General features: G+C 38.0%; 1 protein-coding gene across 1 annotated transcript; it reads right to left on the minus strand.

The window, feature by feature from the left end:
- Positions 1-19,392: 19,392 nt before the first annotated feature.
- Positions 19,393-102,066, minus strand: ENPEP (glutamyl aminopeptidase). Its single transcript, XM_019417638.2, has 20 exons — positions 101,167-102,066; positions 91,025-91,166; positions 88,826-88,957; positions 74,351-74,471; positions 71,827-71,981; positions 71,043-71,156; positions 68,401-68,535; positions 66,566-66,631; positions 60,763-60,828; positions 60,484-60,635; positions 50,845-50,924; positions 41,251-41,387; positions 41,065-41,120; positions 33,749-33,899; positions 32,675-32,748; positions 32,465-32,569; positions 32,206-32,376; positions 29,960-30,100; positions 22,721-22,799; positions 19,393-21,326 (listed from the first exon to the last, which is right to left on the minus strand). Exons 1-20 carry the CDS (start codon positions 101,793-101,795, stop codon positions 21,174-21,176), a joined length of 2,859 nt encoding a protein of 952 aa, XP_019273183.2. The 5' UTR covers positions 101,796-102,066; the 3' UTR covers positions 19,393-21,173.
- Between the last annotated feature and the right edge of the window lie 42,113 nt (positions 102,067-144,179).

Below are 144,179 nucleotides of genomic sequence, written 5' to 3' on the forward strand. Positions count from 1 at the left end.
GTTCCTTGGATGAAATGTATTTTCTGCTCGGAGCAAATAGTAAAAGAAATAGATACTTGGTTTCTGCAAGGTCACTTTGTAAAATCCTTAACCTGCCACTAGAGGCTGCTCTTCATTCTTATTATGTGAGGACTAACGTAGTGAAGAGGTTATTTTTTTCCCACAGCAAGTGAGAAAACTGGAAATTACTTTGGAAATTGCATTGTTTTCCCATTCACATTTTGAGGTCTCCCCCCCCCCATCACAGTTCTTTTCTTTCTTTGAAAAACTTTATTATTGTTATTAGGTTTGGTTCCTATCAGTTGTGTTTGATGGTTTATTTTTGGTATCCAAATAGAGGATGAAGGCACTCTTGCTTTTGGCTTATGCTTCTGTATTTCAGCACAGTATGTGGTCCTGGGCTGCCTTAGGTCGCTGTCACTGAATTTCCTTTTTGCAGTTAGAAAACTCACTTTTATTAAGGCACAATTCATGACTAAAATGCATTGTGTCTATTGCTTTTCTTATTAGCCATTATAGTGAATTAAATGGTTGTTCTCTTTACCTACTCTCTTTTTAATAAAATAAGGGATGTTCAGAAAGGACTTTTCAAATAGGCAAGATATAATTAGATCTCAAGCAAATACTGAATGAGTACAAGGAGAAGATTTATGAGAAGTTCTAACAGCTGATACAGGCTTTATCCCTCATCAAAGGCATATTGCGTCAAAAATATTTTAATTTCTGACAAGTGATACCAACCCCTTAAGTGTCAGATGGCAAAGTATTAATCTGCAACATGAGACTCAAAGTAAACATTCAGCTTTCCTACATAATATACAAGACCTGCCCTTTTTGACTTCCAACTATTGTAATTTGCAAAAGGGACACATTTGACTGTTTATTGAGCTCCTGCTATGTGCCAGTACTTTGCTAGGTATCTTATGTGTCATTATCTCATTTATCCTTACAACAGTCTTATGAAGAGATATTAGCACCTTTTTTTTTTAAATGAGGAAATAGGCTTAGTGAGAAGTAACTTGTTCAGAATTCAACAGCTATCCAGGGGTGAAGCTGAGATCAGATCTGGTCTGATGCCAAAGCCCATCCTCTTTCAACTCATCACAGTCCAAGAAGTGGAGCAAGAACAAAGGTGGTATTAAGAAATCACGCACAGTTTTCATAAATAATTACAGAATTTTATTTTCATTAGCTAACTTCCATACTTTATTCAGATATCCTTAGTTTTTATCCAGTGCCCTTTTCCTGTTCCATGATCCCATCCAGGATACCACATTACATTTAGTTGTTGTATGTCCTCAGACTCCTCTCGATTGTAACAATTTCTCAGACTCTCATTGTTTTTGAATTTTTAAATTCATTTTTTGTCATTATTTTTGACAGTTTTGAGTACTGGTCAGGTATTTTGTAGAATGTCCTTCTATTACAATTCGATGTTTTTCTCATGATTAGCCTGGGATTATGGGTTTTGGGAGGATGACCACAGAGGTGAAGTGCCATCTCATCACATCATGTCAAGAGTACATACTGTCGGTATGACTTATCACTGATGTTGACTGGGAACACCTGGCTGAGATAGTGTTTGTCAAGTTCGCCCCTTAAAGTTGCCTTTTCTCTACCTTAACCTGCTGTACTCTTTGGAAGGAAGCCATTGTGCATAGCCTGCATTTAAGGAGGTGGGGAGTGATGCACCACTTCCCTGAGGGCAGAGTATCAACATCAATTATGTTGGCTTCTGCACAGGAGATTTGTTACTCTTCCCCGCTTGTCAATTTATTTAATCAGTTATTCATATCAGTGTGGATTTGTGGATATTACTTTTATACTTTCGGTTATAATTCATTATGGCTTCATTTATCAAATTAGTACATCTTTAGCCATTGGGAGGCCTTCCACTTGGCTCCTGTGTCCCTCTGACATTCCCACACGCCGTGAGGTTTTTTGTTTTGTTTTTGAGCATTTCTTTACTTGCTGGCACTATAAGATTCTCCATGCTAATCTTGTATATTTTCTGCCCTAGGCCTAAAATCAACCATTTTTCCAAGAAGCCCTGGTTTCTTTTATTAGAAAATAGTATTAGAAACCAAGATATGGATGCTAAGGTGCTCAGTACCACTGAGCTGTCATTGCTCCTAGTTTTTGTCAGCTGACAGGTAAAAGAAAAAATGTATATATACTGACTTTTCTATATACACACATCTATAAATATCTTTATTTGTAACCATCTGTATCTATATTAAGCTAAACATGAGTTCATACTGATGCCTGAAACTCATTCCTTATTGCCTCAAAATAAAGACCTTCCCTTCCCCAACACCAACATGAAATATGAAAATAAAAATATCCATGTGAGAAAATCTAAGTACGACAGAACCTGAATTTAGGGTAGATTCTGGGGCATAGTTACATGAAGCATGAATTTGGTGAATACGAATAGATCAAATACCAGTTGACCACTGAGACTTTTCTCAGCTTTGTGAATCAAGGCCAGCCGCTCTAAATCTACATTTCATGTCGATCCATTCTACTCTTGTTTTATGACTGCATATTTGATTTAAAAGTTTAAACTATGATACATTATATACAGTCATTGACTAATCCTAGCTGGGTCCAGAGTATATTCTATCACTTCATATTTCTTAAAAAGGAGGGAAAAAAGCATAGCGCTTTACTTACCCCAAATTAAGCATTTATTAGTTTACCAGACATTTTGTCCAATTTTTTATAGCTTTCTTCTTGATGAACTTTATGTTTAGACTTTTCTAAAAAACCAGAGCTTATATTCTCTTTATTATTATGTTGTGGATAAATCTTTTAGGAAAAGCATACATTTATTTGAGTTTTTATTGATCCTTAGACCTAGACCTTTAATTCCTTAGATAGGAATCAGTTGCACCCCTCAGGGATAATATTCGTTATAATGTTGACATCTATCCTTCCAATTATAATACATCTTCAATTTATCTTAAAGTGTTAATTGCAAAGGTATATTGATTAAAACTATAGATTTTACAATGCTTTATCAAGAGTTGGGTGGTTTTTTTTGTTGTTGTTGTTGTTTTTCCTCCCTAAAAGGACATGGCTGAGGAGGAAGCTTGCCAGTATTTTCTTTAAACGTTTTACAGGCTGAAACAGCTGGAGCTATGTTCTACATCCTGTAATTTGGGGACCTTAATAATTAGCCTAGGTATAGAGTAGATAGATGCAAAATTATTTATTTGAGAAAATCTCATCTTTGCACAATGGTTCTAATTTTGGAGTAGACTCCTATTCAGACAGCTGGTTCTCAGCTATCATAAGAATATGTCACCATTTCCTTCAGTTCACCTGACAAAGTAACAAAAGAAAAATCTGTACTCAGACTCAGTACTGTTTACTATTTTGGTAAAACATCAAAACTCAGTTGAAAATAGTATTTCTGAAATTAAGTGAAGAATATGGCCCATTTCATTTGTGTAGAAGTTCTAAAATTCCAGATTAAGCCAGATATAAATTAGCTGTCTACTGGACACTATTATTTCTGCTTTCTATAGAATAGAATTGTTTTAATTGAGAATTGACTTTTGAGTTTAGCAAGGTGACCTCAACAAGCACAGTTTTAGTGGAAAGCCCTACTAGAATGGGCTCAAGGGAGAAATTTTAGATGAACCTACATAACTCTGTTTTGTTTTTGTCTTTTATTCTCTGATAAAAGAAACCATGCCAGTTTTTAGCACAGACCTTGGACATAAGAAATGTTCTATAATATTGGTTGAACCAATAAAATATCTCTAAGAGAACAAGTATAAGGATTTATCTAAAGGGGACCCTAGTAGTACAATTGCTAGGTCTATGGCATAACCATTTAAAATCCAATACTTTCTGCTAATTTCTCTAAAATAGCTAGCATAGACAATCTTCAGAGAAATTTTGCAATAAATAGGAGAGATCTGGAAAGAGAAATGGGGTCAATGTATATATTTTTTTTTAACTTTTTGGGAAATATTAGCATGTTTCTCTGCTAATGTAAAGAGCCCATTAGAGAAGAAAACACTGATGGTGTGAAAAAGAAAATGGAGATTTAGTAGTGCAATGCTTTATAAAGTGGAGACCTAGTGCATTGGCCCTGGCCCTGGCCCTGGCCCTAGCTAGGAGTTCATCCATAATAGAAGATATGTTCTATCTTCTTTATTTGCGGGGGGGGGGGGGGTGTTATTTTTTAAAGTTTTTATTTGAATTCCAGTTAGTTAACATACAGTGCTATATAAGTTTCAGGTGTACAATACGGTGATTTATCACTTACATACAATGCTTGGTGCTCATCGCAACAAGTGCCTTCCTTAATCCCATCACCATTTAACCCATGGATATACTGTATTTTATATCAGTTGTTTCCATATTTTGACTATTATGAATACTACTACTATCAACATTTGTGTACAAGTGTTTGTGTGGGCATATGTTTTCATTTCTTTTGGATATATACCTAGGAGTAAAATTGCTGGGTCATATAATAACTCTATGTCTAATATTTTGAAGAACTGCCAAACTGCTTTCCAAAGCAGCTGCAACATTTTACGTTCCCACTAGTGAGGTATGAAGGTTCCAATTTCTCCATATACTTGCCAACAGTTGTTATTGTCTGTCTTTTTTATTAGTGCCATCCTAGTGGGTGTGAAGTGGTATCTCATCATGGTTTTAATTTGTATTTCACTAGTGGCATATGATGTTGAGTATCTTTTCATGTGCTTATTGGATATCTGTATATTTTTAGAGAAATGTCTATTCAAATCTTTAGCCCATTTTTAACTGGGTGATTTGTCTTTTTATTATTGAGTTGTAAGAGTTCTTTATACATTCTGTATGCCAGTCCCTAATCAGATATATAATTTGCAAATATCTTCCTTAATGCTGTAGGTTGTCTTTTCACTTTCTTGATGGTATCATTTGCAGCAGAAATTTTTGAATTTTGATGCAGTCCAATTTATTTTTTCCTTTATTACTTGTGCTTTTGGTGTCATATCTAAGAAATCATTGCCAATCCAAAATCACAAAGATTTACTCCTATGTGTTCTTCTAGCAGTTTTGTAGTTTTAGCGCTTAGGTCTGTGATGCTTTTTGAGTTAATTTTTGTATATGATGGAAGAAATGGGTCCTACTTCATTTTTTAATGTATATCCAGTTATCCCAACACCATTTTTTGAGAAGGCTGTTTTTCCCCATTGAGGTGTCTTGGCACCCTTCTCAAAAATCAAATGGCCATAAATGTAAGGATTTATTTCTGGACTGTCAATTCTATTCTGTTGACCTATATTTCTATCTTTATGGCAGTACCACATTGTATGATACTATAGCTATGTATTAAGTTTTAAAATTGAGAAATCTGGGGCAACTGGCTGGCTCAGTAAGAAGAGCATCTGACTCTTAATCTCAGGGTTGTAGTTCAAGCCGCACAATGGGTGTAGAGATTGCTTAAAAATAAAATCTTTAAAAAAATAAAATTGAGAAATGTGAGCTCTTCAAATTTCTTTTTATTTTTGAGGATTATTTTGGCTATTTTGTGTCCTTTGTATTTCCATACGAATTTTATGATCATGTTGTTAATTTCTGCCAAAAAAAAAAAAAGCTGGGATTTAATAGAGATCATGTTGAATCTGTAGGTCAGTTTGAGGAGGATTGCCATTGTAACAATATTAAGTCTTATGGTTTATGAGCCTGAGATGTCTTTCCATTTATTTAGATCTTTAGTTTTTTTCAACAGTGTTTTATAGTTTTAGGTGTAAAAGTTTTAGACCTCTCTTACCAAATTTATTCCCAAGTATTTTATCCTTTTAGATGGTCTTAGAATGACATTGATTTTAATTTCATTTTCAGATTTTTATTGCTAGTATATAAAAATGCAATTAATTTTTATATATTTACCTTGGATCCTGCAGGCTCTCTGAACTCATTTAGCAGTAAATGTGTGTGCATGTGTATTCCTTACAATTTTTTATATACAAGACCATGTCATCTGATAATGGAGATCATTTTAGTTTTTCCCTTTCCAATCTGAATGCTTTTTATTTCTTTTTCTTTCTCAATTCCACTTGCTAGAACCTCCACTACAATGTTAAGTAAAGTGGCAAAAGAGAACATTTTGGCACTGCCACTGACCATTGGGGGAAAGCATTTAGTCTTTTACCTGTAAGTGTGATGGTAGCTGTGATGTTTCACAGATGCCTTATATCAGGTGGGGGAAGTTCCCTTTAATTCCTAGCTTGTTGAATATTTTATCATGAAGGGGTGTTGGATTTTGTCAAATGTTTCTTTGGTGTCTATGGGGATGATTATGTGTATTTTGTTAACATGGCATGTTACACTGATTGATTTTAGTAAGTCGGAACAACCTTACTTTCCTGGATAAGGTTCACTTGGCACTGGTCATGATCTTTAATTTTTTTATGTTGCTGCTAGACTTGGTTTACTAGTAGTTTGTTGAGAATCTTTGTGTCTAGAGTCAAAAGGGATATTGATTGGTCTGTAGTTTTGGGGTTTTTTTCTTGTCAGGTCTTTGCCTGGTTTTAGTGTCGGAGTAATAATGATGTCATAGAATGAATTGAGAAGTGTTCCCTCCTCTTCTATTTTTTTGCAAGAGTTTGTGACGGATTGGTGCTAATCTTTCTTTAAAATGTTTGGTAGAATTCACTAGGAAACCATCTTATACTGGGCTTTTTTTTCGTGGAAACTGTTTTATTGCTAAATCAATCTCTTGTTATAGGTCTATTCAGATTTTCTATTTCTTCTTGAGTCAGTTTCATAGTTTGTGTTTTTCTGGGAATTTTTATATTTCATCTAAGTTATCTGATTTGTTGGCACACAGTCGTGTATAGTGTTCTCTTCAATCCTTTTTATCTCTGCAAAATTGGTAAGTAGTGTGGCCCCTCTTTCATTCCTGATTTTGGTCATTTAAGTGTTCTCACTTTTTTTCTTGGTCAGTCTGGCTAAAGATTGTCAATTTTGTTCTTTTCAAAGAATCAACTTTTTGTTTTATTGATTTCTTCTATTGTTTTCTATTCTTTGTTTTGTCAAACATAAATAGCTGAAGTAAAACCAGTGAATCACCAAGGTATTAATTACAATGTATTGTGTGTCTACCAAAAGACAGTTTGCAAACTGGGCCACTGAAACCAAAGCATGGAATGAGGTTCACGGGTGTATTGTTACAAAGCAGCTTATATAATAAGAAAACAGTGGCTGTTTATTCTTCACAGTGATTGGTTGTAATATTAGAATTTTTTTTAAATGATAGGGGGTTGGTCAGTAGTTATATGAACCTTGGGAAACAGTTTAAATTTTGCTTATGATTTTCAGAGGCATAGGCAAGAAATGGCCCAGGTCAAGTTAGTCTTTTAAAATAAGCTAAATTAAGCTTTATTTGTACAACTTAACTGGTTTTGTCTGCTCAGGGAATTTTCAAGGCTGCTCTGTTTGTTTTTCATTTTAACAACCACTTGCTTTTGGTCATTCTATCCACAGGCTGAGAGTATGACCAAGCAGTATAGTGTTATTCCCATTTACCACCAGTCAGGCCGGAGAATCACATATCTACTATTTCTGTTAGTTGAGTTGTCAGGCTGGAGGACCATGTAGTGATCATTTATGTGGCTGTTATTGATTTCATCCAGTTGTCTGATCCTAATGGATACCATTTGGCATGTAAAGGACTGCCAACAGACTTTTAAAAACCTCAAGAGTATACACATTAGAGAAGTTAATATGGTAAGTACACAAAAAACAATAGCCAGGGATTGAAAAATTTCCTGAAGCACAGATTTCCAGGAACCAAGATTTAACCAATTAAATAACTCAAATTGGTTCTAATTTTTTAAAGTTGGCATTTTTATGGAAACAAAAGAAAAACAAAGCTAACAGTTTGAGCAAATTGTAAATTCAGTTTCTGAATTTAGAGAGTGGTCAGTTGAGAAAACTTCTAGGTGTCAGGTTCTCTAAGCATCTTCAGATGGAGTGACGTCAAGCAGTGACAATCTGATAGATTTTCCTGGTTTGCAGTTTGAATTGCCCTGGTGATCTTTCTTTTTCTTTCTTTATTTCTTTCTTTTTAAGTTTATTTATTTATTTTGAGAGAGAGAAAGAACAAACCAGTGGGGAGGGGGAGAGAGAGGGAGAGAGAGAGAATCCCAAGCAGGCTCCTGGCCATCAGCACAGAACAGGGTTCAAACTCACAAACCTAACTGTGAGATCATGACCTGAGCCAAAGTCAAGAGTCAGATGCTTAACCAACTGAGCCACCTGGGTGCCCATTCCCTGATGATCTTTCTGAGTGCTACTAGCAACAGACATGAAGTTTGTCCACACATGAGCTATTGTGATGATTTCTCTGAAGGTTATATCAAGTGTCCAGCATTAATTGCATGGCTTTGAGAAAAGAGCAGTTTTAGTTTCCTGGAGATTCCAAATGGAAAGAGTGGGAGAAAATGGGAAATGTTAGTTTGCAGAGTTCTAGCCTATTATCCAGTCCAGTTTTCCAGTTACAAAACAAAACCTCAATTAACAGCACTAGAATCTGGTATCAACAAAGGTGTATGACTGAAACCTAATTTTTCTATAATCATTCCCATTTCTTTCAAAGTCAACCATAGTAAGACTAATTTGTTTACAAATTGAGTCTGGTTTCAGTAAACTTGGCCTTATTACTTATATTAGTACAACAAATAAAGTGATAAACTATAAGCTCTTTTAAATCTGTGTTGCTGAAATTTTTCATAAGGAATTTCAGATTGGACTTTTTAAAGCCTCCTGAGGCTAGGAATCCAAGCCAAGGACTTGTCTAGTTGTGTCCTGTTGCAAAGAGAACAAATTCTTACTGAACTTACGCAAATACATATATTGTCATGAAAAATAATATTTATTTAAAATTTTTTTAATTTAAACTCTAATTAGTTAATATACAGTGCGATATTGGTTTCAGGAGTAGAATTTAGTGATTTGTCACTTACATACAACATCCAGTGCTCATCACAGGTGCCCTCCTTAGTATCAATCACCCGTCTATCCCATCCCCCACCCACCGGCCTCCATCAAGCCTCAGTTTGGTCTCTATTGTTAAGAGTCTCTCCCGCTCTCTCTTTTGAAAAATAAGAATGTTTAATAGAGTTTCTAAATACTCTATTAGAATAAAATCAGGCAGGGAGAAAAGGATAAATATTTCAACCTTCGTTGCAAAGATCCACTTTCCCAAATTTCTATGAGCTACACATAGCTTAAAAGAGAGGAGAGAAGAGAGTCCTTTAAATCTGGAAAACAGAACATTAAAAAATTAGCAATATTTTAAATAAAGTCATAAAAATTATAATTATCTTTCTCAGTTCATTCAGTCTTATTAATTCTTGTTTTGCTCAGTCTTGGGTTAGCAGCTTTATGAGTCAATCAGTTTTCCATTAAAGTTTTAGAAATTCTTACCCAGCTTCAGTGTTACAATCTTCAAGTTATCAGAAACCTGCATTTTAGAGTGCCTGTCTGGGTCTTTTCCATGAATCTCTTTGAAGATAAAGCATTTTTGCTGGAACCCTTTTGCAAAAACATCAGAGTAAAACAATAACTGTATGTAAATGGCAAAAGACTTAAATAGCCGTGGTTAAAGATATGGTGAGGGTTCACATACACATACACACAAAAAATGATGCAGTTGATAAGTAAATTTGGTTATTTTTGTGATATACAATATTTTAAGATGATTAGAATTATGACTGATAACATTTACCAAGACATATCAAATTTTTAAGAATTTCATGTAATTTCTAAAACATTTATATTAATGATATATACTTATGTAACTATAACCCACGAAAGTTAAACCTTACTTTTTATTTGACAGTGTTTCCCATTCAATTTAACACATCAAATACACCTAAATAAACATTTCTGTTTCTACTTCATTCAGAATTTGATTTGGGGAAGTTAAAAACGTCAAAAATTAAAAACACTTAGTCAAATAGGATATAAACAGGTCATCATGAAACAATACTAAGTAATCTATTCAACCAAAGTGACAATAAAAGATTTCAAAGGCAAGTGTAGAAAGCTACATAGTTGTAAAAAAGCATAGTTATTTTTTTAAGTGATCACAGACTTGATAAAAACAATGTGAAGCACAGGAAATATTTTCATAAGACACAGAATCTTTGTTTCCTAGGCAGATTATATTAAAGGCAAAGAATTTCTTATTTACAGCAGACCAATAATCTAAAAAAACCTGTGATTTTAACAGAGAGAACACCAAATTCTAATTTTGCCCTAGTGTACTTTTAATATTAAAACTCTCCTTTTTTAAAAAAACTTAAATAAATCTATTACAATTTTATTTAGCTTGACTACACATAAAGTTCCTTTTTCACAAACCATCTGCAAATTACTATGTCCATTCAGGTTTTGTCCTTTTTCTTTCTTCTTCTGGAACAACCATTTTACCTTTACCAAAACAAAAACAAACACAAAAACACCTGGAACAAAAAACTATGTCCTTCATACCTTTACTTATCCGAAAACACATTCTATTTTCCTGACCCATGTCTTTTATTCAGTTATTTTCTTTCACCCTTATTATTTCTAGTAGCTTTAATTACATTTATTAATTAGAATTTTTAACCCTTAGAATCCTTAATTCCTAATGAAAACTAAAAAATAAGAAACTGCGAACTGACAAATTTATAAACATATTTTATAATTTCTAAAAGTATACTCTTCCTCATAGTACATTTTTCCAGTGTAGTACAAAACATGTTTAGTTATAGACCCAAATATCTTTTGTTTCTCTGAAAAAATTAAAAAGTCAGAAGTAGATAAACTTATGTTTAGCATTTAATGTTTATCTCATTTGGAAATGATTTAGTTATGCAATGAATATCCATTATTCAAAATCTTTATTTTATTTACATTTATTTAAATAACTTGTAGGGCACATGGGTGGCTCAGTGGGTTGAGCATCCCACTTCTGTTGGGGTCATAATCTCACAGTTGGTGGGTTCAAGCCCCATGTAGTGCTCTGTGCTGACAGCTGGGAGCCTGGAGCCTGCTTCGGATTCTGTGTCTCCCTCTCTGCCCCTCTCCCACTCATACTCAGTGTCTCTCTCAAAAATAAATAAACATTAAAAAACTTAAATTACTTGCTTTTAACAATTATTCTTGGATTAGACATTAAACAGCTAATCATTATCTTAAAGTATTTTTCTTGTTGACAAATTTTGAAGGCATAGAGACAGGATGAGCTTATTTGATTAGTAAACCTAGGTAGAAAAAGTTGTATGTGTGCATTACATTTTAATAGTGACAACTTTAAACACATTCCTGTTTTTATTAAACCAACAAACTTATACTAGCTTTTATTTATCAAAGATTATCCCAGATCATGTAAACTTGAAAAACATTTGGGTTAGTTTCTATGTTTCTGAGACTATACTTGATTTATGTAAACGCTTAACTTTTCTTTAAGCCAATTAAGTAGAGCTCTTTACAAATTAATTTTGGCAATACTATTCAGAAGTAGAAAAATATCACGTATCTGTAACATACATACATAGACATACATAAACATATAGACAAACAGAGATCTTATAGCTTTTGTTTTAAAATTTCTAGCCATGTCTCAAGTACAAAACTCAAAAGAATAGTTGGATCCAAATTGTGTTTCTGGTGGATGGACTAAATTAAGGTTATGCTCAGATGGCCAAAGAGTTTTTACTAAAGATTTTTTATTTGCATGCTGTAAGGATCCTTTTAGAGATGTTTTTTGAAATCATTTTGTTTTTTAGAAGCTTCTGCTACCAAAGAATGCATTCCATTGTCTCTGAGATGTTTGGTATCCTCTCTTTTAAGGGTGCCCTTTAAGGTGGACTTACCTAAGTTAAAGATTCCCCATAGCCGCCACTACAATTCCAAAAGTTCACCCATTTTCCAAAAAGGCCCAAGATCCTGGTCCATAGACCAGGTAGAATCCAACTTTGCCTTCAGATTCCCTAAGACCTTTTAACTATGAGTGGCTCTGTTTACCAACAACTGTTCTAAAACACATAGAATCACATGTTTCCCCCTCTTTTGAACAAAATAGGGGGACTTACCAAGAAACTTCAACAAACAAAACATAGGCATGCATAATAAAGTTGGAGTGCTCAAAATGCAGAGAGAACAGAGCTCAGATCCAAGAGAGATCCTCAGATTCCAGAGTCAGCGAGAAAGTAGTGAGAGTTCAGTGGCTTTGTGGGTACCAGCACTCTTTCCTCACTGGGCTTGGAGTCATTTGGGGTCTTCTTTGTATCTCACTTCTGATGCCATGAAATGTCCAAAATTCATAAGTAGCAGAAATAAAACCAATGAATTACTGAAGTAGCAATTAGTAAAAGTTTATTGTGCACACATCAATAAGACAATTTGTAAACCAGGAACACTCAAATCAAAACATAGAATGAGACTTGGGTACAGTATTATAAAGCAGCTTACATAGAAAGCAGTAACTGTTTATTCTACACAGTGATTGATTATAATATTAGAATTTTCTTAAGTGATAGGCAATTGGTCAATGGTTATCTCATATCAACTTTGGGAAGCAATTTAAATTTTACTTTTCATGATTTTCAGAGGCATAGGCAAGAAATGACCCAGGTCAAGTTAGTCTGGCAAAATAAGCTTTGTCTGACTAAATTGGTTTTGTCTGTTCACAGAATTTTCAAGGCTGGTCTTTGTTTTGTTTTGTTTTGTTTTTAATTTTTTTTTAATTTTAATAGTTTCGTTTATTACTGCTGTAATTTTTACTATTTCCTTTCCTCTAGTGGCTTTAGTTTACTCTTTTTTTTCTAGTTTTTCAAAGTGGAAGCTTGAGTGATTGATTTGAGAGCTTTCTTGTTTTTAATATACATGTTCATAGTTATGAATTTCTCTCTGAGAACCTCCTATACATAAGTTTTAGTGTGTTGTGTTTTTGCTTTCATTCACCTCAAGGTATCTTTTAATTTCTTTTGTGATTTCTCTTTTGATCTATGTTATTTAGGAGGTGTGCTGTTTAATTTCCGCATACTTCTGAATTCCCCAAATTCCCTTTTGTTTTTGATTTCCAAGATAATTTCATTGTGGTTGGAGAACACACTTTCTGTGATTTCAGTTCTTCTAGATTTATTGAAGCTTGTTTTATGTCCTCACATGTGGTCAGTCCTCGAGAATGTTACCTATGCGCTTATGAAGAATGTATATTAAACAGTAGTTGGGTGCAATGTTCTATCCATGTCTGTTAGGCTCATTCGTTTTTAATAATTACCATTTTTGTTGTAGGACAGGAAGCTTTAGACTGAGAAAAATAAAGACAGCAGCTCTTTGGTTGAGAGAAACACTGACTATATAAGTTACATGTATAGAAAATAAGAAAAGCATTATGAGTTACTCTCTAAAAAAATATGTTGCCTTCATTTCCATTTCTGGGATTTATCCCTTCTTAGGGTATAGGATCACATTCTTTTAATGAGACAAGTAGGCAAAGATTCAAAGATACAGAACGAGGCTTTGCAGTTGACAACTCTTTTCCTTCTTATAGGAAAATAACACACTATAAAATTAAAAAAAAATTAAATTGATATCTGTCATAAAAATTAAAATTCTCCCTAGGCATTTGAAAACATATAATATGAGGGGCACCTGGGTAGCTCAGTCAGTTAAATGCCCGACTTCAGCTCAGGTCATGATCTCACAGTTCCTGAGGTCAAGCCCCACTTCCAGCTTTGTGCTGACAGCTCAGAGCCTGGGACCTGTTTCAGATTCTGTCTCTGTGTCTCTCTGATGCTCCCCAGCTTGCGTGCACTCTCTCTCTCTCTCTCTCTCTCTCTCTCTCTCTCTCTCTTTCTCAAAAAATAAACATTAAAAAAAAATCTTAAAAAAATAAAACATGTAACATGACACATGCTTGAATTACAAACAAGTATCTTATAAGCTCTAGGCTTTATCCTGCTTCATTAAACAGTTTTTTTTTCTTCTTCATGTGTTTTTTTAGCCTTTTCCCTCAGTTTCTCCTCTCAGTTTGCTTGCAGGAAGGGGAAATGGTTATTTTACTTGTTTTTCTCATGACGTTGGAAGTTCAATGATTGATTGCTTTTGTTTTCATGATAATAAGTATAATATTGGTCTTAGTTACTAGGGCTGTTATTTAATTTTTCTAACTCTGAGTTTTCAAGTGGAGAAAAAAATTGTTATGGGAATATCAGAAAACAAATTAGAGATTTTCTTCCATTTACATGCTGATATGTGATGATAATTTATGACAGTTTTCTTACTTTCCCTTCCTTTTCAATTAAAGTGCTTCCTTCCTCTCTCTATACCTCCCTTCTTCCCTTAATTTTACCTCCCTCCTTCCCTTCCTTCTTTCCTTGCTTTCTTCCATCCAGTAACAATTGTTGACCCTTTCTATTAGGCTTAACAATGTTTATTTCCTTAACATTCTCTTGTAGCTATATAACTTTTCTTGAGAGAATGTGAGGGAACTCTTTTCATTGAAAGTGAGAGAAACTCAATTTAAACTAGTTCAAATGTAGAGAAAATTTATAGGTTACTTTTTTTCTTCAAAGAACTAGGGGATGCCTAAATACAGACAGATTCAGAGGCTCAAATAATGTAGGCAGGATTCTGTCTCTTTCCTCTCCTGCTCTGCTATTTCTGCTTGGCTTCTCTCCATGTGGTAGCAAGATGGCCAAGAATGGCCAGGAATCTTCTGGCTTGGAAACCCCAGCAGAAAGAAGACCTCTCTGATATTCATGTATCATAACCCCAGAATATGTTAATCTGCTCTGCTTTGGCCAAGTGGTCACTCCTGAGCTTACCATTGATCATTGGGATGGGGCACCAAGGTGGGAAGGGTGGGAGGTGGGGGAAATGAGGCACTGTGATTTTTAGTTCTGTCAAGATCACATGGAATCCTGATGATGAAAAATGCAATTTAAGAATCAGCTTCATCTTTGAATGAAAATATAAGGATCTTTTGGAATTAATGATGCAAATTCTTGAATCTGGAAATAGAAGCAATTTTAAGGAGACAAAAGCACTTGGTGGAATGAGCATTGTCAGTATCCATTGCAGAGAATATAGGACTTTCTCATGAGCCAGTACTACTGTTTAGTGAGTTTACTGAAGCTCCAAAAAGGGAAGACAACTTTTTTGGTAAAGCATTATTGAGATATAATTCATATATCATAAAATTCAACCTTGTAAATAGTATTACAATTCAGTGGTTTTCAGTATATTCACAGACTTGGGCATCCATCACTTTAATTCTATTTATTTTAAATTTTTAAGTAGGTTCCACACCCTACGTGGGACTTGACCCTGAGACTAAGAGTCTCATGCTCTGTCGATGAGCTAGCCAGGTGCCCCACCATTATCTAACTTTGGAACATCCTCATCATCTCAAAACAAACAAACAAACAAACAACAACAACAAAAAAAACCATTACCAATCACTTCCCATGTCCTCCTCCTGAGCCCCTGGCAACTACTTATCTACTTTCTGTCTCTACAGATTTACCTATTTAGGACATTTCATAAAAATAGAATTATACAACATGTGGCGTCTTGTGACTAGCTTCTCTCATTTAGCATAAAGTTTTCAAGTTTCATCCTTGTTAAGGTATATATCATAATACTTCATCCCTCCTTGTGGTATAGTCACACCACCTTTTGTTTATCCATTCGTTATGAATGATTCTGTGAATATTCACGTATCAGTTTTTGTGTGGACATACATCATCAATGCTCTTGGGGATGTTAGTAGTGGAATTGTTGGAACATTTGGTAACTTTATGTTTAACATTTGAGGAACTGGGGAGGTCAAGTTTGATGCTTTCTCAGTGATGCATTCTAATATGCCTATGTATCCCAACACAAAAGGAAAATACACTGCTCCAATTTTTTTCCCCTTTATTACAGATATGAGTCTGTTTCAAATACTGCCTATCATGATTTTTTCCATGTTCTAAAACTCATCAAGGCTAGAGTGGTCTCTTACAGGGTCAATCCGGTCCACTAATCTGTGTCAAACAAAGGACCCAGCTTGGAGCTTTTTACATATGAAGGACAGTGGGCAGAAAAAAGAACACTGGGTAAGATGGAAATACAAACCAAAACAAAAACTGTAGTCCACTTGTATCACTCAGGGCTCAGTTCAGAAAGCAGAAAAAGATTGAATACAAAGAATCAGACACTCATACATCACTAAAAGGGCAGGAGGAATAGAAGTTAGAGGGTCAGTGCTAGGCTTCTGGTTTCAGGGTTGCATATCACCACCTCTCTGACCCAGAGATCAGAAACTGCTAGTATCACCCAGAAGTGAGAAAACTATGAATGTCTCATCAGAGCTTCCCTGCATCACAGCGATGGTAAATACACAGGGACATGGAGTTCAGAAGCTGCCAACTCACATCTACCCCAGAAACTTCTTTCCCCTGCACTCTCTTGGAAACAGCCTCTTCTCTCTTTTCCTTCCAAGTCTCATAGAAGTGTATATCACTGGCAGAACGTAAATCATGCAGAAACCAGGGAAGTACAATTTTTGGCATCCCAGCTTGGTAATAGAGGGGGATGAGGACGGAAAAGATAGAAATGAAGGCGCGGTGACAATAGACAATGTCTTTTTCTTCCAGTTGTCTCCTAAATCCATTCCTGAACCTAGGACAACCAGTACCTCAAACAAGGCTTCTCATACAATAGATAGTTTATAAATATTAGTTATTTTTTTAATGTTTTTATTTATTTTTGAGAGAGAGAAACAGTATGAGTGGGGGAGGGGCAGAGAGAGAGAGGGAGACACAGAATTGGAAGCAAGCTCCAGACTCCCAGCTGTCAGCACAAAGCCTGACGTGGGGCTTGAACCCATGAACTGCGAGATCATGACCGGAATCGAAGTTTGATGCTTAACCAACTGAGCCACCCAGGCGCCCCTAAATATTAGTTATTTGAATGAATATATGAATGAATGAATACTTTATTCAGCCTTCTCTTCATCATCAAGCCTTTCCTCTTAATGGTCTTTGAATGTCTGTAGTCTCCTTACCTGTCATTTAAGGTGGCTAAATAATGCCCATAGCATTTGTTCGCAAGTTTAATGTTAGGCAGTAATTCTCAACTGGGGAGATTTGGCCTCCTACAGGACATTTGGTCATGTCTAGAGACATGTGGGCTTGGGGGATACACTACTGACAACTAGAGGATAAAGGCCAGGGATGCTGCTAAACATTTCACGGAGTACAGATCGCCCTCTGCAACAAAGTATTAACAGGCTCAAAAAGGCAATAGTGCTAGTGTTGAGAAACACTGGGTTGGAGTACAGAATAGAGGGGAGAAAGGGGGAAAATAATTGAATGCAAAAGGAGGGAAGAACTAAATATAAGATTAGGGACCAGCAAACTTTTTTGGTAAGGGACACAGAGGTAACTATTTTAGGCTTTTTGTGGGCCATAAGATCTCTGGTGGCAACCACTCAGCACTGCGGTTGCAACAGGAAAGCAGCCATACTCAATATGTAAATGAATGCCTGAACTTGTGTTTCAATAAAACTTTAAGGGCACTGACATTTAAACTTCATACAATGTTCACATTCCACAAACTATTATTTGTATTTTTCCCAACCATTTAAAAATGTAAAAACTATTTTTAACTGTAAGTCTTACAAAGATAAGCAGGCAGAAGTTTTCTAACCCCTGATAGAGGAAGGACAAGGTGGGAGAACTGGAACAAAAATAACTATGGGAGAGTATCACGTTAGTTTAGTGTTCATACTAGACAGATTAGGCTAGCTTATGCTGAGGTACAGACAACCTCAAAATCTTAATGGTTTACAATAAAGGGCATTTCTCACTCATAGTGCAGGTGCACTGTGTGCCGGCTACATTCTGCTCCGTGTTGTTTTCATTCTGGAATTCAGACTAATAGAGGTGCCTTTATCTGGGACATCACTGGATCTAGTGGCAGAAGAAAAATGGAGGAGGTGGGAAACCGTGTGCCAGCTTTGGACATTTTTGACTAAAATCAACAAACATCGTTCTTATATTTCAGCCAAAGTAGGTCACACACCCATGCTGGACCATGCTAGAGATAATGAGATCCTCTTTAGGGAGGGGCAGTGACTGTGAACGACAGCATAGTTTGACACACTGCCTCTCCTTAGTGCCTTCAGTTGCTTAGGTTTGGTTATTCTTGAACCCAGATTTACCGTGTTATGCAAACTAGTGTCTTAAGTGGGGACTAGGAGATACCATAATAATGAAAATAAAAGTGTCTAGTGTTTGTTTATCCAGTGATTATTTCCCATACATTCATCCTTTACATGCATTTTTGCATTTAATCCTCACAATAACCCATTGAGATAGTCATTTTTATCCCCACTTTATAGATGAGAAAACTGAGCAATAGAGAGATTGAAGGTACTTGACTATCAAGTAGCTGAAATTCAAATCCGGAGCACTCCAGTTATAAAGCACATGTTGCTGTTCTAACACTGTGGTTGAGGACAAAGGTTCTGATGATAAATTGCCAAGATTCAAATTCTGGCTGGTGCCGGACACTAATGACTTGAGCAAGTTCTCCAACTTCTCTTAGTGTTTCCGTCTATAACATAGGACATTAACAGTATCTACCTCATGGGGTTTTTATAAATTTAAATATAGAAATTAATGTATGTGGAGTGCTAGTATTTAAAACAGTGCTTGGTTAAAAGAAAAACTTTGCTACTGTTATTAGTAATGTTTTGAAAAGCTCCACTCGTCTTCCTATTCCCCTACTTCTGTTCCCTCCTTATTCTCAATTTCCTTTGAGAATTGTGGCACTAAATTTTTGTTGCCACCTTATGTTTATTTTTCGACTTACACTTTACCAACATGGAGGGTAAACTATAGGAATACCATTGCCATCAACCTAGCTGTTTATCTCTGCTTCCCAGACCTTCTCCATCTATCACTTTTATGTTTGTTATTTGAATTCCTAGTTTATATTCATGTGGGTACACAGCAATGATCTGGGATACAGTAGACTGCCTAGGTCAAAGGTACTAATACCGGCCCTGCCCCTTGTTACATGAACTTGCCGATCATTTCTTCCAGTTAATTTTTTAAAGTTGATGGTTTGCTGTGTTTTAATTTTGGAAACAACATACTAATTTTCCTCCCTTGTGAAAATCATGACAAACCAAGCAAGCAGAGTAGTAAATTGTTCTTGGCATAGGTCTATCGGTCGTCAGCCTTTTAAAAACCAGATGCTTGTGGGAAGGGCCCAAAGGGCTAGTGGAGTTATTATGACAGAGGTGTACACATTTCTTTTTCACGTGGGGTAAAGAAAGCTAAGCAATTGATTCTCCATTGTGGTGCTTAAAGTGGAAGGACACAGAATAACTTGTACGCAAGTTGGAATTTCTTTATTTACCATCGCCCTCAAACTTACATTTTTCTTTAAAAAATAATTTATTACATAAAGCAGGAGGATAAACCATTCCACTCCTTATTTGTCCACTTGAAACAATACATAGACTTGAACTGCTGGTTTTGATTATGATTAATCTGTAGTTAGGGTGTTAAGCCTCATGCGGATAGTGGGACTTTCCTGATGATTTATGGTGTTAATGTGTCTTTTCTTCTTTTCTTCTTCTTTAAATATTTTTAAAGTTCTGGTCTGGAAATTTCTTTTTTTTTTTTAATCTTTTTCCCCCAGTCCACATTTGAATTTGCCAGTTTAGCTGCGTAGATTGAGAAGCAATAATTATGAAAGAGCAGTAGGAAAGTTTACAAAATTTGGGAGTATTAATGGAGGCACATTATTATGTAAGTAAAGTCAAAGCTAAGATTTTCATTGTTCTTATATGCTTGAATTATCATCAGACCAATCTTAAATTATTTTATACTTCTGAAGGTTCCAAATAAATTTAGATTTTCTAGATATAGCAGACTGGAACATAGTCATTTACCTTCTTTTCTGCCTATTGGACTTACATTGTGGGTCCACTAGGCACCAAGTGCCATTTTAAACATATTCTTGCCACCGGCTTCTACAAAATTGATGTCTTTAATCAAGTCACAAACATAAATTTGATCGGTGCTATTCTGTATGGATTAGGATCTAAGGGCTTATACATAAAAGTTGTCTATAAGAAGAAATATCCTCAGATATGCAGAGTCATGCTGGAGACATACATGGGTTTCCTCATTTTCACACTTAGATTGCTAGGTTAGATCAAAGCTAAATTCTAATTCCATTTAGTTTTATGGAATAATCAGCCTTCTCTCTTTCCTGACCAGTTTCCAATTATTTAGCCTTTTTCCTCTAAAATCCATGGAGCAAAGTTAAGCACTATCTTCCCTCTAATTTCATAGCATATTTGAAGGAGCTTTGTAGGGAATGGAACAGGATGACAGAGTACCAAGCATGAAAAAGGCTAGGTTCTTGAATCATATTTGCCTCATGCTAAATTATTTGGGGAACGCTGCAGTCATTATTATTCGAGAGTAAAGTGACACTGGAAAACAATATATTTTTTTCAAGTTAATCATTCAGATTTATTTTATAAAGGCAAAGAGAGTTCACTTGTTGATTTTGTAGTGAAGGCAAAAGCCATTTATTTGGCTAATTCATGCAATCCTTGAGTAAAATTTAAACCTGGGTTACTTTTGAGGATTTAAAGGAGTAGGACACATGTGAATATAATGATATTAGATATGTGTAATTCTGAATAATAAAATAAAGATTAAGATGGTAATTTTGGTCCCTCAAGTACTGGTATTTAAACTTTAAAAATCAATCAAGAGAGAAGATTAAGTGGTGTTTCTTTGGTACTAAAAATGTAAAGCTAAGACCAAATTGTTCTATTTTCACAGATTTAAGATATAGAGAATGATATTTAAAGACATTAAAATGGCTATTAAATTCTCTTCAGTTTGCAAAGAATCTCCTATGAAGTACACTTAGAAGAAATCCCTGAGTACATTAACTACTCTATTAGTATCTTCCTTCATAAACAAAGAAGAACAATTTAAAAGTTTTGCAAGACATATAAACACACTACTTAGCAAAAGCAGTATCTGGGTATAAGACTCCCTCCATGGTGCTTCTAAATTAGGCCACCAAATGTTTAACAGGAGAAACAATAGATTCACAAAATTAAAACATGATATTTGAACACATTAACCATTCTTAGGTAAATCCAAAAACCATTGTCTTATGGTGTTTCTATTTTGTTTTAACCACTCAATATTGTTCTTCACTGTTTCCAGCACTTGCTGCCTAGGTTTTTCTCCCGCTCCAGCTTCTGGATATTTTTTGAAAAAGCTTTCCATCTAGAAAAGAAAGGGAAATAATTAAGAAAGTCATTTTAAGCCCAACTAGTCTTCAAGACTTTTACTTACAAACTGGATTGGTTTCTTTCTTCCCTGGAAATTCATTATTATTGTACAACACCAAGGTACAGTCTTGGTGCATCGTTTAGATTAAGCCCATCTCTTACATTAGCAGTCATTACTGGACTTCTGGCACCATGTCAAGTCAAAGGAGGCTCTGCCATATTGGAGAAGGAGAAGCACACTAAATTGCTGGCATGGCCTGCTGTGCTTCTGGGGCTTTCTCTGTTTCCTATGCATTCCCCAGGCATTCCCTGGAAAACCTGGTCTGCGGAATGATGGCTTTCCTTATTAGCCTTTCACTTCAGGAGTCGGAAATATATTAACATACTCTCAATTCACTTATTAAGGACTTCCAATAACATCTCTTTTAACCTTCGTTCTATTTTTCCTCTTCCTTCCAAAGTCTTTCCCCAAATTCAATTATAGTGTTGTTTGCTACTTACAAAAATGAGAATTCTTTTGTTTCTTTCTAAATTAATTAATTAATTAACTAATTAGTTTTTGAGGTGGGGAAGGTGCAGAGAGAGAGGGAGCAGGCTCTGCACTGGTCCATGAACCATGAGATCATGACCTAAGCCGAAATCAAGAGCTGGACACCCAACTGACTAAGCCACCCAGGTGCCTGAATTTTGTTTCTTAATACACAGAATATTATCATTCCAACATATAATATGCAGATACTGAAAATTCATATGATCTCTGTCCAACATTAATAAATGTTTTTCCTTCTGGGAACTGAGATAATTTGAAACCTAAAAAGTCTTTAAATTCCAAAACTATAAAGGGGTGCCTGGGTGGCTCAGTCAGTTAAGTGTTGGACTTCAGCTCAGGTCATGATCTCATGGTTTGTGGGTTCAAGCTCCACGTTGGGCTCTGTGCTGACAGCCTGGAGCCTGCTTCAGGTTCTGTGTCTCCCTCTCTCTCTGGCCCTCCCCCACTCACTCACATTCTCTCCCTCTCTAAAAAATAAATAAACATTGAAAAAAATTTAATTCCAAAACTATGAATTTTAAGAGGAATCAAATCTTGACCATCTTATTCCAAGCTACATTTACCGGGGGACACATACTATCCAAGCTTTGATAAGCCAAAAGGTAGCCTTCTAAGCCTCCTAAGGCCTCAGCTTTCTCCACTTTTAAACTTTGTTTCTTGATTATTTGAATGTTTTTCAGTTTAGAAAAAAATAGGTAAACATTTAATTAGATATAAGAATTATTTCTTTCTCCCTGTCTTCTGCGACCCCAATAGAGAAAATGCCATTTCTGTTTGAAACAAAGAAAACAGTTAAATTCTTTCTTCCTGGACAAGTCCAGAGGGATTTAGGTTCATACCTGCCAGAGCTGCAGTTCGGTGTTGAATGGTTCTGCTATGGTGACAATTCTGCCAAGGTTTCTGTCATTGAGTGTATATCTAAAGAGAAGTTTAAGGAAGTAAAAGGGAATATAAGTGCCTAGAACTTTAAATCATTTCTCTAGATGTAGACATCTGCTTTTGATTTGTGTGTGTGTGTGTGTGTGTGTGTGTGTGTGTGTGTGTGTTAAAGTAATTTGCAGAGTAAGTAAAACATAGAAACACATTTAATTTAATATTTCTATTCAGGAAGCATTCTTAGTAAATCCTTCACTTTTTTTGTAGACAGATCCACAACACTATCCCGGATGTGGTAGACTGCTTGCTGTATTCCCCAAATCTGTTCTTCTTTCCTGCACTGTGAGAACCCAGATAGAGATTACATTTGTCAGCCTCCCTCATAGCGAGGTGCAGATGGGTGGCTCAGTTCGTATCAGTGGAACACGAGCAGAAGCGGTATGTTCAACCACTGCCTCCTTGCTTCGGTAAAGGAAAATCGCTTGCCTTGGACTTCTTTTTCTCCCCTCCCTCCAACCTTCAACCACACCAATCGGATAAGGTCCTATGTCTCATAGAGTAGAACTACTTCAACAACTTAGAATGCTCACTTCAGCAGACTAACCTGAGTGAGAAATAATTACGCATATCCTTTAAGCTGCTGCATGTCTGTATTTTCGATACAGCAGGGTAGCTCTAGTCACCTTTATTGTGACAAATACTCTGTGCATCTTCCCGCAGGTGCAGAAATTTGAATATAAGCTATTCATTCTTCTTTCAAAAAGCTCTATTAGCTACTTGCATACCATATTGGTTTATATTAGCCTATATGATCTATATTAGACTAAGCAAAGACACTTACAGCTAAGTGCAAAGATAGGATTTTAGAGATGATACTCGATTCCTTTCCCTTTTGCACTTTTTCTCTTAAAGAGCAAGGATCAGAAATTTCCTTACAGACCGTAATATGAATAATTATGATACAGGTAAAAATCTCATCACAACTAGTCACAGTGTAAGAAAAACAACCACAAGAATTATGTATTAACTTTGAACCACTGGAATGCCAGAGAAGAATAAAAGAAAATATATCACTATATAGAGAGGTAAACAAATGGTAGGAGAAATTCTACACTTAAAAATTATCACATAACAGAAGCAGAAACCATGGAGATAAAAACTAAGATTATTACACACATCTTAAAAATTGTTTATACTAAAATTCAACCTCATAAAATTAAGTCAAAATTTGTTGTTTTGATGTGAAAAGAGCAAATATTTTCACTATGTAAATATTTCACTATACAGTTCTTCACTATACAAATACATTTCACTATAAAAATTTAAAAGGGAGAAATATGCCAACGTGAAATTATCAAGCAAATGAATCCACAGTTTGCAGAAGAAACATAAAGACAAAATATGCCAATGGGAAAAAACATGAAATGTTCTAATAACTAACCATTGTCAGTGTACCAGGTCCAGTGCCACCAGACCATCAGATCTTCCTTTTCCTTGCACTTATTTTCTTATATAGTTTTGATTCCTTGGTCTACCATTTTCAACATTTTTTTTCCCTAAGCCCTAAACTCCCTTATAGTTTAATAATTTGTTCCCAGCAGAAATCCAGCTTTGGAGAAAATCAACTGCCCATTTCCTCTGTGTTTGCACCAGGTGGCTAATCTGTCAAGGACGGTCACCCAACTTTCTTCATAATGTTTCACTAAAAATTCATAATATCAATCTTAAATGGACGCTCCACATTGACAGTCCTCCTACATTACCCTGGTCAATTCATTCTCTTTATCCTTGAATTACTTTTTTCAAGTGTTGTCACTCTCTTCCAACCTCCAGACATTCTCCTGCTTTCCTCCCTCTCCAACAAAGATGACCTTGTCTTCTAATCCACAGAGAAAATATACGGTAACTCCTACATCTTTTAGTTTGCAAATATACAAAGATACCTAGTTTTCTTCTATCATCTGTGCATTGACTCCGACTTCTCTCCACTTAAAAACTTTATTTTTGAAAGAATCTTTTCTGGGGGCGCCTGGGTGGCTCAGTCGGTTAAGCGTCCCACTTTGGCTCAGGTCATGATCTCGTGGTCCCTGAATTCGAGCCCCGCGTTGGGCTCTGTGCTGACAGCTCAGAGCCTGGAGCCTGTTTCAGATTCTGTGTCTCCCTCTCTCTCTGGCCCTCCCCCGTTCATTCTCTGTCTCTCTCTGTCTCAAAAATAAATAAACGTTAAAAAAAAAAATTTAAAAGAATCTTTTCTGTACTACATGTTAAAGCTCTCATTCTTCACTGGGTCTTTCTCATCAGCTTTAAAATATATTAAACATATTAAAATGAACTTCCACATAAAGAAAGAAAAAAACTCCTCTTCCTTGATCTGGCATCTCTTAATATCCTTTTTTCTCACCGCCACATCCAGAGTTAACTTATTTTTTTAAAGAATTTATTGTTATTTTTCTTTTTTTTTAATTTTTTTTTAACGTTTTATTTATTTTTGAGACAGAGAGAGACAGAGCATGAATGGGGGAGGGTCAGAGAGAGAGGGAGACACAGAATCCGAAACAGGCTCCAGGCTCTGAGCTGTCAGCACAGAGCCCGACGCGGGGCTCAAACTCACGGACTGTGAGATCATGACCTGAGCCAAAGTCAAACGCTTAACTGACTGAGCCACCCAGGCGCCCCAAGAATTTCTTGTTATTTTTGATAAATTTTTTAATGTCTATTTATTTTTGAGAGACAGAGAGAGACAGAGTGTGAGTGGGGCAGGGGCAGAGAGAGAGGGAGACACAGAATCTGAAGCAGGCTCCAGGCTCCAAGCTATCAGCACAGAGCCGGATGCAAGGTTTGAACCTGTGAACTGTGAGATCATGACTTGAGCCAAAGTCGGACGCTTAACTGACTAGGCCACGCAGGCGCCCCCCAGAGTCAAACTTTTCAAAGAGTCCTCTACATTTCTTGTCTTCTTTTTTTCACCATTGACTGTTTTATTAACTTGCTTCAATTTAGGTTCTGCCCCCATCACTCCACTGAGAAAGTAGATCTCTAGAGTTACTAATAGCTCTTATGCCAGTAAATATAATGGGCATTTTTTGATCTTGGATTTACTTTAAACTTAAATATTTAAGCATTTGACAAGGAACTATAACTTCCTTGAAACCATCTCTACTTCAACATCTCAAAAGAGACTCAAAGGCATCATAAATAGCAAACTGAAGCCATTGTTCTCCTTCTATAAGCCTTATGTTTTCTAGAAATCTAGGCACTATCCTTGTCCCCTCACGACGGTCCTGTTTCTAATTCACCAAGTTCTAAATGTTGTTCCTATCTCTTCATCTTCATCATTACATCCATAGTCCAATCTGCCACTATCTTTTGCTGGGACTTTTCTAGTAGCTCTCTGACTGCTTCTCTCAAATCCACTCTGGCCCCTATCTAGGTCTGTGACTTAGTACCAGAGCTTTCTTTTTAAAGTAAAATCAATCATTTCACTTTCTTACTTAAAACCCCTTAGTGGCTTATCATTGCTCTTATAACAACAGCCCAAATATTAACCTGACCCTGCAAAGGTTGGCCATTATCTTTTTACTTTTCTGATAGTAGACATTCAGCCAAGAGTGCTTCACCTCCTGTTCCCATAAGTCACTCCCACTTTTCCTTTAGAATTCAGCTCAATTGTCACTTCCTTGGGGAAGCCCTTAAAGTCCAACTTCTCCTGACTTGGTCAGTTTCCCTTTTACATTCTTTCAGTGTACATAGAACCTCTTCTATTTGTAGTTATTAAAGGTTTAAGTATACATGTATTAGTGTGATTCTTTAATTAATATTGGACTCCATCACCAGATTCTCAGCTCCATGAGGACAGAGAACCAGTATGTTTCTACTATCATATCTTCAATGCCAGGCACAGTGCCTAGCACATAATGGATGTTACACAATATTTACTGGGTGAAAGAATTATATTTAAAATGAGATATCAGTTTTTATATACTCAATTAGCAAGGATAGGAGTAATTTTCTTTTTCTGGGTGACAGTTCTGCCACATTCATCACAAAGTTTGGAAAAATTTTATGATCCAACATATGGAGATTGGCCAAATAAACTAAGATGTATCTACACATTGAAATATGATTGAGCATTAGAAATAACATTGAAGAAGCATACTTAAAGACATGAAAAGACATTGAAATATGATTGAGCATTAGAAATAACATTGAAGAAGCATACTTAAAGACATGAAAGACATCCATGATATAGGATGATGCAGGGGAAACAGCAGGTTATAAAATCATATGTATAATATGATTCCTTTTATATAAATAAACAGCCATAGGAAAATACCTCAAGGAAACAGTGGTGTGACAATAAGAGTTATTTCTAAATGGTAGAATTATGAGTGATTTTTGCATCCTTATTTTTGCTTATCTGTATTTTGTGCAATAAAATACATACTCATTTTATAATAAGAAAATGGGGATTTAAAAAAGGAGAATCACACAAAAAAATAAAAATGATAAAAATAAAAAAGGAGAATCACACTAAGTTGCTGTAATGATATTCTATAGATTCAAAGAAAGTCTGTTAATTAGAGGTAAGAACACAATTTTTCTCAGTGACTTTCTATAATTTCTATAATATTCCTCTTCTGCTTTGTTCTTAGTGACTATAAATTAAAGAATATTTTGGGGAACTAGCAATGGAGAGATTGAGTAAAGACTGAAACTACTTGTATAAATACTAAAAATGCCAGAACAAAATATGTTTATACCAATAAACCAACATCACATAGCCTGTAGCATTTAAAGGGAAATATGCTGTATATTTATCCTATTAATTACTTTTAAAACTAAAATAAAGATTTATCTTAAATATTTTAAAAATAATATTATGTAACAATCCTCTTCTTGGATTTAATATTTACATAAGTTTTATCATATAATCCAAAAGAAATTATTTCATGCTCATAAAACTTTTGATTAAATTCTAATTAATTTTTTTGTTTGAGGCAGTCTTTAAATAGTTACAATTATGTCTCTACTGACTTAATTTTCATCCATAGTCATAAATTAAAATCAAACTCTAACACACCACACTACTGACTTACTAAGTTCATTCCCCTTCACAGTTTCATCTAAGACCTTACTGGGATAAACAAAATCAAAGAATAACTGCTGAAGTATCCTTGGAACTTTTTGGTTAAGTCTCAAACTAGAAAGGGCATTAGTGATGTGGCCATCAGTTGTCATAAAAGTCATATGACAAACCCTTTATAAAAAAGCAGCTTATTTATTTTAGGATGACAATAAGTTGTTCAGGATCCTAGGCAGGAAAACCACTCATTCGAATTCTGGAAAATATTCAAGTTTGAACATATTTGTATATAGCTTGCTCATTTTTGTTTAATTTATCCTATCCAATTTTAGTGGGAAAATTCTATTTATTCAAACTAACCATAATTAATATTGGGCGTTATTTTTGTGTTCACCATGTGGTTGTAATATAATTTTATGTTTGAGTCTATGTGAAATAATGCCTCATGAGAATTAGATCATTAGACTATGAAGAAATATTAAAAGCCCTGGGCAAGGGTTTTGGAAGTAGCACTGGAAATAGTTTATCATTTTTTTTTAATTTCAGGATTAGGTCTAATTTACTTGAGGACCAGATGGTTATGACTTTTATGACAAAGTAACACCTGTTTTTTTCTAGTTCTTAATTATTAAGAGGAATGACAGTGAACTAATTTTTTAAATGAAATATGCATTATTTGAAATCAATCACACTAGAACTATTCAAATAGGCCTTGAGAAGTATTTTATTTAATAAACAATAAGGGAATGGCCACTTTATTATGCAAAATGGAACATTATTTACTCTTTTTTTTATAATAATTCAGAAGTAAGCACTCTTTATCTGCATAGGTTTCTTGCAGCAAAGGCCAAAAAAAATGACTTACGGTCTTTTTGATTAAAACAAAAAACTCAGTACATGTCACTAGGCATATAGTAAGCAAATGGAAGTACTAGCTTGCATAATATGAAGTGTTATCTCCAGATAACAACATGTTCCCAATAGGTAGATTTATTAATTCCATCACGCCTTTCATTGAAATGGTTATACACAGATGGACAGGCATCACACACACACACACACACACACACACACACACACACGCATGCACACGCACCAGTCAAACTTCATAGAGATGGAGCAGTTTCACTCAATAATTACAAGAACAAAAAGGGGAAAAATTTTCATCACAAATAGGCAAAAGCAATGTAGGGTATTGGGGCTGAAACATACAGATGCAATCTGGATCTCAGAAGGATGAGAAATGTGAATGAACCTAATGGCAGTCTGATGAGTGATGGGGTAAAAAAGAGAACAGAAAATTTTCTTCATAGTTAGTATCTCTGATAAGTCATTGTCAACTAGGTAGTGCTGATGGGAAAACAGGAGAGATTAGGAGAGGATAACGGCCTATTTCCCACCGTGGGGATTGCACACAGTAAAGGTCTTTTGGTCAATGTTTGCACATTTATTTGGGATCTATTTTTAAATGGGAGTAAGCATTAAATTTAGAAGATTAGCACCAAGAATGGCAACATTTCTTCTACATGGGGCTGAAGAAATAAATTTGGGAAAGCATCCCTTTAGTTTGACTTGTTCTCTTGTCCTTTCTATTTCCCATCTTAAGATTGCTATTGCCTGGGAAATATAGGTCCCTTTTTAAGAAGTTTTCAAAATACCTAAAGTTTAATTATCTGGTCAAGGGAGATAAAAATTATCATCCATATAAGCTCAGTAAGATATAGAGCTACAATGTGAACCTAGGTCCAGAAGTTCTCACTTCGTTTTCATTAAATATTAATCGAGAATAAATATGTGTCTGCAATTATACTAAGTGCTAACACAACAGGGAGATTTATATTAAGTTATTTTAACCAAACTAAAAATAATACAATTTAGGCATCTCTCCAGATTTCAGAACTCTGTAGATCAGTTAAAACAATAACTTCCAGAAAAGGAATTAGGCCTAAAATTAACTAGTATATTGCTTCCTTAGGAGGAAACTACCATGATCCTTTACTTCTAATAATATGCCATTCCAGATATTGTATAGATGTCAGAGAAAGCACAGCAAAAAGAAACAGAATATGTAGATGATATCAAACAAAGAGAACAACAGACCATTAGCTGATTATCCCACCTGTTGACTAGATAGTCCCAGTTGAGTTGAATCCAATTCCAGGCCATGGTCTTCCCATAGCTGTTATATGAGATATATCGGATGACTGTAAACACATCCTGAGTTTTAATAAGATTTGGGTCCTTGAGAAAATCCAAATATCTAAGAAAATCCAAAGAGAAAAACAATTCAAATTTTAGCTATTAACTTTTAAAAATTGGGGCGCCTGGGTGGCGCAGTCGGCTAAGCGTCCGACTTCAGCCAGGTCACGATCTCGCGGTCCGTGAGTTCGAGCCCCGCGTCAGGCTCTGGGCTGATGGCTCAGAGCCTGGAGCCTGTTTCCGATTCTGTGTCTCCCTCTCTCTCTGTCCCTCCCCCGTTCATGCTCTGTCTCTCTCTGTGCCAAAAATAAATAAAAAACGTTGAAAAAAAAATTTTAAAAATTAACTGCACTTATTGAATAAAAGCACTTCACCCACTTATTATCCCACTGGGAAAAAAAAAAGGGAGCCAGTAAATTAAGGGAAAGTATTTATACTTTTATTTTCTAGAGGATAATAGTCACATCTTATTTGTTCTTCCTTAGATTGTAGGAAACAACCTTTTAACGTAACCTATATGGTTAGATTAATTACCTATAATTATAGTATAATGCAAATAAGTCCAAGATAAATTAAGTGACCAAATCAATAGATTTTTTTTTTAATTTTTTTTTTCAACGTTTATTTATTTTTGGGACAGAGAGAGACAGAGCATGAACGGGGGAGGGACAGAGAGAGAGGGAGACACAGAATCGGAAACAGGCTCCAGGCTCTGAGCCATCAGCCCAGAGCCTGACGCGGGGCTCGAACTCACGGACCGTGAGATCGTGACCTGGCTGAAGTCGGACGCTTAACCGACTGCGCCACCCAGGCGCCCCAATAGATTTTTTATTAACTTTATGCCATGGCTGTACCTAGAGGGCATACCTTGACATACTCTAGACCAGTGAACTTCCAGAAACTGCACTTTAGTGGTGGTCCTGAATTTTTGTGTAACTTATCTTTTATTCTCTAATTCATAAGAGTCTTAGTAAGGCATGTAAGCACTTGCTAATTTTCTCATCAGATAGAACAATGCCATCAAAATAATGGGTCAATATCATGTTTTATGGAGTGGCAAAATGATCAAGTTCTTGATAGACTATTTTAGGGCAGCGAGAAGGAGAATTGACATCTACTTTGAGATAAGATGGTGAAAAAGTATTATTGGCTCTGCCAGGTGGATACAAGGTGTTGCCAATAGTCCTTACAAATTGGGTATTGCATTGTAATTTCCTATTTATATTTATATTGTGCCTCTCTCATGAGCTATAAGCTTCTCAAGGATAGATACCACATCTTATTCATTTTTACTCCCACAATTTATAGACCTATATATAGAAAGGACATCCTAAGTGTTGGTTAAATGAATGAAGTAAATAACTCAGAAACCATAACCATACAACATATGAATGAAGACAGATGTTAGTTGATTTGGAGGCATAGGTGTAGTGGGAGAAGATTCATAGATGGTCTTCAAGCAGTCTTTCTGAGTGGAATATAAATGTGTGTGTGTGTGTGTGTGTGTGTGTGTGTGTGTGTGCGCGCGTGCGCATATTGTGGCAGATACTCCTTCTCTGCTGACAGAAACAATTTTGTTCTGGGCTTGGATCAAGGTATCCCTGATCCTAGGGAAGTAGGTAGGCTCCTACCCCAGCCTCAGAGTATGACGATGGCCCCAATCAGTCAAAGGAATTCAAGTTCTTCCTAGTCAGCAAATGATCAAGTGGTAGACCTAGAGTATAACCCAGAATGATCAAGTGTGATCCAGTTCTAGTTATGAGGGGAAGTGGAGATAATTCGACTTTAGCATAAAAGAAACTTGTGAGGAGAAACTCTTTGCTCTTGTTCTGCTTTCACTTAACATATTTGCGTGAAGACAAAATACTTGGAGCTCTAGAAGTTATGAGACATCCAATATGTTGAGGATGGCAGAATGGAAAGAGAAACACCCCAGGTCCTGGATGAAAATATTGAACCACTGCTCACAACTAGAAACTGCCTACCTCCAGCATGTTTTCATGTGAGGTTACCCTTCTTTATTCCACTCTTACATGGATATTTTGTTTCTTGCTGGGAAAATATGTTATAATAGATGTTCTTGGAAATGCATCTTACTTTAATTAGCATCTTAAAGTGACACATAAGCCATCAAATGCCATTCATATAAGTGAAGAAAAAAGTTACCTGGACAGAAGAGTAACATTCTTCACTGAGGCTAATCCATACAGTAGTTTTTCTTTTTCCTGAGCTAATGAAGTTTTCTGGTATTGATCAAGAGTATAGTTCCATGAAGTCTCATTACCAGAGTTCTGCATTCCATACCGATATACCAGAAGCCTGAGGTTTACAGGAAGCCTAGAAGAAGAAACAGTGTTTCAGAGGTTTAAAGTCTTCATTTCTAAGTTTGAAGGCCTCTAGAAATGAACACATGCTGGACAGTCACCTTACAGTCCCACTCAGCCACTGCTGAAATAATTGGGTAGCATTGTCCAAAGCTTCTTGATCTCCCATCTTGCACGCAAGCCCTAATACGGAAGCACGTAGTAACCTTAAAAAACAAACACACACAAAGCTGGGGCCTTGAGCACTTTTTAACATGTTTTAACATACACTGACAAATATTAAGTGAAAATTTAAAAATGTAAGAAATAACTTTGTAAGGTGGTCTCCAACATCATTCCATCCCAGAAAATCTGCAATGGGCTTCACTTGACTCCGGAAGTATTCCTGAAATAAAAGCACCATGTACAGTAAGAATTTACTGTTTATCAAGTTTCTTAATAATTATAATATGAAGCCCCTGTTGTAATCTTCTTTCATACTAGTCCAGAGAACTTTGGGTCTCTCCTTAGGGAAGGGACGTATTCAGTTCTATCACATTGCAAATTTGCTTCAGTCTTGAAGATAAGAACATCCTGGGTGATTCTCTAATGTTTTGTAAAACGTTGGGTAAGCCCCTTTTAAGCTCTACTTTTTAGTTAATAACATTTGTGATAAGTAGAGTAACACCTGACCTACCTACTGCACTAAGAAGATTAATCAAGTATTGATGACATTAAAATAGTGATAACTAATGTATGTACATTGCTTTTGGATTTACAAAGGGTTTTTATTTTATATGGTCTACACTATCCCATTGCCATGGACAGTGAAGTGCTGACATTCCTACTGTATGAAGGAAATGAAGACTCACAAATATTAAAACATTTGTCCAAGTTATTGCATTTAGTAAGTAGAAGAGCTACAGATTTGAATCCAGAATTTCCTTAAAATCGCAAGTGACCTAGCAAAGTGTGTCAGAAATCACAAAACAAAGTAATCAGAATGACTAGCCCATCACAAACTCTCAACGTGGAAATAACAGCAGTAAGAATAAGGAAATATAATGTTATATTTTGGTAAGAATAAATTCATTTTAACATTGACAAGTCCATTAAAAATAAGATCTAGTTAGTATCTTGTCTATTTTAACTAAAATATTAATTCTTGTATTCTTTCCAACACTAAAATATATCATTATGTGGTATACTGAACCAGAAATATGGACATACTTCAAGTTGGAAAAAAACAGAGATAGCATCTCTTTGGTTTGACTAGTCATGTCATTGTACTTTCCTTTCATTTCACTTGGCAGGTCGATGTGCTTTGGAAGCTCCTTCTCTCAGAAATCTCCCTACTCTTCTAATTGCTACACATTTACTTTCATAAGATCTAGCATTAACATCACCTCAATCACAGGGTAAAGCTCTTTATCATCTTCAAACATGCTAATGATATAGGTTACAGCTGAAATTGCTCTCTGCCATGGTAAAAAATCTTCTTCCTTTCTGAGATACTTGGTCAAGTTTAGAGCCATCTTATAATCTAGAAGTTGAGCTCTAGGGAAGAGAAAAAAAAAAACAGTTAATTTAAAACCATAGACTAGTACTCATTTGACTGAAAGTACTCATACGGAAATCACAGAATTCAACATTAATGAGAATCCTTCTATTAAACAATTAAGAAAATGGATTTATTTTGGGGGGGCAAGTCAAAGAGGTTTGTTCACATGATGCATTAGTGCTTTCATACTTTCAGTAGTAAAGTGGAAGACAGAATATTGAAAAGTACATTTGAAAAATTGCTGAGGTAAAATTTTGGATAAAAGCCATTTAGCTATGGCTAATATTGATGGATAGACATAAGCTGATTGTAATATACATATGTACCATGATAAATATATCTTATGGAAATTACATTTGATGTGAAGAAGCATGAATGACAACACTCATGAATTATGAATACTTAAAACATTCCAATTTAACTTATATTGCCCATTAAAACATCTTTTTCATATACGTCCAAGTAATACTAATAAATATAGATTTTGTTCTTCCACAAAATCTGAAGTTTCTATTGACATTTCAAAGTTTAAAGAATCCAATTTCTTCCTCCTTAAAAGGGATTCTAGAGCCTTTTGAAATACTGTTCTCAGAAATCTGTTATGCCTCACATTTTAGACTAGGTTTTAAAAAAGAACCTTAGATGGGAATCCTGCCTTTTCAAATTACATTTTGAAAGTTTAAGTTAAATAATAAATGTTGAATTATTGAATTAGTAATATCGATGTGTTGGCTATTATGTTTGAAATTATTTTGTGAATAAATAAGACAGTAAATATATCTTGATTTCTTCCCAAGAGTTTGATTACAGGATGTACTAATATTGGACAGATAGAGAAGAATACAAATCTTTGATATCATTTGATTTACATAATGAGATATGATACACAGCTTGTTTTCAGTTCAGAGAGTTGATTTCCCCTATTTTCTCAGTTCCTGATCTTATTTAGAAGGAATTATATTTTGAAGCATTCAACCTCCCTTAATAATAGTATAAATAATATGGAGAAATGGTGTGTTTTATTCAGAATGTTGGTTAAGTAAAAAAAAAAAAAATGTAGAATTTTGTGTTGATACTTGAAACTTGAGAATTTTCTAATTTTAATGATTCTCTATTTTCCCTGGTGGATAGAGCAACAGCCATGTCCAGTTGGTGATTTTTTAAGGTGGTTATGAAGAATAGTTGTTGCTCTGAGGATCAATTTAGCGAAGAGAACAATGAAAGTTTAGGAAGGATGACAGATTGTTTGGTCAGAAGCCAAGTGGTCTGTACATTTCAGATAGGTGAAGATTGGAAGGAATGAGTCTTGGTTACTAAGGCCAGAAGAATTGGCTAATTAGGTAGCATAAGTAGAAGTAAGAAGGGAATACTATGTATTCAAATGTTGAAAATCAATATCCTATCCCATTGCCTTATATTTTCCAACATGCTTGATAGCTACGCAACAGTTCCGTTTTGGTATCACTTGTTTTCTTTAAGTCTGAGTCATATGGTCAGAACGCTGGACTGGGAGTGAATTTTTGCTGATTATTATAGGGATGACATTTTGAGAAATTAGCTGATGCACCTTTCTTTTTCCACAAATTATGTTACTCCACAGCTCCTACTGGTATTTGATAACTCCAGAGGAAGAGCAGCATCATTTAACATTTATTTATTTTTGAGAGACAGAGACAGAGTGTGAGTGGGGGTAGGGCAGAGGAAGACACAGAATCCAAAGCAGGCTCCAGGCTCTGAGCTGTCAGCACAGAGTCCGACACAGGGCTTGAACTCATGAGCCCCGAGATCATGACCTCAGCTGAAGTCGGACTCTTAACCTAGGCGCCCTGAAGAGCAGTATCATTTAGAACTATGATTCTCAAATTTGAGCATACATCTGCAACACCTGGAAAGTTCATTCAATCACATACTCCTGATTTAGCAGGGGTTCTGATTTGGCAGGTTTGGAATAGAGCCTAAGAATCTGAATTTCTCACAAGTTCCTAGGTAGTATTGATACTGCTGGGACCACATGTGAAGACCTGCTTTTGAGAACAAAGTCATCTCTAGTGCCCTTCTCAAATCCCCTTACAGTCCTGTGTTGGCTCACAGCTGCCACCTTCTTCAGAGAATAGCCCTTGGCCAAATACAGCCATCCTACCTAAAAGGTTATGCAATCCCCACCCCTGGCCATTAATTTTAGGATTCAGGAATAAAATAAGCCAACCTGTTTCCCTCAAGTTGGACCCACTCTTCAGCACAATTCATAGCTTTCTAGTGGAATCTAGCAAAGCTCGACTCCATCTGAGACCATATTATGGCTTAGCTTTTTATCCCTGTCCCATTCTGTTTCTCATACTCCCTATCTCATGAGAGTTCTCTCTCAATAAACTACACATACATTAACCCACATTTCATACTCTATTTCTAGAAAGGGAACTCAACCTAGGATATCATTCTTATGCAACTTTGAGTCTCAAATTCCATTAGTTAAATCCATAGACATACAGCATTTCTGAAAGCCAGATGTGGTTAAGAATTTTCTTTATTCAAAAATCATCCAGGGGCACCTGGGTGACTCAGTCAGTTGAATGTTCGATTCTTGATTTCGGCTCAGGTCATGATCTCAGGTTCATGAGATGGAGCCATGCGTTGGGATTTGCACTGAAAGTGTGGAGCCTGCTTGGGATTCTCTCTCTCTTCCTCTCCCTCTGCCCCTCCTCTGCTCACATTCTCTCTCTCTCTCTCAAAATCAGTAAACATTAAAAAAAAATCTTCCATCAATCTAGCAGAAGCCTAGCTTGATGGACTTAAACTGTCCTATAATCCAGAGAAGAGGGAAGCTAAAACTTAAAGTTTCCACCAAACTCAATGGCCAAGAGGACAAGCAGGTCTAATGAGAGAATTCTTGCTCTCCTATCTTTGGCTAGGGCAGCCAGGAAGTTTGGGGAATCCTGTAACAAAGGGTTTGTTTTTGCTTCCCTGGATGTGACCTGGAAAGACAGCATAGTCCTCAGAGAAGCTGAGGTAAGCATAGTGTCTTGCCAAACATTACTCTTTACTGGGACATTAGAAACAGTTCAGAGAGGTGCCTGGGTGGAAGGAACTGACCTCATGTGCTCATGTTCCCCCGCGAAGCCTTGGGTGGTATGGAGAATTTCAAAAGTTCCCATGTGTCTGATCTCTCAGGGTTCACTTGCCAATTAAATTCTAATTTCTGGCTTAAAACAGTCGCTTTGCAAACAAATAGATCCTTTTTGATTACTTAGTTGATTACTTCTCCTTTAAAAGGGAGTCCATGGGCAGCGTTGGGGTTGGGGGGAGATTGGGAGGGTGAGGTTGCTTATCCAGGTCTGTGTTGTGCTCTGGTCACCTCTCAAACACCTATAAAATGGTAAAACTAGTGACCTAGAGATCTGTAACCTGGCATAGCTGATGTTCACTGGCTGTCTTTATTTGCTAACCTGCTCCTCACTTTGGATGTCATAGGAGCCACTGCTCTGTGAAGCCTGGCTGAAATTCTGTCCACATCATTAGCTTAGGTGGCCCTTTAAGCCATCCTTTCTGCCCTTCTTTCTTCACCTAGAGACCCCTGCTCCCACCCACTGGCTTGCTAGCCAGTACTCTCTGCTTTCCCTTATGTTACTCTTCACCCCTCTCCTGGCTGTAGCACAGAGTGGGCCACAGAGCACAATATAAGCTACTGAAAAGGAAAAACCTACGGTAACAGGTGGACAAAAAAAAAAAAAAAAAAAAAAAAAAAGGATTCTTTCTCAGTTTTGGCAAGGCCCCTTGCCTAACCCCCCTTGGCCTAAATCCCAAAGTAAGATTCAGGCCCACCAAATTGGAACTAACATGGTCAGTATAGATTTTTGTGATTCTTAGCTGATAACCCACCACTAGACTATTGCAGGCATTGGAGAGGCTAGGGGGAGAGAGACATTTTAAAAGAAGCCTTTAGGGGGCCACCTGGGTGGCTCAGTCGATTAAGCATCCAACTTCAGCTCAGGTCATGATCTCACGGTGTGTGGGTTTGAGCCCCGTGTCAGGCTCTGTGCTGACAGCTCAGAGACTGGAGCCTGCTTCGGATTCTGTGTCTCCCTCTCTCTCTGTCCCACCCCCACCCACACTCTGTCTCTGTTTCTCTCTCTCTCTCAAAAATAAATAAACATTAAAAAAAAATTTTAATAAAAATAAAAGAGGACTTTTGGGAGTGCTGTCAGTGTCCTGTGAATGCTCTCCTTCCACAGGGGAAAGAGAGATACAAGAGGCTTTTCCCCTTATGTCAAGCTTAGGAAAAGAGGCTTTAATGAGACCACTTGACGAGTTTTACCTGTGTAACCTGGAGTTTGGAGGCACAGTGGCCTGGTGTCTGATACCCAAGAAATCTAAAGGGTAAGAGACTACAGTTGACTACTGCTCTGGCCTCACAGTGAAGAGATAAGACTGCATGGGGTGGCCCATCCTTCCAGACTATGTTGGGGGAAAAGATATATGAATACTTCCTGTGGAGCAGAGGTGGTTCTGAGGTTTTCACTTGCTCACCTCAAGGAACTGCAGGAGAAAGACTCTTAGCAATAAGAATGGGTGTGGATGGCAAACACCCGAAGAAAACAGCACACAAGGAAAAGAGTCAGTATTCAACATCTACGAAGTTCAGACGGCACCAAATGTGGACAGTATGTCAGGCTCTTTCTTCCCTTCACCTGCTCTCCCTTCTGGCTCTCCTTGCCTTAGGTCTGGAGGAAGGAGAGGCAGCCCAGTAAGGGGGGGAAGAAGTAGAAGTTCCATGCCAAACAATGGGAAGGACATCAAGCACCTTGTTCCTGCTGCAGGTAGCCGGCCTACAACCTGCCTGAGTTGGGGGCAGGGAGGAACTTTAAAGGAAGTTGGTAACTTTGATGGTTTTACTGGACTGGCCATCTACTCAAACTGAGCCTGTCTGGGGGACTTGAAGCGTTGCAAGAATTTTTATTCCTTGTCTTAGACAAATGTACCCATCTGGATATTCATCCAGGGCAGTAAGAGTACTGGCTCCTCAAATTTGGGGACAGGGGAATCAAGAATGCATTTATTTTTAGATGTGCTCTTTTAGTCCTGCTTATGAAACATGATAGTTACATTTCTCTTTGAACAACCGAGCGGAACCGTATGAATTCTTATCCTACCCCAGGCACTTACCTGTGTAACTCCTTTTTTCTCCCTAAAGCTTCAGAGTGATCTGAATGTGTTGTGTGTGAATGTGATGTGTTTCTGCTTTTTTCTCCCTAAAGCTTCAGAGTGATCTGAATGTGTTGTCTGTGAATGTGATGTGTTTCTGCTTTTTTCTCCCTAAAGCTTCAGAGTAATCTGTACCTGGATGCAGTCAACACCAGTGAACTCTGTTGCCCTGAGTCTTGTTTTCCTCATGTGTTACAGAAAGAAATTGGGTGATAGCTCAATAGCCCAGGTGGTAGCTCAGGTATTTTCCAGATGGGTTGCTGTGATTCTACATGCTTTTTGGTTTTCAGATTTGTTTCACTTTCTCCCTTTCCTTATCTCTTCAAAATTTTACGGGGCTGTGGCCGAGGAGCTGAGCAAATGCGAGAAAGTCTTTCAATTCCGTGAGTTATTTGCTTTATATACACAGTTCCCCAGAGAGAGCTGTTCAAGAGGCTTTCACTTCTTAAAGCAAAAAGAACTGTCTGCATTGTGTTGTGATGGGAATTAAACCATAAAGAAAGATAGTGCCATTCTGTGTAATTTCTAACAGCCAAGAAGATGCCAAGCTTTGGAAAAGGTCATGATGCATTCAGAGGAGAGTTTCCCCCAAAAAGAATTCTTAATGGTTCTATTATGTTTTGAAATATTATCTTCCTTTACCACTTAATTTCCCAGGCCTGTGCAGTGTCTGGGACAGTCAAGGGGTACACTTTAATTAAGTACTTGCTACAGGCCAGACATTGGTTGGGGCGCTTTATGCACATTACTTCATTTATTTCTTACAAGTCTCACCAGGTCACCTCCATTCTACTCAAGAGTCAGAGAGAGGTTAAGAAATTTACTTAAGGTTATACAGAACCAAGATTTTAATCTGGTTCCCCAGCTCCTTTTTTAGCCCTACTCATTCCCTCCTTTAAAACTGTCGAGAAGGTTTTCTGACTTCCAGTGTATTATCGAGGAAGTCTGTGTAAAATAGTTCTCTCATTCCTTTAGTGCTGGCATACTATCCCTCAGGTATGTATTCAGCTCATATTTAATGAGCTTCTGCCATGGGCCAGTCACAGGAGCTGGGAATAAAATACACCGGGAACATGATCTGGGCTCCTACCCTCACTAACTTACAGTTTGGTAGCTTGGTAGGTGAGATGGACAATTAACAAGAAATGACCGTACCAGATCGTGGTGAAATACAGAGTCCGCAAAAGGGACACCCAACCCAGACAGAGGGGCCAGTGAAGGCTTTTTTATGTCTAGGATGAGGCCACTACAAAGCCACGAAACCAGTGGGCTGTGTCCCTAGCTCCTACAAGTATCAGAAATTCAACAAATACCAGTTGAATTAGTGGTGTTAGACTACTTGAAAACAAAACAAAACAAAACAAAACAAAAAAAAAACCCTCAAAGGTACTGTGGTTACTACTCCTCCATTTCCCTAATATATGTTGATGATTTTTTTTCTAAGCGTAGGTTACGTTCAAGCCATGGGAAAAAAAAAAAGTCAAATTTCTTAAACGGTACCTTAGTTCTGATCAATCCTAGAGCACCATGTTTCATTCTTTTTACCTTGATTACTTAACAAGATTTGACAACTCTGGCCATAAAATGATACAATGGGCTTAGTTAGGCTCATAGAACTAAGTTAATGAAATACGTTGTCATTTTATTAAATCAAATTATGCAAGTGCACTTTTGAGCATTTGCAAATGTCACTCCTAATTAGCTCAAGGGCTCTGGTATAGTCAAACCCTACTCAAAGGTGAGTTTTTGTGGGTCTGATAAGAGCTAATATCAGTATTTGGGCTATGAGGCTTATATGGGTTTTTAAAAAGAGAGTTAAGGAAAACAATAATGTTATAAATAGTGGCTTTGGATATTTTAAGCTATAACTAATACTTAAACATTGTTGCAACTCATTAAGAAAAGAGATTTGGGATACAATCCATAGTATTTTAAATAGTCTAAACTCATTCCAAAATTCACCTTGCCAAGGCAAAAGCATCATCGATAAGACTTGCGCGGTCAGCAGAAGAAAACCCCTGGGAAGAAGAAGAAAATGAGGTAAGAAGCACAATTTCTAAAACAAAGAATGTTGAAAAAAATTAATATCATTCAAGCTGTTGTTCTTAGAACAAAAATAAAACAATTCACAACCACTGCTACTCTTACCTTGTGGTTGAAGGAAAGATTGGTAGCTATCCATTCCCAAGTTGGTACTTCATAATTTACACGATAAAACCCAATATGATCTGGGTTTATTTTGAGAAAAACATTTCCAGCAGGATTAGAAGAGTTCAAAGTGATTCCTGTGGTAGTAAATAAACACTAATGAGAAACATGTTTGCATATACTGTAAACACAGAGAAATTAGGCCCAGAGGGTCAGAAGAAAAGAAAAGAAATATCAGCTCAGGGAGTCAAGTTTGATTTGGATCCAAAGCCCCAAAGCCTAATTCTTATTTAGTTGCCTAATTTTAGAACGTCACTGTAGTACGTGAGCTGAAAAAGAATAACTTATGTAAATAAGCGTCCTGTGATTTGTGACTTATACTTCTTACTGGTAGTAGCTTGCCAAAGGAGTGAAATAATTCTGTGCTTGTCAATCCTTCAATAAAAGTAAACAATGCCCAAAGACAGAGTGGTTCGTGCTTCTGGGGGTAGTCTGCATATTTCTAATCGTGATGGATGAATTACACAAAGAATATGCACTGGGCAGCCTGGGGAGGCGATAAAAATGTAAACATTTCAAAGAATACTTTATTTATTAAAATCAACATTCAAATTGATGGAAATGGCTATTGCCTAGCAGAACAATGATTTGAGCATCAGTAATGCTTTTAAAATGTCAAGAAGGCTCGCAATAGAACTGAAATCCAAATACGACATTCTTGATTTTGTAATCCATTTCATACTTGCTCTTCCAATTTTATTTATCTTTGTAAAGTCTTCTGTTTCCTTATTTCAGTTGATCACATCAATGCTTTTCAGCAATGGATTTGCCAAATGAACTCTCTTTCTAAAGTAGCATCCCGTATTTACAGAGGGCTCTAGTATATAGATTTTAGAAGCTCAGCATTGAAGGAACAGAGACTTATGTGTAAGATAAAAAAATATTCACTTAAAATAATAGCTGTGCTCTGACACGACCAGTATTTATTTGTTAGTGTTACTCCTATACTCTTTAATTCATACACTCTCTCGTTTGCACGGACAATATGCAGTGTAAGTAATGGTGTGAGAATAGTTAGTATATTTGAAAATTTTCAATTTTAATGTAGTGAGGGTGTAGGATGTGATATCGGAAAAAAGAAGATGAAGCTGGAAATAAAGTCTGGCTCTTCAAAGTACAAGAGCCACATGCCACGTGAAGAACTCCGTCTTCTGAGAGACAGAGAAGATTTTTAAGCAGGGAAATAACATGCTCACGTCTGCTTCATAGAAAGATACCTTTGCTAGTGGTGTGAGAGAGATATTGGGAGGAGATTTAGAGTCTCCTGTAATAACGTAGGGCAAGGGGGAATAAGGGCTTACTCTAATGTGGAGGCAATGAAAAAAGAAAGGAAGTGATGCATTCAAGAGACACATCACAGGTTAAAAGCAACAGTTGGTTTTCTTACTTGATGTGGAAAGTCAGAGGAGAGGAAAGTGGCTTGCATGATTGGATAAATAATGATGTTGCCATTACGGAGTAGAGGAAGATGAGTTAGTCTGGGAGGAAAGATGATTTAAATTTTGGAAGTGTTCACGAGGGTTGGAAGATCTCCAGGACGCAGTAGTTTTTCATAATACATGAGTAAGCTCTTCAGCAAGACAATACTTTTTTTTTAGGAGCGTTCAGAGGAGGTACTTGACAAATTATAAACCTTTACCTCACTCACGTAGTATTTATCTTTCTTTGTCATTCTCCCATGGACAGGTTGTTGAAAGGAAGCTAATCTTTTGGCAACCGTACACTTTGGATGTTTGGATCTGGAGGAGAGCCTCTTGCTAAGCACAGAGACATATGTTATAGGAGAAAGAGCATGAACTTTCGAGTCTGACAGATCTAGGATAAAACCCTTGCTCTGTGACTGACTAGCTGTGTGATCTTGGCCAAATCACTTGACCTCTCTGTGTCCCAGTTCACCATAAGGGAAATAGGGATAAAAATCCCTCACAGGACTGTTGTGAAGATTAAATAAGATAACATCAGTAAAGCGTTGGTCACACAGTGATTTGTCCAACAGATGGTAGCTATCCTCATTATTATGAAAGGGGATATGGCATAGTTCTATAAATAGCAAGGCAAATATAAATAACATTGAGAAGTTCCTGGCAATCCATCTAAATACTGCAGTATTTTAGTGTGCTTTATATATACCTAGTTAAGCCTGTCTCGGGTTACTGTGATTTTTCTCACTTTATAGATGAGGAAGCTGAGATCCAGGAAGTCAGTAGTTATGGACTTTCCAAGTTCATGCTACCTTCAGAACAGTTGTCAACAGCAAAAGACTGTTGGGTTGTTTAGTTGCATAGTGAAGTAAGTAGGACTAAAAATACTGGTGGCCATTCCCCATGGCACATGGAAGTCAGGGCATATGTTTCCTTTCCTTTCTCCACTTACCATTATTTTTTTTTCTGATTTTAACGGTTGTATGTGTTCCTTACAGTTCCAAATATGTATTTGGAAGATAACAAAAAAAAGTATAATGAAGAATATAAAAATTACCCACCACTAGTTAATGTAATAACTAGTAGTTATTTCTACTGCATGTGTGTCGTCTATATATGTGCATAAACACGCACACAGTACACATAATGGAACTTTACTGTTTTTAGGATTCATAATCCTTTTCATTTAAAAGTATATTTAGGGGGCGTTTGGGTGGCTCAGTCTGTTAAGCAACCGACTCTTGATTTTGGCTCAGGTCATGATCTCTTGGTTCAGTTCATGAGTTCGAGCCCCGCATCGGGCTCTGCGCTGACAGCATGGAACCTGCTTGGGAGATTCTCTCTCTCCCTCCATCCCTCCCTCTCTCTCTCTCCCTCTTTCTCTGCCCCTCCCTCACTCTTGCTTTCTCACTCTTTCAAAATAAATAAATAAACTTAAAAAAATGTATATTGTAAACACCTTGAAATTTTGTTTTCCATGCAGAGATCCCCCACTATCAGGGGCAAAGTAACGCATTCCTGTGAAACTTTTCATAAGCTGAAATGACATAGAAGGGTATCTCCCACTTTCTAAAAGTCCGTATAATACCACTTTGTTTCTACAAAGGATCTACGTTAGTACCTGTTTTTGCTAACCGAAAGAAATCCAAAGAGCACGTTCATTTTTATAAAAAAAAGTCATTACCATACCAATATAGGTCTTGTTTTAACATGAAATGGCAGAATATGAACTTTCAGAAAGCACGGAATACCTGTATGTGAAATGGAAATTTAATGGCCACATAACAACCTGTCATTCAATTTATAAATTGTCTTGTTCTGTTTCTTGCTAGTTTTATGTATAAAAGTGTTGCATGAATTCTTTCTGGGTAGGAGTTCTCTCTAGAAAATTCCCCTTTTCTTTTATTTGTCTGGATGGTGGAGAAGACGGATAATTCCTTTTTCACAATTTCATCCAGGGGCTAATTAATTTCAATCCAGATAACTTCAGTAACAGAACTCATGTAACAGTTCTTTAATATAGGCATACCTCACTTTATTGAAATTTGCTTCATTGTGCTTTGCAGATACTACCTTTTTTTTTTTTTTTTACACAGATTGAAGGTTTGTGGCAACCCTCCATGGAGCAAGTCCATTGGCATCATTTTTCCAAGAGCACTTGCTCACCTGTGTCTCTGTGTCACATTTGGGTAATCCTTGCAACATTTTAAACTTTTTCATTATTACTATATTTGTTATGGTGATCTGTGCTCAGTGATTATGACTCACTGAAAGCTCAGATAATGGTTAGTAAATGTAGCAATAAAGTATTGTTTTGATTAAGGTATATCCATTGTTTTTTAGATATAATGCTATTGCACACTTAACAGACTACAGTATAGCGTAAATGTAACTTTTATGTTATGTAGTAGGAAACCAAAAGATCTGTTTGACTTCCCTTACTGCTATGTTCACTCTGTTGTGGTAGTCTAGAGCCAAACCCACAGTATCTCTGAGATGTGCAGGTATACCATTTTATATAAATAATTATAACAAACTTTAGACAACTAGACTATCAAGCTTGTGAGAGTTTGATAATTGTAGAGAAAGAAACATTTTTCTTTAGTGATGTAAATGCTTTGTTGCATTGAACTTTTAAGCAAATTCTTTTTCAGCGTAAAATGACAGTTTGTGCATCACTTAATAGTAAAACAGCTGAAAAATACAAAAGTAGTAACTTTTGACTAATGACACACAATTTACAGTTGGGGAGCTAAAAATTTCTAGTAGGATGCAGTATCAGAATTTAGAGTCAAGGAAGAAAGCTTTACTCTCTTAAACTAAGACTAACATGATCTATTATAAAATTGGTTGGTTATACATTTGTGGTAAAATTTTCAACAAATCACTTATTTAAGAAAATATTAATGATTGCGCTAGTAACAATTATAGAGTCCCTCCTAATCTCAGCAAGTGGCTTAAAGAATCTCCCTAAAAAGAAAGGTGTAGTTTTAACATGTAATATATAACAAACGGGAATCTAGAAAATGCAACCTGGCTACCATGATGAAGGATTATCACTGGTGATGGTTTTGTTGCTTGGAAAAAAAATAATTGCAGAGAAGAATTGGGTAGTAAAGATCTGTCAGTGTGTCTCATTCTGCCTAGGGAAGCCGGTGCACCGTTGAGCTGGTACATGTGTTTCATATCTTTAACAGATTGCCTCCTATAGAGAACAGTGTATGTGGCAGAGGTCTATTGGTGATTTACCACACTCCTCTCTTCCTCCTGGGTATACAGCTAGACTACATTTATTAGCCTCCCTTGCAGTTAGGTAGCAACATGGGACTGACATCTGGACACAAATTGTGCGCAGAAGTAATAGATGCACTTCTAGACTTGGTCCTTCCATTATCTTCCTCTGTCTTCTGGTCAGATGCAAAGACCTAGCAGAGGAGTCGAAAGTTCAGGGGGTTGGTGGAGCCATAAGAAGGAGAAAGACAGGATTTCTAACTTATTATTTGGGAGGGAGCCACCTAGAAGAGATGGCAGGTCAGGAATACCTCCATCGGACTGTTGCATGAATAAGAAACTTTTATTGCATCAAAATAGCCTCTAAATACAATAATTAGACTCCCCTGGTTAATGCAATATATAAAGCTATCACAGCTTGATGAAATCTCTAAAATAATTGGTCTACCTTAACTCTCTCTTTACTCTTATTAAGTAAACTTTCTTCCTGGAAAGAGATACCTACTTAGCTGGCATGAGTATTCTGGTTCACCTTGGCCAGTATATTTTTATTTGTATAAATTAACAAATTAGCATTCTTATATGTTTGCTTTGTGTGAATAAATCTTTCAAGATTTGGTTGACCAGGGATGAATTGATGCAACTGAGCTTTTGAATCTGTAAAACTGAATTCATAATGACTGAATCAAAATTCAAACATTCCAAGAGGCTCAGCTTGAAAGAATGAAGTCTCTCCTTCTTTCTCTTTGTTATTAAATTTAAAAATATATACACCCATAATTATTTTGACATGAAATATACTTAAATATAACTACCATAAAATTCTAGTAATATTCTATTTATATGTAGTCAAAATTTGGCTATCTAAACCATCCAGAATGTATTCTCAGACCTGAAAGATTTATGAAAACGGCTAACACAAAGTCATTACCATCTCTTATGGCCTAGGAAAAACTTAGGCCATTACAAACACCTATCTCAAAATATTATGTTTTAGTAGGATTAGTTATCTGGCATCATGTGATGACCTTCAAGTCTTCTAAATGTTAGAAAGCAGCAGATTAAAAAAAAAGGGGGGGGGGTATACTACTAAATGTAGGTGCACTGACAAAATAGTAGGCAGTACTAAAGATAGAGACATAATTAAAGTATACACATAATTAAATATACATAATTAAATATACACACGTATCCTCTAAAAGCACAGCAGTCTGAAGGCAAACAAGCCTTCATGAAGCAAGGGCTTACTAAACTCTTAGTAAGTCTTAAGTTGTGCACAGAACCTCATTGGGAATAGGGTGGTTTCCTGACCTGTCATCAAGGAGTTTGATGTATAGATTGTATCTTCAAGGGGTTTATAATTTACTTAAAAAAGAAAAGACAGAGCATATGGATGTTAAATAATGATATTTAAAATATAAAGCAATAATAGTAGGAATAAGGAAGGATTGATTAAACTGATTGCACAAAACATACTATAAACAGTGAGAAGAGAGATTATGCAGGGCAGGTTAGAATAGCCTGAGAAGTGTCTGTGATAGAGGTCCTCTATAAATTACATGTTAAATTTTTTTCATGTTTAAAATATCATGTGCAACACAAATGTAAATAGAAGGCCTTGGGGGAAGTCCCAACGTTGCCTGGGAAATCTCTAACTGATGAATCATCAGAGAAACCAAGAGGAGGGTGGTAGGGCTGGTAACCTGAGCTGATTGTCCATTCAGTGCACTTGGGACGTGTTTGTCATCTGTGCTCTGAGTTGAGAACTGAAGATGTCCCTAAACAGGAAACAGGAACTTATTGCATAGCCTAAAAATGGAGCAGGCACTTTGAAGTAGGAAGAGATGTCTAGTTTGCTTCTGGCTAAGTGAGCAGTCATGATTCTGAAATTTCAGATTAAAGACATGTTTGTCTTCAAAGCCCTGTAAACATTAGAGCCTCTCCATTCATTCTTTCACTTATTCATTCAATAAACAATTACTGGGTACCTGCTGAATATATAGAACAACCACAACACCAAAACCCAATAAGCTCTATTTCCTTAAGAAATATTCTATGGGGAGGGGAAAGACAGCTAAATCAATAGTTATAGCCACAAAAAAAAAAAAAAAAAAATGTGTTCAATGTAAAGACAGAGGAATACAGTTTCTGGGAGAGCCTTCTGCCCTCACTTTCCCACTAGCATTCTCTGTCCAGAGCACAGTTCTTGTCTACACTTGGTCAATCCTATCATCCATTTAAACACTACTTCTACCACCCCTCTCAGCCTAGATGTCCTTTTCTTTAGTAAAATTTCCTGAACCCCCAAATCTGGGCTGGTGCTTCCTTCAGTGATCCCCCATAGCCACACCAGACACTTATGACACATATTTGCCTGCTGACTCGTCTGCACCTCCCCAGACAGTAAGCACGGAGAGGGTAAGGATTATTTCCCCCTCAGCATTATCTCCATGCCTACCACTGTGTCTGGCACATAAGTGAGCTCTCAGTAAATACTTGCTTGAAAGAACTAATTAATTAATAAGGATTAAATTTATTATTCATATATTTTGTCTACTAAGTACATAATTCATGTAAAAAATGTTTATTGTTAACTCTTCAAGTTTATTTTACAAAACACCTGAGAAAGCTTAGTTATCTGGAAAATTCACTTTAACAGAAACCTCATTCCATGAAAATGCTGTTAGCATAGACAAATTATTCATGCTTTTAAACCTGTTAACAGCAAATCAAGAAGCTGCCAAAACATTCCTCTAACCCTCAGTTAACCAATGGTAACCAATGGCAAATATATGTAGTAATATGTTAAACCAAATTCACTGAGAACTTTCCAATGGAATGGTAGCCTCATTTTGTGCTTTATCAGTGGTATTGCACATTTTAAAGTGTCTCTTTTGTCTTCTCCATTTTCCATTGACACATGCTTATGAGTAAGAAAATGGTCAAAAGGCAGATCACAAAAGCTAGAGTTCAGTATTCAAGTTAACATAATCATATAAAAAATAGTAAGACAAAATGGCATTGATCTGGGAATTCTAGAGGAATTCAGGAGGAATGTTGACCGTAACAATCAAAGTAATTGTTAGTATAAATGATCAAGAGAAAGTTTTATAGCAAAAGCAACAGAAAGGGTGCTTACCTTGACAGTAACAAAGCTGGTAAAATTTATAGTAAAAATTAAACACACACACACAAATTTATAATAAAAGTAAAAACCCCAAAGGTGAAAAAAACCTACTGCATTCACAGAAAAATTTGTACACAAATGTTTACAGCGGCATTAACAGCTAAAAAGTAGAAATAATCCAAATGTCCATCAACTGATAAATAGATAAATGAGAGGTGGTATATCGATACGATGTGAATATAATTCATCAATAAAAAAGAATGAAGTATTGATACATGCTATGACATGGATGAACCTTGAAAACATTATTTTAAATGTAAAAAGCTAGCCATGAAATGCTACATATATCATTTCATTATAGGAAATGTCCAAATAGGCAAATCTATACAGACAGTAGATCCATGGTTGCTTAGGGCTGGGGTATAGAAGGATAGAGGGATTGAGAGCTAATGGGCATGGAATTTATTTTTGAGGTGATTAAAGTATTCTACACTGGACTGTGGTGATGGTTACACATACCTGTGAATGGAATAAAAAAACACTTTAAATGGGTGAATTGCATAATATGTGAATTTTATCTCAATGAGGTTGTTTTAAAAAATCAACCTCCTGGAAATTGGATGAAAATTTACTTATTAGGGGAAATCATACTTAATTGATAGTTTAGACTATTTTGTAGGAGAAAATATGTAAATAAAGGATAGATTATTTACTTTTATCCCTAAGAAGTCACAAGGGAGAGTCCATGCCAAATGCTTTTCTGAAACCAAACCTGCATGGGATGGGGTGAAGAAGAGTATCATTTGTCTTCTAAAAGAAATGATTTTGAAATGTAAAACAAGTACAATGGTAAAAGTACAAAAAGTAGTAATCTTCTAGGATGCCCTATTATTTTTTCAGCCATCTGAAGGAGAGAACATGAGATAAGGTCTCCTTGTTTTTATACTACTAAATTTTTTCAAGAAAGGAAAAGACAAACCACAGGGGATAGACTATAGAAACATATTTCCAGTTGATTTAAGTTAGCATAGTAGCCACAGCTGGATTTCAACACAGGTACATAGCAAGTAATTCATTTAGGGGGATGGATGGATGGATGGATGGATGGATGGATGGATGGACGGATGGACGGACAGATGGTTGAAAGGGAGGGAGGGAGGGAGGGAGGAAGGAAGGAAGGAAGGAAGGAAGGAAGGAAGGAAGGAAAAAAGGAAGGAAATAGATACAGATAGTGCTTTGAGCTATTGGTGACAATTTACAACTTAGAAAAGAATTTGGAGTCATTAAAAATTCTAATATTATACTGAACTGGAAAAATGATAGGTCTAATTTAATGACAGCATTTTAAGAAACCATGTTTGGTTTTAAGAAATTCCATGACTTACTTCTCTGTTCTAAAGGAAAAATAATAAAGAAAGAAGGAAGAAAGGAAAGGAAGGAAGAAATGAGGAAGGGGGAAAGAAAGAAAGAAAACTTATGCATTAATCATCCAATGACTGGGTGTGTGACACTTCTCCTTTGGGCATGGGTATTTGTTATTAAGTCATGGTAAATCATTAAAAAGAATATCACAAGGTAGAAAATTTCTCATTATTAGAGATAAGAGCTTGAATCCATTGATAAATTACTTAAGAGTTCTGTTTTAGCTGAAATTTACATTATAAGCCCCAGCTTTATTGTTGCTTCTTTACACTTACATTAGTTTAATGTGGTATATTACTGCAAAGAAGAAATAAATCAATTGATGAAATTTACCTCCTGTTTCTGACCTGTTGTAGAATGTAATACTTGATACATTATCTTCAGTCCATTTAACTGGAATATTCCATGTGTAACTAAAGTTTTTTAAAAAGGAAAATTTAACTTTTATTACTAAAAAATAAAAACATTTCCCACATAAAAATTAAAAAGCAATAGACAAGCATATTTTCCTCATAAACGAATATCCAGTGTATAGGATACAATTAAAGCAATTAATATAACACTCTTTAGAGATGAAGATAGGCTATATAACTGCTTCCAATTTCTATAAATCTCTAAAATTTGGAACTTTGTATCAACAAATTAGCTAAGCATGATGATTATTTCAATAAAATGTGTTGAGGCTTTGGAATAAAGATATTGCATAAATGTAACTCATTGTATAATAACATTGACCATTCACACACATACTTACACATACTCTAATATGGTTTGTTTCTGTCAAGGAACACAAAGCATTTTTCAAATTCAGAAGACAATCTTAAAATGCCACAAAGGAAATAACACATTTTAGAAATTATGTTGAAATTCAAATTGTAGCACCACCATCATCCCTTAAAGATTCTCATGCTCTTCAAATATCTCCTATTTTACATATGAATCAGGTGTGCTGCAAAGCAAAAATTATCAGACAAACATGTTTCAGGGTTTCTTGGTGTTCTCTTTAGTTACTTAATATTTTCTTGGGGAGCAGGGTGAAGAGGTTATTTTTGTCCTTTGGTTCCATATATTCTCAACGTTTTATTTTATTTAAAAAAAATTTTTTTTAATTTATTTTTGAGAGACAAAGTGAGGCAGAGCACAAGCAGGGGAAGGCCAGAGAGAGAAGGAGACACAGAATCTGAAGCAGGCTCCAGGCTCTGAGGAAGCGGTCAGCACAGAGCCTGATGTGGGGCTCAAACCCACAAACCGTGAGACCACGACCTGAACCGAAGTCGGTCACTTTAACCAACTGAGCCACCCAGGCGCCCCTATACATAACGTTTTATTATTGAAATCTCATAAAAGAGGTCTTAAGGTTTTTTGATTGTTCTCATATCATGTACCATCAATCAGAAAATACAACAGATCTAGAAAGAAGATGAATGTGTGTTTGGATTTGGTTACCAACTCAAAGTTCACCTTGTTTTTCTACATCTGTGATCATTCAAGTCTCTAACAGAGAACGGGGAATGATACTTCGTTTCAATTTATAATAAAATTTATGTAATTCAGGGAGAACACATTTTGCCATCTCCATGAAAGAAGTAATCCTTTGTTTTATAACTGTTGAAATGTTTTATGGGATTGAGTTGTCACTAGCTTTCCTTGAGGATTTTATGGCTGTGGAATGTTTTGGGTTAGAAGTTCCATAGAACCCACGCATAAATTGCTTCTTGGGTCGTGTAGCAAAGATTGTCCCCTTGAATCCCTTTGTCATTTTTGTACACCCTAGATTCCAATGTGCTCTCCTAGCCAACAGCCAAGCACCTGGGGCTGTCTGTCAGAGAACTGCCCTCTAGCTGCCAGAAGTTCTTTGAAATTTACATTCGTGGATGCAACCCTTCGCCAATGATGGATGGCAGGAGAATCTTCTTGGCCCCATCTGTCAGGACCCCTCTATAACAGCATCTCCACAACTTCCCCATAGGGTAGCTATCCTCTACAGCACCTGCTTGATATTTCACTTTTGCTGCTTGACCTCTCACTGCCCACTCCTTTCTCAGTCTTTCCTAGAAACACTTCCTGAGGAGTAGCTTTCACTTTAATCATCACCTCAGCATCTGCTTTCAGGGAAGTCAACCTAAAAGTGATCCCTTGTAGCTTCTCAACAGATAGACAAAGAAGCATTTGGTAAAAATCACACTCTACCTACATGTTTCGCCCTTCCACCACTCTTCTGTTTTGGTGTTGCCACATAAACGAACATTTCTTTCCCTCCCTTTCCCCATTGCCGACCTGACTGAAAGAACAGAGTGCGCAAGTGTCTGGATGCCCTGTGTGCACAGTCAAGACTTCACATTTTGACTACCTCCTGTAAAACATGGTCTCTGAGATGACACTGTGCCCAAAAGCGGGCATAAAATACACTACTAAGTTATGTACAAACGTTGCTCTGAAGTCTGTAAGAGAATCATAAGACTAAAAGGATTGAGGGTTGAGGCTTTATGATTTTACAGTTTTAGAATCACTTACAGGATCTAATGCAATCTGAGTAAAATAATAGATTTGGGTACAAAGTGTCAAGAAATGAAAATTACATAAACAGAATGATGGGAGTCTCCCACAGGACATCTAAAATTTAGGAGGATCAGATTTCATTTTGAAAGGTACAATTTACTTTTTTGTATCTAACAAGATCTGGTAGCATTAAATATGGCCAATCTAATTTTCACTAAAGAAACTGACTTTGCCCCCAAATAACACACCTACTCCCATCTTCCCCCTGTTAACGCTGAGTGGACTGCCAGAGACATGTAAGCTTGCCTGATGCTTGAGGCCGTAGTGTTAAAACAATAACTCACACATGTGTGTAAGTTTATAAAGATTATAAAGTTTCTCATAAAAATTCCCTCATCTTGAAATATTTAAGCAGTGAGAAAAGGGAGAGGGCCATTCATTTTATAGTACAGCTTATTCAACCACATTTTTTACTGGACAGGAATATATCTGAACATAGAGTAAGGTGAACACTAGGGTTGGAGAAAGAGCTAATTACCTTCCGGGGGAATGAGGGCATATGTTATGATCTAGTTTTTTAACCAAGTGAAAAATCATGAAGGATCACTTTTGATAGAATGTCATTTTCTCTCCTATTTGTTCAGGAGCTATTATAGATTTTTAACAAATGTTCTCAACAGCATAGCACATAAGGTTTTTCCTATGCATATATAACTTTTTTGTTTACAAAAATGGATCAAGTAGATTGACTTTATAATAAGTGATCACTAAAAATCATGGGTCTGTGAATCTAAATAAAAAAACAGTATCTGAAGATAGAAATTAAAGAAGATACTAGAGAAAAGTGTGAATGTTAATATAGTTCCATGTTCTAAATCTTGATGAATACAAAGATTTATTATAACTCAAAAAGTGAAGACTTGATAAAATATTCATTTCATTTACTTGGTAATAAATTTTTGTGTTTGTGTGGAGAGAAATCCATAACCAAGGAGTAGTTTAAAAAATGCAATCCCACCGTTTTAAAAACAGTGTTGGGTATGTCTTTGGCTTAACAAATCAGTAGATACATATGTCAGAAGAGAACAATTCCTATGAAGCTTTCCTAGTGGAAGTTTGTTTCTCCAGAAAGAAAAAAAAAATTTTAATTTTAATATACAAAGGCTATTAAATAGCATATTAAATATGGTCCATCTAATTTGCTAGAACATAAAACAGTAACTATAAAATAAACAGTTTATAGTTAACAGAATGATCACAGTCATTATGTTGATTTTTGTAACTGAATTATCACCTAAGTCAGATCTAGGTTTCAATTCATTCATATATTATGAAGAGGAAAGAGTGAAAACAAAGCTTTTCTAGCCTAATCTTTCCTTTCCAAAATAAAGAAAAGATAAAGAAGTTTATACTGACACTCTCTGACTGATCTCACTTGGTCTAGGAACTCAAATTTCCTTTGTTTTGTCATGAACTATTAATTTTCCGCATTTGCATACAGCAAGATACCCAGTCACTCTGAATTTCATTTATTGTGACTATCTATCTGACATTTCCAGAAGCAGAGTCTGATAATGGGCCTCAACACGGTGAGCACCACTGGCTTTCTTGATATTCTTCCAGTTCAGGTGCCAGCCAAGATCTTCAAAGTAGTTACTCTATTTTTTAATTTTTTTTTCAAAGTAGTTAGTTTAATAATACTGGGTGCTTTTCATTTTCTGATGCCTTGTACAGAAAGTCCAATTTGAATTTTGGCACTTTGAATTTCTGGAAACACCCGAGTGTGTTATTTATTAGTGTGACTTAATTTTCAAAGCCCTGATTCGGAAACCAGAAAATAGGTTCTGTTACCCACCATATGCAGTACGTGTCATAAGTGTCTCTACAGCTCTTGCAGTTCTCTAGAAATTTGGTTAGACCACTGTAGAACAAGATGAGAACAGTATTCTAAAATGGGATTGTTACCTGTAAATTCATCCAATTCAGTTCCCTGCATAGTGTTTACTCTTTAATGAGAAATTGTAGCTCAACCCAATCTTTGGAACATTTGCCACACCCCTCCAGCCCATGCCCACTCTGTTAATGCAGACCCCATCTTCTGAATCATCTCCCACGTGAGTCACTTGCTACAATTATCATAGTAACTGGCCTTCCTGCTTCCACTCTTGCCCTGCTCTGATCTATTCTCTGTAACGCAGCCAAAGGGGAACTTTGAAAAACGTAGAGGTGATCCTACCAATTCTCTCTCTCTGAAGTCCTTAAAGTTGCACACTGTTGTTCAAAATCTTCAGTGTGGTCTGCGTGCCTGGCCCCTGCCTCTCTCACCACTGTGCCCAGTGCCTGTCTGCTGTTCAGTTTCTTGGAGCCAGACTGCCCATGTTCAAACCAGAGTTCCATCACTTATACTCTTTGTGCCCTTGAATAAGTTATCTAATAAGTTTCAGTCATTTGTCAATTTCCCCACCTGTTATAATAATAAAATACTCTAAAGTGCTTAAAGTTGTGCCAGCTACTTAGTAAATACTTAGTAAGCATTGCATATTATATGTGTAATGCTACTCCCCGCCCCCGCCCCCTCCCCGGCCCAGGGCCTTCCTACATGTTGTAGTTTCTCTTCTGAACATCCCCCATGGTCATCCCCTCATATCAATTTACTTAGCTTAAGTATCACTTCTTCAAGAAAGTCTTCTGTGCCCTTGCCTATTCAAGCACACCTCCTGACCCATTAATTCAGGCTCAGTCTATCCATGGATACACATGACAGGAGACAGTAATTACTCCTCAATAGAAGCTTGTTTCACAAGAGAGAAATATTTTTTTAAGTTTTCATATCTAAATAGTCTCTAGCAGTATTAAATGTGGGCAGTATAATTTATTAGAACATAAAACAGTAACTGTAAAAGAACCAGCTTATAGTTATTCTGGGACACCTTTGTCACACCCTATAATTCTCCTTCCTCATGTTATCTTAATTGCTACTGAATAATTGCTCTTGTGATGATTTATATATAAATAACTTTTTGTGTATAAGACCAATGAGACTATTAAAGAGGAGATAAAGAGGGCAAAGGGCCTTTTCGGTGGAAATTGGGCACTGAAGATTAGAGACCAGCTGAAAGTGACCGTGGGTGCAAAAGTCTCTCTACCCAAACCAAGTATTCAGAAGTTGAAAGATGGGACAGTAAAAATTGGCATGGGCGATGAACCTGTTGTGGTAATCGTTTCACAATACACATAAATCAAGCCATCGTGTTGTACATCTTAAACTGATATAGGACATCTGTCAATTGTTTGTCAATGATATTGGGGGAAAAACTGGCAAGGGTGACATTGGAATGATTTCCAGGGAACTAGTGCTACACAGTGCTGTTCCCATTTATCAGGATGCTGTCTAAGAGCAGGCTCTTCTGGGTAATGGGGGGCTGAGATTACATCCCCAAAGTGGTAAACCCAGGTTTTTGTGGCCAGCCCCATACCAGAGCTCCTGAGATCCTGATTCCATTCTCTTCTGTGGGGAGAGATTGGCATCCCAGAAATGTATACAAAAACAACCAAGTATACAGAAATGGACATAATATTAAGACTTTTTATACAAGCCATATTCATATAAGTGTGGTAAGTGTGAAATCTTTGGCTGTTTGCACATTTTGTCAGCTTGTACAATATTTGTAGAATCATTCCAATTTCACCCTTGCCAATTTCTAAAAGTCTGGCAAACTGAAGAGAAATAACATATTGTATTTATAATTTTAACTGAAATTCTTAGGATACCTTAACTCAGTAGTCATGTTTAAACGTCTTGAAAACTCTGAGTTTGTAAAGTTAAAGGTTTGATTCTTAATATGTTGAAAATGGCCAATAAATTTGGTATACAGTATGAATTTTCATTACATTCATAAAAAAACATATACGTATGTTTTTTAAATTTGATTTATAAATCTGTGTCTTTAGCTGTTTGTATTTTGAAATTATAAATGAGATTTAATAAAATTTTAAGTAGTGATGTTCATAAGTTACTTATAAATGATACATGCAAGAGAATTTGATTGAGTTTATAATTGCTGTTTAAATATTCAGGAGAACTTCATTTGTGCAGTTTGTAAATAAAAAACATTCTTAGCAAAAACTAGACGAACTGCTATTGGAAGCCAGTCTCCTTTTCCACCCTTCCCACAGCCCAGCCCCTCTTGGAAACATCCCCTTTTAAAAAACGCTTCTGGGGTGCCTGGGTGGCTCAGTCAGTTAAGCGTCCAGCTCTTGTTGTGGCTCAGGTCATAATCTCACTGTTCATGGGTTTGAGCCCCGCATCAGGCTCTGCACCGACAATGCAGGGCCTGCTCGGGATTCTCTCTCCCTCTCTCTCTGCCCCTCCTCTGCTCACGTTCTCCCTCTCTTTTTCTCTCGTTCAAACAAATAAATAAAGCTTAAAACAAATTTAAAATGCTTCTGGATTTAATTCTTCTGACGTCTAATTCTATAACTCTAAATAGCTTTTTAAATTTTTTTTCAGATAGTATTTATTAACTCATCCACGTGAGAGGGTGATTTAGTTTACTTATACTGCTTTCTCTTCCATTTGCCCTTTAACAGTCAAAATTTAGGGAAGTAAAATTATTAGACTTTCTCTAGGTTATAATTGTTCCTTTACAGTAGTGGAATCATGTTGCCATTTCCTGTTTCATAAATTTCAGTGTTGCTACTCTCTCCCAACTGTAAAATAGGAGCAAAATCTCCTACTTGACAATGAGGAGAAACTGTAGGATATCCTATGGAGTTCTGGTAAACAAACAACTGGCTCTTGGGGGACCAGGGGAGCAGAATGCAGTATTTGCTAGTTTCCATTAATTCATTGGTGGCTTTCAAGCTACCAGCATAATGGTGCTGAGTTGGGATTCGAATCAGCACCAGCCCACCACTGAATTACTATCCTGACACTTTCTGCCACCTTTCCTTCCTCTTCCACCTCATTTTCTCTGCCAGCCTTTTTTTTTTTTCTTGTTACAATGTTAAGACTGTTTATATTTACAATCTACTCTGCCACTGTAACAAAAGTTTTACATGTTGTTCATTGTTGATTATAAAAGTTAAAAGCCGGGGCGCCTGGGTGGCTCAGTCGGTTAAGCGTCTGACTTCAGCTCAGGTCATGATCTCACAGTCCATGGGTTCGAGCCCCACGTCAGGCTCTGTGCTGACAGCTCAGAGCCTGGAGCCTGTTTCAGATTCTGTGTATCCCTCTCTCTGACCCTCCCCTGTTCATGCTCTGTCTCTCTCTGTCTCAAAAATAAATAAATGTTAAAAAAAAAAATAAAAATAAAATAAAAATAAAAGTTAAAAGCCAACAAGTAACATTTATGAAATTATACTGTTGTATACGTATGGTTGTCCAAGAGGTGGGGTGGAGTTACATTTCTTTCTCTATGGGCTGATATCTTGGCCCCCTGAGTCACTTAAATAAAAATTTACCCTAACAGCCTGACATAAGAGTTAAAAGGACTCCTTTTTATTGTATGGATTGTCAGTGGCTTAAAATTATTCTACTGGTTTACATTCTTGGATCACAATTTTTACATACAGCCTTGATTTGGTTTCTCTAGTTTTCTTCTTTACAGTTGCCCAACTGATGGGCATTCACAAACTCATAATCTCACCATTTTCTCAACCATACTTGCTTTCTCATGGCAATCACCTACCTGAACCCAGCATCTTGCTCTTATGCATGGTACTGCAAGCCCCCTGGGTCGCTATTGGGCAGCATTTCCTTTCATGACTTTCCTCTGTTGGATACATTGTTTCCCGGACGTGTTTCTTCTCTTTCTGATGTTTCCTATTTTTTCTCTTCTTCCTCCCCTGGGATGTAGCCTTAGTAACTTTCTAAAAAGTGCTGTGTGGAAAGCATTTTCTGGAGTTGCATGTCTGAAAATGTCTTTGCTGTTCATTTGCATTTGGTTTAGTTTGGGAAGAGAATTAGAAGTTGAAGATATTTTTTGCTGCAACCATTTTAGATGATTGTTCCATTTTCTTCTTGCATTCAAGGTTGCTGTGGACAGGTCTAATGTCACTCTAACTCATGTATCCTTGTTTTCTGGAATTTCATGAGAATGTAGCTAGGTTTGTTTTCCCTTTTTGTACTGTGACCTCAATGGGGTTTTGTAATCAGAATCCTTGTGCCCTTTATTATTTGCCCCTCAAGTTTCTCTGTTTCCTTTTTTGAGAGACGTCTGTTAGTTGGATGCTGGACATTCCATATTTGTCTTCTCTTTCATATTTGTCAGTTCTCTGTGTTTGCTCTATAACTTTAGAGAATTCCCCAAATTTATTGCCACTTGGTCTATTAATTCTTTGACAACCACAAATTTAATCTTTCAGAGCAATTCTATATTCCAAGTTTGTTTTTTCAAAGATACTCTGCTCTGAGCTAATGAGTGTTAATAGCTTCTTTGATCTCTGAATGTATTTCATAAATTTATTTTCTATTTCCTCAATTTTGTTCTTACAGTGACAGGTTTTTGTTTGTTCAACCTTTTATGCTTTTAGATTTTTTCATGTGTCTTGTGATCTTAATTGCCCATTCATATTTCGGAAAGAAGGACTAAATTAATTATTCTTGGTGTCCTGTATGTAACCCCTCTGCTCTGATATTTTTGAAACAGCCTTTTCCTCTGGACAGAAGTCTGACTGGGAGCTCTGAGCATGTATGCAGGGAGCTGGCAGTTCCAGCCCACCCATCCTACAAATGCCATGAGAAGGAAAGCTGTATTCTGGGCATCCTAACCAAGTGGAAATCTTTAGTTCTCCTCCACTGTTTTAGTCCATTTATTTGTGGGGGGTGGGGGGGAGGTGAGGCAGGGGGTAGAGTCTTCGGATTTTTGCCTTGGGTCATTGCCAGACTTTTGGCAGACTTCTAAGAGCTCCGAACAGAGGAAAGGTTGTTAGTAGATGACGGGAAAGTGGAGTGGGGGTGTGTCTGACTGGCACAATTGTCCTGAGTCTCGACTTCAGATTAATTGTCCTATTTTCAGCCTCACTTCTCACTCCTGTGCTCCACTCTTCATGCTGACAGTCAGCCCGGAGCCTGTCTAGGGATAGGGAAGATGTTTCCACTTCTACAGCAAGTCCCTTTTTATCTGGCTTCATCTTCTTCAGTTTGTTTGTTTTCTATCAATATTTCTCCTTCTGGCTTTCCTTCTAGAATCTATATAGCCCCGCCTCTTTCTTTCTCTTATGAGTTTATTTCTTTTAGCACTTCTTTATTCAGTGATTTCTGGGAAGAACAGGACTTGGAGGCATGTGTTCAGTCCACCATCTTGAACCTGGAGACCATGGACCTATGTTTGAATGCTTTTGGTTCCCTAAAGACATTGTGCTTTAATATTATCATCTATCAATCACGTACTGGAGACTAAGATCTAAGCAAATGGCCAGTATTTCCATCAAATTTCTGCTTTTTTCTTCAAATGCATTTTAGATCCTTACCCAAGAGCTGAATGTGGCTCAGAAGAATTCGCTTTTGGGTCCAACAGAAAACGTTTCTGTGTGATGTTCCTCATATCTTTCACATTAAGTACAGGATAACCCATCTGTTTGGTCCACGTATCCATTACTTCTTTCACTGGTAAATTACTTGCCTGATATTAAAAAAAAATGAGGAATAATTAACAAATTAGGGAAAATAAAAGGATAGAATAATCAGATCAAGAAATGATTGATAAATCATATGTTAATCAAAGAAATACTTGGGGATATTCTCCATACCTCTTCAAGTGCTCTCCAAAAATGCTCAGTTTTTGCATTCCCAAATTTGTGTTTTTTCAAGTAAATCTGTATGTGAAAGATAACAAGTATTTTAGAAATCAATGTATGCTTTTCTCATACTTCCACACATGAGCTGAATCCATCAACATATTTCACTCTAATGTATAATATGGCAAGTGTACCTGCAATAAAAATCAAATGACACATGGCATGCAAAACATTTTGTAACCTATAAGAACATCAAATAATTTATTTGTAAAGCACAAGGAATATTTTTCCTTATTAATGATGTAGCTTGGTTTTTAAAATGTTTTTTCATTTTTTATTTTAGAGAAACAGAGTGTGCAAGCAGAGGAGAGGGACAAAAGGAGAGGCAGAGAGAGAGAGAGAAAGAGAGAGAGAGAGAGAGAGAGAGAGAGAGAGAGAGAAAGAGAGAGAGAGAGTCTTAAGTAGGCTCAACGCTGAGTGTGGAGTCAGACGCAGGGCTTAATCCCATGACCTTGGGATCATGACCTGAGCCGAAATCAAAAGTCAGATGCTCACCTGACTGAGCCACCCAGGAACCCCTAGCTTGTTCTTTTTTAATAGTCTAATGGGCTTGTGCACAGGAAAGGAAAAGCTTAATTTTTTTTCAGGACAAGAAATATGAGATACTTAAGGGCAGTCAAGTGTTCAGTAAATAGTCAACAGTCCATAACATTTGTGATCCAGTATGAAGAAAGACCCATAATTCTATGATCTTAAGTTAGAGCTGTCAACCTGTCACCACTGGCTACATCCCTTACGTTCATTTATTAGTGATGTTTTCTCATCTCAGACACTAGATGACCCCACCACACATGAATGACTGAGGCAATATGCAAAATATGCAAAGATAAAACAGGTGAGCTTGTCTCTAAGCCAGGGCTCAGCAAAAGAAAATTTTTTTTAAAAAAGCTATACAGTAAAGATTTTAAGGTTTGTGGGCTCTGTAATGCCTGTCACAACTACTCAACTCTGCCTCTGTAGCACAAAAGTATCCATAGATAATGTATAAATGAATAACCAATAAAACATTGTTTATGCATTCTGATACTTGAATTTCATGTAACTTTCATGTGTCATAAAATATTGTTATTCTTGTGATTTTTCAACAGTTCAAAGTTGTAGAAATGATTTTGTTTGCAGACCTTAGAAAAATGAGTGGTGGGCCAGATTTGGCCTGCAGGTCGCTGTTGGTAGACTCCTGCTTTAAGGAAATGGATATACAACCTTTTGAACAGTAAGAATGATAATGATGATCCTGATCATGAATAAATTTGGGAAATTATTCCCTTTAAAGAATGTCTTTACTCTTCAAATGGCTTTAAAATATGAATTATTTGGGGCGCCTGGGTGGCTCAGTCGGTTGAGCAGCCGACTTCAGCTCAGGTCACGATCTCGCGGTCCGTGAGTTCGAGCCCCGCGTCGGGCTCTGGGCTGATGGCTCGGAGCCTGGAGCCTGCTTCCGATTCTGTGTCTCCCTCTCTCTCCACCCCTCCCCCGTTCATGCTCTGTCTCTCTCTGTCTCAAAAATAAATAAAACGTTAAAAAATAATAATAATAATAATAATAAAATAAAAAATAAATAAATAAAATATGAATTATTTTTAACTAGAAAGCTCTCCCCTTTAACGATTTTGTTCACAGAATCTCTCTATACATGAGTTTTCAGATCCAATGTGGTAGGTCCCTAAAGAAAATCCCCACTTTTCTCCTAGTCTCATAATTGGGTGCCACTTATGCCACTTCTCCTCTGTTGCTGTCAGGAATTGTCCCATGTAATAGGGACATCTTTGGGGCACCTGGGTGGCTCAGTCGGCTGAGCATCTGACTCTTGATTTCAGCTCAGGTCATGATCTCATGGCTGTGGGATAGAGACCTGCCTTGGACTCTATGCTGGCTGTGCAGAGCCTGCTTGGGATTCTCTCTCTCCCTCTCCCTCTGCCCCACCCCTGCTCACATCACTCTCTTTCAAAAAATAAAATAAAATAAAATAACATCACTTTCTTAAGTGTTTCTTGAGCCTTCAAAGAATAACAAGTGGTTGACTTCGCACATGACAGTTTCACTCAAAGTGACTATAATTTTCAGGAGGTACTGTGCCTAAGTCACATTATCTTCTAAATTCCTTTCTTTTCAGGCATAGAGAGATAAAACAATATTAGCAGCCAGCTCCAAGAAGCCTGGACTAGGGTTGCGACCAGTTAGGAATGCTGCCTTTGTTTTTGTTCTTTCGATTAGTTCACTGCTCAGCACTACCACTGGAGGGCAGGCAAAGGAAGGGAGAAGAAATGAAAGGCACTCACTGGCTATCAGTTTTAAGCATTTGTCCCAGAGCTTTGCACAAATCATTCATTCTAAATAAAATAAATGGATACTTGAGTATTAGTAATGAATTGTAACCATAGCTACCTGTTAATGAAAATTTCTAGTAAGTAGTAGCTTTTTAAAATTAATTTAGAGGAGTTTATTTGTATACTCACAATGCCTTGAGCTTAGAAACATGCCATCTTGGAATTAGAAGGGACTTTAAGTATTATTTAATACAACTCACATTTTGGGGGGTGAAGAAAACTGGTGCCTAGAGAGGCGATGAGATTTTTCTAAGGTAACTTTGAAGGAATTCTGAATCCTTAACCAGTCTGTGTGGTTTCTGTCAGTGGTGTTGTTATTGTTACTGCTTTTTAAACTGCAGTCTCTTGCTTCTTCTGAACTATAGGCTACATAGACATTTATATAAGCAGTATATTAAAAGACATCAATTTTGAGGTGCCTGGGTGGCTCAGTCAGTTAAGTGTCCAACTCTTGATTTTGGCAGCTCAGGATCTCACCCTCATGAGATGGAGCCCCGAGCTCCATGTAAAGCTCTGTGCTGAGTATGAAGCTTGCTTAAGATTTTCTCTCTCCCTCTTGTTCTCCCCTCCCCTGCTTGTGTGTGCGCTCTCTCTCTCTCTTTCAAAAAAGAAGACATCAATTTTATTTTGTCTAGATTAGTGCATTTCTGAATACTCTATATTGAGAAATTTCTTTCTTCACCTTGAATAGTCACAATGCAGTCATTCCACTCAAAATTTCATGATGACCTACATCCCCCAATAATAGCCCCTCATTAGTTGGGTTTGGTGTGGTAAGCACAAAAGGAAAAGAAGACTGTTACTGTTACTGGTATCCCAGGAAGGGAAAGGACAAGTTGCAGCTGAGCCATTGCTGTCCTATCAGGGCTATTTCTTATACTAGGAGAAAAAGAAAGGATGGATATATTTCTCAGCTTGATTTCATGACCATATACTGTTACAAATTCCCCATTACCTGTTATCATTTCTTATGCACAAGTACAGCCTTAAAGATTTTCCAGGTGATGGCTTTGATCTTATTCCCCTTCATGACTACCTACTTGAGGTCTGAGATAGGGTTTCGGGGACGGTGATGAGCTTGAAAGAGAATAGACAGCTGGCCATCCCCAGATTTAGTACCACACCAGGTCAGCTAATGAAGAGTCACTTTGGTCAGAAAGTATTTGCTAGGGAAAGATCTTGAACAATATCACAGATTGTGGAATTTAGGGGCAGCAAACATAGAGTGATGCTAATTCAAGTAAAGACACTATTCAGATACTTGAATGAAGTAAAAGAATGTTCCAATTGGCTTGAGAGCTTATTGAGTGTGGTCTATACTGATCATATGCTGTTTTCAGATATTAGCTAGTGTTTGAAGATTGTAGGGGAAAAGTGAGTGTTTTAGTGGCTAGTGGGTTGTGTGTGTGTGTGTGTGTGTGTGTGTTAATTTATTCCACAGCACTATGATGGCATGAAAAAATTAATATCTATTCATTCTAGTTTGGTTTCTAGCTCCATCTGTAGTCACAGGGTAGAGGAAGACATATTTCACTTGAGAAATATTAGTTTTAGATAGGACTAGATTTTTAATTAATTATACCATAGATACCAGGATAAAGGAAATATGAGAGTATTGCTGAATTATTAGAATAGCTATTCACTTTTAAAGACTCCTGGTACATCTCTAGGAGTTGCTTTAAAAATCATTTAATTTGAAGTCAGCTTTGAAAATTCCAAGAATGTGTTATCCATCAGTTTCCTTTAGAATGAAACTATGCAAATGGAATTTTAACTTAATTTTTAAAAATGAATTGTCTTTGTTTTTTTCTCCATGTTGTTTATTACAGACCGTTCATTCATTTAAGAAGCACTGTTTGGATTGTCTATCATGTGTAATGCAGTCTACTAGGGACTGGAATATATACAAAGATACAGAAGACAGAGTTCCCCACTAAAGGTGCTCACAGCGAGAGAAGATATGATGAAATGTGACTTTGAAGCTGATGGAAACGTTACAAGGTGTTCTAATGTACACATAAGAACAGGCACACGGCTTCTCCCTTTCTTCCAGTGTCCACAGAGAGTATTTTATTAGTAGACAAGAGGAGTAAAATGTATTGATGTGCTCCCTGAATATCTCCTAAGTCTTGGTCTTGTGTCTTACGTAAATAGTCACCTAGGAATTTTGCCATTGGGTAAAGAGGCTGTTTCTTTTTGGGGTGGCATAGAGACTGCTAGATGCCACATAAGAAGGCTCAGTGGTGGTAAGAGCTGAAGGAATAGTGAGCGGACATTGTCCTGGGGAATCACATCCAAAAGGAGTACTGGCACTCTTTGGGAAGGCTGGCAGGATGCTGCTCTGACCTGTTTTCTACGTTCTGGACTGGCACCCCAGCACCACTGCTCTGCCTAACCACCCGAGGCCTCACAGTGCGGAGGATGGAGGAGAATGGGAAGAAGCAGGAAGACATTTCCGACTCCAGGCTGAATGGGCCAACCTACAGACAGGACAGTTACAGGGACAGAGTGTAGCCACACTGATGCCATTAAAACCCTGAGAGATTTGGCTTAGGTTTTCTAGAAAAGCAAAAAAGAAGCTGAAATACCCACTGGGGCAGTATGCCTAAGGGGGATGTGTGCAATGCTTTTGAAAATGTATTACCATTTCTGCTTCCAAAAGGAAGCAGGCCCTCTTTATTCCTTGACTCTACACATTCCTTGAATGTGTGTATTTGCCACTTTTAAATCCAATAATAAGGAAAAAGTCCTTGCACGAACTATAAAGGAAGACTTTTATAGATACACTTAAATCTTTATGTCATGTCACTATGGACTGAGTTGTGTTCCCCAAAATTGATACATTGAAGCTTCATCTCTAATGCGATTGTGTTGGCAGATGGGGTCTTTGGGAGGTATTTAGGTTTAGATGAAGTCATGAGGGTGGGACCCTCATGATGGGATCAATGCCTTGATGATAAGAGGCACCCAAAAGCTCTCTCCCTCGGCTATGTGAGGACACAAGGGAACGGCAGCCATCTGCAAGCCAGGCAAACAGCCCTCTCTAAAACAGGAATCTGCGGTGCCTTGGTCGGAGACTTCTCAGCCCCCAGAATGGTGAGAAAATAAATTTCTGTTGTTTAAACGACTCAGTCGATGTATTTATTATGGCAGCCTAAGCCAATACACATGTAAAGGATATCAAAAATAATTAAGGACTCCATGTAACTTCTCCATGAAATTTCTGCTACATGGTAATTAGAGATAACAGTGTGGGCAGTTAACTGGATGTGAAGTCACCTTTCTATGTTTTGCTGTTTAATCTGTCCCTGCGTAAGGAGAGGAAAAAGTAAAAGAGGAGTAGTTCCTTGATTAATCACATACCGACATTCATCAGCCACAGACCGATGTGGCTCACGCCTAAAACTGTTAAAAGTCATAAATCATACCCGACATCCTTTTTGAAACTTCTCTGGGGTTATCCAGTCTTCAAGCATCCTCAGAATGGAAACGCCCTATGGTGGAAAAGAATAGCAAATTGAACTAGTAAAGGATACCAGTGACCACTGTCGTGACTAGTATTTCATGATCATATGTGTGAGATTATCTCTTCAATATGACTCCACTAAATTACTTGGCTATAGCTCCATGGTTTTAAAATAAAAACAGCATTTGGCACACCTCCTGTATCTATGCTTCTAAAATAACAAAAAGGTCAAGAGTAGTTGATAAAGGGGCCATCATTTCAGACTTGGGGGTTAAATAATTATTGCACTTCATCAAATGAACCAGCAGATGGAGCTTTTCTAATGAAAGAGAACCGTTAGAAAGACAGAAAATTCTTATTTTTCAGTGAATAAGGAAAGTAATTCCATGATAAAATTCTGGCTACTTCTTAAATTTATTTCAATACTTTTCAAAATACTACATTTTGTGGAAATAGTTGAGGAATTATCTGGTCAAATAGTTTAATATAGATATATCATTTAGGTATAAAATCCTTTTCAAAAGCAGTTCATCTCATTTGGTTTTATTTTGTCTGAAGAATCTAATGAATACTTCTGCTCTCTACTTTCTCTGCACATGTTATAAGATTAATACTAAAATGCACTATTGATAAATTTTTATATCCATTTTCAAGTAACTTGCCGGAAGAACATGTGCTTCTCCCCATCTGATAGCAATTTTTACTGCAATTTATTAAGTATAAATTATTTTTGCACAGAGAAGACTAAAGGCTTAGAACATTTATTTCTGACCTAGTATCTTAAACCCATGGAATATCTAGGACTCGGAAAGAAACCGATTTAATAAAATATAAACATCTCCATGTGAGTAATTAGAGTATCCTGTAAGTGGCCTAGAAATGTTCACTTTAACAGAAATATAAAAGAATCATTAGCAATATGAAAGAAAAATGAGAAAATAAGCCTAAAAAGATGCTGTGGGAATGACAGGGAAAGCCAAAATTATGATGCTATAAATTTGAAGTAGCCATCTATAGAAGGCTTTTCTCACGTAAGCCATTTTATCTAGTATTCATTTTAATAATTAAAATATTTTGTCTTAAACAAAACTAGGTATTATCCAGAATAACAAATGGTATTCATTTCCAGTGGATTTTGAGCAACTTAGCATAGTGGGTAAACCTTGAACAGCAAAAGGGAAATAACTACATCATGCTGCATGCAGGCATGAATACATTTGGAGGAGGAGCTGTAGGAAGGAAACACTGTGGGAAAAATGGGTCGCTGCAGACCTTCAGTAGTTCTGCAAAAAAAATTTCATGGATAAAAATACCCCCTCTGCAACATGCTAATAACGTCATCTTTATGTCTTATATAAAAATGGATAAAAGGAATTCCTTCCAACTGAGGTGGGTTTCAGTTCTTCCTGGAAGCAGTAAAGGATTCTATAGAAAAGATGTCCCCATATATGGTGTTTTCCAAAGACCACACAGCAGAAAAAGAAGATTTACTGTCTTTTAAAAAATCAGATAAAAGAATTTGAAGCTTAAAGTGTACATGTTCAGTTAGAATGAGAGAGGCTATAAACAAAAGCGAAGGGAGAAATCTTTCAAAGTCTGATTCAAAGTCTTGTGACAATGACCAGCATTGATCGTTTTGACCGAAAAGTACCAACTACTGAATATTCAGCATCCAGAATAAGTTCCACACTGTTTCCTAAAGCCCATGAGCATAGTCTAACCTTCTTACCGTTTTTAGGCATTTACTAAAAGTCACTAAACAGGAAGATGCTCACAACAATGTCCTATCTTCCCCACCTTGCTATAGGATATTCCATCAAAGACAGATGTTATTTCGGCAGGAGTTGTCACAGTGACAACAATTGGGTGTGAAGACATCAAAGAATCGTCCTCTTGTACAGGTAACACGTCTTCAAGTAACATCTGATCTCTCTGAAACGACACAACGAACCAAAGAAATACAGCACTTCCTCTATACTGGTCCATATTTCAAAATATCAGGGATATAAAATTGGGGGAGAATAAATATAAATTGCTCAAATTACTTAAGACAAGCGTTAGGTGTCCAAATGAATCACATGTTGCACTGATTCATCTGCATGGATTCCGTTCCCTTCTTCTAGTATAATTCCTTTGACTTAGCCCCTATGTGACAGGCCAAGAAGACACAAGCATCTGTGAATTCTGTCTCTGCCACTTCTGTGTGACTTTCGGACATGTGCCAACCTTTTCAAGCCCTATTTCCGCACCTGTGCAATGGGCATGTTATCGCCTCACACCTTTGTTCTCAGAATTAAGTGAGGATACATGTTGATCTGCCAAAAACTAATGTTCGGGATTTCTTTTTTTCAGTCAACTAATCATTAGAATTTGGATGATTCATAATTAATCAAAGAAAATACTAGCTTTTTCCATAGTTCATCATCTTCTCACTCCAATACTATATTTTCTTGGCAAAATACAGTGGTTGAGAGGTCTAGCCATCTAGTCAGACTTCCACAGCTCATAACTCAATTTTTGCCATTTTCTAGATACGTAGGTTTAAGCAAGCTCCCGCACCCATCAAATAGCGATAATAATGGCATCTACTTTTTGGAATTGTTAGAGAATTCAATGAGATAATGCATGGTAAGCATTTGGCATAGTCTCTGGTGGAGTGAAAGCCAACACATTAGCTGCTAGTATTATTTTGATTCATAATCAATTAGATTCTGAAATCTCATTCTGTTAAATCATTACTTAAAAAAAAATCAAAAGCCTTATTGGTCTTCTTTTATTAAAAATATTCCCCAAAGAGGAGCATACTATATTTACATTTTCCAATTTTGTGATTTCCATTTATAATAGACAAGGTACTATTGTCAAGTGATGACTGCCAATCAAGGTAATTTTGACCTGGACTTAAAACTTTGTACACCTTTTAGATGCAGAACGCATTCAGGTCTCAGGGTCAGGAAATTTGACTCTAGTCTTAGTTGTGCTACCAATTTTCTATGTGAGATTGGAAAGTTATATTACCTTCCTGGGCATCAGAGTTTTCACCTGTAAAGTGAAGCTCCACTATTGTGGTACTTATCAGGCTCTCTTACAGTCTGTCTTTTTATTTATCTGTATATATGTTATATATATACATATATATATATATATATGTATATATATATATATCTGTATATATGTTATATATATATATATATATATATATAACATTTATATATATATATGACAACAATTTAAAATGTTATACTTTCTTGCAATACCTTGATATAAGTATGGTATCAGGTTATTTTATAGAAAATAAAGGACAACATATTTTTTCATTTATATAGTTTAGTTTCAACAAATTACAAAATCAACAATTTCAACATATGTGAGTGATTCCCAACTAGTGGAAAGTTTGTCCCCCAGGGAACATCTGGAAACATGTGGACACATTTTTGGTTTTACAACTGAGGAGGGAGGGTTACTTGTATCTCTATATGGGCCAGGGATGCTCTTAAATATCCTATAATACACAGGACAGCCTCCACCATTATCAAGCACTCCTGAATTATCTGGGCCAGATCTCAGTAGTTCCATGGTTGGAAAACCATGATGTAGATTAAAGTTCTAAAGCAGGAATTGTTGCAAGTTAACTTCTTCATTTTTTAAGATAGCTTGCAGAATCGGCCAAAGGCTTCAAGTTTGTCTTTTTATTTTTTCCAGTAGAGGGCGGTAGTCTTATAGTACACAACTTTCTGTAATTCTCTACTTTTACACATCTACACATTTACACTTTCATATATACTAACAGACAGGCATACCTACACCATCTAAATAGAGATAAAGACAGCTTTAGCTTTTCAGAAAAAAATCTTTAGGGTTCACAGACGCCTTTGTTCCAGGCCCCTCAGGGACATAAGGTAGGATAATGGTAGTTACATGTATTTTTAGGAGCTTTTAAGCTTACAAGAGAGAGAACAATGTTCTTCTTGTATAGAGGAGAGAACCAATTCAGGATACGTCACTTGCTCAAAGTCACATTCTCTGTAACACTAAGTGTATGCTCTTATTTCTTTACCACACTATTTCACCATAAGGTAAGTGGTTTGCAAAATGAGAGATTTTTCAAAGGACTAGGACTACAGACACTTAAATATAGAGCTGCGTTGCCTAAGCTCACTATGTTTTTTTTTTCTTACTTTGACACATGTTATTAAGGGACTCTATCAAGGATATCCTCAGACTGGGCTGGTCAATTGCTCTCCGAGACCTCGGCACTCACCCTAAGCCAGATAGAGTTCAGTGGAGCTGACTGATTCTACTCCATACACACAACGGGCTTGGCTCCCCAGTTCACCACTGCACCAGGCCCCTGACTCGGGCACATTGTCATTGTGTACAGGTCTCAGTCACTTTCATGAGGAAAATAGACATTTGGAGCTTATGTGTTTAGGGCTCACCATTTGCCACTCTTTTTCTGCTTGGTTTACTCCCAGGAACTCAAAGAAGGAAGCAAAGCCTTCATTCAGCCACAAGTCTTCCCACCATTCCATTGTCACAATATTTCCAAACCACTGGAATTATAAGCAATAAAGAGATGGTTAAATTTTTATGCTTGTGGTAGAGAGGCCTAGACCATTTCAGTACATTTATTTGTCCATGAAAATGTCACTTGACACAGAAGTGGCAGGCATTGTACTTAATTAGCATTTATTTCCTGCATTATTTCTCCTGATTTTTTTCCACTTCTCCTGATTTTTAAATGATCTTAAATTCTCTTTCGTTTATTGCCTTTATTTAAGTATCACCAGGACTATTTAAAGTCATAACAAAGACTCCTGTATACTTACTACAGGCAAAACAATGTGTCTTAAAAGGTTTTATGGTAAAATATTTAGTAGCACTAAGAAAGACTTTCAAGCAGGATTTTCTGATTGGCCGTTTTTTATCTGTCAAGTTATAATTAATTTCAGTTATTCCTATGGTCTTAAGCTACTTTAAAAAACAAGCGAAAATTTGAGGGGCATCAGGGTGGCTCAGTCGGTTAAGGGTCTGACTCTTGATTTTGGCTCAGGTCATGATTTTGTGGTTCGTGGGTTTGAGACCCGCATCAGGCTCTGCACTGACAGAGCCTGTCTCCCCCTCCCCTGCTTGTGTGTGCACTCATGCTTTCCCTCTCTCTCTCTCTCTCTCTCTAAATAAAAAAATTTTTAAAAAAGCTGATTTGATGCTAAGATTCTATACCTGATGCACAAGTTCATGGGCAACCACACTGGCCACCCTCTGCCGGTTTGATGAAGCTGATTCCTGAGGGTCATAAAGCAAATTTGTTTCTCTGTAAGTGATTAGTCCCCAGTTCTCCATAGCCCCGGTGCCGAAGTCTGGAATAGCGATTTCATCTATGGAAAAAGAAACAGTCCCATGAGAAATACTTCTTTGCATTTGTTTATAACATTTCTTACCAAATTAAGTTCTTTGGATGAATGTGTTTTAAAAAGGCTAAAAATAATTTCTTAGAATAAAAAACAATAATCTATTTGTGTGAACTATTCAATCTTCATGCACTCAAACTTTCCATGGAATGTTTCCTGTTGACTCCAGATATCAATGTGTCTTCTATTTTTCAAAGAAGGATACTAATGGCAATGCTCTTTTCAGTCCTCTATAATTTTATGTCTTTGTCTCTGTCTGTACTTCATTTTTATTAGAAGTGCAGGGCTTCGAAGTACACAGAGATATATTTCTATCCAGGGATGCAGAATATTAGAGAATATAAAATTCCACTTTTTCCCTATGTCTGTACAATTTATCAGCTCGATTCCCTACTAATTGAATAGGGTCCCATCAATTTGTGTGCACTAAAGAAGTTGGGTCAACACGAAATAAACTGTATTCTTTCTCAATTCTCTTCCAGACCTACCATGTCGGGTTCTACCAGGACTTTCTATTCTTTATTTTTGTTTGGGCCCATAATCTTAGATATAATGACAGGAAGAAGCGGTGCTGATCAGTTCCATGTTAAATCACAAAACGGAAAATGTTGAGCTTGATTAGTGGACAGGATGCAATTTCTTCAGTTAATGAACTATAATAAAAAAATGTAATTTCTCTATTAGCACCCAGAATTTCAATGATTCTAGTTAAAATAAGGATTCCTAAACCTTTTTATAAAGAATGAAAAATGGGTATATTATCTTCAATAAAAATCAAGATTACAGCAGTTTTCTTTTTGTGTCATCTTCATTCTTAGGTTTGGCTATTTTGTCACAAGAACACCCACTTAAAGGGTGAAGAACTATTCCCTCCAAGGACCAATATTTTCTATAACATTATGGAGTATAGGGGCGCCTGGGTGGCACAGTTGGTTAAGCGTCCGACTTCAGCTCAGGTCACGATCTCGCGGTCTGTGAGTTCGAGCCCCGCGTCGGGCTCTGGGCTGATGGCTCAGAGCCTGGAGCCTGCTTCCGATTCTGTGTCTCCCTCTCTCTCTGCCCCTCCCCCGTTCATGCTCTGTCTCTCTCTGTCTCAAAAATAAATAAAAACGTTAAAAAAAATTTAAAAAAAAACATTATGGAGTATAATTTGTACCTAATCTTTGAACAAAAGGACTTTTTTTGTGACCTGGTTTCTCTAGTGAGTATTAACATTATAATTAATGAACTCTAGTGTAGTGTTTAATAAACAGGGAGTGTGACAAATGCAGAAGTCATCTGTAAAAAAAGTCTAGGAAACAGTTAATTCTGAAAGGGTTGAAATGCATTTTAAAGTATAAAGAAGGAGTAAGGAAGAATGAGGAAGAGAAAAGGAGCAGAGAGAATAAATTTCTAAAAGCTCCACTTCCCACTTTATCCTGGGTGGTACAAGTGAGATAAAGAGAGAAGAGACTTTTAAATTGATGTGCTTAACATTTTATTAAATATTATTCTGATTTTGATGAAAAGTTGTTTCTCTGTAATAGTTGGGAGCTGATGCCATTGAAGAGAAAATGGACCATCTACAAAGGTGCTCAGAGCCACAGCTATTCCCACTCAGAGAACCTGGTTTCCCAGTCACTTTGCACTGCTAATTTGTTAAAGTACAGGAATAAATTGAAATGGAGAAATCAATTTTGGGTTGGTTGGCATTCTTGTTGCCTCCATTTTATCCCTACAGACATCTATATGGATGTTTCATTTAAAGTCTTTGCAAATACCACGCAAGCTTACTAATAAAGCATTTTTGCTGTTGGTAGAAGTGTCATATCCACACCATTTCGATTATAGCCTTATTTTTATTTTAAAAAGAAAACGTCCCCCCCATTTTCATTTTAACTGCTGGAGAATCTAGAATTAGTCTTGTTCGATAGAAGGACGGGAAGAACATAGGACTCCGATAGCATCATTTATCTCTTTTAGTTATGAACTCATTGATGAGAGAGCAGCAATGTAAGCTATTGGAACAGTAATGACTTTGAAATCAACTAATCTAGGTTGCTATTTCTGGCTCTATTATTATCAGCGTCTGCAGTTCCACACAATACTTTAATCTTTATTTGGAAGTAAAAGTCTTTGCATTTAACAGGTAAGAACAGAGTAAGTATGGACATTATTCTTGGAGGAATCCAAAATGCGTTTCAGGGTCTAGTAAATATTAGACACATATTTTAGGCATATAATAAAAAGACTAAGGGGTGACTATTAACTGAAAATGCTAAACCTGGAGGAAATGATTTAACTTTGGTGAAAGCAAAGGCAATATTAAAAATAAGAAAATAAAAAATGAGTCTCACCTAATTTAGGAAGAGCATAATCCATAGCAAAGTATTCTTCAAAATAATCAAACACAATTTTAGTTATGGTTGCAGCATATTCAGCTGTGTGCTTTTGCTCTGGCTGGACATATATAGTGAGCTATTAAACAAAAAACAAAAATTCAGTGAAAATTATTCTTTGTTTGATAAAACACAAAAACTATGACATATAACATAGTGGAGAGAAGGTGAGCTTTGGGGCCAGGTAGAGACTTGTTTGAATCCCAGGTCTTTGTGGTTTTGGACAAATCACTTCACATCTCTGAGACTGATGTGTAAAGGAAATTATGCTGTATAACACTCTGAGTAATTTCAATGACTAGAAATTATGTAAGTCGCAACAGTTGGCATAGTGTCCAATATATTTTTTAAATGTTATTATTTTTTTTCTATTTTGAACATATATTCTTAATATCTATGTGTACCTATTTTTCTATCAATTTCTTTCTCTTTCTCTCTCTCTCTCTCTCTCTGTGTGTGTGTGTGTGTGTGTGTGTAATCTGCCTTTGAGGAAATGAGTCATGTGATTTTCTCATCTAAAGAGCCCTTAGATACATTTTTTTTTGCTTGTACTATTCATTACTGTCCAAATTACCCTTTTGATATTTTAACTATTTTACTCCCAGAGTCTAAAATATAGTGATTCAAAATTTTCTGAGAGGGAGGCATCTTGACAAACTACATCAATTCTCTATTTGTGTGCCTATGACATGATTTATAAATCAAATCCAAGTATAAACTTTTTACCCCCCAATTTCAAGCATGTATGACCCAGAATAGCCAACACAATATTGAGGGAAAAAAACTAAGTTGGAATATTGATACTACCTGACTTAAAGACTTACTATAAAGCTATACTAATCAAGACAATGTGGTATTAGCAAAAGAATAGACAAATAGATCAGTACAACACAGTAGAGGGCCCAGAAATAGACCCAATAAAAATAGTCAAATGATCCTTGACAAGGAAGCAAAGGCAATACAATGGAATACAGATCATGTTTTTAACCAATGGTGCTGGAACAACTGAACTTGCACATGCAAAAAAATGAATTTAGATACTGACCTTACACCCTTCACAAAAATTAACTTAAAATGGATTGCAGACCTAAATGTAAAATGCAAAACTGTAAAATTCCTAGAAGACAACATGGGAGAAAACTTAGATGACCTTGGGTATGAAGATAACTTCTTGCAACACCATGAAAGAAATAATTGATGATTTGGACTTCATTAAAAACTTCTGCTCTGTGAAAGACAATGTCAAGAGAATGAGAAGACAAGCCACAGACTGGGAGAAAATATTTGCAAGAGACATATCTGATAAAGGACTGCTACCCAAAATATACAAAGAGCTCTTAAAATTCAACAAGAAGAAAACAAACAAGCTGATTAAAACATGGGCCAAAGACCTTAACAAACACCTCATCAGTGAAGATACAGAGTTTGCAAATACGTACACAAAAAGATGCTCCCCATCATATGTCATCAAGGAGATGCAACAGTAAGGTACGACTGCACACCCACTAGAATGCCAAAACCTGGAACACTGACAACAACAAATGCTAGCAAGGACATGGAGTTCCCATACATTGCTGCTGGGAATGCAAAATGCTACAGCCGCTTTGGAAGATAATTTGGAAGTTTCTGACAAAACTAAACATACCCTTACTATATGATGCAGTAATTGTGCTCCTTTGTATTTACCTAAAGATTTTAAAACATGTCCAACAAATACTTGCACATAAATGTTTATAGCGGCTTCACTCACAACTCCCAACACTTGGAAGCAACCAAGATGTCCTTCAATAGATAAATAAACTGTGGCCCATCCAGACAATGGAATATTACTCTGTGCTAAAAAGAAATGAGCTATCAAGCCATGAAAAGACAGGGAGAAACCTTAAATACATATTACTAACTGAAAGAGGCCAATCTGAAAAGGCCTTGTACTGTATCACTCCAACTATATTAATTTTGGAAGAGGCAAAACTATGGAGACAATAAGGAGATCAGTAGTCGCTAGGGGTTAGGAGGTGGAGGAAGAAGGAAATATGAATAAATGGACCACAGAGGATTTTTAGGGCAGTGAAAGTAATCTGTAGGATATAACAATGATACAAAAATAACATTATACATTTGTCCAAATCCATAGAATGTACAATGCCAAGAGCGAAACCTATGGTAAACTATGGATTTTGGATATTATGATGTATCAATGTAGGTTCATCTTTGGTTAAAAAAAATGTACTATTTGGAGGAGTGATAGTGATAATGGGGGAAGGGATGCATATGTGGGGGCAGGAGGTATATGTAAAATCTTCATACCTTCCCTTCAATTTAATTGTACACTTAAAACTTCCCTAAAAAAAGTCTTTTAAAAATAACTTTGAGGAATTCAAGTGAAGTGTACTTGCTAAACTTATGGCCAGATTCAAAACCCTCAAGTAAAGCAAAATATGCAGTCATTTGGTAAATCAATCCCATCTACCTAATGGCACAGGTGACTCATAACTTTAAAAAAGGAAAAAAGAAAGAGAAACTATGCCTACTTTCTTCCTTTATTATGCCAAAAGCATTGCTAATTTTGGTATTCTTATAGGCATGGATCTTGAGCCATTTTTTCTCAGCTGTGAACAACAGTGGAAAGATCCAATAATTTAATGGACAAATACCAGAGTGCCTGGGTGGCTCAGTCAGTAAAGCATCTGACTCTTAATTTCGGCTCAGGTCATGATCTCATGGTTAGTGGGATCGAGTCTCGAGTCAGGCTCTGTGCTGACAACTCAGAGCCTGCTTGGGATTCTCTCCCCCCCCTCTCGTTCCGCCCCTCCCCCACTCATGTGCGCGCGTGCGCGCGCACACACACACTCTCATTTTCAAAATAAATAAATAAACATTTTGTAAAAAGCAAATAAAGGACAAGTACTGAAAGAGCATCCCTGAAATTACCAGCGCTGGCTCACTGTTCCCACATCCACTGGGTCATTGACATTCTTGCTTTATTTGCAAAAGTAAAGATGTGTTCATCTTCATCTCTAAAGGCAACACTATTCACACAACTATCATCACAACATCCTTTGAGGTTTGTTTTTGTTTTTTTTTTCAGCTGTCAGGATAGATGATACATTTTCTCACTGTTTTCTCTTTCTATGGAAACGATGACATGCATTTTCCAAGAAGTTCAGTGAAACTAAGGATCCAGTCGGTGGACACTGTACAGAGCAGAGGTAGTTGCCCCCTGTGAAATCAAAACTATCATGACTAGACAGGATGGCTCCATTAGATGCAGAAATTCTGAGAATTTTTCATCTGTGAATTGATTATGGTGTCAAAACTCCCTCAGAATTTCTACTACATCTATTCTCATTAAAAAACTTCAGGAAGGTAGTTCCATCATGACTTCCTCCACTGTTATTGACACCCTACTTCTGTGCCACACATAATGTCTGAACAATGAAACATTGAGAAAGAGGGAGAAAGAGGAAGAAGCAATAACACCGAGTCCCTAGACTCACCGTTGAGAGTTAAGAGGAAGAAGAGATAACAGTGGGAACCCCAGGTGGAAAATGGGGAAGAGAAAGACTGTGCTCTTTGTACCAGATCTTCTTTCCCATGCTAGTGGATCAACTCCCTTTAAGCACAATGCTTCTGAGACAACATATTCTGTTTTTTCTCACTCTCTAGACTTCTGTTGGTAGATTGATATTAATGTGGATTCAATCAATGAAAGTAGTCCTTTCTTCTTTTGTTTCTGAGAAACTCAAGCCCCCAGAGCTATGTTCTGTCTTCATAGTCTAACCAGTCTGAAGATCACATGGGATCCATGACCCTTATTTTGAAGGGTCATCCATCATATTTTATGACCATTGCTCTGATCAACTGAGCTAAGCAATCACAGAATATACAGATTCAGACATTAATCTGGTAACATAACCAGCCAAAGTTTATCTACAAGCGTGTCCTATCTGCTATATATAAAAAAACCATATTCTTAAAGACGGCCAACTGCCAACATGGTGTGCCATTTGAAGCTTCAAAATCCTTTCATGTGGCATCCATTTCATAGCAGGTCATCTGTGATGTTCAGATTTGCTGATTCAAGCGTTCTTCCCTCTGCTGCTGCCTTCACTCGTCCTCTGCTCAGCCCTTCCTGCTCTCTGACCTCGTCTTCAACTCATGCTCCATCTGTATCTCCCGCTCCTTTCTGTGGGCTTTAGTAAAGGTGGCTAGCCTTCCTCCACCATCAGCCACCATCTGTCCATGACAGAGTTCAGGAAATTACCCCGAATTGTCATCACTTTGAAATAATTGCCATCTTTCTTGTTTATGTGTTTGCTTTACTGTGATGATTTTTTTTAAGTATATGACTGGCAATATTGAAACAGCTTGGAATGAGAAAGAAGAGATGCGTGCATATTCTTTCTTCTTGCCTTCTGAGTCATATATCTTTTATTATTCAAGGACTCTATTAAAGGTCAAATATCAAGTTTATATATAAGCTTTACAACCTTATATATAAATACAAAGTTTGTAAGGCTCTAAGAACCTAATTTGTATGCATAGATTTAGTTTGCAGAGGCAGCAAGTTCCCCAAGTAAATTAAATGACCAAGGTATACCAACGTTGGATACCATGGGTCGTATCTCAAAGTACTGAATCTATGGAGCTAGTGTCCGATTTAAAGTCCGTGCCTTCTAATGCATATATTCAGCTGATTATTCTTTTGGGAAGAGTGATACATCTGAGTTATCGTTGTTGTTGTTACTTTTCTCTGATCATATGGGAACTGCCTGTAAAGAAGTCTTGCAGAGTTCTTAATATTGTCCCTTTCATTCAAGGATCTCCAGGAATTTGAGAGGAGGAATTTACGTCCATGAGAATTAGGAACCTGATTGGTTGCTGCCATTTCCTTTATGTGTCATCATTATGATTAATCATTAGTCCCACGGAGTACTTTAAAATTTCCAGGTAATGGAAGAAGCACTTTCCATGCAGTGTGTCACTCTATGCATCAATTCTGTGAATCTGAGACTGTTAGCAGTAATAGAATATTTTGCATCACTGACAAGTTTCACTACTCCAGTTTTCACAATGATAAAATCCAAAGAGTTCTGAAAATATAAAGCTTTTTATGTGTTCAGAGCAAACTAATTTTGCAGACTCATCTGACCTGAACAAATGATAGTTTTTTCTAATCTTTATTTTTCTCACCACAAAAACAGTGCTGCAGAAATTAGTATTTCTCTTTGACTGTAAGGTGCTGCCCCAGATCCTGCTGTAGTTATTCAAAACTATGCAGTATTTGTACCATTTGACCTTCACAAATCAGAAAATTGCTGAATTTTAACATGCAACTAGCCACATGGTTTTAGAGAAGAATTGTAGACCTCTACATCAGACTTTACAGTTTGAAGGGTTTTCAAAAGAAACTTCCTCGTGTGTACATGAGACCAATGAAGACTAGGGCGAAACTGACTAGGATTCAGCCCAAAGTTTGGTCTTTACTGTATCATACTGCCTCTTTTCTCTACCCTAAGAATGAAACCTGACTTTCCCTAGGTGCAAAATAGGAATAACAGCACCTATCTTGTGTGGTTGTGAACATAAAATAAGCTAGTATTTGAAGCAGTGTTTGACACATGAGAGTTTTATGCATCCCATCGAGAAGACTAGTATCATTTCAGGTAATGTACTGAATTATTAACCTCTGTGATTTTCTTTGTCTGCACTTCCTTATAGGTGAGCGATATCCACATTACCAGTAGAACATTAAGAGAATACAAGGGGGAAAAAGTGGAGTTTTTCACTTCCAAAATAGGCGTTTCATGCCCACACAATAAACTTGAAAGCCAAAAGCTTTTGACTTGCAAAAGTCTCATTAGAAAGGCTTTTAGGGACTGCTGGGTGGCTCAGGTGGTTAAGGTTAAGCGTCTGACTCTTGATTTTAGCTCAGGTCACCATCTCCCTGGGAGATCGAGCCTGGCATCAGGCTCTGTACTGACAGCACAGAACCTACTTGGGATTCTTTCTCTCCCTCCGTCTCTCTCTCTGCCCTTCCCCTGCTCATACTCTCTAAATAGACAGTCAGACAGACAGACAGACAGACAGACATAGAAAGCAACCAAGCAAGCAAGAAAAAAGCTTTTTAGAAAAAAAGCAGAAGGCCAAGAAAAAAAGCAAACCATAGAACTTATGCTGTAACAATGGACTGGAACGAGAACAGAGGAAGATCCAGACAGCTTTCCCTCAAAAAACTACAAGAGAGTTACTTGTGCCAGTTCATCTGAGTCAAAATTTAAGTTGTTTGGTGCCTGATGATTACAACTGCTGCAGAATTTTCTTAAAACAAAAACCAAACATTAAAGAAGTTTAACTTACCTCATAGAATTTTATATTTTAAATTATGTTTATCTTTTTGTAAATTTAAATAAAGAATATGAATCATTAGCAATCTTCTATGGCTTCCTGGATTGAATACATGCTTTGGGGGAAGATTAAGAGCCATTAATTTCGAATAGCCCTTCCAATAAAGGAAGGCATCTTTTTAAAAAACTCATAAAAATGTTATTGAAATTAAACTCATTCTGAAAACTTTACAAAGCCACAGCAAACATGTCTTTTTAAAATAATAAAATAAACCTATGTCAAAAACAGCTCTGAGGCAGAAAATTGTCATTAGAAGGAGAACTGCTACAGGTAAGATCCACTGGCGAATACGACAATGAGTGGTCAAAGTTTTAAGGAGAAATAGGATATGTACATAACCTTTAATTATCTCTCCTTGCGTATACTTATTAATTGCTGAGGTGGCTATAATATATATCCATAAATTCTTTGATAGTCCTCCCTCCAGGAAGTGGACTTTAATCCCTTTCCTCTTGGGAATGGGCTATACTTAGTGATCACTTGTAACAGATAGAATATGGAAAAGAAAAATAGTAATTTATACTAGGGAAACCTGGCAGATACCACCTGAACCAAATGACCAAAGTTAGCATCACCAACAATAAGTTGTGTTGATAGCATGTGTCCCTTGATATGATCTAATGAGAAGTGTACCTTTTCTCTGAGGTATTTTCCCTCCAAATCCAAAACCCCACTCTAATCATGAGAAAACTTCAGGGATATTGAGGGATATTGTACAAAATATCTGACCAGTCCTCTTCAATAATATCCAGATTATTAAAAACAAGGAAAGATGGAGAAAATGTCATAGGCTAGACAAAATTAAGGAGACATCATGACTAAATATGATGTAGTATAATCTATTGGATCCTGGAACAGAAAAAACACATTGGTGGAAAAACTGGTAAAATTAAAATAAAGTCTGTAGTCTAGTTAATAGTTTTGTACAAATGCTAATATCTTAGTTTTGATGAATGTATGATAAATGGTTTTGTAAGATGTTAACTTTGGAGGAAGCTGGGTAAATGTTACATGGGAATTCTTTTGTATCTTTGCAACACCTGTACATCTAAAATTATTTCAAAATAAGAAGTTTAAAAATATAGGAGTATGAAAACAATAAAACTTATTTCTAAGAAGACTATTTCCATGTAGGAGAATGCATAAATTAAAATCCATGGCATAAAACCAAAAACTGCTCTAAAATATAAAGTTTATTTTTAAAAGCCCCATGATATACATATTCCCTGCCCTCAATCTTTCCAGTCCAGACAAATGGACCAAGCCAGAAGCAAGTAAGAAGACACAGGCAGTAGGAAGGATTCATTCAAAGGTATAATTCTATTCAGGAATCATCCTATAACATTTTGGAAGCAGGCACAATACAACCTCTTCCACTGAGTCAATCAAATTAATATGGTTATAGTATAAAACTAATTAAATGGACAATACCAGCCTCTCTTAGTGAGTAGTCCCCCTCAACTTCCTCCGTCTGATCATGAAAGCCAAGGAATTTGACTACAGTTGAATTAATCTCTAGCAAAGTAACTGCTCCTTTTTTGCACATCCCTCTTTACAAAAGACAGAGGTCAAAAGCCCAAAGAAACCCAAGTCCTAATTAGAACTTACTGTTTCTCAGGAACAGGATCACTCTTACCATTTAATTTGTCCTGAATTTGGTTCCTGGAAGACTAGTGCCAAGCTAAAAAGTCTAGCAAAGTTATTGAGGTCATAGGTCAAATGTACTTCAGATGGCATCACAAAACTATTAACTTAGAATGATTTTTATATATGGTAATATAGGTAATTTTCCTTTTTCCTTTTTTTTTTTTTAACATTTATTTGTTATTGAGAGACAGAGACAAAGCATGAGCATGGGAGGGGCAGAGAGAGTGGGAAACACAGAATCCGAAGCAGGCTCCAGGCTCTGAGCTGTCAGCACAGAGCTTGATGCGGGGCTTGAACTCACAAACTGTGAGATCATGACCTGAACTGAACACGGACACTCAACTGACTGAGCCACCCAGGCGCCCCTAATTTTCCTTTTTTCTACTTGCTTTCTTCCAGCCACATTTTCTATAATGTATAGCTATTAAACCTATAACTTAAAAATATATTCATAATCCACGTTGTTGTGGATTTGAAAATGGAATGCAATACAGCCCAACAGAAGACTTTGAACTAACCTAAGAGGTTAATGACATGTTTATCAAGGATATTGCTTCCCAAAATTTGACTCCTATATAAACAATAGAAGTACATTTTATTGATAGTTTGGGAGTTAATTCAAAAGTCATATAATCTCTACATTTTGTACTAATTGTTTTTCCAGAGTAGAATCCAGTGATTTCATTTATTTTTTCATCCCCCATAAATTATTTATTTTGTAACTGGAAGTTTGTACCTTGTGACCCCCTTCACCCATTATATGTACCTCCCACCCCCTCCTCTGGCAACAACCAATATATTCTCTGTAACTACAAGCCTGTTTTCTTGGTTTGTTTTTATTTTTGTTTTTTAGCTTCCACATGTAAGTGAAATCATACAGTATTTGTCTTTCTCTGACTTACTTCACTTAGCATAATGCCCTTGAGATCCACCTATGTTGTAACACGTGGCAAGACTTCTTTAATGGCTGAATAATATTTCTGAGTGTGTGTGTGCATGTGTGTGTGTGTATTTATACACTTGTCCATCAACAGACACTTAAGTTGTTCACATATCTTGGCTATTGTAAATAATGCTACAATGCAATGGAAAAAAGACAGTCTCTTCAGCAAGTGGTGTTGGGAAAACTGGACAGCAACATGCAGAACAATGAACCTGGACCACTTTCTTACACAATACACAAAAATAAACTCAAAATGGATGAAAGACCTAAATGTAAGACAGGAAACCATCAAAATCCTGGAGGAGAAAACAGGTAACAACCTCTTTGACCCTGGCCATAGCAACTTCTTACTACACATGTCTCTGGAGGCAAGGGAAACAAAAGCAAAAGTGAACTATTGAACTTCATCAAGATAAAAAGCTTCTGCACAGCGAAGGGAAGAATCAACAAGACTAAAAGGCAGCCTACAGAATGGGAGAAGATATTTGCAAATGACATATCAGATAAAGGGTTAGTATCCAAAAATCTATAAAGGACTTATCAAACTCTACACCCTCCAAAAAACAAATAATCCAGTGAAGAAATGGGAAGAAGACATGAATAAACATTTTTCCAAAGAAGGCCTCCAGGTGGCTAACAGACACATGAAAAGATGTTCAACATCCCTCATCATCAGGGAAATACAAATCAAAACCACAATGAGATACCACCTCACACCTGTCAGAATAGCTAAAATTAACAACTCAGGAAACAACAGATGTTGGCAAGGATGCAAAGAAAGGGGAACACTTTGCACTGTTGGTGAGAATGCAAACTGGTGCAATCACTCTGGAAAACGGTATGGAGGTTCCTCAAAAAATTCAAAATAGAACTACCCCACAACCCAGCAATCATACTACTAGGTATTTTTCCAAAGGATACAGATGTGCTGATTTGAAGGGTCACATGCACCCCAATGCTTACAGAAGCACTATCAATAATAGCTAAATTATGGAAGGAGCCCAAATGTCCATCAACTGATAAATGGATAAAGATGTGGAATATTACTCAGCCATCAAAAAGAATGAAATCTTGCCATTTACAACAATGCAGATGGAACTAGAATGTATTATGCTAAGCAAAAAAAGTCAGAGAAGGACAAATACTATTTGATTTCACTCATATGTGGAATTTAAGAAATAAAACATATGAACATAGGGAAGGAGACAAACCATAAGAAACCCTTAAATACAGAGAACAAACTGAGGGTTGCTGGAGGGGAGGTGGGTGGAGGGAATGGGCTGAATGGGTACTAAGGAAGACTTTTGTTGGGATGAGCACTAGGTGTTATACATAACTGAAACCATTATTACACTATATCTTAATTAACTTGGATTTAAATAAAATTTAAAATAAAAATAAATAAAATGTAATAATTAAATTAAATTTTAAAAATAATGCAGCAATGAACACAGGGGTGCATATATCTGTTCAAGTTAGTATTTTCATTTTCTTTGGATAAATACCTGAAGATATTACTTAAAGATTTTACTGACTTTAAAACCCTGAAACAATCAACTAAACCTGAAAAAGTCCTCAGGAGATTTCTTACCAACAGAGTTGTAAAGAGTCTTTCCATCAAAGGCTAGCCTCAATTATTGCTAAATTTTATTTTTCAGGACTGAATCAAAATGCATTGCAAATAATATTCAGTAAAGGAAATATACAAAGTTAAAAGTCTTTTGAGCTACCTTCCAAACTCAGTTACCTTTCTCCTTAACAGTTTTTTTTTTTGGGGATGAATCCTCTATTCCAATTTTTTCTCATGAGCAGCAAGGACATTTTAAGCATAACGAACGGTTCAACTACTAATACCTGCTGTGTAAATAATATCTGCTTGTAAACAATTCAGAAGAACATAGGTCTGGATTCTACGTTTATTGATATAAAGGAACTTTTGCCAGAATGGTGAACATACCCAAGGGTTTAATCAGGGTAGTACTGATTGTTGATTGCACAATATAATCTGATTATGAATAGCAAGTGATTAATGTACCAAAATAATACTGTCAGAAGCAAAGTATCTTTTAATTCATGAAGTTTCTACTAAAAGTATTGCATTACACAAAAGCTACCTAGTTCCACTTTTTAAAAACTGAAATAGAAGTATAGGGACTTTGGGTCGAGATGGCACAGTAAATTAAAAATTTGATGTACCCCCACATACTGAAATGATAGATGCAATGGAAAAATGGAAAACCCACAAGACATATCAGGACTTTAAACAACATAAATATCTCCATGAACTTGATAAAAATACAAAGCAGATGGCAGGACTGAAGCCATAAGCTTATTGGTAATTAGTAACGGGTTACTGGGGATCAGAGCCAGATTATGCTTTGGAAATCATGTTTTATTTTAAACTTGAACTACTGATTTCTGATTGTTTTCTCATAGCTTTCTATTTTATGATGATCACATCTTCTTGAATCTGAGAGTAATAATTAAAGGTTGTACAGGTGAGAAAGTTCAATTTTTTATGGCTTTTTTGGGAATTCTCTTTAGTTTCCCCAATCATTACTATTGGCCCCCAGAGTGTTTTTTTGTTTATTTGCCTTGGATTTTCTTTTATGTTGTTTGTTTTCCTCAGATGCCTGTTTATCTTAAGTTGTCTGTTCAGCTCTAAGAATGTAGTACTGAGGCTGGTTTGCATTTCCATTGATGTCACATTTAAGTATATTTAAGTAGGTCGGTTTCCCCTTAATTTTTTCTAGAATGGGAGATTGTACTGGGGTACCTGTGCTTGAGTGTTAACTGTTAGATTTCAATTTAGAGTGAGTGGGTAGGAAAAGCCAGGCAGGGAACCTCTCAAATGTCAATGAGGCAGAATTTACCATAAATTGGCATTCATACTAGATGCCTTGCAAGTTCTCTAGTAAGGGTTCTGTCTACCTTTTGTAGAAAACAGCCCTACCAGGTTTTGCAGGAGGGAAAAATCTGGTTGCCTGTCTTCTGTAGATGGGGTGGAAGGGAAGGGCCCCTACTTTGTTTAGCTCCATGTTTCACTTTCACTGAATTCTCCCAACCCAGAGTCTCTGGGAAGTGAGATTATAAGAGATTATAGCATTCTGTTTCCCTTTTACCAAATAGATCATCAGAAAGCAATATATTATGACAATATTCATTTCCCACCCAAATGGTGAAAACTTAACCAAATTTACAACGGAATAGTATGCACTCAGCTCTGATATTTAAGAAATATTTACCACTCAAAGATACCATTGGGATCTTCTGCCAAATTGTATTTTCCATTATGTCATCTAAAACCTTTATACAAAATCCACCATTAGAGCTCAGCTAACTAACTGGTATGGGCTCTGATGACTCATCCAGCCACTATCACACCTTACAAATAAATATCCTTGGTCAGAGGACCAAGTGCATTGGAAATGCAAACTCACCGTCACTATAGGAAATAACTCCAAGTATGCTGTCGGTTGCTGATGAGTTGACTGCATTTTCTTTTTCTTTTATTATTATTATTTTTTTAAATGCTTATTTATTTTTGAGGGAAAGAGAGCATGAGTGGGGGAGGGGCAGAGAGAGGGGGACAGAGGATCTGAAGCAGGCTCTGTGCTGACAGCATACAGCTGGAGTTCATGAACCATGAGTTCATGACCTGAGCCGAAGTCAGACGCTTACCCAACTGAGCCACCCAGGTGCCCCTACATTTTATTTTTATGCAATTACATCATCACTAGTGAATTGTTTAAGCCTTCTGCTTCGCCTTGTCATTTCCACCCAAAATAAAAAACTTGCCCAAAAAGCAATCATTAGGTTTTTAAAAAAATTGGTGTAGAACACACCTACACATGATGAAAAACATTCATGCAACTGAATTGCAGGTGATGAAGAAAGCACCTGCAGATAAAAATTCTATGACTGTGAGGAGTCTGTAAGAAAAACCAAGCTGAACTACTGCTTTCACCTCTATGTTAAGCAGGAGGAGTGCCAGCAAGGACATTCAGCACAATATAGAAAAAACAATTTCCTCTTTCTAGCAGCATTTCTTTCTTACCCCTACTATTATCTATTAGCCCCCGGCAGTGCTCTTTACCATGACTGAAGGTCACATCAAAGCAACACGTGTGGTAAGGGATGACAAAATTCATCCTGATATACAACCCCTTTGAAAAGGTGTTAGGACAATCCCTCATTTGCTATAATTTGGTTACAGTAAAGGCAGCATGCTGGAAACCACGCTCGACTCCTACTATACCAACATTAAGGTAAATTTCCTTAGGAGATAGTGTCACAGGAAATGGAGGAATTCATCCCTTCCCTCCAGTGATTGGTGAAGAGGTAAAGATATTTTCAGAATATCATATTTCAGAAGGTTTAGCAGCATACAGTATCCACCACTTGCCAGTTGGGTGATCTTGAGCAAATTACTTAAACATATTAAGTTTCAACTCTCTCATCTGTAAAATAGGAGTGATGGGTTTTTTCCTTATAAAGTTATATTGCAAATATATATATATGTGTGTGTGTGTGTGTGTATATATATATATATATATATATATATATATATATACAAAATAGATAGCACAGAGGTGGACTAACGGAAAGAAAATCAGATTAAGCAAGTGTTTAGGGCATGAGCAAAATGGGAGCCTTCAGAATGAGAAGAATAATTAGGTAAAAGTATTTGTGTTTTCAAAAGAAAATTATTGAATTAATCATCTTGATTTCTAAAAGCTTATTTATCTCTTACACTGTAAAAATATGCTTTTTGACACTTTGTTGTTATCTTATTTTGAATTGCATATAGGAATGGCATCACAAACTTTGAAGGATATTCATCTTCCTATGGTTTCCTCCTTCCTCTCTGGCCTCCATTCAGGACCCCACCCAAACACATATACTAACCACTTCACTAAACTGGGCATGCTCAAATATTTTAATATACTTGTGCTGATATATTTGGGAGCTAGCTTTAGATTTATAGTGAATTTTCCCTTTGAACGAATTCAGAACTATTCATTCCTATGTCTGTCGTGTTTATTTTTCACATGTGTCCTTTCAGCTTATGATTTTCGATATTTTCAGTGCATCTATCATCAAGCTCATAGACCCTGATGACGAAGGGGCTTTCCTAGTCTGTTAAGTGGGGGGGGAAAACATTAAAAAAATAGAAAATTAATCACAAATCCCTAGGTAGGATATTTTTAAAAATATAATGGGACTCAGGGCACCTGGGTGGCTCAGTCAGGTAAGGCTCAGGTCATGATCTCATGGTTCATGGGTTCAAGCCCCGCATCGGGCTCTGTGCTGATGCTGTGGAGCCTGCTTGGGATTTTCTCTCTCTCCCTCTCTCTCTCTGCTCGCTCTCTCTCTCTCTCTCTTGAAATAAATAAATAAACTTAAAAAAATAAAAAATATATAATGGGACTCACAGGTACTCCCCTTTTAGATATTCTGTCAATGCGGTCAAATTGATGTACAGCAAAGCACACCAGGTAGGTGCTCATAGGGACGGACTTCTTGAAAGTTGTTCTATTCCATTTATCGTCCACTGACTCTTCTTTCTATTGAAAACAAAAGATAATCTTTTATTTATCAGTCACAGACAAGATCAGTCACAGACAAGACAAACAAATGATTCCTCCAAACCTGGAGTTTTAGTCAGAAGTCCTTTGTCAAAGCTTAGGGGTAAAACTTCCTCTTACCCATGAATGGTGATATTGAAAAAGACTAACGGAAATGGCACTTAATTTTTAGACCTGTGAAAGAGTGATTGAACTATACACTGTACGAGGTTTCTCAGGGAAAACACAACTTTGACTAGGATATAGGAATTGTTTTGTCTTTCTACATTAAATATACAATCCCAACCATGATATTTGAGGGGATAGCAGATCTGTCAATGAAGAAAAGGCTAGTGCCCAATGCCTCACACAAAGGAAGAACTAAGCAAATGTTTGTTCAGGGAGGGCAATTGCTGTACCAGGCATAGCAGGATGTTGGGTTCTCTTTTCCATCTCGGATGCCTACATCAAAGACCCAAGGTATCATCACTAAAGTCACTGTCTTGATTATCACGGACAGAAGAATTTCATTACTGATGCCACTACTGACTCCATCTGTCTGGTTTTCTGCCCACGCCGGCTTTGCCTTCCTCTTCCCCAATCACCAGGCCTAATATTCCATCCACTTATACTTGCCCAATTCATGCTACCCACTGTTTAAATATTTCCATGTGCCTTGTAGTCACACAGTAAGTCACTGCAGTGGGAAGCTTTCAAAGGGGATTAAGTGAGGAAGGTTGGACTAGAATCGATGCCTCATTGACAAGCAAGCATGTGTGTGCAAGGGCTTGTAGAGAAGTATCTGAACGTCAGCAAAGTTACTCTAGTAACCACTACTAGTGAGAACTCCTAATGACCCAATATCCTTCTTCTTCCAGGACTATTGTCTGGAACTAGTAAGAGGTGAAGAATATATTCTGCAAAATGAAAAGGTCCTCTGAGAGGTCTTAAGCAGAAGTTGGTAAGGTTTGCATCCTTTCTTCTCCCACCTGCCCTTCCCATCCCGACCAAACATTGAAAGGATCTTTTACCCTGGCCCAGCCTTTTGGGTCAGTGTGCCAGACTCTTTTAGTTTATCCTTTTCTCTTTTTTCTCCAGTCAAAGCTCAACTGCTCAGGTGCCTGACACCAGAATAAAACAAATTGATCAACTAATTCACATTGCAAGGCATGGATAGCTGACAATTTACTTTTGAACCCTCTTAAAGCTTTTGTTGGTTTTACTTTGTTCTTGCTTTTCTGAGGAATACTGGTCATTAAGAGGGATGAATTTCAATGATGACATTTCAGACAGTGGATCAGAACAATGGCAGATATAATTTAAGCAGGGTTTTTTTCTGGTATCAGTTAGAGGACAATTATATATAAGGATGAGACTTACCCTTTTACATGTCAATATATGTGCATTTATTCTATATATAAGGTACAATAATCCCCAACTTTAGTTAGCTACATTACTCTTTCTGTGGTTGAGGGGCAGTAATGGAGGAAAAAGTCTTATGCCAGTAATTACACAGACAGAACTTACTGGAGCCTACTTTTTTTTTTTTTTTTTTTTTTTTTTTTTAACATTTCATGATCACTATTTGTTCACTAGAAAATCTTTGGGCATGAGTTTCCTTGGAGTTGGCTTCTTTACTCCAATATTTAAGTGATGGTTTTCTGCAGTAGGTCAATCTTAAACACTGGGCTTCTATTTATCTGAAAATCAAGAATAGGCACTGGGCCCAAGAATATTTTTAAGTCTCTAATTCCATGAGTTTGCCATTAGTCTGTCATGACTAGGGGGTTGTTTCAGTTAAGCAGAGCCCAGCCGATGAGGGTCAACTGTATTCACTCTTGCTTGGAACCCAACCATGGCTTTTTGACTAGACTAGGATATGTCAGGTTAAAGACTTCTAGGACTCCAAGAAAAGAGGTTGTCAAAATGAATTTTCAAGCCTCTAATGAACTATGAGGGCACATTTAATTTTAGAATTCATTGGGTTCTCTCATAGTAAATAAGATAATTTACCTGCTATTTTAAACAGACGATCTGCAGAAACAAAAAATTTTTTAAAGGACTTACCTCCACTGGCATATTTGAAATTGCCTTATATTCTTTGGGGTGGATGATGGATATCGTATAGGTTGCCTTTTTGTTGGGCTCATCAAAACAAGGGAAGGATTTCCTGGCATCTGTTGGTTCATGATCAGTGGCTGCTATGCTCCTTAGAAACAAACACACAAACAAAATACATGTCACCTCTTCTCACAGTCCCTGTGTTTCTATTCCTATAGAAAAAGTCAACTATGTAATTACAGCTGCGTGTATTTATAACTACTATGTAATTATATTGCAGGTCTTAAAATGACCTTCTATCCAGAAAACTATCAAATAGTTGTCAAAGCCTTTCTTGGAATTTTTAGGTCAACAAATAAATGAAAATCTGGAAGTTTCCAGATTTAGATATTTTATATGAATAGTTTGATATTTTGGTGCCATAACTAAAAATCTGTGAACTGTAGATAAGCAAAAATAAATCCAATTATGAACTGTCACTTTTTCCACTCAAAAGCCATCAAGCAACAAGTAGATAAACAACAAAGCCAAACTCAAGGAGTTGTTTCTAATTGTCCTTCTGAGAGTGAACAGCTGTGTCCTGTCACAGAGCAGAGGAGTATCTTCCAGAGTCCCCAGCTCCTGTCCCTAATGGCACATTCTTTCTTATTTATGTTGCACCGGGGACAGACTCCAATTTCATTTCTATGCAAAGGCAGTGCTCTGAGTAATCTCCCAGGTGAAATAACCTTTGACCAGGTGGAAAACCTGCTTTTGAAAAAAGAGCATTTTGAAAAGCAGGAAAACCCACTTTTGAAAAGAGCATTTTTTATGGCTCTAACTAGGCAAATGCCTTTGTAAATTAAAATGTTAATGTTTAATATTTCCATCATTTCAAAGTGGAAATAACATTTTTTTCTGAGTAACTGCTCAAAAAATCAATGAATATATACTTTTTAAAGGTAGTTATATCACAGTAAAATATTGCACACTTGCTCATTAGAAGAGTAAGCAAAGTAAAAAGCATAAAAGAAAGGGGGAGTACAGAAATGTTGACATATTTGTTAATAATTTGGCTAAGGAAAATATTTTGTCCTTCAGGCATATCATAAAGAATACAAAGCTAAAGTATTAGATCATTCATTCATCCAATATTTATCGAACCCTTTCCGTCCACGCTCCTTACCCACCCACCCCATCCCTCTCCCTGCTGTACACACACAAACACATTTGCCAGGCATTATTCTAGGTGCTGAGGGAACAACAAAGACTAAATAAGCACATAGGAGAGTGATAAGAGGTATACGGAAAATAAAACAGGGGAAGTGACAGAAAAACCTAGGAAAAGTTGTGGGCACCGTTAGGTAAAATAGTCAGGGACAATCTCTTGGAGTAGGTAATGGTTTCCTGAGGTCTGAATGATGAGAAAAAGCCAGACAGGGGAAGCATAAGAAAATTGTATCCTAGCAGAGAGAACAGAAAAGTGCACAGGCTCTAGAGTGGAAAAGAATTTCACGTGGTTGAGGACCTGAATGGTGTCCAGTGTGGCTGAAAGGTGTCCGCTGAACTAGAGGGACTGGGGCCAAAGAAGTTTGACTAGTCAGCAGAGGCCATGGTAAGAGTCTGCATTTCATTTTGGTTTAAGGATGTATTATATACATTAATTTATCCAAAAGATAATATGCCATAGGTCAACATCCACGTGTAAGAAATGAAAATATTTTTTTTTAATTTCTTAAAAAAAAAACCTCTCTAGATATAATAATTTCCTGTTAAAAACTCAGCCAAGGTGCGCCTGGGTGGCTCAGTCAGTTAGGCGGCTGACTTCGGCTCAGGTCATGATCTCGCAGTCCGTGAGTTCAAGCCCCGCGTCGGTCTCTGTGCTGACAGCTCAGAGCCTGAAGCCTGTTTCAGATTCTGTGTCTCCCTCTCTCTGACCCTCCCCCGTTCATGCTCTGTCTCTCTCTGTCTCAAAAATAAATAAAAACATTAAAAAAAAAAAAAAACTCAGCCAAGAAAACTAATCTGTAAAAAGTAAAACCAGAAAAGTGTCTGTCTTTTGGGAGACTGTTGCCTGAGGGAGGGAACTTTCTTGGATGACTGAAAAAAATTTCTATCTTATTAGAGATATGGGTAACAAAGATGTGTGCATTTGTCAAAATTCATTGAACTGTGTCCATTAGATTTGTGTTTAACATATGAACATTTTCCCTAAAAATAATTCTAAATGAATACTAAGTTCCAGTAAGTAAGTTTGTGTTTTCTAGTAGTATGTGTTAGCAATTCAGAAACAACATTCTCTGTGTTCTAATGGCTTGAGCAAATGAAAATAAATAAATAAATAAATAAATAAATAAATAAATAAATAAGGATAATGCAAAGCAGGTTTCTCACTGTTGGGGAAGAGAGTTATAAATTTGGAAAGGGGAAAGACTAGAATGTCTCTCCATATTAAATTATAATTGCAGGTTTGGTGTAAATTCAATGATTTTTGTGTGTAGATATAGGTAGGTGGATATAAAAACACGAACTGAGTTCTCTCTGCTGAGCGGGAGTAGCAGCACTGACAAGCTTGGAGCAAATGAGCAAAGCTAGTTCCCAGATGATGAGTTCTAAATACCACTCCCCACTAAAAGGAACCAGGACTCCTTAGAGAAATGGCCAATTCCAGTGATGAGTCAGCAAGAGTCCAAGATGATCCTGGAACATCTTTGCTTTGCCCAAAAGTAAGGAAGTTCTCAAAGAACCATGGGAACGAGTCAAAAGGACACAGGGGCCCACTTGAGTGGACTACCATGGTCGAATCTGGGAGAATTAGAATGTCAAAATTAATAATGAAATTATAACCCATCGACTAAAATAAGAATCCATGAATCCTTACTCTGATATAGATACAGATATAGATATTTATGGGTGGTGAGGAGAAGGGAAAGTTGTGGTTTTTTTTCCACACATAGATTGCCTATTAGTGATTTTAGGAGGAATGATGGCCTTAGAAAATTATCAGTGGATGCCAAAACATATGGGTGACAGTTTGATGAGGAAAGGTGTATCTGAATGGTTTCAAAGAATCTCTGGAATTTACTTACAAAGAGATAAATTGTAACTTTACAGTGGAGGAAGTATTAGGTACCACCTTAAGCAAGTGATCAATGACAGCATCACTAATAATGGTCAAACCAATGGAATCGGTCTCCTGATAGGATTTCCTGAGAGGGACACAGCACCACTTTTGTGAAATGCCTGACCCAAAAAAAAAAAAAAAAAAAAAAAAAAAAAAAAAAAAAAAAAGCTAAACCTGCATTTTTAAATCATGAGGAAAGTCAGATAAACTAAAACTGGGGGACATTCTCAAAATAACTGTACTCTCCAAAAATATCAAGGTTATGAAAGACAAAGAGAGGGGCTAAGGGACTGTTCCAGTTTGAAGGAATCTAACAAGGCATAACATTAAATGTAATGCATGCATCCAGACTGGATACAGGACTGAGAAAAATAGCTCAGAAGGACATTTTGGGTTAATTGATGAAGTTTGATTATGACTGTGGATTGGATAATCATATTATATCAATGTTAAATTTTCTGATTTTGATAACTGCACTGTAGTTATGTTACAGAATGTCCCTTAAGAAATATATACTGAATGTTAAAATGTAAAGGGAAATAATGTATCAAAATACTCTAACGGGAAGGGGGGGCATGAGTGGGAGGGGGGATAGGACAAAATGTTAACATTGGTGAATCTCAGTAAAATGTTTCTAGGAGATCTTTGTACTATTCTTGTAATTTTTCTGTAAGTTTGAAATTCGTTCAAAATAATAGTTATCCTAAAAAGCTTCAAGAATGTATTCTTCTTCAACAGAGGTAATTCCTGATTAGTTTTGTGATGATAATAGCTTAGTCAATTGAAGTTTCTAATACAGTTCAGACAGTAGAGAATTACAAACACATCAGGATATAAAGAAACCTGCACACTTTCCCAGGGTACTAAGGTTTTATAATCAGCTCCACCAAGCCCCAGCCCCATGTTTAGTCAGCTGCCTTTTCTTCTGAATTCTTCGGGCTTCTGATTTCTTCCAGAGGCAGAAGAAAAAGAAAAATCACTCTCTGCAAGAATGTTTCAGTTTAGTCACACCTCAGAAATAAGCCAATTAACTAATTTGGGAATAGGAGTGGTTTGGGGGGGGGGGATGGGGCGGGGGGGGGGAGAGAGAGAGAGGGAGAGGGAGAGAGAGAGAGAGAAAGAAAGAAGGGGAGAGGGTACAGGGGCAGGGTGAGGAGGGAGGAGGGAGTGGGATTCCACTGTCCTAAGCAATAGCCATTGGTAGATTTTTAAATGATCTGTTTCAGTTTCTGCTCTGGGCAAGAGCACATACACCCCCCACCCCCACCCCAAGCACCCACAAAGAGAACTTTCAGTTGTTCCTCACCTTCTCTCTTTAAAAGAGGCTGTGCTTGATTGTATGCAAAAAATCCTTCCCTAAATTAGGGTATCTCAGACTTGCCTTTGGAAATGGAACAGAACGGTGTTGATGGTGTCACTGGGTGCTGTGTTTGGTCTATCTTGGTGGCCCTATCAGTGAACGTTAATCACACCGAGTGTAGCTCAATTATAGTGACCTGTACTTACACTGATGTAAGGTAAAGTGACACTCAGCAAGCAGAAGGGCTACAAAATGCGTATTGTTTTCTGGCTTATTCCCCATGATTTCATGGGGAAACCCCTCTTCTAAGAGTAAAAATTCCTAGATTCCAATCCTACTTCAGCCCTTTAAAGTGCGATCTTGTGCCAGTCACAAAACATACTGATTCTTAGTGTCCTGATCTATAAAGCCTGGTAACCTGATCTATAAAGCCTGGGCACATCTGTCCCCATCACAGGGTTATGTGGGGTAATAAGGGATAGATCACGTGTAGTAATATATTTGAAATTCCCTTCATATTTACATAATGGGATTAGGATACACCTCACCCTATTTCCTTTAACTCTAGAAGACTAACTATGCTGTATGTTAATGCACTTTCCACAATGAACAGACTTCAAAATTCATTCATTAAACAAGAGTATCTGTCCTGGAACAAAAGTACTCGGTATATAAATACTGTAGGCAACATAACAATATTTTTCAATGGTAACTTGTTATTTTTTCTCATGAACTCCTATAGAACTCAAAAGCCCCTATTTATATCTGCTAAATGTCATCCAACGTTACTGAAGTTTTCTAAATATATGCAAATTTTAAACAAGGTATAGAAGATGCAAAACAATTTTAGGTCATACCTTCTTGGGGGAGGTTTTACTCGGTGATTAAAACCTCTTCTTTTTAGAATCAGTTGTGTTGTGCTGCAAATTAATGGGGAAAGCCTGGCTAAGAGCACGATGTGTTCAGGAGTGACTCGTGAGCATGTCCTGAATAATTATAATGCCAGGCAAATGTGCTGAGCTAAACCATTTTTCCGTAGGGGCCTCTCTCTATGTCATGTTAATAAGTCACTTACTAGACCAGCACATTAAAAATACAATTCTGTGTAGCTTATTAATTCACAAAAGGGAAGAAATCCCTCTGACTTCTCAGAGTACATCAGATCAAGGTGACTTTAGAGAAAGCTGGAGGAAGAGGAGGTGAGATGCAAGTCACAGACCAGTTCACTCTGAATCTACTTAAAAAAAATTTTACTTGATTACCTCATATATCATCTGGCATCTCCAATGAAGACTCTCAGGCTATGTTCAGCAATTTAGTAACTTAAACCAGCAAAATAAATGGCAAGATCTGTGTGAAAAACTTCAACAAAGGCCTTCTGATGGAGACGAGGCAGCCACAATTGCTAAGAGGCTGGGCAGACTAAGGAAGGGACTGCAGAATTAAATAGGGGAGCTGATTAGTGCAAGACAATCCATCTAGATTATTCAGACTCCAACATATTTTCATGGTGGTTTGAACGAACCAGTATTTTTTAAATGTATCATGGTTTAGCTTTGCTTTCTTTTTTATTTATTTATTTAGTTTTGAGAGAGAGAGAGAGAGGGAGAGAGAGAGCGAGCACACAAGTGAGGGAGAGGCAGAGAGAGAGAGAGACAGAGACACAGAATTTGAAGCAGGCTCCAGGCTCTGAGCCGTCAGAGCAAACACCGGTGCAGGGCTCGAACTCGTGAACCGTGAGATCATGACCTGAGCCTAAGTCAGATACTTAACCAACTGAGCCACCCCAGACACCGCACCAGTTAATTATTTAAATGTATTTTCCAGTTGCTTTTTTTCTATGTAGAAGACATTCAAGGTCAAGTAAAATTTGTTTCCTTGCTTCCAAAATAAAGGAAATTACCATGTCTCCTGCAACAGGCAACAAGACCAAAAATAGATATATTGTTTATTGATAATAGGTATACTGATAGCTCAACATATCAGTCTAAGAATATAATGAACAAACTGACCTACAACTAAAACTTCAAGACTAAACCTACAAATGAGTACACATCTCCATGCATGTGCAAATATATCACACACACACACACACACACACACACACACACACACACTTAACTAGAACCATCTCACTGGTTTCTTTCTTTCTTTTTTTAATGTTTACTCACTTTTGAAAGATAGAGACAGAGCACGAGCAGGGGAGAGGCAGAGAGAGAGGGAGACACAGAATTTGAAGCAGTCTCCAGGTTCTGAGCTGTCAGCACAGAGCCTGACGCGGGGCTCGAACTCATGAACCATAAGATCATGACCTGAGCCGAAGTCAGACACTCAACTGACTGAGCCACACAGGCACCCCTCACTGGTTTCTGTTTTGCCATGTTTTCACATTAATTCCTAATCTTTCTCATAAGCCCTAACCTTGTGCTTCAGACTTATGTATCCAAATGCCTATTGGACATGTCTTCCTAGATGTCTGATAGGCATCTGACAACTAAGTCATGACCTTCCCCCCCAAACCAGGTTCTACCATTCTATTTCCAGTATCAGTTAAAGGTGTGAGCTATCAGATCAGACATCTGTGGCATATTGTACACATAACTAACTCACCTCTTTCTCACAGTCAAGCAGTCTTCAAAGCCTGACCATGTCACCTCCAAACGATTTTCTCCACTGTGTCCTCTTCTGTCTGTGCTGAAGTCACTGTTCTACCTGATCCCCATCTTCTCTCTCCTGGATCACTGCAAGATCTCCCATGTGCCCCCACAGGGACTTAACTCTTTCCCTCACCATCCACCTAAATAGCTGCTAGTTAATTTTTCCTACATGCCTGCCATTAGCTAGCCTTTCTTTCCCACACCCCGCAATGAAATTTCCAGAGTTATGTCCAGCTCACCTCTTCATCTAAACCTCTCCTACAAGCTAATTTCTTTTCCTCACTCTGCTTTTCTCACTTGTGCCTTTCCTTTATCTGCTTTTATGTTCTTGCTTGCCTCTGCCTTTTGACATCCCACCATTATATCAGAATTCAGCTTCAATCCTAGCAATGCCGTAAATACCCAGAAAACCCAAACTAGCCTCCATCTGTCCCTCTTGTAAATTCTAATTCCTGCTAATTCCAATGATTCTCAGTCCTTGAAATATGAAGACTGCAGTCCTAAGTTAAAAAAATTTCTTTTACCAATTCCTCTTCCTTTTGAGGAGATGGGGAGAAAAGGAACCCAGAAAAAATGTCCGTCCTGACTGAGTGGGAAGACAGAGAGGTTACTGGTAGACGTTGGACTACATAACGGGAAAAGGGCTCTGGCTACGCAGCATGTCCCAGCATGTGCCAGAGGACAATAGTCATGTGAGAGCCTACATAAAAATGCTTCTTTATATTCATTAATATCGAAGTACTCACAGTGTGCTAGACAGTGAACAAGAGAGGGACAGCTCTCAGGGACCCACAGAAGATTTCACAGCCTCACACAGTTGGGAAACTGCATACTCCAGAGATTCATGGCAGTCTCTAGAGATTCATAATGTATGTTATTATATAAAAGTCTCTCAGAAGTTCCATCATTAAAAAAAAAAAAAAAAGGAAACACATTTTTTTTTTGTATTTAGTATTATTGCCCAAACTAATTTGGCCACAGAATCCCTCCCCTGATTTTGTTCTGGAAATATCTGTTAATATCCTGTTCAACTAGAACTCTGTGGAACAGCAAGCTGGGAAATGCTGTGTAAGAGTAGCTCAAACACCAAGAAGGAAATGCTGACCCTTAGAGAGAAGAAAACAGTATACACTTTGGAGACGAGAGTAGAAGGCAACTCTGTTTGGAACAGAACAACTGGAAATGCTACACAACACAGTGAGAGGGTGGCGGGTATTAGCGGTATGCACAGAAAAACATTCCAAAGGTTCTGACCCTTTTAAAAGTAGTTTCTTCCGATCACAAGGAACAGACCAGAAAGTAGGAAAAAGTGACTTTTAAGTTTCTCAAACTTTCTTCTCCTAAGCCTCACTATAGCTCTGTCCCCAGCAAGATGACAGGTGGGTATTAATGCCAGGGAGCTCTAAACTGACTCTACCTTCTTCTCCAACTCTCCTCTTGCCTCTGAATCTGAGGGAAAGCAGCCCAGACAGTTGGTTCCTCTCTGTGACATTCAAGTTCAAGTCCTGGTTGTATATGCAGAAATCAGGAAATTTTGGTTGCTACTGAGCACACTCGTGTTGAGTTTGCGTTGTGGTGGCAACGATAATATCCCAATGATAATATGCAACAGCCAGTACTCAGTCCTGGAATTTAATTTTACAATAAGACAGAAGAGGCAGAAAATACCACTGGACTGTATACTTAAAAAGCGTACTGCTATGATGGTATTTTAAATTGCATGTGCATCAAATATCATGCAGCTCGCTCTATAATATGAAAGAAAGGTGCTGCTCCCAATGAACTCACTCCTGCGTCCTTATATGGACACTGTGGATGAGAACCCCTATAGGCCTGCGTTGTCAAAATGTTATGTAGAGGCTGGAATAAAAAAATGTATGGACTTTCCTCATACGCTTGAAATATTTCAAAGCAAGATAAACCAAAAAGGGGTCCATTTAGCCTAACTAAGGCTCCTGAGTACGTGCCAGAACTGTTCCCAAACCATGTATGCAGTGAAGAACTGGCGGCATCCTGTGTAATGTGATAGCGTCAACTACTACTGATAAAAGCAGACAACCTTGGGCTCCCAATCCTCCCTGAGAACCTGAGCCCCCCTATCTCGCCAATCTTGTCAAGAATCCATGTAAGCAAGGTCAAAGCAGTTTCAAGTTCAGTGATACCTCGGTACAGCTTTCCTTCCTGATGCAAGGGCCACACCCACAGAGTGAAGGGTTTTTTTAATTCATTGAGAGAGTTTATGCCTTTAACATAGTTCTGGTAATAGCATCTGATTGATTGTCAAGGCAAGTAACCATCTTTGCTAAACACGGAAATGTACAAATACGTATATTAATTACTTAATATATTTTTATGTCTTTAATTACTTAATATAGCTTTTATATTGCAATATATCGTTTATGGAGCATTACCATTGCATACTGCATGATGGACAATAAGCCCAAAGATTTATCCATGTGCTGCCACTAATGGGTGGACTCAGTGAGTGTTTATTAAAAATTTATCAGTGAAACATGGTTCTGGCCATTATAAAACAAAGACATAATCCTGCCTTCCTTCCTAGATACAGACACAGAGACAATTCCACGGATTCTACATACTCTTTCAACATCTTTTCTCCAAAAAAAATACTCAAGATTATAATTGACATTTACTGACTTTCACTTGAATTTAGTGTAATATATTTTTTAAAGTTCAGTTTAAAATCACTGTCCTACAGCCCAAGACTAATGGCAGTGAAATTTGCCAAACACGTGTGTTTTAAAAATCTGAGGTAGTTTCTGTAGATAGTTTCTGCATTCTGACAGGATGCAGTACATTATAATTTCTCCCGATGAAATAAAAGAGTTACACTGATTTTTTTGAACTCCATGCAGCTCACTCAATACTTTCAAGTTTTAGGACAGCCTTTGAAAATACAGCAGGGCATGGGTTTTTGTCTCCCAGGCGAACAGGCAGAATTGAAACCAAGTTTAGAAAACAATCAGACCAACGAAACAATTAAAAAGTGGAAAGTGAAAAGGAAAGGAAAAGAAATGAAAAACAAATAGGCGAGCCGAGGCTAAAGGAAGCAAAAGTTAATATTTACTTGATCTGTCCGTTCTCCACGTAAGTCGTTCTGTAAAACCCCACGAGCGAGCCGTTCAGCCAGCCGGCGAACTCCATGGTCAGGAGGTAGACATCCTGGCCACTGCTGGGGGCAAGCTCCTCTCCCGCCTCCACCACCACGTACTCCTGCTTTTTGTACTCGAAGCACCGCCTGACTTGCACCTGCTCCCCCGAGGGCCTCCTCAGCTGCGGGAGCTGGGTGAGCCTGGTCTCCCGCAGGTGCAGCCACAGGTGCCGGGTGGGCGCGCTCACTTTGATGGAGATGGTCACGCTGCCTGTGTACGTGTCCTCCTCCAGCAGGGGCTTCACCTGCAGGTCGTAGTGCACTGGATTGATGAAGTCCGGCAGCCTGAAGTTTTTCCAGTCTCCACTTTCATCTTCGCTGTCAGGGCAGACCCCCTGGTCCTGTGGCGGGCTCTCGGTGGAAGGAGAGTGGGAAGGAGCCGGAGCTGTGCCCTGCCCAGCGTCCCCGGTGGAGTGATTCGACCTGGTCAAGCCCACGGAAAGTCCTACTATTAATCCTACCCCCACCACCACCGCACAGATAATAGCCACATGTTTCGTTTTAATGCAGTATCTCTTGGAGGCCTCTTCCTCCGCAAAGTTCATTTTTGTTTCCAAAGTCAAATATTGCACATAAAAGGATGTTAAATTTAACTAACTAACGTCAGCTGACTTCCTTTTTAAATTGTTAGGAATTCCCTGGCTTGGCAGCCTGTGTTCCTTTTTCCCACACCCCTCTCTGACAGCCTTGCGTCTTTCCTCTCCCCTCACGTTCCCCACCGGCCACTGAAGGATGAAGGCGGAAACCAGGGGGTGGGATAAGGGCTCCAGAAGACAGGCTGAGCTGGAGGAAGAAGACTGTCACAGCTCCCCTTATAAACGAGGCATCCCCACCCCACCCCTCCTGCTCAGGAGTGAGTTAAATATAAAGTAGGGCTTAGCTTATCAGGGAGCGGGAGGATGAGTCTTTGCCAAAGCTCTGTCAGCAGCTTTCAGAGAGAGGGCGTATGGAAAAAGAAGTGTGCTTACGATAGGAAAACTCAACCTTTGCTACTGGGTCTATGGCTTCTTCCTGTTGTGCTCACAGTCTCTCTCTCCTCACCAGAGGGCTTCTTGAATTTCAGCTCTTTAATCAGGTAGTTTGCCAAAGAAGCTGTTTTCTTTTCGGTCCCCCCCCCCCCCCCCCCCCCCCCCCGCCACCTCATGTTAGGAAAACATTCAGACTCTGCCTTTACCGGAGTCATATCCTGGGCTTGCATGTTCAAAACGATACCTAAATTCAAGGACCACTTAGGTGGTCAGTAACTATTTGTTAAATTTCTGGGTTAACAAAGCATAGCCAAGTTGCCTGAAATCAGTTCAGTATAATGCTGGATAGAAGGAGGGAGGGGAACACGAAATCAGCCAAAGCAGTACTGCAGCTGAAAAGCATAACAAGAAGTAAAAATAATAATAATAATAGTAAATAAAATAAAAAGGAAAGGATTGAAAGGACAGAATGACAAGGAAGATAAACTTGTTAAGTTAGATAGCTAAACTGGTGTAGATAAACTCCTCTCTGCAGTTTGCCTGTGAGTGAGATTGGCTTCATTAGACTTCAAATTGTAGATCACGTTTGGAGCAGATTCCAGATGTGAAAGCTGGCTTGTTGGGAGATCCATTATCTGTGCAAATCTATCGCCTCTGAATGATAAGGTCAAGATGGAAATCACAGCAGAGACCTGAATGTTTATGAGTAGCTAAGGTGTAGACCCCAAGCCATCTCTAATAATGACAATACAATAAATAATTATCAAAAATTTGAGAGCTTTCTACGTGCCAAGTACTCTGCTAAGTACATTATCGAAGCTATTAGTGAAGTCTTCCAACAACTCTGTAAGGTTGGTACTATTTTGATGGCCATCTTAGAGATGGGAAAACTGACATATAAAGAGGTTAAGGCACTTGCTCAAGGTCACACAATCAGTAAGTAGCAGACTTGGAGCTTGTACCCAAGTTGTCTGAGTCCAAAGTCCATACGTCTACATCGTTCTTTTACTACCTTCTATTCTCTCAGAGCCTCCAGATGGTAACATACATTGTAAATCTCCAGACAGGATATACTACTGAGTAATTTCTACATTTAACTGATGATGAACATTTTTAGTGAGGTAACTTTTGTGGGACTTGTGTTCCGTGGAACTCCCTGAGAAATGGTACTTTATACTGTTCCAAAGTACCAACTAAACAAAAGGGCGGGGGGGGGGGGGGGCGGGAGACTTTAAAAGCAAGAGAGTACATTTTGCTCTGTACATTTCTATTGTTTTCTTATAAAATAGTAGTAATAAAAATAGAATTAAAGGGAAGAGGGATATATTTTTCTAGATTACAAGTTCATCTTGTGTTTGTTAACTTCACATTCTGAAACAATCCTGGACTTTTTAAATCATAGTGTGTTTAATTTTGAAAAATCAAATCCCTGTGTTTTAGCCCTTAAGAGACCCCCTTTTTATTGGAAAGATCACCTGACATTTCATTAGATGAAAGGGAAAATGTGGATCATATTTATCTCAACATAATGACTAAAATTAAAAGTATTTGGAAGAATGTACATAAAATTGTGTTAAACTGGAAGCATTTCTATAAAGTCTCAGCTGAGGCAAACACACCTGAAGCTCTTAAATTCAACCTCATCTAGAAAGACAGCAATGTTACCACCAGTCCCTATGCTTGTGACTAGATTGAACAAAGTAGATAATAGACTTTGGGGATAAAGTGAACTTAAGGGGGATTAAGAATGGTCAACTGCTGGGGCGCCTGGGTGGCTCGGTCGGTTGAGTGTCTGACTTTGGCTCAGGTCATGATTTCACAGTCTGTGAGTTCGAGCCCCACGTCGGGCTCTGTGCTGACAGTTCAGAGCCTGGAGCCTGTTTCAGATCCTGTGTCTTCCTCTCTCTCTGCCCCTCCCCCACTCATGCCCTGTCTCTCTCTCTCTCTCTGTCAAAAATAAATAAACATTAAAAAAAAAAGAATGGTCAACTGCTATAAAACTCTCCCCCATTCTTCCCAAAATCCCACCATATGGGACCCATTATTTAAATGTAATATTTTTGATAGAGGAAATAAAATACCTTAAACCCATGTATATAGTGTGTGTGCATACACACACGCACCCATTTGTGTAAATTTTGAGTCTCAGCCCCAGTTCTTACCACAGCACCTTGGTATCAACCCGTAAGGGCTGCCTAGACCCCATGAAGGGCACTGCATCTTATCAGTATCACATGTTAGAGGGTTGCCTGATGTTGTAGATGTAAAACATCCAGCCACCTATGTGGGGATAGCAGAGCCAGCATGTGCACTGAACACATCTAGGAACAAATTATTAGGGGTTACTAAATACAAAGCCCCTAGCTCTCATAATTTGATGACACTGCATTTCATTGCAGTAGCACTTGCTATCCTTCCTCTCCTTGACACTGAAGTATCGAGCCTGTGGCAAGAGGCTCTTGATCTTGAAAGATCCACAGCAAAGGTCAAGGGCAGCCACTGATGGAGGAGAGAGAGAGACAAAGAGAATCTATTCCTACAAGGAGACCAATCAACCATCATAGGCACTCACCTAGATTAAACAGTTTATACTGATGAATCTTGTGTTGAAAAATCTACATTGGACATAGGTAACTTGAAAAGGCTACCTCTGGTCAATTTCCACTTAGCATATTCAAGCCAGTGGAGTGAATGCAAAGCCATTCATTATGGATCGTAGACCACACTCCCCCTGCCCATACCTTTTGACAATGCGTGTTATCATTTTGTACCCAGCGAAGTAAGTCCAGTATCTGTCCCATAAAGAGCATAAATGTTCATTGTTTGCTTATCGAATAAACAAATAGATAAATAGAATGGAGGGTAGAGAACACCAAGGATCCAGAATGGGAAGCGTTCATGGGCATAATATGCCAGAAATGTTGAGATAAAATAAACTCAGTTCAAATTTCAAGAACGATCAGAAAGAAATTCCCTAGAGGTGAGGACATGGAAATCATACCTGATCTTGAGTAGGTAAGGGACTTCCTGGCTAATTCCTTTCCAGAGCAGGTAGATTGACGCAAGAGACCCACTATAATACTGAATAAACGATGTGTACCTCCCTTTTACACTTGGAGCTTTAATTTAAAGATTTTTGTTAGGTCCCAGGAATTACATGTACTCCAGAGACTACTGGGACTTGTATGGACATAGGGTGCTGCCAACTCACCAGAGAACTAGGAACAGCTCCAAAAATGTCAGTAATTAATACAACAGTGTGACTATTTGTGTAGCTGTTTACTCCTATTAGTTGACCAGAGCTGAACTCCATGGTTTAGCAGAATAACAGGCAATAATGACAAGCTAGAATCATGACGGAGGAAGCAGAATCTGCAAGTCGGGCTGTATAACATAGGGAACGGGGAGGAGGGGAACTCGTTGGTCTTCACCTTGCCACAGGGTCACTGTTATCAGGCATGTCAATTCTATAAACCCATGGTCAATCCAGGCATTTCCAAACGGTAAAGGTTTCACTAGAGTCGAAAAAGGAGAGTGACATTGCATATGACTTAGTTGATCGGGAAGGCTAAACCCACGCTGGTGATGTTCACTGTGACCTTGGTCAGTGATATTTTATTTCCTATTCTTCATATTTCATTTGGCCTCAGCAAAAGTTATAAGGGGTTCAATTGGTTTTCAGATTAAGTGATCTCAACTAACTTTTTCCAACAGCTGAAAATAGCTGCACATATCAGGACAGAAAATGTTCAGCATGCCACACCGAACTTGGGTTGGCCGGTCATAATGAATTTGTCCAATGACTGGCACAATATGGAGAACTACACTGCAGTGAAGATGAGGAAGAGGAGAGTGAAAAAGAGGGTCAAGAGGCAAGGAAGAAGAGAGGGAGAGAGGAAGAAGAAGGATTTTCAAAGATAGTGATGAGAAGAAACCTCCAACACATATCCAAATGTAATTCAATATAAAATAAAAATCAATGAAACAACAGGCTTGTGTCCTCTCTATTCTTTATTGTTTCCGGACTGATTCTGAATGGCCTTCTGCAGGGATTTCTGGGATACACAGATCGTGTTCATGAAGTCCCCACCCACGTGACCCATGGGCACCAGGGTTTCGTGAGTCACAAGCAACAATCTTTTTGTTTCTTTTACTCATTTGGATCACCCCGAAAAAAATCAGGTCACTTTACCCACCTCTCAAAAAGTGTCTGCAGGCCACTATTCAGTCATTCAATAAATATATATTGACTCAATAAATATTTAAAAATTTTTTCATTTTTATTTATGTATTTATTATTATTTTAGAGAGAGAGAGAGAGAGCATGTGAGTGGGGAAGAGAGGCAGAGGGAGAGAGAGAATCTTAAGCGGTCTCCACACTCAGTCCACACTGGGCTCAATCCCATTAAACCAGGATCATGACCTGAGCTGAAATCAGGAGTTGGACGCTCAACTGACTGAGCCACCCGGGCACCCCAATAAATATTTAATTTTTAACAAAAATTTACTGGACAAGGAATTCTAGAATAAACTTTAAAAGATGGACATTTTTTTTTTAATGTTTATTCTTGAGAGAGAGACAGACAGAGCACGAGCAGGGGGGAGGGGCAGAGATAGAGGGAGACACAGAATCCCAAGCAGGTCCCAGGCTCTTAGCTGTCAGTCTAGAGCCCAACACGGGGCTCAAACTCACGGACCAGGAGATCATGACCTGAGCTGAAGTCAGAGGCTTAACTGGCTGAGCCACCCAGGTACCCCAAAATATGGACATTTTTAAAAATTTTTAGTATATACTTCTAAAGGCATGTGTTTACACCCTTGCTTTGTTCTTAGAATGTAGAGATTTTGAAAATATTCAGAAAAGCAAAGAAAATAAACCAAAAGGATTTATTATTTCTGTAATTTTAAACTACTTTTATATTGGGTTCCCTAATGTGCAGTAATACACTGGGCGACTGTGGTAGGATAGAGAAGCAACAAAAGAAAAATAATAGTGATAATATAGGCTAGATTTCTGTTGTTCTAAGAATTTCAAAATTATCTTTATAAATTTTCTCAGTGCACTAAGCAATGGCTGTATATTCTGAGTGTTAAAACCTCCTAGAGTTCTTAATTCACTCAACATTCCCTTCCAGTCTTTGTAGTGTCAACATTCTTGGCAATATTTTCTCTGTCCCTTCTCTCCTATCTGCAGAAGTCTGCAAAAAATCATGTTAATGTAGGGAAAACATCTCACCCAATGTTCTTTCAGTCTATAAGAGGGCCAAGTGAATTATACTAGCAATGATGATTTGGGAGCCTGTTTCCCAGAAAAATCCTAGTAGATCCAGTCTTCATCTTCAGGAATATCACATTTCTTTCAGAGGAAAGGACTATAATTTTCCAATTTTTATTTATTAACACTGGTTTGAAGATCTCTTTATTAATTACCACATTAATTTTATCAAATAAAGTTGTCTTTAATTGTTGTTTCCTTTGGGAGTAAAGACTTGAGCTGCATTAAAATGATCAAAGTCATCCTTGGGGGAACAGGGATGTTGTTTCTCCTGTTGGTGCTCTCTTTTCTTAGCATGTCTTCTGGTTTTTGTTTATCACTCTTTTCAGTATGCTTTTGTCTTAAGCATTACTCTTGCTCACAAGAGTTACTTAAGCATTACTCTGGCTCACTGGCCAGAAATAGTCACATGACTCCCTTTAAAAGCCAAGAGGCTGGGACAGGCAGGCAGCCAACAACCCTACCCTTCAGGAGAGGGTGGTGCATCTTTGGGGGTCAGCTAGCCATGTCTGCCCTATGCTGTCCTCCCCTCACTGTAGGATTTATTTTGCTGCAGTATATTTCACTGCAGTAACTCAGAAGAAGAAAAAAGGCCATCCATAGATGGAAAATACTGTGCCAATTGCTGTCAACATTTTTATAAAGACCTGAAGGCCATAGCCAAGGCAAGGTGCCTTCTCTCTTCACGTTCTTATAAAGATTATTCAGCTGCGTGCTGATAGTTTATGCTTATTTTTCATCATCACTGCTCTGTATGTCTATTTCAACTTGATTGCTTTCTGAACAGACTTGTACTGGGAGGGGAATATATTTTTATTTTGCTTTCCAAAGGTCATTTTATTTGCACTTCAGACTAATGTAGAAACAAATGTAAGTAAATGTAATTGCATTCAAGTGGAAGGAAAGAAGAAGAAAATGGAATGACCCGGAACCAACCCTCATGGTACATACTTGGGACCAGATGTCTTTTATTTGCTGTCTTTTTAATGAATCCAGCAGTTCTGTGAGTTAGTTATTATGAGCCCCAGCTGCTACTTACCACACCGTGCTGCCTCCAAATGTAACAGAAGGAATTTAATACTATTTGTGGGTTAGTCCAGACTCCTCCATGAATCATTTTGTATTTTGGTTACATTGAGACTGTGTAGATCTTGCAACCAGCCTGGGCAACAAATCACAATATTGTTTCTAAGAAGCAATGTACTACAAGGTCCAATATATAAGGTATGCTTATTTAAAATCTGGTCTCCCAACCTATCAGGTCATTGGGAGTGCCCCTTCCTGAACATGTGCTGAGCTGGGGTGGCTCTTGCATTACTTTGTGCCCTCTAATGCCCTGAGGGTGCTCCTCCCGCCCTGGGGTGCTGAGAAATTGGTTTGGTGATCTACGTAGTATAGGTACTGTCTAGCTTATTAGTTAAATGATGAGAAATATTAGCCTAGTGAAAGAACAAAAAATAAACATGAGAGGTGTGCCACACTAATGCTGTTTAATGCAAACTGTTTGTTATTCTATGTTTCAAATAAGTCATGGATTTGAGAAGCTGAGTGAGTTATCATCTCAGAAGATTTTAATGAAGCTGTTTCATTTTCCTGATGATGGATGGATCCTGTGTCTCAATTCCAGCATGACAGACATGAAGTAACTATACCCGGATCCATATCCAGAAAGCCAGCCATGTGACTTTCCCGAGGTAACCCTGGCTATCAGTTCAAGTTCCCATCCAATCTGTGATTTCAGTCATAACATTTAACATGCCATCCTGCATCTCTCTGAAGGGCAGCATTGCTCATTTGTCCTAAGCGCTTATAAAACTATTTGCATGATGAGTGTGTGTTGTTCAGTATAGAAACCCCAATTCGTTTTGTTGCTTTCCTTTAGCAACTGAAACTCAAGACTGCCAACCCTAAAGCAACAGTGTCCGTACATGGCAATAAGACACGTGGAGATTTAGCTAACAATTTTATCAAGTTGGCTGTTGTAGATATTCAAATCTGATAATAAGGACAAAGTTACATTTGAGATCTAAGGTAATTGTGGCTTATTGGCAGTGACTGGCTAATTGCTCATTAAGCACATTTCGCTTTCCTTCTGGGTTCACAGTGGCGCAACACTTTTAAGCCTTCTTTGCTGTGGAAATGTAATGCCATGTTAGCTAATAGAATGCGGAAAGGAATGATCATATTCTCTTCCGACCTGGTCCGTGAATACCACCAGTGTGACCCCACACTCTCTCTTCCTTGGCCTGCCAGCTAAATGTTGACACCCAGGGAAATCTGAAGTCATATATTGAAAATGGAAGAGTCACAAGATGGAAAGAATCTCAACTTCCCAACGATCACATACCCCTTCCCAACTCCATACTACCAATGGACACTCCTACGAATAAGAAGTTAAATTCTATTTATTAAGCTATCAAAAGTTGAAGGACATATCCTCCAGCATGATTTTAACTAGTATTCTTTACCATACATAATCATTTTAATTGCTGAATTTTTACTTCAGGCTGGTAGTTGTCAACCATGAACCATTTTGCCCTCCCCTCAGGGCACATCTGGCAATATCTGGCAACATCTTTGATTGCCAAGACTCAGGGAGGGAAAGTGAGGGGATTTCTATTAGCATCTAGGGGGTAGAGGACTTGGATGCTGCTAAACAGCCTACAAAGCACAGGACAGCCTCCTCGTGCATTAGCCAGTCCGACTGTCAATGGTGCTGGGGTTTGGCACCTGCTTTATACTGTATCTACACGCCAAACATAAATATAATTAAATATTTTATTAACTTCATTATATGCCTTATTCAGTATTCCTCTCATGCCATTTTGATTCGTTTCTGTTCTTGTGTTGGTTCTGTGATACACTGATAGCTTTGTCGACTAAATGTCATTTGTGCAAAGCTTTAGAATCTATTTGTCTCTCCACCGTCATAGCCTCCTCACCCAGTCCTCCCTCCCTCTACACTATACTATTTTCACCACCAGTGTTTATTGCCATGTCTCCAGCAAGCCTCATAATACCTGGCATAGAGTAGGCGTTTATTAAATGTTTGGTGAATGAAGACTGAAGGCGTATAAATAAAAGCACCAGAGGAAAAAAGAATGAACCATTCCTTGCCCTCAACCCTTCTCTCCCTCAGCATCAATGACACTACATTGCTTTGGTTTTTGTCTCCCTATTCTGTCTTCTTAAGGTTCTCTCCTCTTTTCCCCTAAATGTAGTTCTTCCACAAGTCACACATTTTTCTTTCTTTCTCTTCCCCCTTGTATAATTCAGTCACCACATCTGTTCAAAAAACTCCCAAATTTCATCACCAGTCCCAATTTTCTCCTGAGATTCAAGGTCAAAGCTATGCCAGTCTGTGTGCACTTGGGTATCCCACCATCACCTGTAATAATTTGTCTAAAGCTAAGTATCATCACTCGACACAAAAACATTGTACCTCCTCCCTCCTTTCCGTGTTTGACTGGTTTATGAGAATGACAATTCTTTATTGGTATTAGCCAAGACTCTTCCCTCCCCCTCACATACTGCTGAATGGATTGTAGCTGCCCGACAGCCTCAGCTTCTCTTCCCTGCCTCCCTACATTTGGCAGAGCTTGTCTTGTGTGGCTTCAACTTGCCATTTTCTTGTTCAGATTTTAAAAGTCCAGAGCAGCACTGATTAATAGAAGGCATGATGTGAGCCATAGATGTAGCTTTCCATTTTCTAGTGGCCACCTTAAAAAATGAAAAAGAGGGGCGCCTGGGTGGCTCAGTCGGTTAAGCATCCGACTTCGGCTCAGGTCATGATCTCGTGGTCCGCGAGTTTGATCCCCGCGTCAGGCTCTGTGCTGACAGCTCAGAGCCTGGAGCCTGTTTCAGATTCTGTGTCTCCCTCTCTCTCTAACCCTCCCCTGTTCATGCTGTCTCTCCCTGTCTCAAAAATAAAATAAACATTAAAAAAAATTTAAAAAAAAAATGAAAAAGAAACCAGCGACACTAATTTTAGTAATATATCAAATTCACGCAATAGGTCCCAAGCATTATCATTTCATGTACTCAAAATTTAAAACCGAATTCAATATAAAAAAATTAAGGACCTATTTTACATTTTCTTCACGCTATCAAACTCCAGTGTATTTTAGGTTGGCAACACACCTTAATTTGGACTAGCCACATTTGGGGGCTCTGTACGTACATGTAGCTAGTGGCTACTCCAGTGGACAGCACAACTCTAGAACTTCGGGACTGTATCTCTTGCTGTTTTGGGTTCATAGTATCTGGTACAATGTCTGGCACATGTGTTCAACTAAAGAAACTAATTTTACTTTCATGGAAATTGCTTTTCTTTATTCTAAAGTGCTGTGGAATGTGTACAGCACCTTCTTTTTAAAAATTTTTTACATTTAACTTTAAATTTTTTAAATGTTGTCCATTCCCTCCCAATCTTCTCTCCCACATGCCCCCACCCTGCCCATCCTGGGCTCTCTTTTGGGCATCATTTAACGTTACTCCCTCCCTAGGAGATTGTTTCTTACAACGTGGGTCACAGGGCAGTACATAACAAATGTACCTTATTAAGCCTTTATTGAAGACATCTGACAGGCAGATACACATGCAGATAGAGTGAAGGTTTCACATTTTAAATCTGATTTTTCTTTTTTATTAAAGAAAAGCTTTATGAAATTTTTCTGTGTAAAATTTCTTTTTTCCTTTCTCAATCCCACACAATACAAAATACACAGCAGCTGGAGTAATGTTTTTAAAAGCAAGTACTATTACTTCTTCCTTAAAACTCTCAATGAATTCCCAATGCAATTGAAACAACGCTGAAACTCTTTTTCCATAGCCCCCAAGTACCGCAAGTTGTCTTTTCATCCCCTGGGGTTCCATCCTCTAGAGCTTTCTTTCTGTTCCTTTTTTTTTTTAAGTTTATATATTTATTTTTAGAGAGAGAAAAAGAGGGTGCGAACTGGGGAAGGGCAGAAAGAGAGGGAGACTCAGAATCTGACGCAGGCTCCAGGCTCTGAGCTGTCAGCACAGAACGCAGAGCCCAAGCAAGCGAGGCTCAAACCCAGGAACTGGGAGATCAGGACCTGAGCGGAAGTCGAAGTCGAAGTCGGAGGCTTAACCCAGGAGCCACCCAGGCGCCCCAGGGCTTTCTTTCTGTTTCTGTTTCCTGAGCACTCCAGAGTCCCATTTCTGTGCTATTTCTTTAAAATGCATTTCCCCAACACCTTCGCAAGTCTGCCTCCTTCTTGCCACTCATGCGTCATCTCGAACTGCGCTTGCGCAGAGGCACTTTGCTGACTACCTTAGTGTCATTATTCCTGCCCTTCTCCCTCCTTCTTCACACTTTCTATCCCATTATGCTGTTTCCTAGTTTCCACAACCTTCTCTGGACCTGGAGCTGTTCCACTTAGTTATTCATTCGTGTGTATTGTCTGTCTCCCCAACTAGAATGTAAGCTCCACCAAGCAGGGACTTTTCCTTGTATCTCCATTGCTAGAAGTGTGCCAGGTACACAGAAGGCACAAAATAAATATCTCTTGTTTGGGGATCTAAACAAAAATTGGCTTTGAACAATGCACAGTACCTGTGCCTTGTTTTCTCCCTCAAATGGTCACAAGATCGACTCTACATTAACATAGGAGAGCACCTTCCATCCCTACATAGAGAAAGCCTTTTCTCCCGGTTTCCTCAGCTTCTCACTGTCACCATCCTCAAACTGTCGGTACCTTGCCAGGTAGCCACCAAAAGGGCAATTATCCTGATTCCACTTTCCCTTTCTGCCTTTCACCAAGTTCCTTGAGAGACTTCCTTATTAGTTTCTATAATGGAATATCAACTTGAATCAATGAATCTCAGTGTTGTCCTTTGGTCTACAAAGGTGAAATCATGGTGCTATCTTCGTAGGGCTTGGGTTTGTGGTTGAATTGCCACTTATCTGTCACACCCACGCCCTAAACTTGAATCAGAGCCCTTGTCTGCAAAGCTGGTGTGAGTCTGTTTTAGGCCTTAGGTCAAAATGGAAATTATGAGCCTGGTTTCATTAGCATCAGAGCCTACCCATTTTTTTTTTTTCTAGTTTGTCCTAAAACTTTATCCAACCATAACTTATTTAAAAATAAAGGTGAATATGTTTTTCATAAGAATATGGCAACTTAGGCTGCAAAGCAATTTTAGGTATAATCTCACTTACCGATAAGGAAACTAAAATCAAGGTGAGATTTAGTAACCTTCCAAAGGTCACTAAGCCGGATGAGGAAAGAGCCACATTTAGACATCCAGTCCAAGGTTCTTCCCACTACATTTAATAAAATTCCATGTTTATTATTATAAGATTAACCATTTTACAATATTTAATAATTTCTTCTCTGTCACAGTACCTGGCACATAGAAGGTTATTGATAAATTTGGCAATACATGAATGAACAGTTAACATGAAGGTTTAAAAACATTTTTGTGTTTACGAATTGGCTTCAAATAAATATTGTTAAAATGTCCATACTACCCAAAGCAATCTCCACATTCTATTCAATCCCAAATTGCACCAGCAGTCTTCTCGAAGCTATAACAAGCAATCCTAAAATTTGTATGGAACCACAAAAGACCCCGAATAGCCAAAGTAATATTGAAAAGAAAGCCAAAGCAGGAGGCATCACAATCCCAGACTTTAGTCTCTACATTACTACATTTATCTACATTTAGTCTCTATGATTACTACAAAGCTGTAATCATCAAGAAAGCATGGTATTGGCACAAAAACAGACACACAGACCAATGGAATAGAATAGAGTCTCCAGAATTGGACCCGCAAATGTATGGCCAACTAATCTTTGACAAAGCAGGAAAGAATATCCAATGGAAAGAAGACAGTCTCTTTAACAAATGGTGCTGGGAGAACTGGACAGCAACATGCAGAAGAATGAAACTAGACCACTTTCTTACACCATTCACAAAAATAAACTCAAAACAGATGAAGGACCTGAATGTGAGACAGGAAACTATCAAAACCCTAGCAGAGAAAACAGGAAAAAACCTCTCTGACCTCAGCCGCAGCAACTTCTTACTTGACACATCTCCAAAGGCAAGGGAATTAAAAGCAAAAACGAACTATTGGGACCTCATCAAGATAAAAAGTTTCTGCACTGCAAAGGAAACAATCCACAAAACTAAAAGGCAACCAACAGAATGGGAAAAGATATTTGCAAAGGATATATTGGATAAAGGGCTAGTATCCAAAATCTATAAAGAACTCACCAAACTCCACACCTGAAAAACAAATAATCCAGTGAAAAAATGGGCAGAAAACATGAATAGACACTTCTCTAAAGAAGACATCCAGATGGCCAACAGGCACATGAAAAGATGCTCAACGTCACTCCTCATCAGGGAAATACCAATCAAAACCACACTGAGATACCACCTCACACCAGTGAGAGTACCTAAAATGAACAAATCAGGAGGCTATCGATGCTGGCGAGGATGTGGAAAAATGGGAACCCTCTTGCACTGTTGGTGGGAATGCAAACTGGTGCAGCCACTCTGGAAAACAGTGTGGAGGTTCCTCAAAAAATTAAATATAGATCTACCCTATGACCCAACAATAGCACTGCTAGGAATTTACCCAAGGGATACAGGAGTACTGATGCATAGGGGCACTTGTACCCCAATGTTTATAGCAGCACTTTCAACAATAGCCAAATTATGGAAAGAGCCTAAATGTCCATCAACTGACAAATGGATAAAGATGTGGTTTACATATACAGTGGAATACTACTTGGCAATGAGAAAGAATGAAATCTGGCCATTTGCAGCAACATGGATGGAACTGGAGGGTATTATGCTAAGTGAAATAATTCAGGCAGAGAAAGACAGATACATGTTTTCACTCATATGTGGATCCTGAGAAACTTAACAGAAGACCATGGGGGAGGGAAAGGGGGAAAAAAGTTACAGAGAGGGAGGGAGGCAAACCATAACAGACTCTTGGATACTGAGAACAAACTGAGGGCATTCACTGAGGGTTGATGGGGAGTGGGGGAGAGGGGAAAGTGGGTGTTGGGTATTGAGGAGGGCACCTATTGGGATGAGCACTGGGAGTTGTATGGAAACCAATGTGACAATAAATTATATTTAATTTAAAAAAAAGGAATTGGCTTCAGTTTGGAATAGTGGTTATAATGTCTTGGTGCTTTTCATTTATATGCATTACTGTATTCCTTTAGCAGTAAAGCATAAGTTGACTGTTACACACAACAATTTAAACAATATTAACTTATATGATTATCTGGCTCTCACATGCTTCATTTTGCAATCACTTCTGCCTGATGAACACCCTATGTGATGTGTCTCCATCTTAATATTCATAATGGAACATATAAAAATCCACTTCTGATGTGAACAGTAATGTTACTTCATTTACTTACTGGTACTTAGTTCTAAAATTACACTTAAATTACAATGGGAATAAATTACAATGGGATTGCCAGATTTAATTATCAATACTTACTTTTCACATAGAAATGGTTTTAAAATATTCAGGCCCTGGAATAATAAAAACAAAGGCATTTGGCATTATATCTTTGAATGCTCTCTTCCCGTACTCACGGTATTTGAAAATTTACATGATAAATGTGAGAAAAAACTTTAAGTTGACATTAAATGTTGGATGTTGTAGGAAGTGGAAAATAAAATAAAGACTTCCTGAAATTTCAATCTGAAGAGTAATTATAATGGTGACAATAACTCTATGGAATAAAATGCCAATCTTTGTTTAAGATGTTTTGAAGCTTATGCTCTAAATTTTTAATGACGCAGTCGAGCCAACTCCAGAAACGGTCTCATAATCTGATCACTTATTAAGCCCTGCAGTGGGTGAGCGCCTCTGTCCGGCTCCAATTGGAATACCCACCCCGCACTCCTCACCAGCTGTGCGCGCCCTTGCCCCACTTGCCCCAATTTGCCTTTGCACACAGCATTGTCCTTTCCTTCCCCATGGGCTTAATTGTCTTTATTTCTTCAATTCCATGTGTCTTCATTTTCTCTAGCTCTATTAAAATTCCTCTTGGTACGTGCAGAACATTTTTGCTCTTCTGTGTCCGGGGTCGGGGAGGGGAGGAGTAAGCAGCATACTCTCTCCGCTTCATTGGCAAGCAGTCCCGCGTTCAGCAGTTTTCCAAGCATCCAGTCTAGAAGATACTTCCACAGACAGCAGAAAAATGATGCTACCAGTCTGGCCTGAACATACACAGCAGTTCTGGAACAGCTTTGGGTCTTGTCCGTCAGTCGTGTTCACTGACTCGGGTAATGATCAGAATGATGGGTGATTCCTCGCACTATTTCCTACTCAATGAAACGGTTCCCACCTTGTGAATGACGGCTCTCCTTCCTCGCCTTGGTGGAGGTTAAGAGTCTGCAAGCAGTTTTGGGGGACTGCCACAGCTTGAGAAGCAGGAGCATCTGGGACTCACCTGTCTTTAGGACTTAATGTTTTACAATTTCGACTGTGAGAAATGCAGAATGTCATAACGGTTGCCGCTCTCCCTTTCTTGAAACTCTCCTTTACCTCTGAAGGTGATCTGGTGAAATGCAAGTTCTATGGAAATGAGTCAGAATGGCTCTTGGGGAGGAGTAGTGGGGGGATTCAAAATCTGTTCATTGAAATCCTCTCAAGCTCAGCATAAGCCTCATTTTTTTTCTACGAGGCCTTTTTAAAACCATGCCGGCCAGTGACTGCACAGCCTTTTGAGCTGAAAAATGTTTTTTTTTTCTCTACCACTTATTTGATTACCTTTGACATTTCTTCTATTGCCACGTGATATTGTTATTGACCTCTCCTTCTCTCGTGCTACTTTTAATAAATATGTGAGTTATTTCTCTCCTAGATCACAGGCACTTTCATGTCAGACACTTCTATATTTCTCACAGCATGTAAAGCTGCCATTCTTGTGAACTTTCCTTAAAAATTTAAAGATGCATTTATTTTTTTAAACCTATTCATTTAAATTCAAGTTATTTAACATACAGCGTAGTATTGGCTTCAAGAGTAAAACCCAGGGATTCATCATTTGCATATGACAACCAGTGCTCATCCCAACAAGTGCCCTCCTTAATGCCTATCACCCATTTAACTCATCCCACACCTACCTCCCCTCCAGCAACCCTCAGTTTGTTCTCTGTATTTAACAGTCTCTTACGGTTTGCTTCCCTCTCTCTTTTTATCTTATTTTTTTTCTTCCCTTCCCCCATGGTCATCTGTTGAGTGTCTCTAATTCCACATATGAGTGAAATCATATGGTATTTGTCTTTCTCTGACTGACTTATTTTGCTTAGCATAATATATGCTAGTTCCATCCACATTGTTGCAAATGGCAAGATTTCATCCCCTTTGATCACCGAGTGATATTCCACATTATACATATGCCACGTCTTCTTTCTCCATTCTTCAGTAGATGGACATTTGGGCTTTTCCCATACTTTGGCTATTGTTAATAGTGCTGCTATAAACATTGGGGTGCAGGTGGCCCTTCAAATCAGCACATCTGTACCCTTTGGATAAATACCTACTAGTGCAATTGTTGGGTCATGGGGTAGCTCTATTTTGAATTTCTTGAGGAGCCTCCATACTGTTCTCCAGAGTGGCTGCACCAGTTTGTATTCTCACCAACAGTGCAAAAGTGTTCCTGTTTCTCCACGTCCTCACTAACATCTGTTGTTTCCTGAGTTGTTAATTTTACCCATTCTGACCAGTGTGAGGTGTTATCTCATTGTGGTTTTGATTTGTATTTCCCTGATGATGAGTGATGTTGAGCATCTTTTCATATGTCTGTTGACCATCTGTTATGTCTTCTTTGGAAAAGTGTCTGTTCATGTCTTCTTCCCATTTCTTCACTGGATTATTTGTTTTTTGGGGGTGTAGAGTTTGATAAGTTCTTTATAGATTTTGGATACTAACCTTCTATCTGATATGTCATTTGCAAATATCTTCTCCCATTCTGTAGGCTGCCTTTTAGTTTTGCTGATTGTTTCCTTCAAGGCGCAGAAGCTTTTTTATCTTGATGAGGTCCGAATAGTTCATGTTTGCTTTTGTTTCCCTTGCCTCCAGCAACTTGTCTCATAAGAAGTTACTATGACTGAGGTCAAAGAGGTTGCTGCCTATTTTCTCCTGTAGGATTTTGATCATTTCCTGTCTCATATTTAGGTCTTTCAGCCATTTTGGATTTATTTTTCTGTATGGTTTCCACACCATTTATTGAAGCTACTGTCTTTTTTTCCATTGGATATTCTTTCCTGCTTTGTTTAAGATTAGGTGACCACATAGTTGTGGCTCCGTTTCTGGGTTCTCTATTCTCTTCCATTCATCTATGTATCTGTTTTTGTGCCAATATCATGCTGTCCCAATGACTACAGTTTTGTAATGCAGCTTGAAGTCCAGGATTGTGATGCCTCCCGCTTTGGTTTTCTTTTTCAACATTTGGCTATTTCTGGCTATTTCTGGCTATTTCCTTTGGCTATTTCTGGCTCCAAAATGTATTTATTTCCATGTGGGTGAGTCCGTGGGTTCTTGCAAAATATGGTGTCTGCTTTAGAGGTGCCAGAAACTGTAGCTTTTGTAAGAACTCGGGTGGAAAGCAGGTGTTTCTCTTTTTTTTAACGTTTATTTATTTTTGAGACAGAGAGAGACAGAGCATGAACAGGGGAGGGGCAGAGAGAGAGGGAGACACAGAATCTGAAGCAGGCTCCAGGCTCCAAGCTGTCAGCACAGAGCTGGATGCAGGGCTCGAACTCATGAACCGTGAGATCACGACCTGAGCTGAAGTTGGATGCTTAACTGAGCCACCCAGGCGCCCCATGGCAGGTGTTTCTTAAATCAGTGTGCCCTCGCGCGTGGAAGGAAAAATAAATTCTCTGTCTTTCTCTGATGGTCCCTACAACTCTACTCTGGAGAATCACCCAGGCTTCATAAAGGCACAGGCTGGGCTGCTTTATCGCCACATAAAATATGGATAGTGCAATCACTCTGGCAAATGTAACCAATATTTTCAGCAGGAGTATGCTTGTTGGCTTCATTCCACTCCTGAGGTACCTCACACTGTGTTCCCTTTTGAACTGCATCCCAGATACACAACTAATAAGCCAGTCTATGCAAAGTTCCAAGGCAGAAGGACCTGATATATTTATTACATTCTACCAAGTATTGTCCTCTCCATGGATGAAGTTGTTGAGAAGGGGTGGGTACAATTTTAATTTTGTGTGGGTGAAACTTTTCAAATATGATGTCTGAACCTGCTGTTGTTATGGAGGACAGATTTCATAAGAATCCCATGGGCTTATTGGTGGAACAAACACTGAGACCCCAACCCAATGGCAGCACCAAGAGTAGGGTTAGCCCCCCCCCCAAATTTCTCTCATTCTTTGATAGAATGTGAATTTTTTTCAATCTTATGTAAAATACTATGTAAACACAGCTTTAGGTCCTTTATTCTAATAAGATTGCTATCTCTCTTATTCAGACAATCTCAAAACATCACTTCTTCAGATCTTCCTTTCCAAGATGGAAAATTTTTGAAGTCTGCCTGATATTCAAAATTGGGTGGATTTACACTTTCATCCAAGACTGAATAACAGGCACTGGATTTATGCTTCCATCTGAAACTACAAAAAATGGGGAGAAAGGAAATACATGATTTTCAGGACAGCAGACATCAGGCAACTTAGGATAGTTACCCTTGCAAGAGAGGAAACAAGTTAGATGAGCCCATTTTTTCCCCAGAAAAAGGGAGTTTCCAGGCCGTGGTTCAGAGAAGGGGAACACAGGAGGAGCCTAACAGATTCCAGGTGTTGAAAAGATAGAGCTAAGAATCCAGGAAGCCAAGGCAACTAGAGGTCACAGGGCAGGGTACCAAAGAGGAGTGGGAAACCCAGAGATCTACAGTGTGTCCCCCTGACTGTGTGACACAATACTCAGTGTATCTATGTAAGGAAACTGTTAGAGACAAGGGAAAGAACCAGAGAGGATAATACAAGCACACATAGGCTGGGTATAGTTCCTGAGTGTCAGTCAAATGGGAAATCTCTATGTGCACAGGGCATTGGATAGATTGAAGGGTTTAGTCAGAGCCATGGGAAATAATTAGCCAAAGACTAAACATGGCTTTGGTCTCACCTGATAAATCTTAAAAACAAGACCCAGAGGATCGAAGTGTTTTCCTACTATCTTAACTATATCCCAGAACAAAGCTCAAAAATATTGATAGGAATACAAAAATATCCAGCACTCAACATGATTTACAACACCTGGCATCCAGTCAAAGATTGCTAGGCATGCAGAGGAGTGGGAAACAGGAACCTTAGATGGATGAAAAATCTATCAATTAAAACCAGAACTGACATACATGTTAGAAATAGCAGACAAGGGGCACCTGGGTGGCTCAACTGGTAAAGCATCCAACTTCGGTTCAGGTCATGATCTCACAGTTTGTGAGTTCAAGCCCCGCATCGGGCTCTGTGCTGAGCTCGGAGCCTGGAGACTGCTTCAGATTCTGTGTTTCCCTCTCTCTCTCTGCTCCTCCCCCACTTGCTCTCTCTCTTTCAAGAATATACAAACATTAAAAAAATTTAAAAAAGAAATAGACAAAAACAGTAAAACAATTATTATAACTACATTCTGTACGTTCAAAAAGTTAAGTAGATGTGGAGGAAGTAAAAACAGCCAAATTGAACTTCTAGAGATGAAAACTACAATGTCTGAATTCAGAAATACACTGGACGAGATTAATGGTAGCTCACGCATTGCAGCAGAAAAGATTAGTGAATTTGAAGGCATGGCAGTAGAAACCGTCCAAAATTAATGGATCCATGTGCTCTGACTAGGTCAGGGAAGGGCAGGGAAGGTCCTAGGGAAAAAAAGTTTCCATGAAGGTAGAAAGAGAATTGGTGAGCTGATCTATGCTCCAACTGTGTAGTCAGGGGGAGCTGTAGGTTTGGTAGGTTTATGGCTGGAAGACATTAGTACCACTCCCAGATTAGTCATCCACTTCCATGGGGTGGGAGTGTGGGACTTTCATATCTAAAGGGCGGTAGTCTGAGTGACATTAAGAACTGTCACATTTGAAGCTCAGACCAGTGTTAATGCTAATACTTGTGGCTTGATGATGGCTATCCTTTCTTGCACCTTGAAGAACGACTCTGGTGATCGCAGCAACCACCATGAAGGCACCAGTAACATGATCCAATGCTGGCTAGGATTAATGCTATACAGGTTTTAACTCCATTAACATGTAGAAAGATCATAGCACGTTTTAGACACCCAGCTTCTCACAGCATTTGTGGAGCTTGTCATTCTCAGAGACAGAACAATCTGAGTTCTGATTCTAGCAACAAGCCAAAGGCAAATATGGCTGGTCTTTCATAATAAGTAAGCATCCTGTGAAATTCTGGAATATACCAAGGAAGGCAGAACCTAGCATAGAAGAGAATTGATCTTCTTGTTAACGTGAGCGTGAGTGTTATGTTTTTGAATGCTCCTGGGGGTAGTTATTATGTGTGCAATTGAAACTTAGACCCTCCAATTGCAGAGGAGAAGTCGAAGATGTGTCTGTTATCTCTTTATCTGCTAAAGCATTATTAGAGATATGTACCAAAATAAGACAAGAACAAATAGTCCTGGAATAGAGATTTTGGGGAAATCTGCCCTATTTAAAATTACTTACTTGCAGATTTCATGTGATGAAACTTTATTTGTATTTTCTTTTGCGAAACCTTACAGTTCAAGCACATAAACATGCTTACACTTGCATATAATGATTTAGGACCTATTACACAAAGGTAGTTGTAACTATTTAAAGCCATGTAAAACATTAGATCTAGAAAAATGTTTTCCCCTAAAGTGTACGTAAAATAAATGAGACTAAGAGGGAGTGGTAGGAAGAGATTGCACTAATTTGAACAGAACTGCCCATGCACACAAATCCCAAGAATTCCAACAGTTTGTTATTTTCAGGTAAATCTCCTTCCGAATATGTAGTCTCCTCTGCCTCATTACAATGGAAATTGTACCCAACCATTTTGTAAATTAAAAAAAAACCATATTCCCTAATTATGATTTATATAATTATATATAGTTCTATAGTCCAAAGCAAAAATATCAACTATACCTTCCTTTTACTATTTTAAAAAATACCATTCTTAATATTTCTTTTGTACTCAAAGAATAGCTTTCTAAGTGAATAATTTTAAGACCATGAGAACTAAAAAGACATTAACTTAGCAAATATACTATGTTTGAGAATTCATGGGTCTTGGTTCTTTGTGGGTTGTATTTTTAAAAGAAATACCTTTTCAGTGAGTGTTCTTGAATTATTACACTTTCAAACCAAATCATAAAACACTGCAGAATTGGAAATAACTTTTTAAAATATGTTAATTCAAAAAAATAAAATTCTCAGGTAATTATATAGTTTACCTATTTCTAGTATTTCCACATATACAGATTATGTTTAAAAAATCAGACAAATGACCACCTTACACTTGTCAGAATGGCTAACATTAACAACTCAGGCAACAACAGATGTTGGCGAGGATGCGGAGAAAGAGGATCTCTTTTGCAATGTTGGTGGGAATGCAAGCTGGTGCAGCCACTCTGGAAAACAGTATGGAGGTTCCTCAAAAAACTAAAAATAGAATTACCCTATGACCCAGAAATTGCACTACTAGGCATTTATCCAAGGGATACAAGTGTGCCGTTTCGAAGGGACACATGCACCCCCATGTTTATAGCAGCACTATCAACAATAGCCAAAGTATGGAAAGAGCCCAAATGTCCATGGATGGATGAATGGATAAAGAAGATGTGGTATATATATATACAATGGAGTATTACTCAGCGATCAAAAAGAATGCCATCTTGCCATTTGCAACTACATGGATGGAACTGGAGAGTATTATGCTAAGTGAAATTAGTGAGTCAGAGAAAGACAAAACTCATATGACTTCACTCATATGAGGACTTTAAGAGACAAAACAGATGAACATAAGGGAAAGGAAACAAAAATAATATAAAAACAGGGAGGGGTACAAAACAGAAGAGACTCATAAATATGGAGAACAAACTGAGGGTTGCTGGAAGGGTTGTGGGAGGGGAGATGGGCTAAATGGGTAAGGGGCATTAAGGAATCTACTCCTGAAATCATTGTCGCTATGTGCTAACTAATTGGATGTAAATTGTAAAAAAATAAAATAAAAAATAAAAGTAGAAATAAAAAAATTTAAACATAAAAAAATCAGACAAATGAGCATTTCAGATTTAAAGGAAAACTAAGTACTCAATTTTCCATGCTTTTCTTGTCATCCTCAATAGGGTGAGAGCCTACTCATTAGTAAATTTCTTAATAGGTAAAAACAAATAATGACATGAAGTATATTCAATTCTTTTGGCCACTTACTAAGATTCAACCCTAATGTACTAAGTAAAAAGTGGATGTAATATTAGGAAAAATAAAAATAAAAAGCTAAGGGAAACAGCTTTGATTCACTCATGGGAATATGACCAAGAAACCAAAACAAAAATCATAATTATACTTGTTAATTTGCTTTACTTTAAAATGTTAATACAAACTATTCCGAGAGATTATTCCTTACTGCTCCAGAAAAAATAGCATACTGAAAATCATACCGAAGCAGGAAATTGTACTAAACAGGCAGCACTCCCTAATGAAGTATTGCAAGCTTCAATACCAAAATAAACTTTTTTAGAGTATCAAGGTGAAAGTCAGCCCACGATTTCTTGTGAAAGCCATTCTTTCCCCTGTATATGAAAATATCATTTATCAGAATCAGAACCACCAGAAAAATACTTTTCAAATCTGTTGTTATTCATGTAATATGGATAATAGTGCTAGTTACATGAGTTTGATGTCAATGTATTGCCCAGTCTACATAACCACATCTAGGGACCAGTGCCAAACAGCACTCGGTTCTTAAAATAACATTTTTGTGGGGATCTCAGCTTACATTTAATAGAACTTAAGGGAATTTCTCAAACTTATCTCAATAAGTCAAGAGACTGAGGACTGGTGATGCAGAGACACCAAGAGTCTATTTACATCTGAATTGAATGACCTCTTTTAAAACATTTTTTTTTTAATGCTTATTTATTTTTGAGAGAGACAGAGACAGTGTGAGCAGGGGAGGGGCAGAGGGAAAGCGAAACAGAATCCGAAGCGGGCTACAGGCTCTGGGCTGTCAGCACAGAGCCCGACGCAGGGCTCTGTGTGAGATCATAACCTGAGCCAAAGTCAGACACTTAACCAACTGAGCTACCCAGGTGCCCCTGGATTGAATGACCTCTTGAAGCAAAAGTCATCGTAAGGGAAGAGAGAGCCCTCAAGTATATTCTAGCCCAGTACTCAACATCAAGAGAAGGGTGATTTCTGAAGACAGCTGTGTCTGTTGTTTGACTCAGGTTGCCCACCTTGACTTTTGGCTGAGGCCATGCAGTGACAGAGAGACAGAGAGGCCTGACCCAGTTCAGCACTCTTGCTGACAGGGTGGGACGTCTGCCAGCAACAGAAGATTTTGCCAGGGATGGCGGCACCGACCCCGCTGGGTGTTAGTGGCTGTACCTGCAACTGGGCATAAGGACCAATGGCACAAGAGGGTGAGCAGTAGAGTACTACACCATCAACAGCCAGTGCCTTCCTGAGGCTTGGCTGATTGAGGGGCCGTAACCATGGGGACCAGAACAGAGCAGGAATGTTAGAGAAAATGGTGGCTATGACTCAGCAGCTGAAAGTCCTATCTGCACGGGTCACATGCTTGCAAATTCCTAGATATAACTAGAGGACTTTGAATGGGCCTGAAGGAATCCAAAGAGTGGGTTGTGGGAAAATACTGTTTGGAATGCGGCACAGACTGGAGAAACAGGCTGTCTGGGTTTAAATCTTGCTTCCGCTGCTTGTCAGCTATGTCAGCAAATTAATAGTCGGTTTTCTCATTAGTAGTACTTACCTACCCCATCAGGCTGTTATGAGGGAGAATGAAATAGATTCTGTCTGCACAGGAAACTTTCACAATTTTGCCTCATTAGGCCTGTGATATAGCCAACTGTGCTGGTGAATCAGAATATGAACTTTTGGTGATTAATGTCCCTTCACAAGCACACATTATTTTTTTCTCAAGCTGTTTTATTTAAATTTACTTTAATTTGGGCACTGCGAAGACTTTCATTATAAACTAGATCTAAAATAGAGGTTTTGCTTTCAATGACTCCTTTTATTTCTGTTTCTTGTTTAGCATGCCTTTTGCTTCTCACAATGTATTTAGGTAAGGATAAGGAAGTTATAATGATATAAAGGTATACTATGTTTAAATCCATATCTGTATCCATATACACATCTCTGCTTCTCTCTCTATTTTCAGTCTATATCTTTTCACACTGTGAGCGATTGCTGGCAAGATGATTGCAACAGTTCTCCTGTACCTCTATGCTTGCCTATTAGCGTTGCAACTTTGTGTCAGATTTCCCAACAAGAGGTAGGGCTTATGTTTCCAACTTCTTGACATGGCTGGCCTTGTGATTCACCTTGACCAATAGAATGAGGCAGAAGTGATGCTGTGTGGCTTTAAGGAAGTCCTTGCAGAGGACTTCCAGAATGGCCAGAAAGAAGATTCTCTCCTCTCAGAGACAACCTTAGCACATACTTGCCTCAAAGAGTAATGTTAAAAACTAGATACAATTTTTCAAACATAATGATTTCAAAACTATGGAAATTCACCACAGTTATATAACAATTTGAGAAGCATAGATTCAACAAAAATTACTGAACCACTGTACCGGCAGTGGGAATCTGTGAAGTTTTAGGCTGAGGCTGCATCCTTTCTGTATCCCATGTCCCATCCGCTTCGTGGCACAGAGTTCTACCAGGGCAGAACAGGTTGTGAAGATGGGCAGCCTCAGTGCCTGAGCAGACTGATTGATCTGAAACAGAATGCAAAAAAACACATGCCCAGTGGTATTGATGATAATAATAATGATCTCTGGCAAATATGCAGGGAAGCCAACATTGCAGTTAGCCTGAGATCACACTAGTTGGAACAAGTAACAGATTAGCAGAACAGCAAGAAATTTAACAAGGAAATCTGGAAAATGAAATAGAAGAGTGGGTCTTGGTAAGCTCACATGTATTTCTAGGGCTCAGGAAGATTGCATTCATACACAAGGACATGCTTACACACTAGAAAGACTGGAGAAGGCTATCTGTCATTGGCTGAACACGGGGCCTTGTGCAGGCAGAAAGTAAAATCTGGGGCAGACTTGTAAACTGCCTGTAGTTTCAAAGCATTCCCCAAGCCACATATAGGGCCAATGGCAAAGAGTAGAAGCCTCAAAGCAAACCTCTGACCTGTTATTGGCTGAGAGTTATGCTGATCCAGGGAAATTCTAGGAAGCCAGATTTAAAAATAAAAAAAAATTAAAACAAACAAACAACTAGTCAGAGACATCAATTTCCTGGGGGCGGGGGGTGGGGCGGGCAGGGAGAGGGCTGTTCAAAAGCAAATATGAGCGGGCAGAGAAAAAGAAGCAGGAAATTTGGAGTTAGATCAATAGAAATGATCCAATCTGAAGAAAGGTTAGAAAAAAGAATAAAGAAAAATGACAGAGCCTCTGAGACCTGTGAACATATTAAACATACCCCCATATGTGTAATGGGAGTCCCAGAAGGAGAGAAGAGAGGAAAAAACCCAAAATTTTGGAGGAAATAATAGCCAAAAATTTCTCAGATTTGATGCAAATCATTCCATATCCAAGAAGCCTGAAGAACTCCAAATGGGATAAACAGAAAGATATCCACATCTAGAGATATCATAATCAAGTTGTTGAAGCCAAAGGCAAGGAGAAAACCTTGAAAACAGCAAGAGGAAAACAACTAATTATGTACAAGGAAACCACATTGATATTAACAGTTGACTTCTCATTAGAAATAGTGGTGACCAAAAGGCAGTGGCATTACATATTTAAATTTCTAGGAGTAAAAAATCTGTGCCAGCAGGTGTCGTGCCAAACTATATGGGAGCCTGAGGCGAAATGAAAAATCCGTAATACTCATCTTGCTTTTGTTTGAAATTTTGACGTTTTGCTCATCGTGGATTTTACTGCACCAATTTTGGTTTTAAAATATTGCATCAGAATATTTTTCTTGATTCCTGAGACTTTTGGTTTCCCTTAAATTTTGTGCCCAAGGTGAGTGACGCACTTGCCTCACCTTAATCCCAGTCCTAACCAGCAAAACCGTGTTTCAAAAATGAAGGTGAAATAATGCATTCCCAGATGAACAAAGACTGAGCAAACTTTTTGCTAGCAGACCCGCATTACAAGAAATTCTAAGTCCTTCAGACTGAAAGGAGTAACACCATATAGTCAGTCAAATCCATATGTATAAAGAACACTGGTAATTACATAGGTAAATATAAAGGGCAGTATAAATATTCATTTTTTCTCTTCTTTTAATGATTAAAAGATAATTGGATAAGCCAATAATTATAAAAATGACATAAAGACCAAATATTATGACAATCATAGCAGAAAAAAATGAGAGTGAGCACTGGAGATATATTGGAGCAAGAAAATGAGATCAGACAGTTAACTAAAATCCACAGACAGAAGTGAGCATCAGAAATGGTAAATATGTGAATTAATATAAAAGACTCTATGTCTGTCCTTTCTTCTCTTCTTTAAAAGACATAAAATGTACAAAGAAATAATTATGACCTATAAGACAATAATAGCACAGAAGAGGGGAGAGAGAATCCAGTTCCCTTGGAACAAAGTTTATATCTTTTATTTTCACACTCATGGAACACTGCCCATGACCATGATGACAGAGAACAATAAAGCTTTGGAGAATTTACACTACCTAATTTCCAGATTGTTATCAAGCTACAGTAATGACAAAGGTGAGGTATTGATATAAGAAACGAGTGGTGCCGGGGTGGCTCAGTTGGTTAAGCATTCAGCTCTTGGTTTTGGCTCAGGTAATGATCTTGCAGTTTCGTGGGTTCCAGCCCCACAGTGGGCTCTGTGCTGACAGTGGGATTCTCTCTCTCTTCTCTCTCTGCCCCTCCGCCTCTCGCACTGTCTCTGTCTCTCTCAAAATAAATTTAAAAAAAAAACTAAAACACAAAACAAAACAGAATAGATACACAGAACAATAAAAGAGAATAAGAGACTAGAGCTGCATCCACAAACATATGGACAATTAATTTTTCACAAAGATACCAAAGTAATCCATTAGGAACGAACAGTGTTTTGTTTTGGTTTGGCATTTGAACACATAATACTAAAATAACTGGATGAAAGATGCCAGCCGTATTGAAGAAAATGAATTTTGATTTGTAATACTTTACCACACCCCAAAAACTTAACTTGTATTGATCAGAAACCTAATGAAAAGTAAAAACTACAAAACTCCTAGAAGAAAATATTTAGGACATGCAAAGATTTCTTAGGACACAAAAAAGAATTAAATTAAGAGTATTAAAGAATTGATTAATCGGACTTTACTCAAAACCTCTGGTCTTTAAAATACACCGCAAAGAATATGATAAAGCACACTAGAGACTACGGGAAACAAAATTGAAACAATCTGATCTTGTTTAGTAAATTTGAGGATTTGCATGTCCTGTGATCCAGCAGGTCCATTCTTAGGAGAAACTCTTATATGCTTTAGGCATAGAAATTGCATATGGGATCTGGGGGAGAGAGAGATGGGTTTATTTCCATCTTAAAATCTCATTGTGTCCCCACCCCCATCTCCCCACCCCCCACTTTTCTGCCACCGAAAAACAAAACAAAACAAAACAACCACGAAACACAAAACTTTGTTAATAGGGTCCTCCTATGTCTTTCTAGTCCTTTTTTCAGAGCCAATGACCCACTCCACCTCCTTACACTCGTGCCTTCTAATCTCCAGAGGTCTTGAACTATGTTCTATAGTTCAAAATCCTATAGGCAGGTGTGTGTGTGTGTGTGTGTGTGTGTGTGTGTGTAACTTTTTTCAAAGCGTACACAAAACCTCCCTCCATGACATTTCCTCCTCTCTTTCTAATTTCCACTCATAATATTCATGACTCAACTAAGCTTTGAAAGGAAAAAAATAGTGAAATAAGCTAATGGCCTAACAATGCCCTAGTTTCCAAGCATGTCACCTTTGCTGCCCACAACCAGCTAATGTGGGAGACCATGAAGGCCCTGTCCGTGACAACTCCTGACCTGAGCTCCAGGCCAATGTGGATTTTTGTGACTGCCACTGCCACTGCAGGGTACCTTGTGCCATCCCTGCTGCTAGATGGTGCTGTCAGAAGATGAAACTTGGGGGGGCGCCTGAGGGGCTCAGTCGGTTGAGCAGCCAACTTCGGCTCAGGTCATGATCTCGCAGTTCTTGAGTTAGAGCCCCATGTCAGGCTCTGTGCTGACAGCTCAGAGCCTGAAGCCTGATTCAGATTCTGTATCTCCCTCTGTCTCTGCCCCTCCCCTGCTCGTACTTTGTCTCTCTCTCTCAGAAATAAATAAACATTTTTTTAATTAAAAAAAAAGAAGAAGAGGAAGAAGAAACTTTGCTTGAAGAGCAAGTTCACCCAATCTAAAGACATGGAAATATTTTCTTGTGTCAGTACTTCTCAGGGCAAGACAATCTGGGTTTCCCTGTTGCATAAACCTACCCATGTTTAACTTAGGAAGTACTTGAAGCCACGGGTATGTCTCTAGTAACGCACCCTACACCTTACTGAGAAGGATACTCCCCCTAGTTTAGTTCTGCTGTGGAATATGATCTCTCCTGTCATCAATTCTCTTGAAGCAATGCAGTTCATTAGGGGTAAGTTTACATAAGAAGTTAACTGAGAGGCCCAGTAAAACCAGATTTAAGAACATATATTTAAGAACTAATACACTCTATTGTTTTAAACAGGTTAGGTTTAGAGAAAATGAGGAGAAAGTACATAGAGTCCCCCATATGCCCCCTTATTCTCTTCCATTTTTCCCCATTATTAACATTTTGCATCAGTTTGGTACATTTGCTACAACTGAGGAGCCAATACTGATTCATCATTATTCACTAACGTCTATAGTTTACGTGAGGGTTTATTCTTTGTGTAAATTCTATGGATTTTGGCAAATGTATAATGAAATATACCCACCATTAAATTATAGTGTAATACAGAATGGCTTCACTGTCCTAAAAATCCTCTGTGTTTCACCTATTCATTCCTCCCTCTCACTTCCTCCCTCTCACTTACTTGTTTTACAGAGAAGGTTTCCCTTCTCTGTAAAACAAGTAGGTGACGTGTGCCCTACTTACTTCTCAGGAGCTTTGTTAGATGATGTAAATTAAGTGTGTGACACTCAGCATTGTCCTAGGTGCTATGGGTAAGGAGATCAATAAAACAGGGTCGTCCTCCTCCCTGAGTTTATCCAGAGGAAGGAAATAACCATAACAACATTAATGTGCAGTGAAGTATCAGAGATGCTTTCTGATGGACGTTAGTACAGGGCACACCTTGGGCACCAAGGAGAGAGACTGTGTCCACCTGGGATTAATGAGGAAGGCTCCCTAAACGCAGTAACACTCAGCCTGATGTGTGAATGTTATCAACTTACCTCAGGGTGAATCACTGAAATGCACTGAGTACTGAGGATCCCGGGTACTTTTGGATGCCATCATCTACCTTTTAACTTGGAGAGACTAGTTGAGCAGCTGGGATTAGAATTTCAGTGGTACTAAGGCCTGGCGGTGACATTTTTTATCATTTTGTTTAGTTTTGTGGGTTTTTTTATTTTTTAATGTTTATTTCTTTTTGACAGAGAGAGAGAAAAACAGAACATGAGCGGGGGAGGGACAGAGAGAGGGAGACACAGAATCTGAAGCAGGCTCCAGGCTCCAATCTGTCAGCACAGAGCCCTACGCGGGGCTCGAACCCACGAACCGTGAGATCATGACCTGAGCCGAAGTCGGACGCTCAACTGACTGAGCCACCCAGGCACCCTGTCATTTTGTTTAGTTGTTAAAATTTTGTCATTTATTTATAAAGAACACTTCATCTACTAGTAAATACAGGACTGGTAGAATATGAAAAATTATTATTTTGTAACCCAAAATGTAATGATCATCAAGAATAGATTTTTAAACAATAGTTTAAAGGTTCTTAGGGCACAGGAGAGTCTCTCAGTTTTAAAGTATCCACCCACAGATGACTTCTTGATTACAAAGGACAAAATTTGCTTTTATAATGGAGAGATCACCACATTAACCAAGTGTTCAAGCTTGGCAATGCCACTAGTGGGGTGGCCTGATGTCCTGCCTCCTGATATGTGGCAGGAGACATTTTGCATCACCTGCAGTGTGTTCATGCCAGAAATGTTCAACCTGAACCTTAACACAAGGAAACAGACAAATCTGGAATATGGAGTGTTCTTCAGAACTCTTCCAAGGATTTAATATTATACATAGAGGAAGCACTGGTCCAGATGAAAACTGGGGGAGTCTGAATGAACAGACATAAGAGCCAAATCAGTATATCAACACTGATTGGATCCTGGATTGAAAAAAAAGAACAACTAGTAAAAAAAGGATATGATGAAACAATTTAGGAAGTTTGGATATGAACTGCATGTTGGATGTGGTTATCAAACTAATAGTGATTTTCTTAGGTGTGGAGTAGTGGTATAGTTGTGTAGCAGAATCCCCTGTTCTTGTTTTTTATTTTTTTAATGTTTATTTATTTTTGAGAGAGAGACAGAGACAGAGCACGAGCGGGGGAGGGGCAGAGAGAGAGGGAAACATAATCCGAAGCAGGCTCCAGGCTCCCAGCTGTCAGCCCAGAGCCCAACGCGGGGCTGGAACCCACGAACCGTGAGATCATGACCTGAGCCGAAGTCGGAGGCTCAACCGACTGAGCCACCCAGGCGCCCCATTCCCCTGTTCTTAAGGACTTTTTAGGGGTAAAGTGTCCTCATGTATGTAGCCTAATATTTGGATGGCTGAGTAAAAGGAGTGTGTGTGTGTGTGTGTGTGTGTGTGTGTGTGTAGACAGAAAGAGGAAAAGAGAAAGAGAGAGAGAGAAGGAGATCAAGTGTGGCAAAATATCATTTGATGAATCTAGGTTAGGCTATATGAGCATTTATTGTATTGTTCTGTGACATCTTTCAACATAAGATAAAACATACTTCTTATTTAGTTTTAAAGGTTTTAACGTTTTAATATCATGTTTATAATGTATATCAGTATACATATAGGCATGTATAACTTAACAATACAAATTATTTGCTTTGTATGTTTTTAATCCAATGGAAAATTTACCTTCTAGGCTTGTTAATACTAATATCCAACATTAGCATGGCACATCACTCGGAACAAAGTTAAAAACTATATGAATGCAAATAACTGAATGAAAGTATGATTCTGGAGGTTACTTAAAGTAGTAGTCGTGCATTAGTATGAGTGTATAGCTATTTTCAATTTTATATCACTTATGCAGTAAAACTAAAAATGTATGATTTATACCAAGAACACTTACACTTGCATATAGGTATGCGTGTATACCTAGACGCATACACAATCACGATATATAAGTTTTGCCTGGGTGGCTCAGTTGGTTAAGTGTCCACTCTTGATTTTGGCTCAGGTCATGATCTCACGGTTCCTAAGTTTGAGCCATGCGTGGGACTCCACACTTTCAAGGAAGAGTCCTGCTAGGAATCCTCTCTCTCTCTCTCTCTCTCTCTCTCTCTCTCTCTCTCTCTCTCTCCCCTCTCTCTACCCCTCCCCCACTCACGGCACCAGGTACCTGCTGTGTTCTCTCCCTCAGATTATGCAGATTGTTCTGTTAATCCTCCGATCGACTTCCGAGGAGTTCTAAATGCTTTGTTGGTCATGTAGCTGTGTTCAAGGGACAAGACAAGCCCATCTTAACTCTGTCATCTTAACTTCCCTTTCAAGATCTCCTGTATTCTTAAACTGACAGAAGGAGACCCTGCCTTTTATATCTCTCTTTGTCCCTAGATCACACTGTACAATGCTCTACATAAAATGGGCATAACATAGCGTTAGGAGGAGGAGGAGGAATGATAGTGAATATGGGAAGCCGTTATTCACAGTCAAAAAATATGAGAGTGGTTCAGTAAATCGTTTTAACTTCCAATTTAACAGATGATGCTTTGCACATGGTAGACACTGGAAATACTTGTTTAATAAGAATTATTTAAATTATCTGCCTTATGACTCAAATTTAAATTGATTTGGTCAATAAGAAACACTTGTTGGGGGCGCCTGGGTGGTTCAGTCGGTTGAGCCTCCGACTTCGGCTCAGGTCATGATCTCACGGTTCGTGGGTTCCAGCCCCGCGTTGGGCTCTGGGCTGACAGCTGGGAGCCTGGAGCCTGCCTCGGATTATGTTTCCCTCTCTCTCTGCCTCTCCCCCGCTCGTGCTCTATCTCTCTCTGTCTCAAAAAAATAAATAAACGTTAAAAAAAAATTAAAAAAAAAAAAAAGAAACACTTGTTGAACACGTTCTGGGTGTTGGGTGCTATATGTGGCTACAGAGAAAAAGTGAATAAAAGGTCCCTATCTCTGAGTAGATCCCACAATACAGAACAGGGTACAAGTAGAGAAGTATACATCATGCAGTACAATGTGGCAAGGGTTGCCAAGTTTTAGTGGTTTCATGTAAATGCCAAAAGCAGTCTCTACCCATGTAGACAGTGCTCGCCTTCATTTTCGAAAATCCCCTCCAATGGATGAGCAGTTTTTCTTTCAGCACGATTATTAAGATGATGCTCTACTGTGGTAACACAATTTCTGAAAAAGTCGCTGTCGCTCTTCTCTGCTCTACTTTGTAAGTAATAAATTTTCCCCCTCTGGTTGCCTTAAAGTCTTTCTCTTTATTTTTGGTTTTTAGCAGTTTGACTATGATGTTCCTGTGTGTGTGTGTGTGTGTGTGTGTGTGTGTGTGTGTGTGTTTATCCTGCTCAGAGTTCAGAATTGTCTCTGCTTTTCAGGCATTGTGGTTTGTTGTCTTTCAATAATTTCAGAAAGCTTGAGCCATTATCTCTTTAAATGATTCTTTTTCCCTGATATGTCTCTCCCTCCCTCCCTCTCTCTCTCTCCCTCTCTCCCACCCTCTCTCCCTCTCTCCTCTCCTTCTGGATATGTATTTACACCTAATGTCAGAGTGTTCGATGTTGTTTCACAGATCTTGAATGCTCTCCTGTTTTATCACTCTTTTTGGTCTGTGTTGAATTTTGGATGATTTCCATTTTCCTACCTTAAAGTCATTGGCACTTCCTCAGCTGTGCTTATCAGCTCCACCCTCCCTCTTGGGTGTGTGGCAAATCTTGAAAGGATACCATAAGGCAGGCAGCTACCTGATTCAGGCGACAGTACGGTCAGGCTCTCCTCTTGGTAAGGAGTGACTCTCTCTGTCATGTTCCCCATTCTCTCTGTCCCCAGTCTTGGGGTGGGGTGATGAACGCAAGTTTCAGAAACATCAAAATTAACTCCTAAACAGGAAAGGCTGGGAGACCCCCGGGCAGACTGATCAATACATTTTGCCAAAGTTATGTTATTTTAAACCAAACCTCCAGGCAGGCCATGAGAGAAAGAGGCAAAGCTGCAAACAGTGACAGATCCTGCCAAGAATGACCAAGCAAGGAACAAACCATGAAGAGCCTGCTGTGAGTCACAAGGCAGATCCCATAGCCTCGTGTGTGCGCCTGCACAATCAGCAAGAAGTTCTGAATATGGAAGATCATGATACCGGTATCCAGAGAGGACAGGGTACACAAAGATATCAAACCCTCCATCAATGGATATATGCACTCCCTCTGGATAGAATTACCATCTTCCCTCTCAGCCAATCTGATTCTTCTATCACAGAACTGTTTTAAGCAATGGCTGTGAGAATGTGTTCTGGAAATACTTGAAATAGGACGACAGAGTATGTGATACAATGGAAACATGTCCATATTTATTTTGTATACGTCTATTGAATCTTTCAGCGAACATTTTGTATAACATCTGTGTAGTGAAGAAATGTTTCAGGGAAGCTGGGTGGCTCAGTCGGTTGAGCGTCCAACTTCGGCTCAGGTCATGATCTCACAGTTTGTGAGTTTGAGCCCCGGATGGGGCTCTGTGCTGACAGCTCAGAGTCTGGAGCCTGCTTCAGATTCTGTGTCCCTCTCCTTCTCTCTGCCCCTACCCCATTCAGGCTCTGTCTCTCCATCTGTCTCAAAGATAAATAAACATTAAAAAATTATTTTTAAAAAAGAAAAATGTTTCTTTATCTGTGCAAACACTACACAGAATACAGTGGTTCTTAATTCCCGTTGTGCATCAGACTCACCTGCTGTCATGGATGGATGCTTGTATTCCCCCCAAATTTTTTGAAACCCTACCCTCACACACAATATGATCAGAATTGCTGACTCTGGAACCAAACTGCCTGTCTTCGATTCCTGGCCTGTCAAGTATCAACTGTGATGTTAAGCCAGTTCGTTAACCTCTCTGGGCCTCAGATTCTCATCTGCAAAATAGGAACAATAAGAGTACCTCCCTTATTGGATTGTTATGAATATCCAAAGCATTGTTCAGTCAGGTGCTCAGACCAGAGTCTGGCACATAATACAGTGCTATATTAAGTATTGACTATTTTTGTCATTTATTCATTACAAGAACTCATGATATACTGCTGACAAAGGAAGCAGGGGCCATTTTAATCAGGCTCTCAGGTAAGAAATTTAAGACAGATGTGCTAATTCCTTAGTGCGTTTGGCCTTGGCTATGACAAACAAGCAGCCACGTTCTATTTCTGTTATACAGAACTCTGGTTCAAACTGTTTTGCTGACACACTGAAGTCCTTTATTTCTTACTAATAACTCCCCTATTTCAACTAGCACCCCAGCTCTGACCGAGTATAGGAACACCGTGAGGATGCTGCAGTGTCTCAGGTATTAGGACTGGGGTCATTACATCTCTGAGCCTAAAAAGGAAGAGCACTGCCTTAAAAGCTGTGATCTTTGGGGCGCCTGGGTGGCTCAGTTGGTTGAGTGCTTGATTTCGGCTCAGGTCATGCTCTCACGGTTCGTGAGTTGGAGCCCCATGTCAGGATCTGTGCTGGCAGCTCAGAGCCTGGAGCCTGCTTTGGATTCTGTGTCTCCCTCTCTCTCTGCCCCTCCCCCACTCATGCTCGCTCTCTCTCTCTCTCTGTCTCTCAAAAATAAATAAACATTAAAAAAAAGCTGTGACTTTTGATACAGGAAAGGACCTCTCGTAGCCACTGGGAGAAATCTGGAGAATGAATGCCCCAACCTCACCTTTCTCCCTGCCTCCTTCCCTTTGGCCAAACCTAACGCGTCAGCTTCCTGGGACACCGAACAGGTGGAGAAAGGTGGAGAGGGCAAACACACTACCAAGCACAATAAATCTTTATTGAACACTTGCTGCTTGAAGGCACTCTGCTAAATAATGGGAAGGCTATTCAAGATCAATTCAACTCAGGCCCTGCCCTCCCGAACCTTGCAGACCAGTGGGTCAGAGACACTATATGCATCTGTCAGAGTGATTTTGGTTATGTAAATAACCAAAATGTAAATAGACATCTCCCAGAGTGATTTAGGTTAAATGCTATGGGAGTATTAGAGAAAGGAGGGTTCAGAGGGGTGATAGTGGCATTGGATGAACAAAGATTTCATGGGGAAAACAGAACTTCTGTTGGGACTTAAAGGATGAGTAGGATGCAATCATACAGAGATGGAACATTTTGGGTAGAGAAACTTAGCAGAGCACTGACACATTCTGGGGCCTAGAGTCAGAAGAGCCAAGGTATGAGGAGGGAAATAATGATACATAGGGTCAGAAATGTTTTGGGTCACAGTTTCACGGTGTGGGTTCATCTTGAACATGGTGATGGTATTGTAATGCTTATATAAGTAAAGACTCATTCGTTCTTAAAATTAGTTAGGTAATACACTAAACAGACTAAAAGACATGGACTGAGAGTACCAGCATTACCAGGGCAATTGTGGAATAGGTTTTTTGTCACTGTATTGAGTGAAGAGTAACTTTCAGGGGTGCCTGGGTGGCTCATTCAGTTGGGCACCTGACAATTGATTTCGGTCAGGTCATGATCTCGCAGTTCGTGGAATTGAGCCCCACATCAGGCTCTGCACTGAGAGCGCAGAGCCTGCTTGGGTTTCTCTCTCTCCTTCTCTCTCTGCCCTCCCCCACCTCAAAATAAATAAATAAACACTTAAAAAATAAAGAAGAATAACTTTCAGGATCTCCTCTTTTGTGATGTAAAGCACAATATTTATGCTGTAATATGTGGCTATGAGAAAACCTGAGTTGTAAGTATGATCTTTAGCTGGAGCGCATTTTATACCCTCTTGTTATTTCTCAGGATTTCAGAATAAGATCTAGACAGTTGGCAAAAGGGAGCAGAAAACTGTTTTCTTGTTGTTGTTAGAGGTTTGGGGGGGTATTTTTTTTTTGGTGGGACTGCAGTGGAAAGAGAGTATTAGAGCAAGTTATGTGGAAACAATTTTAATTCTGTAATCAAGATCCACAACCCTGAAATTTCATCAGCTGCATAGACTTGAGCAGTCCTAAAACCTTTCTGAACCCCAATTTCTTCTACTGACCTATGCGGTGGGGGATCCCCAGGGCACATACCTATGGTAGTACACACTAATCTGGCACATGTCTGGGGAGGCAGTGCCCATCATGGTCTAGCCAGGTCCTGACAGATTCTTACCTGTGGAACAGAGTGGTGGCAAGGGTTCATCCTCATCCTCCTGGGGCACTCTAATCATGACACTCTCAAAATCTTCAATTCCTCCCTATTTCCTATTAACGATTTCAAAGTCTCTTTGGCAATGGTGTCCACTGATATAACAAAAACCACTTTCTGGGATTTCCCCGCCATTTTGCTCCTTTTCAAGAACACTTTTCTTCCACTTCATAAAATCACTTCATGTTCCCAGTGCTCACTGCAATCTTTTCTATTTCTATGACTCTCTTCGTATCATTTTCATGCCCCTGAATTCCTTGTTTTTCCACGTTTGTTAATACCCCAAACGTTCTGGTTCTTCAAAGCTCAATCTAAAGTCCACCTATTCCTTGAAGTCATCCCTGACATCTCTCCAGCAGCACCATTTATTTCTCTAAATTTCCTGGCATTGTCCCTGCATCTGCCTCTAGCCCAGTCTTCCGCCTTGAACCACTGTCTTTATGCACAAGTCTTGTCACCTCTGCCAGACTGGAAGAAGGATGAGAAGATCCACACATGAATCATTATTGTGTTCTCCACAGCACTGAGCACTGAACCTTGCAACTTAGTAGGTGCGTTGGATAATCTGGAATCAACTTGGCATCACTGCCACCCCCTCAGCTCTCCATTACAGAAGAAGCTGAGAACTACATTTCCCAGAATCCTGTGGTAATGAAAGGGACCCGCACAATGTTTAGAAGAGAAGGGGACCATTATTTTCTGGAGGCAGGCAGATGACCAAGCAGATGTGAGGTTCTAAGCAGCTTCTATGCAAGATTCCTGAGAATCATCTGCATCAGTCCAACAGGCTGAGGGGTCAGTGGAGTTCTAGACATTCAGGGAGTCTTTTGTGCCAGAAGCTGAGAATCCTGTGGTGCTACAGGCTGAGATTGTCACTGCCAGCCTTCCTGACCTTAGTTTCCCTACCCTTCCAACCACTGTGTAAGCCTCTAATTCCTTGCAATTAAAAACATTCACGCTTGGAATGCAAAACGACATCTGTTTTCATGCCCAAACCCTGATTGGTTTATTTAATAAATATTTGCAGAAGGAAGGAAATACAATTCTATTGCATGGACAAGTCTGCAGATATTCCACTTATGTTTATTGTTCAAAGGGAAAGAAAGTAACATCTATGATGAGTTGATTATGGGACCAGCAATTTCCCATGCAATATTTACTACCTCCCAATAATTCTGAAAAGTCAGTGTCATTGTTCCCATTTTATACATGAGGATGTGGAATGAAGATAATTAAACAGATACCCTGACTCCCAAAGAAGTACATTTTCCACTCTCTGATGTTACTTTAGTGTATGTTACTTTAATGTATTTAGTGTATGTCAGCTTAGTGTATGCTTTTGTGGATAATCACAATTTCAGGAACCATTGGAACCCAATATCAGCCAAATTTTCAGAACAGTTTTTTCTGCCCAAACTATTAAGTCTTGAGTTTCCCCTCAGTGATATCGCTGAATAGACTACCTATAACTAATGGATTTGATTAAAATATTTGAGTAGACTTTTCTTCAATTATTGAGAGACCACATGCTTACAGGCTGCTAAGAATAAGTCCTTCTTATGGTGATGAAATGACAAAATTAGAATTTTTTTAAATATCTGAAATTTGAGGTAAAGTGGGTTTACATATTCAAAATTAGAAAGACATTGTAAATAAAAGACTAAGCAACATTACCTTTTCTATTACCCTTTAATTACCTACCAATATCTGTTGAGAGCCCTTGGAGCTTATGTAATAACTACTTCTTCTTGACCTTAGGGAAATGCTGAAGACTTTGACCCTAAATACAATGACCTGAAATGCTTTTGAAAGATTTACTGTTCATTGCAAATTATGCAGAATGTTCTAGATAATGCAATTTTATATGTGCTTATAAACATTATAGTCATGCCATAAATAGTTTTCTATGTCTAGCAATGATGTTGGTTTATGTGTTTGATTTAAAACATGAACAGAGGGGTGCGACTCTTGATTTCAGCTCCTGTCATGATCCCAGAGTTGTGGGATCAAGCCTCCCATCAGGCTTCATGCTGACAGTATGAAGCCTGCTTGGGATTCTCTCCCTCCCTCTCTCTCTGCCCCTGCCCCATTCATGCTCTCTCTCTCTCTCTCTCTCTCTCTCTCAAAAATAAATAAATAAGTTTTTAAATAAAAAATTAAACATGAACAGATAAAATTACCAAAAATATGTAGGAATACAATACATTTCAGAAAAACTTTATTCAAAAGAAGAACTATGTTTATGAGTTAACACAACATTTTTTTAGAAACTTGGAAATTTAGAAAATTGGCAATTCCACAAGGGATTTTTTGTTGTGGTTTGGCCTTGGTTATTTATCCTCTTTGTACTAGCTCTGGATAAGGTAAAGTGTACTTCTTGAAATAAGAAAAAGAAGCTGGCTGTACTTCAAACGACAGAGTTCTTATATTTGCTGAGCAATTATGACTTGGATTGGGTATGTGATTTTTTAATTTCTAATTCTGTCAAAATTAGGTGTTTGCTGAGACACAGAAATGTCAATTTAAATTTCCAGAGAAATGACAGGTTGTTGTTCAAAAGCATATCTTATTTTGTGATGATGACTCCAAATCTATTTTGAATGTTCATTTACTTCCATTTTTTTTCAGGATGATGCGACATAGCAGTAAATGTTGGGTAGATAAAACAGTGTCACATTGATAAACAACGTAATCAATTAAAGTAACTTATCAGCAAAACACATTACATTTCAGAATTAAAATCTTCAGAGGACGGGCAAATCACCTTGCCTTATCAGATTTTTTTAGAGTAGTGACATTTATAAAATGAACACCAATTTTACCTGCCTGTACTAGAGTGAAATAAGTTCAAAAATCCCTCAATTATTATGTTCAGTTAACCAAAGATTAACTTGGCCCGGAGTTTGCTGTGACATGCATCTTGAGGGCCTTGTAAGTTTTGTCACCTCGGGCTGAATCACTGCTGACTGTTGATCAAACACATAACCTTCAGGGAGCTGAATAAAGCTGCCTTCCTTAGAAGACCCTGTATAACTTAATTAAATAATCACATTCAGGCTTATAGATGAGGCAAAGAGCATCATTTACCTAGAAAGAGAAATCTTATTCCTTTCTGGTGGAGAAAAAGAAACATCAAATAGAAAAGAAAATGACTAATAAAGAAAAAAAAGCCACTTACGCTAGTTTGCTCATGAAAAAGAAGTCTAACTATGAAGACGAGCAAGCTAGAAACACAGCAGACTAGAGTGGAGGAAGGAGAATGCTGGAAAATAAAAGTTTATTTTCCCTGCCCTCTGTTTATAAGTTAGTCTGTTTATCCTTTAAGGCCACTCTTCCAAAAGCACAGACTTTACAATATATTTCCATGCTAGGCTCAATCACAAGTTGCTTTTCTCTTATAAGAACGTTATACGTTCATTGCTAAAAAAAGTAAAAAGAAAAAAAAAAGCAACCGCAGACAAGCAAAAGGCAAAAACTAGAAAACGTCCATCACTGTCTTTAATTTGGTGCACCCACTTCTCACGCCCACTCTTTCCTTTACTGTTTCATAAAAATTTTTAATTTCAAAATGCATATATAAATATTCACTTTCACAAAAATATGACCATATTAAACATAATTTTTTGTCAAATATTTCCTTCCACATTAATGATTATGTGAAGGCAGCAGAATGTCAAGAGAGGCAGGTAGTGTGGGGTGAAGCCCACAGACTCTAGAGACAGACTACCCAGTGTTGCATCCTGGCTCTACTGGGAAATAGCTGTGTGATCCAGCTAACTGTGTTAACTGCTCTGTGCCTCAGCTTTGTCATCTATAAAATGGGGTAATAACATTATTATATTATAGTAATATTTTATATTATATTACATGACATAATGTTATGAGGATTAAACAGCATTGCTTTTGAAGTGTTTAGAACAGGGTACCTAATAAGTGTATACAGTTTAATCAAAATCTTGGTAGACTTTTTTAAAATTTTTAATGTTTATTTATTTTTGAGAGAGAGAGACAGACAGATTGTGACTAGGGGAGGAGCAGAGAGAGAGGGAGACACAGAATTCAAAGCAGGCTCCAGGCTCTGCACTGTCAGCACAGAGCCAGACGCAGGGCTTGAACTCATAAACTGTGAGATCATGAACTGAGCTGAAGTCGGATGCTTAGCCAGCTGAGCCACCCAGGCGTGTCCCTCTTGGTAGATATTTAAATTATTACCACTATTCTATTAAAATAGACAATGTTGTAATGAAGATCGTTTTTTACATGTCTTTACACATTTGTCCAATTTTTTTGAGATAAATCCCTAGAAATAAAATCGCTGTGTCAAAGGATATGCTCATTTTAAATTCTGGTGAAAAAATATTTGTAGGAAAAAATTGGCACGTCATAGAGGGTATGCCTATTTTCACTCCCTCGGAGCAGTGCTAAATCTACATGTGGTTTTAAGTTTTGAAATCTAGTTCTCAGACTTTAGTTTTTGAAAGAATCACCAGGGAGCTCAAAACTCACCCGCAGAGATTTAGTAGATGCAGGGGGAATTCTTGGAGTCTGCATTTCTTTTAAAATAAGCTTAGTTCATTCTGATGTAGGTAGCCAATGGATTAGAAATATTGCATCTTCTCTGACCCTCTGCTGGCACAGATAGCTACAAGTCTACTGACGTTATAGTCAGATTCAGCAAAGACAATTCTGCCAGGAGCTGGGCAGGAAATACCATATTTCACAAGCCAACTATCGATACATGTGGGGTCTTTTCCATTATATGGAACCAAAAAGTGACTTCTGTATAAAGCTTGTCCTCACAATTTCAACAGCCAAAGCAGATTTTGATATTTTGGCAATTTGCATGTTACCATTAAAGACAAAATGGTTGGGTTGTGTCTCCAAATTTTCTGCATAATTTTCCCAAGGTAGATGTCATTGTTCCAACTGTAGTTTTTATTCCATGAATATGTCAAACTTCTATATGTATGCCAAAGTATAAAACGAAGCAAAACAAAACCAATTTTCCAAGTGTGAGAGAAGGTCTGAGGTTAGCAGTTTTCAATGGTTTAGGCAGGCCCAAACATTTGACTCTTGTGCATGTAGGCAGGCCTTTCTGGCGTGGGTGTGTACCACAATTTGTATTTTCATAACCTACCAGCCTAATTAATTTGTTAGCTCCCCCTTCTCATAAAGGTTGGATGCAGAAGGTTGAGAAGGGGTCACAGAGTGCCACCAACAGAAGCAGCTGTTGAGAAAAACAAAGCTTTCTGGGGATTGTTACAACTAGCTGAAAAAAGAGAAAAATTGGGTGTGGGGTGGGTGGGAGGCCATTTATTCAAATTAATAAAATAATTTCACATCTTTAGCATCAACACACTAGCAAATTAGTTTAGGTAGAGTCTGCCTTTACTTAAAATAATAAAGACAAATTCTAGAAACAGAGAAATTGCTTTTAATAGAGTTTTCTTCTACATTAATCATACTACCCAGTGGGTAAATATTTAAAGAATAATCTCCACTTTAGACTAACATTTTAAAGCTTTGCTCCACTTGATTACATGGAGGCTCTGATCTCATCTCAACCATTTTCTTAAAATAGACTCCCTTCCCTCTACCTCCGTTACATGGACTGTTTTTCTTTCCTTACCCTTCTTATCCCCTTTGACAACCATACAAAGTCTTTGCTTCTTTTCACTCCCAAACTTACGGAGTTTCTATTTCCTCAGCAGTCAATTTCCAGTTGGATGGCTTCTGACCAATCCACTCCACTGATGAATCAGCACTGTTGAAGGCCAAAAAAATTTCTCAGGGGTGAAATTCAATGGACTTTTACTCTCAAGTCTCATGCTTTGGATTGTTTCCTGTAACTGACATTCTA

This window comes from Panthera pardus, unplaced genomic scaffold (genome assembly GCF_024362965.1).
Source record: "Panthera pardus isolate Hobbes unplaced genomic scaffold, ASM2436296v1 HiC_scaffold_13, whole genome shotgun sequence".
NCBI lineage: Eukaryota > Metazoa > Chordata > Mammalia > Carnivora > Felidae > Panthera > Panthera pardus.

Bases quoted from the DNA above. Each gene is read 5' to 3' on its own strand.
- ENPEP (XM_019417638.2), bottom strand. From the start codon at position 101,795: ATGAACTTTGCGGAGGAAGAGGCCTCCAAGAGATACTGCATTAAAACG. The intron at 88,958-91,024 runs GTAAGTCCTTTA...TGTTTTCAATAG, and splicing joins TTTCAAATATGCCAGTGGAG to AAAGAAGAGTCAGTGGACGA. The intron at 30,101-32,205 runs GTAACTTTTTTC...GGATTTTCTTAG, and splicing joins AATGTTACTCTTCTGTCCAG to ATATTTGGATTTTCTCAAGG.